At 42.0% G+C, this 144,179-nt stretch overlaps 3 protein-coding genes and 1 long non-coding RNA gene across 11 annotated transcripts; 3 read left to right on the forward strand and 1 right to left on the reverse strand.

The window, feature by feature from the left end:
* The first annotated feature begins 4,705 nt into the window (after positions 1-4,705).
* On the forward strand, positions 4,706-11,030 carry LOC135519274 (zinc finger protein 148-like). 2 transcript variants are annotated; one of them, XM_064944412.1, is made up of 7 exons: positions 4,707-4,940; positions 5,976-6,097; positions 6,320-6,448; positions 6,638-6,761; positions 6,918-7,001; positions 7,123-7,241; positions 7,409-11,030. In XM_064944412.1, coding segments are annotated over exons 1-7 (2,226 nt in total). In that variant the 5' UTR covers positions 4,707-4,939; the 3' UTR covers positions 9,056-11,030. The 2 variants fall into 2 exon arrangements, with proteins under 2 accessions (XP_064800483.1, XP_064800484.1); XM_064944411.1 differs by having other exon boundaries at positions 4,706-6,097.
* Positions 11,031-15,528: 4,498 nt separating this feature from the next.
* slc12a8 (solute carrier family 12 member 8) lies at positions 15,529-46,346 on the forward strand. 6 transcript variants are annotated; one of them, XM_064944413.1, is made up of 17 exons: positions 15,529-15,754; positions 16,092-16,180; positions 16,467-16,654; positions 28,027-28,173; positions 28,906-29,097; positions 29,301-29,532; positions 39,701-39,814; positions 40,198-40,285; positions 40,549-40,636; positions 41,925-42,071; positions 43,077-43,228; positions 43,306-43,429; positions 43,611-44,037; positions 44,348-44,445; positions 44,528-44,645; positions 45,136-45,196; positions 45,784-46,346. In XM_064944413.1, exons 3-17 carry the CDS (start codon positions 16,514-16,516, stop codon positions 45,947-45,949), a joined length of 2,295 nt encoding a protein of 764 aa, XP_064800485.1. In that variant the 5' UTR covers positions 15,529-15,754; positions 16,092-16,180; positions 16,467-16,513; the 3' UTR covers positions 45,950-46,346. The 6 variants fall into 6 exon arrangements, with proteins under 6 accessions (XP_064800485.1, XP_064800488.1, XP_064800489.1 ...); XM_064944416.1 differs by having other exon boundaries at positions 44,564-44,645; XM_064944414.1 differs by having other exon boundaries at positions 15,742-15,828.
* A 275-nt stretch (positions 46,347-46,621) lies between these two features.
* On the forward strand, positions 46,622-71,530 carry heg1 (heart development protein with EGF-like domains 1). Its single transcript, XM_064944419.1, has 14 exons — positions 46,622-47,160; positions 49,746-50,882; positions 51,061-52,134; positions 52,327-52,440; positions 52,635-52,766; positions 56,683-56,774; positions 57,098-57,153; positions 57,406-57,566; positions 57,864-57,998; positions 61,297-61,339; positions 61,421-61,458; positions 63,220-63,307; positions 63,571-63,748; positions 70,555-71,530. The coding sequence occupies exons 1-14, from the start codon at positions 46,839-46,841 to the stop codon at positions 70,696-70,698; spliced, it is 3,714 nt and encodes a 1,237-aa protein (XP_064800491.1). The 5' UTR covers positions 46,622-46,838; the 3' UTR covers positions 70,699-71,530.
* A 6,878-nt stretch (positions 71,531-78,408) lies between these two features.
* On the reverse strand, positions 78,409-80,045 carry LOC135521146 (uncharacterized). Of its 2 annotated transcripts, XR_010452498.1 has the most exons (4): positions 79,959-80,045; positions 79,677-79,737; positions 78,891-78,962; positions 78,409-78,655 (listed from the first exon to the last, which is right to left on the reverse strand). It is a non-coding gene; the product is annotated as an uncharacterized LOC135521146 (long non-coding RNA). The 2 variants fall into 2 exon arrangements; XR_010452499.1 differs by lacking the exon at positions 78,891-78,962.
* Positions 80,046-144,179: the final 64,134 nt, after the last annotated feature.

A 144,179-nucleotide genomic window follows, 5' to 3' on the forward strand; every position in this document is an offset into this window, starting at 1 on the left:
ATCGGCCAAGGCATGTCTACAAATGTGAGTTTCTGATTTGTACTATATTTAGTCTTTGGGGATACTGTTTATTACATGAATCTAGTTGTGTAAATTCGTGTTCAATTGATCAGCTCTTAATAATTTTTTGTAACAGAAATTGACTGGACATATAGTATATAGTGCGTTCAGAAAGTATTCATACTCCTTCATTTATTCCACATTTAGTGGAATACATTTTAAAGCCTGTATTCAAAATGGATTACATTTTTTTCAATATCACCCATCTATACACTACCCCATAATGAAAGTGAAAACTTGTTTTTAGACATTTTATTCACACCCGAGTCAATACTTTGTAGAAGTACCTTTGGCTGTGATAACGGCTTTGAGTCATCTTAGGTATATCTGTATCAGCTTTGCACATCTGGATTTGGGGATTTTCTCCCATTCTTCCTTGCAGATTTTCTCAAGCTCTTTTAAGTTACATGGGGAACAGCAATCTTCAAGTCTTTCCACATATTTTCAATGGGATTCAAGTCTGGGCTTTGGCTGGGCCACTCAAGGACTTTCACATTATTGTTCTGAATTCATTCCAACATTGTTTTGGTTGTATGCTTGGGGTTATTGTCTCGTTGGAACGTAAATATTCACCCCCAGTCTAAGGTTGTTTGCACTCTGAAACAGGTTCTTATAAAGGATTTGCTTGTACTTGACTCCATTTATTGTTCCCTCTATCTTTACCAGTCTCCCAGTCCCTGCCACTGAAAAGCATCCCCATTGCCTGATGCTGCCACCACTATGCTCAAGGGTAGAGTTGGTGTTAGACGGGTGATGGGCTGTGCCGGGTTTTCTCCAGACATAGAGCTTTGTATTCAGGCCAAATAGTGAAAATAAAGTATCATCAGACCACAAATTATTTTGCCTTATGCTCTTTCATGTTCCTTTTTGCAAAGTCCAGGTGTGCTCTTGTACCTTTTTCTCAGGAGTAGCTTCCACCTGGCCACTCTCCGATAATGCCCAGATTGGTGAAGTGCTGGAGAGACTTTTCCTTCTGTAAGGTTCTACCATCTCAGCTAAGGAACTCTGTAGTTCAGCTAGAGTGCTCATTGGGTTCTTGGTCACCACCCTGACCAAGGTCCTTCTTGCCCGGTTACTGAGCTCTAGGTAGAATCTGGGGAGTTACATCTTTTTTTCAATGTGCTCTTAGAAACTTTCAACACTCTAGTAATTGTTTTAGAGAAGGGAAAGGGGATCCCTAGTCAGTCGCACAACTTAATGTATTCACCCAAAATATGTCTTCCGCTTTTCACCCAACCTTCTGAATCAGAGAGGTGTGGGAGCTGCCTTAATCGAGGTTAACAGCCTTGCTCAAGGGCGGAATGGCAGATTTTTCCACGTTGCCGGCTCAGGGATTTGAACCAGCAACCTTTTTGGTTACTGGCCTAATGCTCTTGACCACTAGGCTGCCTGCCACCCAGGTGTATATACTATATACACTGAACAAACATGTGAAGTGTTGGCCCCATGTTTCATGAGCTGAAATAAAAGATCCCTGACATTTTTCATATGCACAGAAAGCTTTTTTCTCTCCAATTTTTGGCACAAATTTGTTTACATCCCTGTTAGTGAGCATTTCTCATTTGCCAAGATAATCCATCCACCTGACAGGTGTGGCATATCAAGAAGCTGATTAAACGGCATGATCATTACACATGTGCACCTTGTACTGGGGACTATAAAAGGCCACTCTAAAATTTGCAGTTTATCACACAACGCCACAGATGTCTCTAGTTTTGAGGGAGTGTGCAATTGGCATGCTGACTGCAGGAATGTCCATCAGAACTATTGCCAGAGATCTGAATGTTAATTTCTCTACCAAAAACCACCAATGTTGTTTTAGAGAATTTTGGAGCCCAGGGCCTCCGTATCTGGCTTCTTCACCTGCGGGAACTGAAGAATTTCTGCACAAACTGTCAGAAACTGACTCAGGAATGCTCATCTGCGTACTCACCAGGGTCTTAACCTGACTGCAGTTTGGCATCATAACCGACTTCAGTGGGCAAATGCTCACCTTCGATGGCCACTGGCACACTGGACAAGTTAATCTGTGAAGATGGCAGACAGCGTGTATGGCGTTGTGAGGGCGAGTGGTTTGCTAATGTCAACATTGTGAACAGAGTGCCCCATGGTTGCGGTGGGGTTATGGTATGTGCATGCATAAGCTATGGACAACAAACACAATTACATTTTATCTATGGCAATTTGAATGCACAGAGATAACGTGACAAGATCCAAAAGCCCATTGTCATGCTATTCATCCGCCGCCATCACCTCATGTTTCGACATGTAAGACAGCGTGTTCCAGTTCCTGCCATTATCCAGCAAATTTGCACAGCCATTGAAGAGGAGTGAGACAACTTTCCACAGGCCACAATCAACAGTATGATCAACTCTATGCATTGGAGCTGTATGAGGTAAATTGTGGTCACACCAGATACTGACTGGTTTTCTGATCCACTCCCACACCATTTCATAAGGTATCGGTGACCAACAGATTAATATCTGTATTCCCAGTCATGTGAAATCCATAGATTATGTCCGAAATAATTTATTTAAATTGGCTGATTTCCTGATATGAACTGTAACTCAGTAAAATCTTTGCGTTTATCTTTTTTTCCATGAAGACAGGTGTTTTCTTTCTAAATCTTGTCCAAATTGACCACAGGTGGATTCTAATCAAGTTGTAGCAACATCTCAAGGATGATCAAAGGAAATTGGATGCACCTGAGCTCAATTTGGGTGTCATAGCAAAGGGGTGCGAATACTTATGTAAATGAGAGATTTCTGTATTTTTCAATATAATAAGCAAATCCAATGCAAGTCAATGGAGACTGGAGAGTGAGTAATTTTACAGCGTTCTCCAATTTTCCCAGATCTTAAACTGTTTCAGATCTAAATACTTTTTGGTATATAAATTGTCTGGACCAATATATAAAGAATTCCACACACACACACACATCCCTACAGTAGAAACAATATAAGCAAATCCAATGCATGTCAATGGGTGGCACACAATTGGCCCAGCATCATCCGGATTAGGGTTTGGTATGGGTAGGCCGTCATTGTAAATAAGAATTTGTTCTTAACTTACTTTCCTAAAAAAGGTTCAATAAAATAAATAAAAAAGTGAGGCATGCATTCTTCCTCTTTCTCTGTGGTATGTGTACACACATACCACAGACACACACTCCCACGCACATACACACACTTCCTGGCACTTCACACAGGCAACCGTTGCTCGGTTCCGGCAGACAGAACATCTCAGCTGATGGTTAAAAAACCATCACATTTTCCAGGAGCCCCCACTGGTGGTCTACAAGCGTGGCCACAATATTGGGGATGGCCTAGTAAGATCTGCTCTTGCCCCGAGCCCACTCAGGCACCCAATACAAATGGGAATTACAAATGTGGCTCATGCACAGTGCAACAGCATGCCGAAACACAGGACAAAAAAAAATCCTGTACGGGGTGTCATCTCATGTAAGACAAATGGGGTCACCGGTGAAGAAGACATTTCTCATGGTAGGGGGGGGGGGGGGGGGGGTATGCAACTTTGAGTACTTTCTGACAACTTTATACCATAGGCAAACATGTATGGAAGGTTTCATTTAGACAAAAGTGTTTAAATTCATCTAGAAGGACCCACACAAAATAACAGTTCTACAGTTCCCAGAAACTAAACATTCAATCAAAGAAACCAGCTAGGACATCCGACTAAACAACAATAAAGACCTGTATTTGTAAATACACATTCAGAAGGATTGTTATTCCTACCAGGTGTTGCTTAGCTGAGTGCTTCACTTTGTGGGGTATCATTATTCAACTACATACCAATTCTGAATATGTGAAATATGAAACCCAGATTTAGCAAATGCCAACCAGAGTAATTGCATGTTTGTGGTGATTAATTCAAATTACACTAAATAAAGTATGAGCATGTGTAATATCTATATGGTTCTATGGGTAAGGAAAGAAGGCCAATCAACACACAATACCCCATAATGATGAAGCAAAAACTGTTTTTTAGAAATGGTAGCAAATGTATTACAAATAAAAAACTAAAATATAACATTTACATAAGTATTCAGACCGTTTACTCAGTACTTTGTTGAAGCACCTTTGGCAGCGATTACAGCCTTGAGTCTTCTTGGGTATGACGCTACCTAAAAATCATGTCTGATCAATTGGATTTACCAAAGCTGGACTCCAATCAAGTTGTAAAAACATCTCAAGGATGCTAAATGGAAACAAGATGCACCTGAGCTCAATGTCAAGTCTCATAGCAAAGGGTCTGAATACTTATGTAAATAAGGTATTTCTGTTTTTTATATGTAATACATGTTCAAACATTTCTAAAAACCTATTATTGCTTTATCATTATGGGGTATTGTGTGTAGATTGGTGAGAGCAAAACATGTATTTAATCAATTGAAGAATACGGCTGTAACAAAATGTGGAAAAAGTCAAGGGGTCTGAAAACTTTCCGAATGCATACATTATTTGGCTAACTAGTTAACTTAAATGTTTTGTTTTTTTGTTAACGAGGACGTTTAATACGACAGCATTTCTTATTTTTAAGTGTTTGTTGGACACATGAAACTTCATGTTTGGTGAACAAGTAGCTCGTAGCATAGTCTTGATTTTCTTCTGTCATCATATTCTAATCCAGTGTGAGCTCAGAAGAGGTGCAGAATAAGGGCTGCAAAGCAGAACACACATAGTGCTTCTCAGGTGAGCCGCAGTGCTATCACAAAGCCGAACAACTACGGTACAGTCCCCATGCGCTGCAGTTGGGCCAGATGCGGTGATGTTTCTTTTCTGTCGCGGCGTATATCACACAGCGGATACACTTTTCCCAGATAAACCATGATTGTTGAACGACCTTATTAGACCATAAAGTAGGTAAGCAGGCTAACGTTACGTAAGTTAGCTAGGCTAGCCAACTAATGCTAATAGCTGGCTAACGTTATGTCAGTTGTGAACAGTTTGGTCTGCCGTGCTTTTAAGCTAACGTAAACTACGTCTCGATTTGACTTGTCTTGAGCGAGGCTAAATCTTGATTTGATTTGAGGTATTGTAACTAGCTATCTTAGTTGTTGTTGGTTCTGATCAGGCATAACTAGCTAGCTAGCTTACGTTTGCCATTCACAGCTAGCTAGCTAATTATATACTGCAAACTACGTTAGCTAGCTAACGCTTGTCCACACTACGGGTAGTTTTCTAGCTAGCTAACGCAGTTGTTACTTGTTTAGCTAACTAGCGAAAGTTGTCTAACGAAAGTTGTCTAGCTAATTAAAGTTACCTATAATAACACCTAGTTACATATTTAGGTAGTTCAAGTACGTTAATCTAGTTGGTTAACTAGCTAATCTATCCATTTGACCACTAGCGACAGATGATGAAATATTAACGTTAGCTAACTATAGTATGGTCAAAAAGCCTAGTTATATTGCTGACGTTAATTTTTGGGCAGGTCGACGTGCTATTATGAGTAAACGGGTTTGTGTTGGCTAACGTTATTTGGTTGATTATCTTTAGGTAGCTAACTACGTTATTAGCTAAACCTCAGATTACTCAATGATGGCCCCACTAAATTGTAGCTAGCAAGCATTTGTAGTGATTTATTATTAACGTTAGCCTATTGCTACCAAAGTTAAATACTGGTGTTTTGTTTGTCTTTACCTAGCTAATACTTCTGCCCTCTCTTAATAACACTGACACCTAGCTAGCTGGGTCTCTAGTAAAGATGAACATTGATGACAAGCTGGAGGGGATGCTGCTAAAGTGTAGTGGGGTAGTGGATGAGAGGGTGGGGATAGGGGGAGGGGGTCTGGTCGTCATGACCCTGGGCGAGAGGGGGTTAGCCCACCACCCCCTGTTAGCTGATGATGATGATGATGAAGAGGATGATGACCTGACAGGGGTTTCAATAGTGTCTCATGACTTGATTGCAACTGATGAACTGATGGTACATGAGGAGACTGTGAAGAATGACCGGGAAGAGGGAATGATGCAGAGACTCGCACACAAGCTGCCATGCACGCTCCACATGCCTGTGAGTACATGCATACATACATCATGCATGCATTCTTATTGCCAGTCTTGCAATACATGCACTGTAGTGTAAACCATGACTTTGGGTGAATCTCAAGTCTTTGTTTTTTCATCTCTTTGCCTCCTTTTTTGAAGAATTGGGATTCACCCATTGAGAGCGTTGTCATTCTGACTATAATCGGTGAAATTAATTAATGGGAAGTGATTAAACAATGTTTTGCAGGTGAGCATCAAACAAGAGTTGAAGCTGTCTTCGGATCCACTGATGCTGGGAAAGAAAGAGAGAAAACAGCCCAGGGACCTCACAACAGAGTGTCACAAGAAGAAGAGAAAACAGCGCTCTCCTGCCAAGGTTATATATTTGCTTGACACTAGGTCATAATCACATGTTAGGTCCAGATTAAATATTTATATTGTCACCTGAAAACTACCAGATGAAAATCAAATGTTTTTTTTCTGGGTAAAGGCCCCGCTTTAGTTGTGAAATAATTGACTGACCTTTTGTTCTTGTCTTTCCATGCATCATTCCCCTTTTTGTTAGATTCTCACCATCAATGAGGATGGATCATTGGGTCTTCAGAGTCCAAAGTGTCATGTATGTGGGCACTGCAATGCAGCCTTCCGAACAAACTACCATCTACAAAGACACGTCTTCATCCACACTGGTATAATGTATTTTATGACGGTCGAGTCTGTTGATTAGCATTAAATGAACACAACAATTATTGTTAGTTACATTGTCTGCATAATAAGTAGGCTAACACAATTTCCCATTGAATAAATGCAAGAAAATATGGTAACTTACTGTTGCTTGGTTTCAGGTGAGAAGCCATTTCAGTGCAGCCAGTGTGATATGCGCTTCATACAGAAATACCTTCTCCAGAGACATGAGAAGATCCACACTGGTAAGAGAATGCCCCATGAAGCTATGATTGAACTATAGTAGCCAATGATTGGTCAAAGATCCCACTTGTTGAATGTTGTTACTAGCCCACAGAATAACCTGTCCCTTTGACTTTCTATTAGGTGAGAAGCCCTTCCGCTGTGAGGAGTGTGGCATGAGGTTCATTCAGAAATACCACATGGAGAGGCACAGAAGGACCCACAGTGGAGAGAAGCCCTATCAATGTGACTACTGCCACCAGGTTGGTTATTTATGTTATCAAAGCAAATGACAATGAACTTAAGAGTTGGGCTTGGCAAGACTGCACAAACAGGTCTGGTTTATAAAGCATGCAGAAGCTATTTAAAAATAAATAAATAATTGTATTACTGTCCTTGTATGCCACAAACCCATTCTTGTTTCCCACAGTACTTCTCCAGAACAGACCGGGTTCTAAAGCACAGGCGTATGTGCCGTGAGAGGAAAGCCCACAAGACAGCAGCAGTGGGGAAAGATGGAGGACTCCTGAGCGACACAGAATCTCTGGGCTTCTCCTTCCCTGCCAAAGAGTGCTCACTGCCCAAGAAGAAACGCCTGAAGACCTCAGACAAGTCTCAATGTGCTCTCTCAGCTGCTGCCACTGAAAACGTTGCCACAGTCGCTTCTCTTGGCGACATGGATAGGGAGGTGGAGCAAAGGCCGAGCAAAATTGAATGTCTACCTCTCTATGTGGTTACCTCCAAGGTGGTTAAAGATGAGTATGTGATGGCAGATTATTCTGTGGCACTTCCTGACACATCTAGTGGGCGGCAGTTGGGGCTGGGTGGGGAGAATCTCTCCTCTGAGGAGATTTATCCTCCCAAGCTGGTCCTCAAGAAGGTCCCCAAGAGGAGTCTGAAGCAACCAACTGAACCACCTGAGAGTTTATCCCCTTTGTCCTCTTTCGAAGACTGCAAAGTCACCAGGTACACGTTTGAGATTGTTGACAAACAAGGTCTTCTGGATGTGGATGTGGCTAACTCTGACCTGGAGCCAGTAGACGCTCTCCCAGGAGGGCAGACGAAACCAGCATCCAGCAGTACACACTACGACGATGCCATGCAGTTCCTGAAGAAGAAGAGGTATCTCCAGCAGGTCGCTATGGCCAACAACGACAACCGAGATTACGCTGTTAATGTAAGCAGCATCGCGTCCCAGGCTTCCGCTACACAAGTCGCAGTGGCCAGCGTCATAGACGAAACCGTTCCCGCCACCATCTTGGAACCCCAGCCGTTGAGTGTCGAGCTCAAGTCCAATCACGACAAGAACGTGCTCCCGGATGAGGTTCTCCAGACTCTCCTGGACCACTACTCAAACAAGGCCAACGTGCAGCCAGATATCTCCTTCAGTGTGGCCGACACTGAGGTGACATCCAGCATCTCCATCAACTCCTCCGATGTGTCTGAGGGCAGCCCGGTAGAAAGCTTGGGAGGTAACTCTCAAGCCCCATCAGCAGAGAAATCTAGCCTCCTGCACGAGTACTCCAAGTTCCTCCAGCAAGCACTGGAGAGGACCAGCCAGAACGATAGCTACCTGAGCAGCCAGAGTCTTACCTTTGTCACCGAGAGCCCCAGCCTTTCCAACCAGCCTCTGTTCTCTACAGAGAAGCAGTACCCTTCCCCCAGTAGGTTTACTGCTGGTACTGGTAAGTCAGGGATGAACTCTCCACTAAGGTCTACCTTGGAGAAACCCCATTTTGGACTCCTTGTAGGGGACTCCCAGCACTCTTTCTCATTTTCGGGGGATGAAACTACTACCTCGGCCGTGTCGCCAACCGAAGATTTTCTGGAGGGAGTTGCGTCCTCGAAAAAGACTGATGCTCAAGGGTTGCATCAGACTTATCAAATCAGCACCTTCGATCAGAACTTCCCGTCACAGTTCCAGACCTCACGTTCTGGAATCACCTCCCAGTTTACTATTGCCAATGGACAAGTCAGTCTGCGAAGTCACGGAACAGACTTCTCTGAATTCCCCATTGAGACGAGGTCTCAATTGAACTCTTCCCCTGATGCTACAAGCAGTCAAACGTTTGGTTGAGGATAATATTTACATTATTCTACAATGATTTTAAAAGGCACTTTATACCCATATCCTCTGTCCTGCCAAAATAGGTTACACTGCAAAGGTGGGTGTTGCTCAAAGCATTTAATGATTTAAAAATATATAATTTCTGTTAGACCAAAGTGGTCAATTTTGCGAATCGTGAAAAATAAATAATAATGTATATGAAGCAAAACATTAAATTGGGTTTTTGGGGAAGAAACTACAGCCCGACCTATGTTTTTTGGGGGTATGGTTCAGATTTTTTTTTGGGGGGGGGGGGATCTAAAACTTAGTTTTAGATCTACCGATTTACTGTTTTACAGCGTGGAAATTAATTGTCATTTTCCCACCCTGAATTCTCAAATTGCCATCCAAAAAGGCAATTGTCCAATAACTATGCTTCAAATGTTGTTTTCTTACATTGTGATAATGACACATCATGAAAATGGACACAAGTGTTCAGATCAGCCCAGTAGTGAAATGGATTTGATTGCATAGTCACTCTATTTTTGTCTCCAATTTCATTTTCTGCTTGACTTCAATCATGTTTCTTCCACCTTTTTATTGCTTTAACTCTAACTAGGTATCTGTGCCTGTATTTATAAAGTGTCTCAGAGTAATAGGAAAGATTTTAACGAACCCAAGATGGACCAGAGCCTGTAGTTTCCAATGGGCACAAATTAATCATAGTGGGCAGAACAAGCAAGGAGGTGGGCAGAGCCAGCACGAGCTAGTGAGATCCTATTGGCCTGCTCCAGCATTTATTTGCATATTTCCGTTCGGGAACGCCTACACTGAAGTACGCGTGTGCAATAACTCAATTCGCCCTTGCACTCCTAACAAACGTATTTTAAAAAAAAAATGTAAAATTATTTGGCGAAGGGTGATGTCTACAAAACGCAGTCTATTGTTGGAGATTCTAGTTTTGGAAACAGAACTGTATGGAGATCAAATGTTTAATCAATGAGAAAATTAGTAGAATGTCTGCCACAATCCTTCTCGCTCCATCTTTTCCCACTGCCGGCCACTGAGCTTCCTAACATCCCCATAGTTAGTTGGAATTCCAACCGGATGCTTCACAATTATTTATATATCTGGCTCATTGTTTTAACTGTGGTAATGGTGCTGGTCTAGGGTCAGTTTTGCCTTTTCAATCATAAGGTATGGACAGGGGGGGCTGGTCCTAGATCTGAGACCATATGAAGGGACCCTGTTACCATGTGACGTGTCGGCATAACAGTCCTGCTATATAACTGCTGAATGTAGAGTTGTCCACCTGTTGATTATGTATAGTTGCTTGCTAGACTCCTGTTTTCAAGTTGACACCATGGTAAGAGTGGGTATCCTCATGGTGTATAGCCTGAAATATATATAGATTTGATCATATGATGATCACAAGATTTTGATTTGATCAATCTTAATTTGAAGTCGAGTTATTCAAAGCTCTCCCCCTGAAAGAAATGTATGAGTTTGTATGGTTGATGGTGTGGAATCAAGTGTATAATTCATCATCAATCACCAGAACTTGCTATAAATAGGTTGTTTTATAATGGCTAAGACACATCTAGACATTTGATTTTTCTTAATATTAAATTGTTTGCACAATGGACCTTAAGTGAGGTCATGTGGTGATAACCTCATTCAGATATTTTTAGAGTTTAGATTATGGTTCAAATGAAAACTGAAATGCTTTGGTATTGTTCATAAAAATGTTACACATATTTGATGCATGCACTTATCAGGAAACAAATCATGGGTCATTGCTTATGTATTAATCTAAACAGTCATAGGATACTTGAAATTCTCGAAGGGTTGGTACTCTTCGGGCCGGTTTTTCCAGTACCAGGTTAAGACCACAGGACGAAAAATCTCAATGTAAAATCTCCACATCCATTTATTTTTAGTTCATGAGTGGAATGGGAAATCAGTCTTTGAATATATATAAAATAAACATTTTGCACACACTTCATTATGGGAGAATGTATGTCAGTCATTGTAAGATAATTGCCCATTCAGCACTACTTTATATCGTACATTAACACATGTAGCTGTAAGAGATTCAAACGATTGCTCCATTTTATTTAGGCTCCTGTCCTGGAAAATACAGTTGAAGTCGGAAGTTTACATGCACCTTAGCCAAATACATTTCAACTCAGTTTTTCACAATTCCTGACATTTAATCCGAGTAAAAATTCCCTGTCTTAGGTCAGTTAGGATCACCACTTTATTTTAAGGATGTGAAATGTCAGAATAATAGTAGAGGAATTTATTTCAGCTTTTATTTCTTTCATCACATTCCCAGTGGGTCAGAAGTTTACATACACTCAATTAGTATTTGGTAGCATTGCCTTTAAATCGTTTAACTTGGGTGAAATGTTTCGGGTAGCCTTCCACAAGCTTCCCACAATGAGTTGGGTGGAATTTGGCCCATTCCTCCTGACAGAGCTGGTGTAACTGAGTCAGGTTTGTAGGCCTCCTTGCTCGCACAGACTTTTTCAGTTCTGTCCACAAATGTTCTATAGGTTTGAGGTCAGGGCTTTGTGATGGTCACTCCCAATACCTTGACTTTGTTGTCCTAAAGCCATTTTGCCACAACTTTGGAAGTATGCTTGGGGTCACTGTCCATTTGGAAGACCCATTTGAGACCAAGCATTAACTTCCTGACTGATGCTTCAATATATCCACATAATTTTCCTTTCCTCATGATGTCATCTATTTTGTGCAGTGCACCAGTCCCTCCTGCAGCAAAGCACCCCCACAAAATGATGCTGCCACCCCCGTGCTTCACGGTTCGGATGATGTTCTTCGGCTTGCAAGCCTCCCCCTTTTTCCTCTGAACATAACGATGGTCATTATAGCCAAACAGTTCTATTTTTATTTCATCAGACCAGAGGACATTTATCCAAAAAGTACGATCTTTGTCCCCATGTGCAGTTTCAAACCGTAGTCTGGCTTTTTTATTGCAGTTTTCTTGCTGAGCGGCCTTTCATTTTGTCAATTTAGGACTTGTTTTACTGTGGATATAGATGCTTTTGTACCTGTTTCCTCCAGCATATTCACAAGGTCCTTTGCTGCTGTTCTGGGATTGATTTGCATTTATCACACCAAAGTACGTTAATCTCTAAGAGACAGAACGTGTCTCTTTCCTGAGCGGTATACCGGCTGTGTGGTCCCATGGTGTGTGTACTTGCGTACTGTTGTTTGTACAGTTGAATGTGGTACCTTCAGGCGTTTGGAAATTGCTCCCAAGGATGAACCAGGCTTGTGGAGGTCTACAATTTATTTTCTGAGGGCTTGGCTGATTTCTTTTGATTTTACCATGATGTCAAGCAGAGGCACTGAGTTTGAAGGTAGGCCTTGAAATACATCCACAGGTACACCTTCAATTGACTCATGATGTCAATTAGCCTATCAGAAGCTTCTAAAGCCATGACATGATTTTCTGGAGTTTTCTAAGCTGTTTAAAGGCACAGTCAACTTAGTGTATGTAATCTTCTGACCTACTGGAATTGTGATCCAGTGAAATAATCTGTCTATAAACAATTGTTGGAAAATGTACTTGTGTCATGCACAAAGTAGATATCCTAACCGACTTGCCAAAACTTTGTTAACAAGAAATTTGTGGAGTGTTTGAAAAACGAGTTTTGATGACTCCAACCTAAGTATGTAAACTTCAGACATCAACTATATTTTAATAGTTCTGTGCTTTTTGAAGTATTTCTAGCCTCCACCGTATGGTTGATAGTCATTCTTGGTGACCGTCAAGTCAAACTACTGCTCCATCTGGACTTTCTGAAACATACAATTCAAGGTTAATGGTTAGTTTTTTTTTAAGTGGACATGCAACTTTCCCCTCTTTTATAAGCGCTTCTCTTTCACACATTTTAGCCCTCTTGGTATTTCAGCAAAGACTGAACGCTGACATCGCTTCTGATTTCCTACCTTCATGGCACAGATATTTTAAATCAAACTTAATTTTGCAATATACTGGTATATTTTATTAGGCGTTTCTCTGTGTGCTTTCACCTTGGTAAAATTGTTAGGATGGCTTTTAGTGCCCCATAAAGTTCTGAACATCAAGCTTTGACTTGCAAAATTACATTTTAAATAAATTGTCTTTCTTTATAGATATTACAATGCGTAACTTTCTGAATAGTAAGGCAGAGGTTACATAAAAGGGTTTCTATGGTATATATTGAATCAGAATAATTGTTGCATGTGAAGCGAAACACAACGGCCACATTTGAAATGTACCTTGACAAATTGAAATGAGTTCTTTTTATATTGCCTTAGTCATTTTTGTCTTGCATGATGTCTCTCCGTTGTGCTTTATTGTTAATGTGTCTTTTAAAGTTAAATTGTTTAGTTAACATGCTAGCTATTAAATCTATCTTGTCAACATTGTTTTACATTAAATGCTAGCTTCTCTAACTTGTTACATTTCTACAATAGGTTAAGAGATTAGATTTAATGTTAGGTGTTACAATACCCTTGTTCTGGATTCAACAGCTATGAAACTTTGCTCTGTAAACATTCCCTCTGTACAATGTATAGAAAGTTGGTCTCTCTGCTATAAGTAAGTTGTGTATTTTCTGTTCTGGACAACCTGGTGTAATAGCTACATGACTGGAGACTGGTCTATAATGTTTTATGGAACGTCTTTCTTTTCATTAGGTTGCCAATGCAATTTATTGTTTGTCAATACACAGCTACTTCATGTTCTGTGAAACCATAGCTTTTTGCCACCCATTTTTGGAATTTCTCTCAGTAGTGATTTGAATAGCATTGGACCACAGCTATGATTTGACCTGCAGTAATGAAGTCCACCCATCCTTACATGAACTAGTAGTTATAGTATTGTGGACTGGACTGTCAGTTTGAAGAATACCTGGATTATCATCATCCTCCTAAATTAATCAATTTATTATTCATTGTCATGTGGCATATAGCTGAAATGTTGACATTTTAAATTAATCAATCATTAGGTGGTTCCAAAACGATTTTCATTTTGTGTCAAATTGTCATCTGATTGTATGGTTTTAGTGTTCAATGAGACCTACTATACTCCAGTGAAAGAAATCACTTTCAAAAGCACAGTGTGTATTTCTCCATGACTATCTAAGACTGCGTATACACAGGCATCCCAACTCTATTTTTCTACCCGTTGGAATTTTGATCAATCAAATCTGCTCTATTGCACATAATTGGACAGAAGATCAGGATTGAGCTGCCTGTGTAAACACATCCTTAGAGAGACAGTGTACAAAACATTAGGAACACCTTCCTTATATTGAGTTTTGCCCTCAGCAGCCTCAATTCGACAGGGCATAGACTACAAGGTGTCAAGCGTTCTGCAGGGTTGCTGGCCCATGTTGACACCAGTCCTTCCCACAGTTGAAGTGGATGTAACAGGTGACATCAATAAGAGATCAAAGCATTCACCTGGTCAGTCTATGTCATGGAAAGATCAGGTATTCCTAATGTTTTGTATACTCTGTATATAATACCTATAATAATTTTTAGACCCCAAAAGCAGCACCTTCAACCGCATACAGAGGGAACTGAACATATTTCTGTTTATCTTTGTGAAAAAAGCAACCAATTTTTGGGACAGTTCCACCACAGTAACCCCCTATACATAAACTGACCGTAAGTGTCCTTGTATAAGCTGGTGAAAAATGAAACTTGTTTCATCAATGTGGGGGGGGGGGGGGCGGGGGGAAATATCAAAGTGAAAATATTTTGACAAATATTTAGTTCTATTTTTGAAAATGCAATGTGTCACTTGTAAAAAGGTTCTTCTGAAGTATGTAAGTCATATACAGTCATTATTGCAGACAGTTCTCAGTTAATATTAGATAATTGTTTGATTGTGAATATGTTGAGCTTGGAAAATTGGGGACAAAATCTTCCTTTTGAGACCAGAGTTATTTTGACTCAGATTTTCATACTGGATCATTGAACTAAAGGAAGCATAAAAAAAACAATTGTTGGTCAAGTTATGATAAAGTATTGAATTATTCAAATTCACAGGTGGTTGATCAAAAGCCAGATGTTGATTTGCATAGTCTTTTAAGTTGTCCATTTGAGTGATCTGTTTTATATATATATAAATATGTCATGTACTGCTTTAATTGTAGCTGATTTATTTCAGTAAATGACTATTAGATGTGAGATCTGATTTGAATGCTTTTATTTTATTTGGAAGGACATGATGAACATTCTCAGTACAGCAGGCCTACAGTTTGTTAGTAATATTAACCTAATAATTAAAGGTCATTTATTAGGCTTTTTTTTCCATCATAGGGAATATAAAATACACATAGTCTAACACTTGTGAATTCGCCTTGGTATTTCAATTGGATTGCTGCCAAGTTCACATTTGAAGGTTGGCCAAAACTAACAAATGGCGTAGCTGTATCTTTTTGGAGCAGAGCAACACACCTATAAAGTGGCATTGGACAAAACAAACATTTACCTGCTGACGTTAGTCGAACACGTAGCAATACTACGCTTATGGTGCATACAGAGTGTGAGGGCAAACCATACGGTTGGATTTTTTTTATCACAACATTAATGATTTATATGATCTTTAATGAACTTTTATTGTATTAAGATTTTAGAATGAGAAACTCGATATTTGGAACAGGCTGTTTTTGAGGACTTCAGTGGAGATGGTAGTTCATTTTTGAGGTAGGTAAAGAAATAACCATCATTGTGCTGATTTTTCACTGTTTCAACATCAGATTTGCTGAAATAAGGACGAGGTGAGATTTTTTTTTTTTTGATCTGCGTTTATTGAATTGTTCCTATTCCCGATTGACAGCAATATAGCCTATATGCATAATCGTGAGAAGAAAAAAAAACACATTTTAATATAACGGACGTGATTTAATGTCGTGAAAATGGAATCGTTTTCCTTAAAGACTAAATTACATGTTGACCCAGTGAATACATCTTATGTCAAGGAATGTACCGGTAATTCGATTTTTTTTCTCTCGTCGAATTCAACTACCCTACCACGATCCAGGCAAGTCAGGTTCGTGCTGTTGCATAATCACACCTGCCTGCATCCGGGTGGCTGTTTAGTTGTCACACCTCTATTTGGCTCTATGGAAGGTAAGGCAATGATTAGGCTACCTTTGTATCTCCACATTTAAATAAGCTAATGATTTTTTTCCATCAAATAAGGATACATAATTGTATAGCTTATTTCTGAGACACTGCCCTATAGATAGAAGTTTGTCTGAAAACCAAGCCTTTCATTGCCCTTTGATTTTGTATACTTTGGGGGTTAATGAATATACAATGCTTTTAACCAGGAGTGATATTCACATTGACCTTGTTTCAAGGTGAGTCACTCAGTTTTAAACTCTGGTGTACTTTATGTATCCATCCTCTCCAGGGTACTAAACTAGAGTGCGTGCAGGCAAAGGTTTGGTCAAAGCGGTTATGGAAGCGTTGCCATTCGGCTGGATGCTCCACAGGTCTAACGTGGAGGATGTGACAGAACTTCTGAAGGCTCGGGAGTCTAGGAGGGCCAGCGGCAGTAAAACCACCCCTGTCCAGGATCTGTTCCATGAGGACGCTCAGGTAGGTTATCATTACAAGTCAAGACCTTGCTGAAAGTCAACAGTTGCCACAAATGCTGCCTGCCCTGAGGGTATGAGGAAGTCTTTGATAACATAGTTGGAGCCTGGTCCAAGATATGTTTGTGCTGTCTTGTGAAATCTCATGGTTATTGAGTTGGAAAGAACACACAAACAGATCTGGGACCAGACCAGTGGCGACCCAGTTAATAAAGCCGTATGCGAACATGGTCTCTTTTTTGATTTCTTAAGGCAGCTCCAAAATGCAGGTGTTTCAGCCTAGCTCAATCAATCAATCACATTTATTTATAAAGCCCTTTTTTACATTAGCCGATGTCACAAAGTTCTATACAGAAACCCATCCTAAAACCCCAAATAGCAACCAATGCAGATGTAGAAGCACGGTGGCTTGGAAAATCTCCATAGCAAGGTAGGAACCTAGGAAGAAACCTTGAGAGGAACCAGGCTCTGAGGGGTGGCCAGTCCTCTTCTGGCTGTGCCGGGTTGAGATTATAACAGTAAATGGTCAAGATGTTCAAACGTTCATAGATGACCAGCAGGGTCAAATAATAATGATCACAGTGGTTGTAGATAGTGCAACAGGTCAGCACCTCAGGAGTACATGTCAGTTGGCTTTTCATAGCTGGGCATTCAGAGTTAGAGACCGCAGGTGCTGTAGAGAAAGAGAGAGTTTAAAACAGCAGGTCCGAGACAAGGTAGCATGTCCGATGAAAAGGTTAAGCTTCCATAGCTGCAGGCAGAACAGTTGAAACTGGAGCAGCAGCACGACCAGATGGACTGGGGACAGCAAGGAGACATCAGGCCAGGTAGTCCTGAGGCATGGTCCCAGACCGAATCTGCGTCTCTCACAAGGAAAGGCAGACCATTCCATAAAAAGGAAGCTCTATAGGAGAACGCCCTTCCTCCAGCTGTTTGGGACAGTAGCGTACGTGTAGGTATGTATGGCAGGACCAAATCGGAAGGAGGGTAGGAGCAAGCCCATGTAATGCTTTGTAGGTTAGCAAAAAAAACTGGAAACCAGCCCTAGCCTTTACAGGAAGCCAGTGTAAAAATGATCCAATTTTTGGGATCTAGTCAAGATTCTAGCAGCCGTGTTTAGCACTAACTGAAGTTTATTTAGTGCTTTATCCGGGTAGCTGGAAAGTAGAGCATTGCAGTAGTCTAATCTGGAAGTGACAAAAGCATGGATTAACTTTTCTGCCACATTTTTGGACAAAGTTTCTTATCTTTGAATGTTACAAAGATGGAAAAAAGCTGTCCTTGAAATAGTCTTGATATGTTTGTCGAAAGAGAGATCAGGGTCCACAGTAATGCCGAGGTCCTTCACAGTTTTATTTGAGACGACTGTACAACCATCACGATTAATTGTCAGAAGATCTCTTTGTTTCTTGACCTAGAACTAGCATCTCTGCTTTGTCTGAGTTAAAAAGTAAAACATTTGCAGCCATCCACTTCCTTTTGTCTGAAACACAGGCTTCTAGGGAGGGCAATTTTGGGGCTTCACCATGTTTCATCAAAATGTACAGCTGTGTGTCATCCGCATAGCAGTGAAACTTACAGTTGATTTGTCAGAGGACAAACCATCCACAGAGACAAACTGATATCTTTCCAACAGATAAGATATAAACCAGGCCAGAACTTGACGGTGTAGACCAATTTGGTTTTCCAATCTCTCCAAAACAATGTCATGATCGATGGTGTCAAAAGCAGCACTAAGGTCTAGGAGCACGAGGACAGATGCAGAGCCTTGGTATGACACCATTAAAAGGTAATTTACCACCTTCACAAGTACAGTCTCAGTGTTATGATGGGGTCTAAAATCAGACTGAAGCGTTTCGTATACATTGTTTGTCTTCAGTGAGTTGCTGTGCAACAGCTTTTCCTAAAGTGTTTGAGAGGAATGGGAGATTCGATATAGGCCGATAGTTTAAAAAAATATTTTCTGGGTCAAGGTTTGACTTTTTCAAGGGAGTCTTTATTACTGCCACTTTTGGTGAGTTTGGTACACATCCGGTGGATAGGGAGCTGTTTATTATGTTCAACATAGAAGGGCCAAGCACAGGTCTCTTTTAGTTGGAATAGGGTCCAGTATGCAGCTTGAAGGTTTAAAGGCCATTACTATTTTCATGAATGTGTCAAGAGATATAGGATTTTTTTTAAACTTGTGTCTCCCTTGATCCTAGGTCCTGGCAGTGTTGTGCAGAGTCAGGAAAACTGAGCTTTGGAGAAATATGTAGATTGAAAGAGGAGTTCGTAATTTGCTTTCTAATGATCATGATCTTTTTGTCAAAGAAGTTCATGAATTTAATCACTGCTGAAGTGAAAGCCATCCTCTCTTGGGGAATGCTTTTTAGTTAGTTTCGCTGTAGAATCAAAAATACATTTTGGATTGTTCTTATTCTCTTCAATTAAGTTGGAACAATAGGATGATTGAGCAGCAGTGAGGGCTTTTCAATATTGTACGGTACTGTCTTTCTAAGCTAGTCGGAAGACTTTAGTTTGGTGGAGCGCCATTTCCTTTCCAATTTTCTGGAAGCTTGCTTTGGACAAATATTATTATTATTTTGTTGACTGCATCTAGGGTATTTCTCAAGGTTAAATTTAATTCCTCAGGTGGTTAACAGATTTTTGTAGTACGACATCCTTGGGTAGGTGGAGGGAGTCTGGAAGGGCATCTAGGAATATTTGGGTTGTTGGGCAATTCAAAGCACAGCTTTTGATGATCCTTGGTTGGCGTCTAAGCAGATTAATGGTTGAGATTGCAAACATAATAAATTGGTTATCTGATAGTCGAGGATTATGAGGAAAAACATTAAGATCCAAAATATTTAGGTCCAGAGTATGACTGTGGCAGTGGGTAGGTCCAGAGATATGTTGGACAAAACTCACTGAGTCGATTATGGTTTCGAAAGCCTTTTGGAGTGGGACTGTGGACTTTTCCATGTGAATATTAAAGTCACCAAAAATGTGAATATTATCTGCCATGACTACAAGGTCCGATAGGAATTCAGGGAACTCAGTGAGGAATGCTGTATATGGCCAAGGAGGCCTGTAAACAGTATCTATAAAAAGTGATTGAGTAGGCTGCATAGATTTCATGACTAGAAGCTCAAAAGACGAACGTGCAGTTTGTTTTTGTAAATTGAAATTTGCTATCATCATGAATCACGTTGACAATCTACTGGCACTGTATCGGTGCTCATTGGCCAATGACCATAAACATTACACAACAAGTTGGAAATCGCAAATTCAACAATGAGTGGTTTGGAAGGAATCAGTGGCGGAACATTTAGGGCTGTGGTGGTCACAACATTCTGTCAGCCGGTGATCATCAAGCACATAACTGTCGGTCTCACGGGTATTGACTGTTAATCAACATAATTAGCATCTCCTGGCTTCCACACAATGCCTACCAGCTATTTTAAAAAGTCTAATAAATCCATTTTATATAGCCGACACCACAATAAATATTCTATTTTATTTTAGACAGGTCTGAAGAAGCATTATATGAAGACAATATTGTATATTTCAGAAGAAAATAATAGCATACTCTGAGTTGTACTTATGTTAGGTCTTGATGTGGCTATGCCAAATGGCTGTGTGCTACGCTAGTTAATTTAGCAGACAAGATTTGCTTATAGTTCAGTGGCATTATTTTATATTATGTTCAAATCCAATTTTATTTGTCACATGCGCCAAATATAACAGGTGTTGACCTTAGTGAAATGCTTACTTACAAGCCCTTAGCCAACAATGCTTTAAGAAGTTAAGAAAAATAATAATATTTGTTCAGTAAAAAAAATGAAAATAGAAAGGTGATGGGCCGCCCCCAGGTGGTAAGGGGGGCGGCCCGTCAGTAAGTCCAGGATCCAGTTGCAGAGGGAGGTGTTTAGTCCCAGGGTCCTTAACTTAGTGATGAGCTTTGAGGGCACTATGGTGTGGAACGCTGAGCTGTAGTCAATGTATAGCATTCTCACATAGGTGTTCCTTTTGTCCAGGTGGGACAGGGCGATGTTGAGTGCAATAGAGATTGCATCATCTGCAGATCTGTTTGGGAGGTATGCAAATTGGAGTGGGTCTAGTGTTTCTTGGATAATGTTGTTGATGTGAGCCATTATCAGCCTTTCAAAGCACTTAATGGTTACATACGGTAGGTATTTAGGCAGGTTACCTTAGTTTTCTTGGGCCCAGGGACTATGGTCGTCTGCTTTAAACATGCTGGTATTACAGATCCAGTTTATGAGAGGTTGAAAATGTCAGTGATGTCACTTGCCAGTTGGTCAGCGCATGCTCGAGGTACACGTCCTGGTATTTTGTCTGGCCATGCGGCCTTGTGAATGTTGACCTGTTTAAAGGTCTTACTCACATCGGCTACGGAGAGCGTGATCACACAGTTTGCCGGAACAGCTGGTGCTCTCATGCATGTTTCAGTGTTCCTCATCTCGAAGCGGGCATAGAAGTAATTTAGCTCATTTGGTGGGTTTGTGTCACTGGGCAGCTCGTGGCTGTGCTTCCCTGTGTAGTCTGTAATAGTTTGCAAGCCCTGCCACATCCGACGAGCATCGGAGCCGGTGTAGTACGATTCAATCTTAGTCCTGTATTGACGCTTTGCCTGTTTGATGGAGAATACAATTGAACAAAGCTGAATAAAATGAATATTTTCTCCAAACGATTTGAGGGAATGCGGCTATTCTGTGTTGAGCGGTTTACAAAGAAATAGGTACTTCTGCTTAATTTATTAATTTAACTTTAGTTATTTTACAATTTTTGGGCTATATGTTTTGATTTTTAATACATAGTAAGGCTGCATGATGCAACTCTAATGATGATTTGAATAAAGTTGCTTGAAAGGCAGGATTTCTGCTTTGTCTTTTGCGCGTGGCTGTACACACTCTAATAGTCTCTCATTCACAATTTGACAAGCACTTGATAATTCCTAGAATTTCACGATGGCATCCCCTTTGGCAGTAATGCACCCTAATAAATCCATGCCTTTTGCAATCGGAGTGCTGCGTTGTGACGTTCTCCCTGAGTGTGCTATGCAATCCGAAGCGTGTCTCTATCAAACTGCTCTCCGTCACATGATCGGGTCTTTCTCACAGGCTACAAGTGAAGACAGACACATCGGGATGCATCTGCGTGCGTCCTTATCCAATTACGAGGTGCATATTGAAGATATTGGAAGAACTGTCCACATTAACTTTTCGTCAGCCAACAAGATGAGTAGGCATAATGAACAGCAAAAGCTCTATCCTATGTCAATCTAATATCCCCCATAGTACAAAAAGTTGACCTATTCTGTGTGAGAAATAAATATTACAAACATTGTCTGGGACAGTTGGGGCATGCGGTAGATCCCAAATTACTACAACCACTAGCATCAAAAAAACGTTTTTATTCAATTTGGCTGACGCAACAGAGCAGAACATTTAGCTTAAAATGTTGATTAGGCTATTAGGCTATTTCTTCACATTATAAGGGCAGCAATGTGCACATGGTAGTAGGCTATAAGCGTGAATGTTCCATTAGCAGAATGTGTTTAATTGTAAGTATTTATTTCACCACTTTAGTTACGATACAAACCTTATTAAAACATAGGCCTATGCTCTAGGCTACATGAGGTGTGCGACAATGATTCGAACAAGTCACAAAAAGGCATTGTTATGCTGGGCATCATTCAAAAGTGATAATATATCATTCACAAGTGATAGGCTAATATTGTCACCGATCAGACTATTATTGATTTAATTTTGTCTACATAAACTAAATAATATATGTGCGACATTTGTTTTGATTTAGAATGGACCATTATCACGCACCTGTATCGAAACAGGGGCAGCGGGAATAAAATACATGCCATCTATGCACTTAAATAGCAAATGGAGGACGCTTTTCCCCGTGGTTTATTTTCCTGCCACCCAGATAGGCTGTACTCCTGTTGGAAATATAAGCAAGGTGCTTAATATTTGGAAAGTTGAGATATGTAGTTGGCCTGTAATGAATAATCGGGGAGGAAAAGGTGTAGATTCACGAGCAGAGTGCAGCATGTGTTTATTAAGCCTTCGCAGAAGTAACTGGAGGTGGTATGTGACAGGGTTGATGCGATGGATTATCTTGAAGGGACCAATGAAGCAAGGACAGAACTTTTTGCAGGGGAGGCGGAGCCGTATGTCTCTGGTAGAGATCCACACATGCTGTCCGGGGTGAAAGTGGCCTAGGTCGGCAGCGTCTGTCGGCAAAGCGTTTCTGGGTTTTAGAGGCTTCCTGCAGATACCGTGACCAGCCTCCCATTCCCGCTCACTACGCCGAAACCATTCAATGACAGCTGGGACAGTATCAGGCTCCGCCTCCCAGGGAAACATGGGGGGTTTAGGTAACCAAGTACACACTGAAACGGAGTAAGGCGGAGGGATGAATGCATGAGTGAGTTCTGAGCGTATTCGGCCCAGGCCATATACCGACTCCAGCCTTGTGCAGAGGCAGAGCATTGTTGGCAGAGGTAATTCCCTATTTCTTGGTTCAGGTGTTCCGTCTGCCAGTAGGTCTGGTGGATGGCAACGGCGGCCCCCAGTCGGTCACAGAAGGCTAGCCACACCCGGGATTTACTTTTGGATTGGAGATGTCTAATGTGAGTCTGGAAGGAGAGTTTACAGTCTAACCAGACACCTAGGTATTTGTAGTTGTCCACATATTCTAAGTCAGAACCGTCCAGAGTAGAGGTCGACCAATTATGATTTTTCAATACCGATTATTGGAGGACCAAAAAAAAGCCGATACCGATTGATCGGCCGATTTTTATTTTTTTATTTTATTTTTTATATATATTTTTTTGTAATAATGACAATTACAACAATACTGAATGCACACTTTTTTAAACTTAATATAATACATCAATAAAAATCCATTTAGCCTCAAATAAATAATGAAACATGTTTAAATAATGCAAAAACATAGTGTTGGAGAGTAAAAGTGCAATTGTGCCATGTAAAAAAACGTTTGAGTTCCTTGCTCAGAACATGAGAACATATGAAAGCTGGTGGTTCCTTTTTAATATGAGACTTAAAATATTCCTAGGTAAGAGGTTTTAGGTTGTAGTTAATGTAGTATTTATAGGATTATTTCTCTCTATGCCATTTGTATTTCATATACCTTTGACTATTGGATGTTCTTATAGGAACTTTAGTATTGCCAGTGGAACAGTATAGCTTCCGTCCCTCTCCTCGCCCCTACCTGAGCTCGAACCAGGAACACATCGACAACAGCCACACTCGAAGAAGCGTTACCCATCGCTCCACAAAAGCCTCGGCCCTTGCAGAGCAAGGGGAATAACAACTCCATGTCTCAGAGCGAGTGATGTTTGAAACGCTATTAGCACGCACCCCGCTAACTAGCTAGCCATTTCACATCAGTTAAACCAGCCATTTGGCTGATAGGCTTGAAGTCATAAACAGCGCTGTGCTTGCGAAGAGCTGCCGGCAAAACGCACTAAAGTGTTGTTTGAATGAATGCTTACGAGCCTGCTTCTGCCAACCATCTCTCAGTCCGACTGCTCTATCAAATCATAGACTTAATTATAACATAATAACACACAGAAATACCAGCCTTTGGTCATTAATATGGTCAAATCCGCAAACTATCATTTCGAAAACAAAACATTTATTTCAGTGAAATAGGGAACCGTTCTGGATTTTATCTAACGGGTGGCATCCCTAAGTCTAAATCTTCTTGTTACATTGTACAACCTTCAATGTTATGTCATAATTACATAACATTCTGGCAAATTAGTTCTTAATGAGCCAGGCTGCCTAAACTGTTGCATATACCCTGACTCTGCATGCCATGAACGCAAGAGAAGTGACACAATTTCACCTGGTTAATATTGCTTGCTAACCTGGATTTCTTTTAGCTAAATATGCAGTTTTAATACTTCTGTGTATTGATTTTAAGAAATGCATTGGTGTTTATGGTTAGGTACAGTCGTGCAACGATTGTGCTTTTTTCGCAAATGCGCTTTTGTTAAATCATCCCCCAGCATTGCATTGATTATATGCAATGCAGGACACACTAGATAAACTAGTAATATCATCAACCATGTGTAGTTAACTAGTGATTATGATTGTTTTTTTATCAGATAAGTTTAATGCTAGCTATCAACTTGCCTTGGCTTCTACTGCATTTGCGTAACAGGCAGGCTCCTCGTGGAGTGCAATGAGAGGCAGCTGGTTAGAGCGTTGGACTAGTTAACCGTAAGGTTGCAAGATTGAATCCCAGAGCTGACAAGATGAAAATCTATCATTCTGCCCCTGAACAAGGCAGTTAACCCACCGTTCCTTGGCCGTCATTGAAAATAAGATGTGTTCTTAACTGACTTGCCTAGTTAAATAAAGGTGTATACATTTTTTTTACCGATTTACGATTGTTATGAAAACTTGAAATCGGCCCTAATTAATCGGTTGACCTCTAGTCCAGAGTAGTGATGCTGGATTGGAGGGCAGGTGCGGGCAGTGATCGGTTGAAGAGCATGCATTTAGTTTTACTTGCATTTAAGAGCAGTTGGACGCCACGGAAGGAGAGTTGTATGGCAATGAAGCTCATCTGGAGGTTAGTTAACACAGTGTCCAACGAAGGGCCAGAGGTATACAGAATGTCGTCTGCGTAGAGGTGGATCAAAGAATCACCAGCTGTGAGAGAGACATCATTGATGTATCCAGAGAAGAGAGTCGTCCCAAGAATTGAACCCTGTGGCACCCCCATAGAGACTGCCAGAGGTCCGGACAACAGGCCCTCCGATTTGACACACTGAACTCTATCGGAGAAGTAGTTGATGAACCAAGCGAGGCAATCATTTGAGAAACCAAGGCTGTTGAGTCTGCCAATAAGAATGTTGTGATTGACAGAGTCGAAGGCAGGTTGATGAATACGGCTGCACAGTAATGTCTCTTATTGATGGCGGTTATGATATCGTTTAGGACCTTGAGCTTGGCTGAGGTGCACCTATGACCAGCTCTGAAACCAGATTGCATAGCGGAGAAGGTACGATGAGATTCAAAATGGGCGGTAATCTGTTTGTTAACTTACTTTCAAAGACCTTAGAAAGGCAGGGTAGGATAGAAATAGGTTTGCAGCAGTTTGGGTCTAGAGTGTCTCCCCCTTTGAAAAGGGGGATGACCGCAGCAGCTTTCCAATCTATGGGAATCTCAGACGATACGGAAGAGAGGTTGAACAGGCTAGTAATAGGGGTTGCAATAATTTATGCAGATAATTTTAGAAAGAGAGGGTCCAGATTATCTAGCCCGGGTGATTTGTAGGGGTCCAGATTTTGCAGCTCTTTCAGAACATCAGCTATCTTAATTTGGGTGAAGGAGAAGCTAGCATAAGGGACTTAGAGAGATGTCGCAATGGGGGAAAAGTCTGTTTTTGCCTCCTCGTGCGGTGACGTCGATAGACCAGTCATGGAATTAGTAGGGTTCCAAGTAGCAGAGGGGTCCAATTGGCAAAATAGATATAGTGGTCCAAGAAACTGGCCGGTAGATGAGCTAACAGTCCACTATGCTACAGATAGCTAGCAGGCTGCGGTTAGCAGAATGGGCCTTCAGGGGACGTCGCACCTGATGGGCCTGTTGGGATCCTTGGGCAGATTATGTCGGTATTCCATTCGTGAAGGGGTTCCGTGCCCCGTACCGGCACTAGAAGGGGTCCGGATATTGTAGCCGAGGAGTGGGCTTCAGGAGTGAGTAGCCCAGGAGTCCTAGCTGGGAGATGGGTCTAGCATGGGCTAGCCCCATGCTAGTTGGTGCTTGCTACGGGACGGAAACATTAGCCAGGAGTAGTCATCCCGGGTTGTGGTTAGCTAGCTGCCATGATCCAGAAAGGGTTTAGAGTTTGCTGTAGGAATCCGGGGATATGGAGAGAAAAATAGGTCCGGTATGCTCTGGTTTGAAACGTGTTGTACGAACTGCTGAGAGCTTTCCGAGCTAAAGGTTAGCTGACTGATAGCTGGTAGCTAGTTAGCTAGCCACAGATGCACACCACATTGGGTGAGGCGGGTTTGCAGGACAGTATTTGAAGTTGAGGTTTAGGAAAAATATTAAAAAGAATGCGAAGAAAAAGATACAAAAAGATACATGGGACAAGACAAAGATGTCTGACTGCTACGCCATCTTGGAAACATTCAACACCATGGGCCAGAAAAGGTTGAATGATTTGACCATGCTGTCAATCCAGCATGACTTCTGCCGCGTTCAAAACAACTGGAAACTCTGAACTGGGAAATCCCAAACTTCAGTGAGTTTAATACAACTTGGAAGTCGTAAAAAAAACTAAGAATTCCAGAATTCGGGCCTATTTCTAGTTCTCCGACCTAAAGATCACTGACGTCATGATTCAATCTTGTTTTTTCCAAGTTCCCAGTTGTCTTGAAAGTGCCAGAAAAATCCAGAGAATGCCAGACTTTGATGTCAAAGTTTGATGACAAAATTTGCCCACAAGGACCGTCGCGCCACCATCCTGTTCAAGTGAGCACAGCATGTATTGTATGCTGCTGCATTAATGATGCAATATGCCAGGGAGATAGGTATACCGTAGCTAAGGAAGTAATACTAAGTGTAAGTTGTGTTGTAAGCTGTTAAAAGCCCATGTGCCTCACCCTAATAATTAGTTCCCATTCCCCCTCATCCTTTTGCCTTTTGACTTGGTGGTGCATATGTAGCCTATAGCCTGTTTTAGAGAAATGTAACAATCTAATATTGTAAGAGCTTTCATTGTCTGCTTATATGCTGCCTTTATTTATCCTACAGTTCTGACTTGTTGTACAGGGAGAATACTGCAAGAACAGCCCATGTTATGAATTATGTCACTGTACATTTAAAAAGTGCTGAAAAATAGTTATATTGACTACGCTCGTCCAAGCTCGCTCGTTGTCTTAATCTAAGTTACGAATTGCCTCTTATCTGCTCGTCGTCCCATTATGCCATAGTTTGTACATCTAAATTGTCAGTAGAAACCAAGTTTTTTTTAAGTCAGTAAATGAGGCTGAATTAACTGTTTCGCCGCCAGACAAGGCCCTGCTGTTAGCCAGGTTTTGCAATGGTAAGGATTCACTCCATGGTGCTGAAAAGAAAGCTCTGCTATTGGGACAACTTTATGTAGGCCCTAACAGTTTGTGGGCACCGTTTGTCACTGTTATGGTGCAATTCATTGATTGTTTAGTGTTGTGTAGTGGCTTTGCTGGCATGCGTCAAAAACATATATATAATATTTTTTTTTCCCCACCAAGATGTACATGCTAAAATCCCTACTGGACCAGACTATAAAAGTTGTGCAGGTCTGGTAAAAATCGTCTATTCTAAACTGCAGGGGTCGCAGCATCTCTCTCAGCCATGGTGGAGGGTGAAGCTGTTTGTGTGGGAGCCTGTCCTGTTTGGGACGTGGGACGGAGTCTTTACTACCTGTATGATCAACATCTTTGGTGTGGTGTTGTTCCTCCGCACTGGGTGGCTGGTGGTGAGTTTGAATTTAATTTCATTCAATACATTTATTTGACAGGGACAATGCACACCAATCAACATTTATGTAAATTTACCAGATTTGGCCAGCTAGCTAGTTTTCAACTGTAGTCCCAGGGAAGGTAGCTGTAGGCATGAGTTTGCTCACCTAGGGGTCTGCATACTGAACAGGCAGACCACAGACTGGATCCAAACCCAGAGCCGGGTCAATAGACTCAATATAGACTGCTGGTCCTGACCCCCCCCCCCCCCCAAAGTGTATAATAGAACTGTCGGGCTTCAACCCCTGGTATCATATGTACTCACAAGACATGGCAAAATTTCTATCTGCCACATTTTGTAGAATTGTAGGGAATGAGCATTAAAATTGGAAAGCTTTCTCTACTCCATCAAGAGGGGTGTGAACAGTTTGAACAGTTTGGGTTTGCATGGGTTGCGATTTGGGTTTTGTTACTATGCCGATAAATGACAATATCCATTTGGACATTTACCACCTAGGAAATTTGTGTGACTGGACCTTCTGAAATAGTACATGAGTCGTTCTGCCCTACGGTGTGCACATGTTGGTTCTATAGCCCAGCACTAAAACACCTGATTCAACTAGTCAAGGGCATAGCAATTCAATGATTTGTTGAATAGGTAGTGTTAGTGCTGGGCTGATCTAGACATACAAGGACCTGTTCCATATATTGTATGACTTTCTTTTTGTTTTTTCTCTTGATGATGTAAGGGCAACCTAGGTGTATTGCTAGGTATGCTCCTGGTATCCGTGGTGGTTATCGTTGCCCTGGTAACAGTGATGTCAGGCATCGGCGTCTGCGAGCGCTGTGGGGTCGGTAGTGGTGGAGTTTACTCCATGATCTCTACTGTCATGGGAGGAAGAGTAGGTGGGACCGTGGGGCTCCTGTATGTTTTCGGCCAGGTGAGAAACACCATGTGTGTGTACATGTTTTCATTCCCCCTTCATCCTCTTGCAACCCTTTGCATTGTGGTGAAGGACAACTTACCTTCAGTCAACTCACCTTTTAAAACAAAGATTATACAGCTAAATAAATAAAATAAGAATCAATATGTTTACATACAAGATCTCATGTATGTCTTCTGTGTGTGTTTTGATTTCAACAGTGTGTGGCTGGAGCCATGTATATCACAGGGTTCTCAGAGTCTATTGCTCAGCTCCTGAGCCTGCAGAGTGAGTGGGCCGTTAGAGGGATGTCTGTGGCTGTCCTGCTCGGCCTTTTGGGTATTAACCTCGCCGGGGTCAAATGGATCGTCCGTCTTCAGCTGATACTACTGGCCGTGCTGGCTGTCTCAACGCTGGACTTCGTTATCGGGACGTTTTCCCACCTCGACCCAGGTGTGTACATGGCATAGCCTACAGTAGGCCTGCTGATGTGTTCAGCTTGACACAATCTCCTGGACTGTAGTGTATAGTGAACTGACAGAAGTGTGTGTGTGTGTGTGTATAGCACTGACAGAAGGGACTTTAGTGCCAGGAGTAGCACAGTGGTGGTGTGAGGAGTTGTTCTTTTTTAGCCTAGATCAGTGGTTCTCAAACCTCTTCTTGGGGATCCCCAGACATTTCACAATTTTGTTGTAGCCTTGAACTAGCTCGCCTCATTCACCTCATCATGGGCTTGATCATTTGTTGACTAGTTAAATCAGGTGTGCTAGTTCTGGAATAGTTAAACTACATTGGGTCTCCGAGGAGAGGTTTAAGAACCACCGGCTTAAATCATAGGTTCAATTAACAATTTTGTCCAGGAGGTGTCACTGTGGCATAATATAGCCTGGAGGATAACCACAAGCTTTCTCTGCACTGCATTTGCCGTAGACATCAGAGCTCGTCATTAGCCATCTCTCAGCTTCGTTGCAAATGTACTGCACCTTTTACTTCATACTCGTCATACTTTTATGCAGTATCAGTAGCATATAAACATACCTAATTTTTCCCCTTGGTCAAATAAAATCAAATGTTTTTTGCTGTAGCGAACCTTATAGGCTCCCCATCACAGTTTGACATTTCAAGACTGTGTGTGTGTGTGTGTGTGTGTGTGTGTGTGTGTGTGTGTGTGTGAGTGTAGTAGCTAATGAACAAAGATAATGCATACAGTAGAAAAAATAAATCGGGTGCTTGACTGAGTGACCCCAACTGACCCCAGGACACTTCAACTGGTGACTATTCAAGAAAATAAAGAAAAAGGAGCACTTTGTTTCTGCATTGATCTGAATGATTTAATGCATACAGTAATCAGTGATGAGGCAAGTTTGACTCAGGCAGCAGTCTTGTGTAATGTTTACCCAGAATGTTTTTCATGATGGCCGTGGTTTAGCCAGAATGTCTTTCTTTCCACGGCCTTCAACCGGAAGTTGATCCCTGCTCTTCCCGTTCTCACTGATTATCCACTTCCTGTCCAGTCCAAGGGAAGAGAACAGTCTGAGTTTCAAATGGCACCCTACTCTCTGTGTAGTGCACTACTTTTGACAAAAGTAGTGCACTGATTGGGGCAAGGGTTATCAAAGTGGGGTCTACGGTCAGATTTATTATTGTTATACATTTTTTTGCACTTTTTTAATGAATATTACTAATAGATTAAAGTGTGTAAAACAATGTAATAATATTCATGTACAATTTATGTTCTTAACCCTGGGCAACATGGGCTTGTGGGGCTCACAGGGATATTGGTATGAACAGTACTCCACCAATTATACATTTTTCAAAAAAATATATATTTTTACATAAATGCAGTGTAATTTAAGCTTTAAAACCGAAAAGTTTGCTCTGCCTCATGGCAAAATGCGTAAAAGTTCTGAAATGTGCTTTAAATCTCTCTGCTCCATGTCAGAATTCACTCCGATGCCAAGCCTTGTAAATGGTATCGGCAGACATCAAAGTAAAACTCCTTGTAGACTATTTTTATTTGTGTTCTGATAACGAGGGGGTCCCTGATATATATTTGCAATCACAAAAGGTGTCGCTGGACCCAAGAAGTTTGAGAACTCCTGTATAACAGAATAGGGTGCCATTTGGGATGCAAATACACAGTATTCCAGTAGGAGCTGGGTGTTTCTCCGTTCTTTCTCTCAACAAACCACAAAGAAGACCACGTAAATGGTTGTGGCGGTTGTGGTGGTGGGTTCAGCTTACTGAACCCTAAACCTTACCCCAGACTTTTGCACACCATGTCTCTCCTTTCCAGTCCAAACTTCTCATCCGTAATGATCCTCTCTTTCTCAGTCAGAACCCAGAGCCCAGGTCTGGATCCCAAATGGCTACCTATTCCCTGCATAGTGCAGTACTTTTGACCAGAGACCTATTAGGGTGACATTTGGGACGCAACCCAGAGCTGCCATAGGGATCACATCTTGTAGTTATGGCCTAGGGAAACTGATGCCCAGGTGTTTCCTAATAAGTTGCTGCTATGTTTTGAGGTGATCTCATGCTTTGGCACGGAGCCACCCTGTCCTCCAGTCTAGGAGAATAGGACTGCGTCTGAAATGGCAACCTATTTCATAAATAGTACACTACTTTTGACCAGGACCATGAGAGCTCTGGTCAAAAGTTGTGCACTCTATAGTGGATAGGGAGCTATTTTGGATACACCCTTGGTTGGAGGATGTACGGCCTGGTTTGACTGGTAGGTGCCAGTTTATAGTTTGATAACACTTTAGATCAGACGATCAGACTGGTGATATCAATAGAAGGTCAGCTCGGCTGGTCGACATAGGGTCAAGGTAGTCTCAATGGTTAATGCTGTCTTTTCTGGCAAGATATATGTATTTCTGGTCATGGATGAAGTAGATGAAATTCTGAAACTGAAGTGTCAAACACAGCAGGTTTCAAGAATGACACATTTTCTCATTTCGATAGGTTGTCTATGTTACAGAAATGTTGTAGTAAAGGATTGGTTACTGCTTATTACACTAACAGCCAGACGATTACACTTTCCTTTACCTCATCTACCTGCCTTTATAGTGCTCTACTGACTGTGACTACTCTTAACGTCAGACAGCTAAGGCAGTATAGAGGTCTGAGAGGTAAAGGAATGATTAACAGTTCCTCGTGGGAGAATCCAGAAGCTCGATGCCATTCTCAGTAGTGCCATAACTTTGTAGTGAAATATAAATACATTTCAAACATCTTCTAAATCTCTAACATTTCTGCATCGTTATCCTGATACTGACCTGTGCTCTCTGTGGGAAAACTCATTGTTTGAGTCAAATGGGAATACATCTAACCCTTTAAAAGAGAGGACACGTTTTGATTTGTGAAGTAATCTTAACCTCCTTCCCCTGTTCATGTAACTGTTTAATGATGTAGTCTGACAAGTCATTACTGGCTGCAGTAGCGTGGTCTGACTCTCGGGTAGAAAAAATACAGGAGTCTCAGTAGTGTGTACACTGGACGATAAAGTCATCTTCTTCACAACTAATATAATTATTATCCTCTGTCCTCACATTATAGAGTCTGTGAATCATGCATGTGTTCATTTATATAAGCAGGAGAATTTAAGGGTATAATTCCTGTAACCAAAGGTGTTGTCACTTCATCACAAAACACCATCTGCCCCTCTCTCTCCTCTCTCTCTCTTCTCCCCCCCTTTCACTTGTCCCTCCTGATCTTCATTTGAACTCTTTTCCAGATTGAACAGACAGGAAGTTCCATAATGTGTTTCGTGGTAGGGTGTTAACCGGGCTCACCCACATTTTTGGACAATGAAAAAGAGAAAAGGCCGGAACCCAAATTTGAGAGAGCTGCTCTTGAGACCAAGCACCAAGTCACCACTTCCTGTGATATTATGAAGGGTCCTCCAATCAGAAGATCAGGGGCTCTTCCCAATGAATAGTGTCCTGGTTGTGGGTCATATCCAACTAAATAAATAGAAAAGTGAATTATAGGACCTCTATGGTCATGACAACATTCTCCAGTCAGCAGGCATGCATGCTTTAAAAAAAATTGATTTGTTTTATCTTTGGTCAGTGTGGGTGAATGAGAGGAGTTGTGTCGGTTGAAGTTGGTGTGTGTTAACACCATGATGTCATATAAGGGTTGTGCTCGTGGACACCGGGGGTGTGTCCCAAATGGCACCCTATTCCCTATATGGTGCGCTACTTTTGACAAGAACCCTATGGGGTATAGGGAATAAAGTGCTGTTTGGGAGACAACCTGTCTGGGCCTTTCTGTTCTGTTGTACCACAGTTACATTATCATTGTTTGGATAGAGAGAGGTCTCAATTGGTTATGTAATGTACAGCAATTTGGCGGGTATTGTTTTAAAATCTGACCTTGTTATTATAGTTGGCTCATTCTGTGGTGTTGCTGCAGTGTTAGAATGACAGAACATGAGGGTGCCTCTCTCGCTTTCTTTCTTACTCTCTCTTTCTCTCAATTCAATTTTTCAAGTTAAGGGCTTTTTTGTCATGGTAAACATACATGTTAACATTGCCAAAGCAAGTGAAGTAGATAATAAACAAAAGTTTAAAAAAACAATAAAAATGAACAGTAAACATTACACCCACAAATGTCCAAAATATTGTGTGCAAATAGTCTCTCACTCTCTTTCTCTCTTGCTTTCTCTCTATTACTCTCTCTCTCTCTCTTACTCACTCTCTCTCTATTTCTCTATTAGTTTCTTGCTCTCTCTTCTTTCTCTCTCTCTCGTTGTCTTTGTTTCTCTATTTCACTCTCTCGATCTCTTTCACTATTAGTTTCTCTCTCTTACTCTCTTTCTATTACTGTCTTCTCTCTCCCTTACGATATCTCTTTATTACTCTCTCCCCCACCTCTGACAGCCTACCTAAACCCTTCAATAGATTATTATTCTAGGTTAATTCCCAAATCCATGCATACAATACAAGACACTGTGATGACCACTGCCACACCTCACACAGTCAGTTCCCCATCAGATACAGAGGTTTCATACTCTGGAATTCCTATCTTCACATTGCCAAAACATCATCATCATCCTTCAATAACTTCAAACATAGACTAGAGGTCACCCTGGTGAACCAAACTACCCAGCAGTCTCCTCCATGTAGCCTAACTCTCACATGTACACACACACACATAATCAAACATGTTTTTGTTCTTGTATATTGAGTATACTGTGCCTTGCAAATGTATTCATCCCCCTTGGCATTTTTCCTATTTTGTTGAATTACAACCTGTAATTGAAATGGATTTTTATTTTTTTGTTATGGACATACACAAAATAGTCCAAATTGGTGACGTGAAATGAAAAAATTATCTTGTTTTCAAAAAATTCTAAAAAATAAAAAACTGAAAAGTGGTGTGCATATGTTTTCACCCCCTATTCTATGAATCCCCTAAATAAGATCTCTTGCAAGTCACATAATTAGTTAAATAAAGTCCACCTGTGGGTAATCTGTGTCACATGATCTCAGTATATACACACCTGTTCTGAAAGGCCCCAGAGGCTGCAACACCACTAAGCAAGGGGCACCACCAAGCAAGCGGCACCATGAAAACCAAGGAGCTCTCCAAACAGGTCAGGGATAAAGTTGTGGAGAAGTACAGATCAGGGTTGTGTTACAAAACAATATCAGAAACTTTGAACTTCCCATGGTGCACCATTAAGTTCATTATTAAAAATGGAAAGAATATGGCACCACAACAAACTTGCCAAGAGAGGGCCGCCCACCAAGACTCACAGACCAGGCAAGGAGGGCATTAATCAGAGAGGCAACAAAGAGACCAAATATAACCCTGAAGGAGCTGCAAAGCTCCACAGCAGAGATTGGAGTATCTGTCCATAGGACCACTTTAAGCCGTACACTCCACAGAGCTGGGCTTTACGGAAGAGTGGCCAGAAAAAAAGCCATTGCTTAAAGAAAAAATAAGCAAACACATTTGGTGTTCACCAAAACATATGTGGGAGACTCCCCAAACATATGAAAGATGGTACTCTGGTCAGATGAGACTAAAATGTAGCTTTTTGGCCATCAAGGAAAACGCTATGTCTGGTGCAAACCCAACACCTCTCATCACCCCGAGAACACTATCCTATTTTTTTATCAGCAGGGACTGAGAAACTTCTCAGAATTGAAGGAATGATGGCTGGCGCTAAATACAGGGAAATTCTTGAGGGAAACCTGTTTCAGTCTTCCAGAGGCACAGAGGTTCACCTTCCAGCAGGACAATGACCCTAAGCATACTGCTAAAGCAACAATCGAGTGGTTTAAGGGGAAACATTTAAATGTCTTGGAATGGCCTAGTCAAAGCCCAGACCTCAATCCAATTGAGAATCTGTGGTATGACTTAAAGATTACTGTACACCAGCGGAACCCATCCAACTTGAAGGAGCTGGAGCAGTTTTGCCTTGGCAAAAATCCCAGTGGCTAGATGTAGCAAGCTTATAGAGACATACCCCAAAAGACTTGCAGCTGCAAAACATGTCTCTACAAATTATTGACTTTTGGGGGGGGGTTGAATAGTTATTCATGCTCAAGTTTTCATTTTTTTTGGTCTTATTTTTTGTTTGTTTCACAAGAAAAATATGTTGCATCTTCAAAGTGGTAGGAATGTTGTGTAAATCAAATGATACAAACCCCCCAAAAATCAATTTTAATTCCAGGTTGTAAGGAAACAAAATAGAAAAAATGCCAAGGGGGTGAATATTTATAATTAGTATGCTCTGTTTAACTGATTTTTGGTACTTATTTGTATATTGGGTTTGTGGTGGTTTTCATATAGGTTTTCAACCTCATCGGGCACACATTTTTTACCAGTTAAAAAAAAAAATCTGTGCTATTTTTTTCTTTCACTCTTTCTTTTATGCGAATAAATTAAACTTACCACCCCCCCCCCTCTCTCTCTCTCTCTTTCTCTCTCTTTCTCTTTTTTTCCTCTTGGACTTGGAACCAGCAGGGCTTCTGAAAAGGGTGGATAAACAAATTCTTTCCCATCGTAAGATAACCATGAGGGAAATGCTTGATGTTCTTACATAGGCGGGTCTTTCAGATTTGACCATCTGGATTAAACCTTTAAACCCCACCAGAACATGGCTCCGTCCCAAATGGAACCCAATTCCCTATATAGTGCACTACTTTTGACCCTATGGGCCCTGTTCAAAGGCAGTGCACTATATATGGAATTTGGTGCTATTTGGAGACTTACAGTACCTCAACCTCGGGAAGAACCACATGAACCATTACAAAGACTGCAGGAATAGTTTCTTGCAGCGGAATAACTTGATTCATACAAGCTTTTATTCATGGTCATTGAATACATTTCTTTATATTTTCCTGTTTTCTTAATTGCTTGTAGGCTATTGTTTGTGTAGGCTTACCATTTACTCCACAGTTGCTTATATAGCTGTAATGCTTGCTGTCCTCCCTGCATATCATGACCAGCTATGCGCACTGATATTTAAACCATCCGTATTCCACATGCCCCATGTTAAATTTCATAACGAGGTGTGAACAAATCAGTCATGTCCATCCAACTGTATAGCAGAACAATTTTCTCTGTGCTTTTCGTGCAAATGTTTGTCGGGCGCCTGTGTAAGGGTTGTTGTCTGTGAGTGATCACGCCCAGTCTATTTCTCTCTATCAAAACCACAGTGCTGTTACAGCTAGCTTGCTACCTCTGTTTAACTTGGCCAGTGTTACCGTAAACTAGGTCCTGGTCCCCTAATTGCACGCATCTAGGCGGGGCGCATATGGTTCCTCTCCTGGACAGTTACATAACCTTAACCCAGCCCCCTAAGTTTGTAATGGTCTGAGGTTGTGTGTCTGGATCAGAGCAGACACTTCTGTCTTGATCTGGGGGGTTTAGGGTTAGTCTGGTTTCCGAGTCCAGCCTTGGTTTTACCTAACGCTAGAAAAAATACTAGGATCACTCTCTCTCTCTCTCTCTCGCTCTCTCTCTATTACTCTCTCTAGTACTCTCTCACACTCTCTCTTAGACTGCAGAATTAGGTTGCTGTTAAACAGTCAATTTGTCATCCTTCCAACTAAATATCCCAATATAATATCCCATGTCAGAAAAGTGTTGGGAAATGCGAGGAGAGGAGCGGAGAGGAGGAGCACTAGGTGAGCAGGAGTGAAGTCACTGTCCACATAAGACAGTTGAGACCCACATCATACCGGCACTCTGAATAAAGTCAACTTATCATCTGATCATATCCTGTGATTTCTTTATTCTGTATCAGCTGAAAATATTTTTACTTATACAGCTCACAGGCTTTTAGCATAGCCCCTTTTACACTCCTGGCTTACCACTACTAGCTAACCACTAGCAGCCTTGAAACACATGACTTCTTTACAGTTCAGCACATCAGAAGTTCTTGTACTGTTGCACAGAATCAAGATAAATCTTTACCATCATAGTAGACATTGAACGTCTATGCTGGCTAGAACGCTGTTGTTGACCGATGGCAGCTATAGCTAGCCACATGTTAACCAGCAGTAAATTCAAGTATAATGGCTAACACAAACATTGGCTAGCATGATATCCTGAAAGTTATATTGGCCAATAAAGATCAGGCAGTTCAGCAAAACACTCTTGACATTCTCTCAACCAGCTTCATGAGGTAGCCACCTGGAATGCATTTCAGTTAACAAGTGTGCCTTGTTAGAAGTTCATTTGTGGAATTTCTTTCCTTCTTAATGTGTTTGAGCCAATTAGTTGTGTTGGGACAAGGTATCGGTGGTATACAGAAGATAGCCCTATTTGGTAAAATACCAAGTCCATATTACGGAAAGAACAGCTCAGATAAGCAAAGAGAAATGACAGTCCATCATTACTTTAAGACATGAAGGTCAGTCAATCCGGAAAATTTTAAGAACTTTGAAAGTTTCTTCAAGTGCAGTTGCAAAACCCATGGTCGAATTTCTGCAAAGAAACCACTACTAAAGGACACCAATAAGAAAAAGAGACTTGCCTGTGCCAAGAAAAATGAGCACAGGACATTAGACGGGTGGATTTTAGATTTTTGGTTCCAACCGCCGTGTCTTTGTGAGACCCAGAGTAGGTGAACGGATGATCTCCGCATGTGTGGTTCCCACCGTGAAGCATGGAGGAGGACACTCTCAGTGATGTATTTAGAATTCAAGGCACAATTAACCAGCATGGCTACCACAGCATTCTGCAGCGATACGCCATCCCATCTTGTTTGCACTTAGTCCCACTATCATTTGTTTTTCAACTGGACAATGACACAAAACACACCTCCAGGCTGTGTAAGGGATATTTGATCAAGAAGGAGAGTGATGGAGTGCTGCATCAGATGACCTGTCCCCCACAATCATCCCAACCTTAACCCAATTGAGATAGTTTGGGATGAGTTGGACTGCAGAGTGAAGGAAAAGCAGACACCAAGTGCTCAGCATATGTGGGAAAAGCATTCCTCATGAAACTTGTTGAGAGAATGCCAAGAGTGTGCAAAGCTTTCATCAGGGCAAAGGGTGGCTACTTTGAAGAATCTCAAAATATAAAATTTGTTTTACACTTTTTTTGCTTACTACATGATTCCATGTGTTATTTCATTGTTTTGATATCTTCACTATTTTTCTACAATGTAGAAAATTGTCAAAATAAAGAAAAATGAGTAGGTGTCTTAACTTTTAACTGGTACTGTACCTTTTTAATATATATCTTCTTTTTTTTACATTTAATCCAATTGATATTTAGCTTATTCCATTCCCAAACACCATGCTAGTTCTGTGTGAGTGGGCCAGTTTGTTTTGCATGGCTATCTTAGTGTTTTTTTAAAAATCATCTGCTAGCGACATAACATGACAACTCTTTGGACACTTTAGTACCTACTTAACCGATTCACTTCCATCACCGAAGCCACCTGCCGTTGTGCTGTAGTAACACCGGTGAGGTCAATGGACTTGGAGACTTCATTGACTGTGGCCACATGACCATTTGTTTCCCTTAGCTTCATGGTGAATCGACTCTTCCACTATTTATGGCCATTGTAATCTTTTTTGACCAAGTGAGGCCTGCCTGTGACTTAAGAACCAGGCCCAGTCTGCCCACCGCATCCTCACTAAGCGGCCCCACTTTCTTCCCATCTTCTCGTATTTCAGGCCAAACATGCATGCCGATAAACAGTGGTTTTTGTGCCGCCACGACCAGGCCGTTCCCTTCTTGACGTCAAAGCCAAACTGTATTGTTGGTAAATTGCGAAAATGGAAGTGTATAATTATAGTTTTTTAATAAACTTTTGTATAAGGTCCATTTTAATTGTAATATCATCAATCTATGTAGTTAGAATTGTGGAAATATATTGTGCAACCTGCCCTTTAAAGCCTGCAGTAAGGATGTATAACCTGTTATGAGCATGTATGAGCCTTCATAATAATCAGCAGGCTTTCCGTAAAATGCTACCAGAAGTTATGGACTCAATCAGGGAATTGAGCAGGAGTTAAAATGCCTAAGAGCATTATGAAAACTTAATGAATGTAAAGATCAGAATGTCCACACAAATAAGAGACTTAACTTTATGCTGAATCTCTGTTAAACCTTGGCCTTTGTGGATGTTTTGTTGTTTCAGAGCATGGCTTCGTAGGGTACTCCGAGGAGCTGCTACGTAAGAACACTCTACCAGACTACACGACAGGAGAAGGATTCTTCACTGTGTTTGGAGTGTTCTTCCCCGCTGCTACAGGTGAACTACGATAACCATGTTTACAGCTGCTTACGTGTTTACATTTTGGTAATTTAGCTACACTCTAATAATAGTGTCTGCATTCAACTAAGATAAGTTACAAAATCACATATCACAGTCATTGCACAGTCCCTGCTCTAGGTCTAACGACTGTTGATTGACTCTCACATTCTAGTGGTTCAAAGGCCTGACTATGAACAATGCTTTAAATTCACAATCTCAAAGGTGTCTGGCTGTTAAATGGTCATTAACAATGCCCCTTCTCTAGCCATTGCCTTCATGGCTAGAAAGCTTCCACAGTGACAATTTGTATACATGTGATTATAATAGTTCTAGTTCTAATATGACAGTTATAATTATATAGTCCTGTCCCTGGTGCGTAGGTGTGATGGCAGGCTTCAACATGAGCTCAGATCTGCAGAGACCGGAACACAACATCCCTGTGGGAACACTGGCTGCCGTCTGTACCTCGTAGGTGTCTGTTGTTACTACCAACACTTATTACATTGAGGTGTTCCAGACTTCCTCTGATTTTTATTTTATTTGGGGATTTGAAAACATTGTACAAAAACATATGTATAAAACATTATACAATTTGATCTTTATTCCCACCCTACTCCCAACATGCCATGAAACGTTTAGGATCTTGTGACATAATTTCCTTTTTATAGTGCGATGAGTGATCTTCCATCTAACTGATGAAAAACTGTTGGTGGTATTGTTGGCCACTACAGATGGTTCCTGTATCTGGTCTTTGTGTTCCTGCTGGGAGCCATCTGCACCAGAGAGGCACTGCACTTTGACTTCTTAATAGCAGAAAAGGTAAACTCTCTCTGTCCATCCTCATTGTGACCTTAGTGATTATTTCCTTTTGAAGAGCACACTCTCTTTCCTATTGATGATCAAGTGCAGAAGTATTCATATCCAACATAGTTCATACTTCCTACACATTCGTCAACATTTTGATCATGTACACAGACATAGGCTACACAAGAATTGTCTGTGTGTTCCCGTATATCCTAACTGTGTGAGGCATAGTGTGGGAATCTGTTATTATATGTGTGATGAAGGAGCCTGATCACAGATCTGTTTATGCTGTCTTGCTAACTTCTATGCTAATTATTGTCATTGGATAGCACACAGACCTGAGACCAGGCTAGTGATGAAGATGGTGATGAGGATGAGACATTTTTTAATCTCAGTGGTCCCAGTGGGCCTCTTTCTAGAGTGACAACAGTATGTTCTCTGAACCCCATTTGTACAACTGAGAAAGACAGAAATTTGAGAAAAGCTCTGCTGCTGACCCCCCCTCCCAACGCACACACACGTACTCACACACACGTACTCACACACACGTACTCACACACACGTACTCACACACAGACTGACAGAGATTACAGAAATGAGAGAAACATTGTACTGCCGAGGTCAATACCCTCCCACCCCCACCTCCACACTCTCCCCAGTCCCAGCTGTCCCTACACCAGCTAGCAGGGAGAGGTGCTGGGAGGGTGTGGGCACTTGGGGGTTAGAGTTGATACACTGTAAAAAGGGTGCAGCTCAGCTGTCTGTGGTGAGGATGTGGGGTTGGATTAGTGGGTGGTGGTCTAGGGGGGATTGAGAGGAATGGGCTAACTGTTGCATATGTGTACACGTTATCTACAGCATATGGTACAGCAGAAATACTATGGAGCTCAGCGAAAAATATACAGCACACACGTTTTGTACACCAAGTTCTTTGCAAACAGATTTATTTGTGATTTAAAAAACAATGTTTACTCATGGTAACACTTTATTTAAAGCCTGCAGGTAAATCAAATTGTATTGGTCACATACATATTTAGCAGATGTTGTAGCAAAATGCTTGTACAAAGTTGCTTCGGAGCTAGAAGAAGAACTGCCATATCTGTTGGCGCCATCTTTTAACTAGTAAAGTGCTACCAAATGTGTATAGGAAATTGTTCTAATTGCAAAAATGCCTACATTATGTCCTCGTTTTTTCCCTGCTTCTAACCTATTTTCATAAGGGCTAAGTTGAGGAGAAGTTAGCTGGGTGTAGTCATCATGGGGCCTCTTTTCCTTCTCTTTTTGTTTTGTTCCAACTTCCCAGGTCTCCTTGGTGGGTTTCTTGTTTCTCCTGGGCCTCTACATCTCCTCGCTGGCCTCCTGCATGGGCGGTCTGTACGGGGCACCCAGGATCCTCCAGGTCATCGCCCAGGAGAGGGTCATCCCAGCCCTCGCCTTCCTGGCACAAGGGGTGGGTTTGCCTGGCAGGATGGATGGATGGATGATCCATGAATCTAAAATGAAGAGAAATGGATCAGGGTCTCTATGTATTAAGCATCTCAGAGTAGGAGTGCTGATCTTGGATTTTTGATCACAATTAATAAGGTGACACAGATTGGGTGGACCTGATCCTAGATCAGCACTCCTACTCTTAGACTGTTGACTGTACAGATCCTGATAATATTTCTCAGGTGAACAGTGCCACAGGACTAACCTAAGCCAAAAAACACATTGTGCTGCTATAAACAGTTTGTCACATAACTTGAACTGACATGTTTCTCCCTTGGCTAAATCAGAAACATCAAACACAATATAGTCTCCAGTGGGTGGGGGGGTGATACCGGTACGATGGGTGGGTTCCATGGGAAACATTGAGAAAAGGGCCTGATTTTAGAGTGGTCAGTTGAGTAAACTAACCTCACAGAGAGAAAGAGAACAGATTGAGCATCCCAAATGTCACCCCATTTCCTATATAGTTCACTACTTTTGACCAGAGCCCTTTAGGTTCTGGTTAAAAGTAGTGCACTATATAGAGAATAGGGTGTAATTTGAGATGCTGCCTGAGTGTAGCCTAACGGTTGGTCGTGGCTTATGAAACACAGCACACTAATCCCCCTTCCTTTCCTCGGCCCCCACGCCCCTCAGTACTGCCTGGCCTGTACTGTGTGTGTTCGTGTCCACTGGAACCAGGCCCTAGACATCTTGCCCTGAATCAAAGCCTCAGAACAAACCCAGGAAGGGAGGGAAAGGAGACAGACGGGGCTAGCCCAGATTGGCCTGGAACACTGCCAGAAAGGGACAGAGAGAGAGAGAGTACCAGTGGTGGTTCAGAGCAGGCTGAGTCTGAGACTACAGCAACTTTTTTTAAACAACCGGTTTGGCTCTTTTGTTGAAATTAGAGCTTCTCAACAGAGCATAGCATATCTTCCTCTATCTCTTTCCTTGTCCTCTCTGTCTGTCTGTCTGTCTCCAACAGAAAGGTCCTAATAAGACTCCGGTGGCGGCCATAGTCTTGACTAGCCTGCTGACCATGGCTTTCATCTTCATCGGACAGGTCAACATCCTAGCCCCCATCGTCACCATCAACTTCATGCTCACCTACAGCTTCATTGACTACTCCTACTTCAGGTGTGTGTGTGCATGTGTGCTGGAACCAGACCCTAGAAATCTTGAATCAAAGCTGACTTTGACTACTCTTACTTCAGCGTGGCGATGACCTACAACCTCCAGCCCAGAGAGAAGAGGGTTGGTCCTGCCAAGAGGCCTGGGACTGGAGCCTCATCCTTCACAAACCATACATCCAAGCCCCTCATGACCACCACCCACCAGGTTTTTTTTCCACAAGTCAATACATTTTTCTAAATTCTGTTAAATGTCGAGTTCAGTCGTTTAAGTTCAATCAAGGATAAATCAAGTGTCAATCAAAATTGATGCAAGAAGGCAAAAACAGAAAACTAATATTCAGGTCAATACATCACAAAACAATACTTTTTCCCCCACAACCCACCAGGGTTATGGTACAGAGGGGGATGTTGCGAGCCCAGGGAAGGGAACCCTGTTAGAGTTTACTAGGGATATGGACCAGATCTTTCCCCTGCCCAATGGTGGTGAACAGGAGGAGACAGAAAAGGACAAGGCCACAGAGAAGGTTTCCATGCCAGGCCTGAGAGGCAGGATCAGGAGGGTGAAAGCCCCTGCCAAGAAGACTCTGATGGACAGCTTTGGGCTAGACCTTAACAGCAATGCCTTCCCTAGTGAGGGAGAAGGAGATGGACGGGTTGATCCGGCTCCCCCAGGTCCAGGAGAGTGTATCTTCCCCCAGGAAAGACCTGGAGAGCCCAGCCCAGACCCGGAGGAAGTGATACAGGACAAGACCCTCCTTCCCGGTCGTAACCCCATAGAGCTTGACCCTCCAGGGTCACAGAGAGAAAACACTGGTGAGAAATACTTTGACCTCAAATTTTTGTTAAATTTTGACATTTGTTAGTGGTACCATTGGGCACATGGTGCACAGCTCTTATTCAGTCAACTTCATTACTCCCTGTGTGTGTGGGCATGCAGGAGTGTGTGTGTCTGCAATTTACAACAATCTCTACCTAATTTGCAACCATTTACCCCTTCATACAGTACACTGTTTACATTGTGATGTAATAGTGAAATAGGTTATTGAATGTCTGGATTGTGTCTACCTTTCTGTTATAATGCCTGTTGTTTATACTTCATTCATTTCTGTACATATGATGGCAGGTTCTGACTGTAAACCAGACTACCAGGGATCAGAAATCCAACCGATGCCTGATTCCTTCTATGCCAAATTCTGCAACCACTGGATTGCACTGATTGGTGTAAGTAAGCCAGTAAAACATGCCGTAAAACATTTCTGCCCTATTGTATCTTCTTGATTACTTCTGTTTTCCCCCTGTGCAGGCATTATGTTCCATCCTGATCATGTTTGTCATTCAGTGGGTCTACGCCTTGGCCAATATAATAGTCGCCTTGGTCCTCTTCCTCTACATTGGAAAAGCAAGCCCTGGACTTCCAATAGGTGACTATCCATCCATGTGAACAACTGTCACATTCACACATCTCTGTGCATTTCTAATACAAGAAAGTATGTGTCAGTCACTGCTGAAGCCTTCAGTTACAGTCTCTCAGCCACACAGCTGTTCAGCAGGATAGTTAGAATAACTGAGTTCGAGGATTCTGCAACTCTGTGATATACAATCTCCCCTCCATACAATACCCTGCTTTGCTCCACTAACTCAAGAATGTGACAGAGGCATAATGTAGATCACACATGCACACCACACATGTCATAGTTAAATGGTTTTCATATTTCACAGGTCACACGAATATCTCCTACTGTATGTCAGAGGAATATATTTTTATTCTGGAGTGGCAAGCTTTAACTTATTGAATACATTGAACTTAGATGTTTTGTTTTTGAATATCAGCTAGTAATTGATGGTTTATAATATCAGCTAGTAATTGATGTATCATATTTATTACAATGTTTTTTGTGTGTGTATTTACAGGAGTGGCATCTCGTTTCAGCTTTTTCAGATGGATTAGGACAACCCTGAGCAACCTAGGAAGGTATTCAGCATCACAAACACTTGTATAAAATGAACATCATTCATCATGTATTCAGCTTTCTAGTTTGATGTTTAGCGATGTCTTTAAAGGCAGACACAGTGAAAGGACGTTGCCTAGAGCAGCACCGCAGGTATTGAGGTGAGCGAGATGCAGGACTTGGCTCTCACAGTCACAAAATAGTGTCTGAGCATGTGCACAAGTTCTCCTCATGCTTTTCACAACATGGTAGCTACGGGACCAAAACAGCGAACAACTTGAGCCTCACGCTTCAACGCTCTTCGTTGTTTTGAAAATTAACCCACTATGCTGTTTACTTTATGTATCTACGTCATATCGACGAGTCTACCTTTAAAACCAAATATGTAGATAATTGCTATATACAGTATAATCATTAAATATAGTAGACAGAAGCAGTAAAATCATCGTCTTGGTAAACAAGTTTGGGAAATGTTCAGGAACTCATGAGACTGATTTAAGAGGAGACTGGGATTGAATTCCGGTCTCTGGGGAGGCATACATGTACCTAGACCCCCAGACCATAGAGCCTGCACATTCTATTCTAATTATTCTAATGTCCTTTCCTTCAGGGGTGAGCTTCCTCGGGACCAGATTATTGTGACACCCTCTCTGTCAGGAGTCGGCATGGAAACTAGGCAGCTGACAGAGGAAAACCTGGACTTTGCCTCTCGGGACCGCTACCACCAGTCTTCCTTTATCGAACCAGACAGGATGGCGCACCTACAACTTAACTAATCACCACAACTCTGGATGGCTGGTCCCATCACAGACCATAGTAGCCTGGTCCAATATTTGTTTGGGCTGTCTTGCCAACTTGTTACAATGACCATAGGAGTTAGCAAAACAGCACAAAATGATCTGGGACCAGGCTGAAGTAATGTCTCATTCTAGAATTTATAGACAGATTATAAACAGTCAAGCTGAAAATCAGTAGTCCTACTCTATGACATCTGGATTTGTACAGGTCTCTGACTGTGGCAGTCCATTACATGTTTTAGCAATGCATTCCTCTCAATGATGTGCTCAAATGGTTCTTCTCTATTTATTGTGTCCATTATCATTGAATATATAAACAATACATGTTATTTTCTTCCAATCTATGTTTGACCTCTGATTAAAATGTCTGGCTTCATCTGCTTGCATGTTGATGAGGGTGGTGCAACATTTTCAGCTGATTTGCAATTTCGTAACATCAAGTCGACGTTTCATCTTTGAGGTCTCAACTCCACACTTGTGACATGCATGTCGAGTTTACTATTGTATCTTATATTGAAGAAATCAATATAAAGTAACAGAATCAGAGATTCGGGATATTCTGAAGTCTAGTAGTGTAACAATATTCTAGTCCGCGGACGGCCAACTGGGAATTGGGTGGGAACTACAATCGCTGATGTGTGTAGGAGGAGCTAGGCGCCTCGGATGTGATAACATGCTTATTTTTCCATCACCACTTTATGGTTATCGAATTTATTGCCCGTCATTGGATCAATAGGTGTTTCGGGTCTCCGAATTGATTTTTTTAAATGAGAAATTACTGAAGAACACAATTTCCAATGGCAGTGGGCGACTCGCCGCTTCTTATTTGGAATATACTCCTGCCTTCCGATTTCGTGTCGTTTTGATTATGGAAACGTGTTCTTTGAGTCACGTAGTCCTAGCCCGTCTTTTTCTTGTGGTCCTATTGATCGTTCTGAGGCCCATCAATGCGTGGACGTATACCTCCAGCACCAACGATATGGATAGGACACTGGTAACGAGGGGATACTTTTCTCCCAGCGTTACGAACTCTGAAGAAATATCTGCCTTACCAAAATACTTGTTTACTACTTCGGGAACTTCTAAAGACTTTAGGGAGGTATCATCGCCATCAACTGGAACTGAACAATACCACCGAGCCCGGCATTCTGATGACAGTGAGACCCGGACATTGAGTGAAGACAAATCAGGTAAGGGGTAGTAAAATAGGCACCTACAGTCATATGGAAGAGGGTGGGATTCGCAAACAGGTCAATGGTTCTACACACTGTCCCATCCCTTTATGTGGCACGGATCGCCCGCGGTGACAATATTTTAAGTGTCGGGGTGTTTTTTGTTGTCAGAGACTATTTAAATCTCAGTCGTGATTTAATCATTGTATATAAAAGTAAACTACAACGGACTATTTATTGCATGTTTATAGGCTACTTTATCAATATCCCGCGGTCTATTTAGACTAAATTAAATAACAGCATTGAGGTAGAAACACCCAGAACAAGGTCCTGGGCTGGCATGGTTACACGTGGTCTGCGGTTGTGAGGCCAGTTGGACTTACTGCCAAATTCTATAAAACGATGTTGGAGGTGGCTTGTGAAAGAGAAATGAACATTCAATTCTCTGGCAACAGATCTAGTGTACATTCCAGCAGTCAGCTGATTTGTGTTGTGACTGCACGTTTTCCCGTGGATTTTTATTGTCCCCAGCACAAGGTGCACCTGTGTAATGATTATGCTGTTTAATCAGCTTCTTTATATGCCACACCTGTCAGGTGGATGGGTTATCTTGGCAAAGAAGAAATGCAAGCAAACAGGGATGTAAACAAATGTATGCACAAAATTGGAGAAAAATAAGCTTTTTGTTCGTATGGAACATTTCTGGGATTTTTTATTTCAGCTCATCAATAATGGGGCCAACACTTTTACATGATGTGTTTATATTTTTGTTCAGTATAATTCATCATAGTGATCATTTGAGACAATATACTAAAATGTGCTTTGCAGCTAATGGCCTAACACTAGATTAGAAAAATACACCCTGTACTGAACAACTTCTAAGGTTTACCTTTCAAACCAATGAATGTCTTTGTTGACTCTTGTTTCAGCACTCAGCCAGAGTTTTGGAAGTGTTGTTTACCTACATAAATTCTTATGACTTATTGTCAGTGAGTAGATGTGGATAAAGTGTTCACTTTTTCCGGTAATTATTTGCCCAGACTTCATTAGAGAGTAGAGCTATTATATCCTCCTTGTATGCATAGGTTACTACGGCCACTACCAAGAGGTCTGAACCTTTATGGCACAGGGGGCAGTGTGTTTGGCTGTGAACTGCACATGCTCTGGTTCAACCACCGTTTTCCCTTGTCAATCACTACACCGGATTGGTGGCAACAGCTGTCTCAAACCTTTACTGGAATTGAACCTCTATCTGCACAGGGGTCGAGGTCCGCTTCTTGAGAAGGTGACTAGTCTGTCTCTGTATATAAACGTTATGCCCCGAGCAGGGCGTGAACTAGCGATCTTCTGCAAAACAACACACACTACACAACTCAAAGCCAACTGTCTTATCCAGCAGAGGTTGGCTTCAGATCTCAGGGAAGTTGTGATTTTCTTTACAATGTACTCCAGCCAACATGCTTTGGGGCAACTTTCACATCCACTATATAAGCTTGCTATAGTCTCTGTCAAAAGGTCTGAGTCTGGAACTTTATGGAACAGCCAAGGGTGTAATTTGGGACAGAACCCATTTCATCATCGTCATGAACTGGGAGCAACACAAATGATTGCACAAATGATGGTGCTGGTTTAGAAAGAAAAAAACTAAACACACACAAGCTAACTCATTGTGCGTGTTTAACTCATAGTGTGCTATTTGGGATGCATCCTTAGGTCTCTCTCTGTGGACTGACTCTACCATTGCTGAACTCTTCTTCCCTCTATCTGCGTACTGACTGTCTGACAGTGTGACTGTCTGAGTGTGTCATTGCTGTGTTACATTCAGGATGTTATCCAGCACAGGCAGTGCTCAGCTCTTCTTTGGCACTGGCAGTAGGTTATTGTTCCAAAGCCCTCCAGCAGCAGTGTTGAGTCAGTGCAGAAGTGCCAGGCACAAGCCTTCCCTACAGACAGGCAGGCTGTCAACACCCGGGGTGTCTGTTTTGTTACCATTAAATAGCTTACATATAGTGTCTGCATGTGTAGGCCTAGAACTGCCATATCTTAGTATTAGGAGGTCTAGTCATCTTTACAAACAGAAACATCATTGGCAACAAAAAAAATCAGCAATGGACTTACCAATGAAATGTCACATTTATGGGACTTGAGATATGAATTGTTTTCATAAAGCTTATACAAACTTTGAGCCAGAGAGCCAACTCTGCCTCAACATGAACCCAACCGACATCTGCGATGTGACTGCATTTTAACATCTATGGCTTCTGCTAGATCAGGATGAGGAAGGAAATGGCAAGGTCCCAAAGGCCTGAGTGCACCTACATATTTAGGGTCCAGGCTTTTGTCAGGGTAGTCAGGCCGGGCTGCCAATTGTTCTCCACCTAAAATCATTACATCCACGGGTAGTAACTCCTGGCAACGTCTTCCCTTTCAGACAAGACCACTCTGGGGTCATCTGGTGGCCTGATGTGCACATTGCAGACATTTAAATTTTGGTTTTGGCTTTCTCCTCAACTCATTATGTTGGCCCTTGGGACACACTGCTTTACTTTTATACAGAAAACTCTTACCTATCATCCTTAATTGTATTTATTTATTATTCACAGCCACTGAACAAAACACACATCTCTCCACGGTCTCAAACCGCGGGGCATCAGAAGGAACCCTTAGTTTGTCGAAAGAGCAGATGAGCTCTACCATTGTAGTGTCCACAGAGGCTACCAAACATTGGGAGGACCAGACCAGACTAGCACCAGACCACCTACTAGAGACCTACCCTGGGCTTCGAGTGGACCTCAGGTCTGTGACACAAGCCAGACTCCCTCATGACAGCCCTGATGCTGACAGCAGTCTCAGGCAGGACCAGTCGACGAACCGTGGCACCGTGGGTCTCAGGCCGTACCAGTCGACGAACCGTGGCACCGTGGGTCTCAGGCAGGACCAGTCGACGAACCGTGGCACCGTGGGTCTCAGGCAGGACCAGTTGATGAACCAAGGCACCGTGGGTCTCAGGCAGGACCAGTCGACGAACCGAGGCACCGTGGGTCTCAGGCAGGACCAGTCGACGAACCGTGGCACTGTGAGTCTCAGGCAGGACCAGTCGACGAACCAAGGCACCGTGGGTCTCAGGCAGGACCAGTCGACGAACCAAGGCACCGTGGGTCTCAGGCAGGACCAGTCGACGAACCGAGGCACCGTGGGTCTCGGAGAGGACCAGTCGGCGAACCGAGACACCGCGGGTCTCGGAGAGGACCAGTCGGCGAACCGAGGCACCGCGGGTCTCGGAGAGGACCAGTCGGCGAACCGAGGCACCGCGGGTCTCGGAGAGGACCAGTCGGTGAACCGAGGCACCGCAGGTCTCGGGGAGGACCAGTCGACGAACCGAGGCACCGCGGGTCTCGGGCATGGGCAGTCAACAGCCACTCTCAGACAGGACCAGTTAACAGACCAAGGAACCGTGGCTCTCCCCATCCCCATCCAAACTGACAGCACCTACATCTCCTCCACTGTGAGTCGAGCGGGAGAGAGGACTTTACTGTCTGTGATATCCAACAACACCTCCATGTACTCTGAGGACTCCAACTCCTCCTCCCAGTCACGGGCCTCCACCTGGGACCTCCCGACTGGCCGCACTGGAGCCGGGGCTGGGGCCGTCACCATCAGGATACCCTTCACAGGACCTGAGCATGGGCATGATGCTACATCTGGGTCTGACTCTTACCACCACACCGACTCCTCACAGGGTAAACAGCCCTCAAACTCTCTCGCTGTGTATATGTAGGTCTGTGCATATATATGCACTGTATGCATATGCCTACTGGGGAGGATGGGTTATGCAAAAGTATAATTACCATTTCTCATGTAGTAAATTAACAAATAAATGTATCTCCTCCTCTACCTCTTCTATTTCTTTCTAAACAGAGTGGCCTGGTGGTTTCGCCTCCAGAGGGACCAACCCACTGACTGGACCTCTCAGTGTGACCCAACAGCAGGACCTCACCTCTCTGGTTTCAGAGGGAACCCCCAACTCCACCCCTCCGCTCAGGGTGGTTGATAACCACAGCAGACGGGACACAGACACAACAGACTCTAGTCAGCCCTCCAGAGGCAGGACATCCCAGACAGAAGAGGGGGTCTCTGCTTCATCACAGCCCCCTGTGCTGTCGCCAGAAGAAGGCCCCAGCCACCACAACACCTCTCAGGGAGGAGAAACAGATAGAGATTCTCCCTCCATCCTGGTCACTGGGTCTGAGACCTCCACCAAGTCCTCCACAGGTCCCCCTAGCACCCGGGGGGAGCAGGGTGAGACAGAGGGGGTCCCTTCGCTCCACACAGAGGACAATACTATCCTAGGCCTGGGTCTTACTACTGCTCCCCCAATACTACGAGATAGTGCCACTGCCCTGGATGACTCCCTGTCTCGGTTCCTCGCCACCCAGCCTCCCTTCATCCCCAAGACTCAGCGGCCGCCGGTGACCACAGAGGTCCTGGTGTCCACCACACATGTTACCATGACAATAAAGTCACAGGTCACCGAGGAGGAGCCCTACATTGTTACCATGGCAACCAGCACCACACCGACCCCGCCTCTTACTACGACGAGGATGGTTCAGCCCAGTACCACCACTTCCATTGAGGCCCAGACTCAGCCCACCATCATCCCTACCACCACTACCACAGAGACTACCTTGGGTCTCCAGAGCTCTGCTTCCACCCCCCAGCCCCCGGGCACCACTCAGACTCAGACCCAAGGGCCCTCAACGGGGGTGAGCTCCACCGACGTCAAAACCTTGCACCTGGAGACCAGCACGGCCACACAGGGGGACACCACGGCCCACAGCATCACCACCACTACAGCCTCCTCCTACAGTTACAGCGTCCCCATCAGAAACACAGTGGAACTACACACAACAGGGAAACACACTGACAGGGGGACCACTGAGATAGAAGTGGCCACTGCTCCAATGGACATCAGATCTACACCGCAGACACCAGGTTTGTCAACACAGTATATCTTTCAATGCTTTGATTCTTCTAAAGTTAGTTTTGCCTTGAATTGAGCTGGAAAAGTGAAATGAAGATCCCAAAACCAACTGACTTTGGAACAATAAAGAAAATCGTAAGAAACAATGAACTGCATTGTTATGAGATACAGTACGTTATTCTGAATCCTGCTCTCTTCTTTAGGTAGTGCCTGTGATTCCGGCCCCTGTCTGAATGGAGGTGAGTGTATACCCTATGGATTGACTGGGTTCACCTGTGACTGTCTGTCATCATGGACAGGACCTACCTGCAATGAGGGTGAGCTCAACCTACAATTCCCAGCCATACTGTATGTTAGTATATGAGCCATTGGTGAAGTTTATATATTGCTAATGGTATTGAATGGTATAGTCTTTGTGGGGGGAGCGGGGTGGGTGCATAGTCAGCTGTATATTGTGTTGACCCGCCCTCTCTCCTCTGTCCTTTGTCTCTGTTGTGCTGTGTTGGTTCAGATGTGGATGAGTGTGAGAGTGGCCCCTTGGGTCCCTGTCCCAGTGACTCTACTTGTGTTAATACCAGGGGCTCCTTCAGCTGTGAGTGTCCCCTGGGTCTGGACATGGAGCACGGAAGAGACTGCACGCGAGGTACGGCTAAATAAACAGTACAGCCTTTGTTTACGAAGTCTCCTATGACAATAAAAATATATACAATATTTAGGTTCTTATTTAATATACAGTATAATAATACATAATAATAATATATGCCATTTAGCAGACGCTTTTATCCAAAGTGACTTATAGTCGTGTTTGCATACATTTTATGAATGGGAATCAAACCCACAACCCTGGTGGTGGCGCCATGCTCTACCAACTGAGACATACAGGACCAGTTTGAGTTCTAATAAAGTAAGACAGTTGCACGATAAATCTTATAGCTAAACCTACTGTACATATCAGTACTCTATTTACAAGGTCTCATGTCCTATAACAATGAAAATATAAACAATACTCAGGGCCTTATAGATTAGGTTATGGTATATGTTATGTTATTAGGTTGCACTCACTTTATAGAGAGGGTCTATATACAGTGTGTGCAAATGAGGTAATATAAGGGAGGTAAGGCAACAAATAGGCCGTAGTGGCAAAATAATTACAATTTAGCAATTAAACACTGGAGTGATAGATGTGCAGAAGAGGAATGTGCAAGTAGAGATATTGGGGTTATGTTATTAGGTTATGGTATAGGTTATTTGGTTATGGTATTTGTTATGTTATTCGGTTATGGTATAGGTTATTAGGTTATGGTATTAGGTTATGGTATATGTTATTATGTTATGGTATAGGTTATAAGGTTATGGTATATATTAGATTATGGTATTAGGTTATGGTATATGTTATGGTATAGGTTATTAGGTTACGGTATATGTTATGGTATAGGTTATTAGGTTATGGTATATGGTATAGGTTATGTTATTAGATTATGCTATTAGATGATGGTATATGTTATTAGGTTATGTTCTGGTGTTAGTTATGGTGTAGGTTATGTTATTAAATTATGGTATAGGTTATGGTATAGATTATTAGATTAGATTATTAGGTTTTGGTATATGTTATTAGGATATGGCATGAATTATGTTATTAGATTAGGCTATGTTATTCTGTTATGGTATAAGGTATGTTATTAGGTTATGGTATAGATTATTCGTTTATGGTATGTTAGGTTATTAGGTTATAGTATGTTAGGTTATTAGGTTATGGTATATGTTATGTTATTAGCTTATGGTATAGGTTACTATGTTATAGGTTATGGTATAGGTTATTGGGTTATGGTATATGTTATGTTATAGATTATGGTATAGGTTATTAGGTTATGGTATAGTTTATTAGGTTATGGTATAGATTATTAGGTTATGGTATAGGCTATTAGGTTATGGTATAGGTTATAGTATGTTAGGTTATTAAGTTATAGTATGTCAGGTTATGGTATATATTAAGGTATATTTAAATTAAGTTATGGTATAGGCTATGGTATGGTATATGTTATTAGGTTATGGTACAGGTTGTTAGGTTATGGTCTAGATTATGTTATTAGGTTATGCTGTATGTTATTAGCTTATGGTATTGGTTATGGTATATTATTAGGTTATGGTATGTTATTAGGTTATGGTATATGTTATTAAGTTATGTTGTGTTATTAGATTATGGTAAGGATATTATCAGGTTATGCTATTATGTTATGCTATAGGTTATGGTATAGGTTTTTAGGTTATGGTATATGTTGTGTTATTACCTAATGGTACAGGTTATCAGGTTATGGTATATGTTATGTTATTATGTTATGGTATAGGTTATTAGGTTATGGTATAGGTTTTTAGGTTATGGTATATGTTATTAGCTAATGATCTAGGTTATTAGGTTATGGTATATGTTATTAGCTTATGGTTTAGGTTATTAGGTTATGGTATAGGTTATGATATAGGTTATTGGGTTATGTCATAGGTTGTTAGGTTATGGTATAGGTTATGGTATAGGTTATGATATAGGTTATTAGGTTATGTCATAGGTTGTTAGGTTATATTAGGTTATGGTATAGGTTATGGTATAGGTTATGATATAGGTTATTGGGTTATGGTATAGGTTATGATATAGGTTATTGGGTTATGGTATATGTTATTAGCTTATGGTTTAGGTTATTAGGTTATGGTACAGATTATTAGGTTATGTCATAGGTTTTTAGGTTATGGTATAGGTTATATTAGGTTATGGTATAGGTTATGGTATAGGTTATTGGGTTATGGTATACGTTATGATATAGGTTATTGGGTTATGGTATATGTTATTAGCTTATGGTTTAGGTTATTAGGTTATGGTACAGATTATTAGGTTATGTCATAGGTTGTTAGGTTATGGTATAGGTTATATTACGTTATGGTATAGGTTATGATATAGGTTATTGGGTTATGGTATAGGTTATGATATAGGTTATTGGGTTATGGTATATGTTATTAGCTTATGGTTTAGGTTATGGTACAGATTATTAGGTTATGTCATAGGTTGTTAGGTTATGGTATAGGTTATATTAGGTTATGGTATAGGTTATGGTATAGGTTATGATATAGGTTATTGGGTTATGGTATAGGTTATGATATAGGTTATTGGGTTATGGTATATGTTATTAGCTTATGGTTTAGGTTATTAGGTTATGGTATAGGTTATGATATATGTTATTGGGTTATGGTATAGGTTATGCTATATGTTATTAGGTTATGGTACAGGTTATTAGGTTATGTCATAGGTTGTTAGGTTATGGTATAGGTTATATTAGGTTATGGTATAGGTTATGGTATAGGTTATGATATAGGTTATTGGGTTATGGTATAGGTTATGCTATATGTTATTAGGTTATGGTACAGGTTATTAGGTTATGTCATAGGTTGTTAGGTTATGGTATAGGTTATATTAGGTTATGGTATAGGTTATGGTATAGGTTATGATATAGGTTATTGGGTTATGGTATAGGTTATGCTATATGTTATTAGGTTATGGTACAGGTTATTAGGTTATGTCATAGGTTGTTAGGTTATGGTATAGGTTATATTAGGTTATGGTATATGTTATTAGCTTATGGTTTAGGTTATGGTATAGGTTGTCAGGTAATGATATAGGTTATTGGGTTATGCTATATGTTATTAGGTTATGATATATGTTTAGTTATTAGGTTATGATGTATGTTATTCAATTATGGTATAGTTTATGCTATTAGGTTATGGTTTAGGTTATGTTATGGTATGGTATAGGTTATTAGATTATGATATAGATTATTAGGTTATGGTATAGGTTATCAGATTATGGTATATGTTATTAGGTTATGGTATAGGTTATTAGGTTATGATATAGGTTATTTTGTTATGGTATAGGTTATGTTATAGGTTATTGGATTATGGTATAGGTTTTGTTACTAGGTTATGGTATATGTTATTAGGTTATGTTACGGTATAGGTTAGGTTATTGTGTAGGTTATGTATATTATGTTATTAGGTTATGGTATATGTTATGGTATAGGTTACGTTATTAGATTATGGTATAGGTTATTAGGTTGTGCTATATGTTTTATTAGGTTGTGCTATATGTTTTATTAGGTTGTGCTATATGTTTTATTAGGTTATGGTATATGTTTTATTAGGTTGTGCTATATGTTTTATTAGGTTGTGCTATATGTTTTATTAGGTTGTGCTATATGTTTTATTAGGTTATGGTATAGGTTATTGGGTTATGGTATATTTTATGTTATAGTTTATGTTATGGTATGTGATTAGATTATGGTATAGGTTATGGTATATGTTATTAGGTAATGGTATAGATTATGTTATTAGATTATGGTATAGGTTGTGTTATTAGATTATGGTATATGTTATGATACGATAAGAGATTACTAAACTTTTTGAGGTATTTATTCAATATCAAGCAGGATGCCATCATTTCATTAGATGAAAAGGTTGACTGTAAACTTTACAGACTGTCTTGAACCTTAGTTAACCACAGTGTCTGTTTTCCTCCACAGCAAAAACTTTCCTGGGCACGTTCAGTTTCAACGTCCCCCTGCTCTCCAGGAGCGCCACACTGCACGAGATCCAGAGAGAGATCAACCAGCTGGTGAGCACAGGGACATGGTGGGGAGTAGGGTTGCAAAGGGAGGGAATATTCCCTGTGTATAACCCGGAATATTCCGTGGAACCAGTCATTTTAGAATATTTCAAGAATTTTGTACATTTGCTAAATTACCGGGTGTTTTGCAACCCTAGTGGGGAGAGAGAAATTACAATCACTGATATACAGTATACTATTGTGGATCTGTTGTAGTGAGGCAGCAAACCTGTTCAAACATGATAATAGATGTATTATGAATGCAAGGAAGGTATAGTTTATGTATTATATGGTGATTATTAATAATAGTTAAAAAAATATATATTTTACAGCTGAATGCCTCACTATCAATTCTGCGTGGTTACCGGCGCTCTTCTTTGAGTAAAAAGTGAGTTTCTTCTTCCCCCTTGTCATGCATACTCTGAATGCATGACAACAAGCCATACTTTTTTGGTTCTTGTGTATTTTGTATGTAAAGTTTCCTTTAAAAAAAAGAACAATCAGGACCATATATTTAAAATGCCTTTATTGTAATGGAGTGTTCAATAGAACAAAAACTCTGACGCTTTCAGCATGACCTTCGTGTGTTGGGATTTTAAATGGACTTCAAATCAAGTTTGCTGTGACGTGTGTGTTCCAGAGGGGAGGACGGAGTTCATATCTCTGCTGTCAACATGTTCTCTATCTCTACTGATGTGACCAGCTCTGAGGTCTACCACATCATACAGATGTCTCTGCACAACTGTAACAGCACCGCTGGACACTGCCGAGTGGGGGTCACTCACCAACTTTCCTATCATGGTACAGCACTCTCTCCCTCCCATCCTCACCTCTTTCCCCGTAACCCCCGTCTTAAAGGGATAGTTCATCATAATTTCAAAATGACTTATTTGTTTGGTTACCTTGTAAGCAGTTTGTGGGGACAAGGACATCATGCAATCCACTCTTTGGGTTTCGGCCACCATCTGCTAACTAATTAGGCATTTCCTAACCATAAAACAATGGAAGTCAATGTACGACATTAGCATGTTTTAAATATCATACCTGGCCCTGTTACAACCATCTTTACCACACCTCTCTCCTCTCTCTGTCCCTTAGTTGAGAGTCTGTGTCTGGCCCAGAATATCCAGTGTCACCCTGAGCATTCTTTTTGTACCGACTCCAATGGGACAGCCTACTGCCAGTGTCAACCAGGGTACTTCAAACTCAATCCTGAGGATCAGTCCTGCATAGGTGAAGTCTGGGTCTGGGAGAGGGTGGAGGGAGAGGATAGGTCTCAGTCCTGCATAGGTGAGGCCTGGGTCTGGGAGAGGGTGGAGGGAGAGGATAGGAGGATAGAAGATAGGCCTCAGTCCTGTATAGGTGAAGTCTGGGAGAGGGTGGAGGGAGAGGATAGGTCTCAGTCCTGTATAGGTGAAGTCTGGGAGAGGGTGGAGGGAGAGGATAGGAGGATAGGCCTCAGTCCTGTATAGGTGAGGCCTGGGTCTGGGAGAGGGTGGAGGGAGAGGATAGGTCTCAGTCCTGCATAGGTGAAGTCTGGGAGAGGGTGGAGGGAGAGGATAGGAGGATAGGCCTCAGTCCTGTATAGGTGAGGCCTGGGTCTGGGAGAGGGTGGAGGGAGAGGATAGGTCTCAGTCCTGCATAGGTGAGGCCTGGGTCTGGGAGAGGGTGGAGGGAGAGGATAGGAGGATAGAAGATAGGCCTCAGTCCTGCATAGGTGAGGCCTGGGTCTGGGAGAGGGTGGAGGGAGAGGATAGGAGGATAGAAGATAGGCCTCAGTCCTGCATAGGTGAGGCCTGGGTCTGGGAGAGGGTGGAGGGAGAGGATAGGAGGATAGAAGATAGGCCTCAGTCCTGCATAGGTGAGGCCTGGGTCTGGGAGAGGGTGGAGGGAGAGGATAGGAGGATAGAAGATAGGTCTCAGTCCTGCATAGGTGAGGCCTGGGTCTGGGAGAGGGTGGAGGGAGAGGATAGGTCTCAGTCCTGCATAGGTGAGGCCTGGGTCTGGGAGAGGGTGGAGGGAGAGGATAGGAGGATAGAAGATAGGCCTCAGTCCTGCATAGGTGAGGCCTGGGTCTGGGAGAGGGTGGAGGGAGAGGATAGGAGGATAGAAGATAGGCCTCAGTCCTGCATAGGTGAGGCCTGGGTCTGGGAGAGGGTGGAGGGAGAGGATAGGAGGATAGAAGATAGGTCTCAGTCCTGTATAGGTGAGGCCTGGGTCTGGGAGAGGGTGGAGGGAGAGGGTGGAGGGAGAGGATAGGTCTCAGTCCTGCATAGGTGAGGCCTGGGTCTGGGAGAGGGTGGAGGGAGAGGATAGGTCTCAGTCCTGCATAGGTGAGGCCTGGGTCTGGGAGAGGGTGGAGGGAGAGGATAGGAGGATAGAAGATAGGCCTCAGTCCTGCATAGGTGAGGCCTGGGTCTGGGAGAGGGTGGAGGGAGAGGATAGGAGGATAGAAGATAGGTCTCAGTCCTGCATAGGTGAAGTCTGTGAGAGGGTGGAGGGAGAGGATAGGTCTCAGTCCTGTATAGGTGAGGCCTGGGTCTGGGAGAGGGTGGAGGGAGAGGATAGGAGGATAGAAGATAGGTCTCAGTCCTGCATAGGTGAAGTCTGGGAGAGGGTGGAGGGAGAGGATAGGTCTCAGTCCTGTATAGGTGAAGTCTGGGAGAGGGTGGAGGGAGAGGATAGGTCTCAGTCCTGTATAGGTGAAGTCTGGGAGAGGGTGGAGGGAGAGGATAGGAGGATAGAAGATAGGCCTCAGTCCTGCATAGGTGAAGTCTGTGAGAGGGTGGAGGGAGAGGATAGGTCTCAGTCCTGTATAGGTGAAGTCTGGGAGAGGGTGGAGGGAGAGGATAGGTCTCAGTCCTGTATAGGTGAGGCCTCGGTCTGGGAGAGGGTGGAGGGAGAGGATAGGAGGATAGAAGATAGGCCTCAGTCCTGCATAGGTGAAGTCTGTGAGAGGGTGGAGGGAGAGGATAGGTCTCAGTCCTGTATAGGTGAAGTCTGGGAGAGGGTGGAGGGAGAGGATAGGTCTCAGTCCTGTATAGGTGAGGCCTCGGTCTGGGAGAGGGTGGAGGGAGAGGATAGGAGGATAGAAGATAGGCCTCAGTCCTGCATAGGTGAAGTCTGGGAGAGGGTGGAGGGAGAGGATAGGCCTCAGTCCTGTATAGGTGAAGTCTGTGAGAGGGTGGAGGGAGAGGATAGGCCTCAGTCCTGCATAGGTGAAGTCTGGGAGAGGGTGGAGGGAGAGGATAGGCCTCAGTCCTGCATAGGTGAAGTCTGGGAGAGGGTGGAGGGAGAGGATAGGCCTCAGTCCTGTATAGGTGAAGTCTGGGAGAGGGTGGAGGGAGAGGATAGGTCTCAGTCCTGCATAGGTGAGGCCTGGGTCTGGGAGAGGGTGGAGGGAGAGGATAGGAGGATAGAAGATAGGTCTCAGTCCTGCATAGGTGAAGTCTGGGAGAGGGTGGAGGGAGAGGATAGGTCTCAGTCCTGTATAGGTGAAGTCTGGGAGAGGGTGGAGGGAGAGGATAGGTCTCAGTCCTGTATAGGTGAAGTCTGGGAGAGGGTGGAGGGAGAGGATAGGAGGATAGAAGATAGGCCTCAGTCCTGCATAGGTGAAGTCTGTGAGAGGGTGGAGGGAGAGGATAGGTCTCAGTCCTGTATAGGTGAAGTCTGGGAGAGGGTGGAGGGAGAGGATAGGTCTCAGTCCTGTATAGGTGAGGCCTCGGTCTGGGAGAGGGTGGAGGGAGAGGATAGGAGGATAGAAGATAGGCCTCAGTCCTGCATAGGTGAAGTCTGTGAGAGGGTGGAGGGAGAGGATAGGTCTCAGTCCTGTATAGGTGAAGTCTGGGAGAGGGTGGAGGGAGAGGATAGGTCTCAGTCCTGTATAGGTGAGGCCTCGGTCTGGGAGAGGGTGGAGGGAGAGGATAGGAGGATAGAAGATAGGCCTCAGTCCTGCATAGGTGAAGTCTGGGAGAGGGTGGAGGGAGAGGATAGGCCTCAGTCCTGTATAGGTGAAGTCTGTGAGAGGGTGGAGGGAGAGGATAGGCCTCAGTCCTGCATAGGTGAAGTCTGGGAGAGGGTGGAGGGAGAGGATAGGCCTCAGTCCTGCATAGGTGAAGTCTGGGAGAGGGTGGAGGGAGAGGATAGGCCTCAGTCCTGTATAGGTGAAGTCTGGGAGAGGGTGGAGGGAGAGGATAGGTCTCAGTCCTGCATAGGTGAAGTCTGGGAGAGGGTGGAGGGAGAGGATAGGCCTCAGTCCTGTATAGGTGGGGCATGGAAGGATGGAGCGAGCAGACGTTAGAGCACAACATAGCGTTTCCTATTGACATGTTCAAGTAGCCCCCCCTCTCCCATTTCAGTCTTTTTTTCCGTTTGGTGCCAAGTGAATATGACCCTGGGTCAATCTTCTGTAAAATTCACTTCATTATTTTTATTTCATTGTAGCCAGCATCATATTGAAAAGAAAATGCATTATATAACTGAAATGTTCTTGTTTTGAAATAATTGTAAAATAACATTCCTTATCTTACAGAATGTGGTGATGGTCTGAAACGGGTCAATGGAACCTGTGTCAGGTAAGTAATGAGAACTCTATTCCATGGACCATTCTGTTAATTCATGCTTTGGTCTTTTATTTGGCTGTTTATATCTTTCAGGTGCACATTTGGATTTGGAGGATTCAACTGTGGAAATTGTAAGTAGGAGAGTTTAATAACAAAATTAAAAAGTGTGAGGAAAAAAAATATTGAGAATCAAGACAACATAATCATTTAAGGCATCCTTCAGGATTTATCTTCTTCCCCAAAGTCAGATGAACCATAGTCACGGGAGGTAGGGGTGCTTAGGGTGCTGCAGGGTGCACCTAAAAAACCTGAATGAAAAAAAAATATTTTATTAAGAATTTTATTTTTGTTTTTCTTCACAAAAGTAGTGCACTGGGCTTTTACTAGCCCTGTATAAGCAGACCGATACAGCGACCTGAAGCGCGGGCAAAATCTTTTTTATGCAGTCATAATCACAATGAAGCGCCAGAGCCCTATACTGCGAATTAGTGAGTTAATCTCGGGATTACCGTTATCATGAAAGTGGCTCACCTTTTAGCCAGGTGTCTTTTTATGGCATCGAATCCTTCAGAACTAACCTGCTCCGGGACAAGCTAACTCCATTTATCCTGAAGTGTCTGAGCCATGAGTTTTAGACCAATGACATCAGATACTCTCCCTCTCGTAAAGATTGTGCCATCATCCCTTGCATTTGAGGAAGAAGACAGATTATTTTATGAATCAAATTATAATTTTTGGTGTAGAAAATACCTATCACATTACACATTTAGTTAAATAAAATAGTAATGACAGTATTTTTTTTCTAGTCTTTGTTTTTCATATGATTGTATTTTGAAATTTGCGAAAGGCAAACTGACAGCCGCAACCAACCATAGACAGACAGTATATCACAAGAGTACACCCCTCACATTTTTTGTAAATATTTGAGTATATCTTTTCATGTGACAACACTGAAGAAAGGACACTTTGCTACAAAGTAGTGAGTGTGCAGCTTGTATAACAGTGTAAATTTGCTGTCCCCACAAAATAACTCACACAGCCATTGTCTAAACCGCTGGCAACAAAAGTGAGTACACCCCTAAGTGAAAATGTCCAAATTGGGCCAAATTATCAATTTTCCCTCCCTGGTGAAGCTCTGGTGAACTCCATGCCCAAGAGGGTTAAGGCAGTGCTGGAAAATGACACTTTGGGCCCAATTTGGACATTTTCACTTAGGGGTGTACTCACTTTTGTTGCCAGCAGTTTAGACAGTAATGTCTGTGTGTTGAGTTATTTTGTGGGGACAGCAAATTTACACTGTTATACAAGCTGTACACTCACTACTTTACATTGTAGCAAAGTGTCATTTCTTCAGTGTTGTCACATGATAAGATATACTCAAATATTTACAAAAATGTGAGGGGTGCACTCTTGTGATATACTGTGTAATCCATAGATGACAGTTTCCATTCATGTCAAGACTGGCAGCCATTGTTAGTGTTCCCGTGAGTTTAACAGTCAAATTGCCAGGGTTACCTATAAGTAATTTAAAAAAATACTTTTAAAATCCTATTTCACACCATAACCTGCTGAATTTGCAAAATCGCTTTTCTGTCATTTTGATTATGGCACAAATTCAAATGTGGCACTGACTCGCCCATGGATTGATGTTCCAGCATTGTCTCAATGAAGAGTTTGGAGTTCGACGAGCAATGTAGGACATGCACGTGCAGTTACAAGCCTGCTAGAGTTAGCGGCAGACGGACGAGCAATATCCACCGTCGTAGTATGGATGGAACCTGAGCTGGAATGTGAAGCTGGCTAGCTGTAAAAAAGTCTGAGTAGATCTAACTTGCTTTGTAGTATACCACTCAGACCTCCAGTTTATTCATAATGTTTTGCGTTTCTACTAGTCTACAAGCTGATAGCTGTGGTGGTATCGCCAGCAGGGGGTGGTCTACTCCTTATTCTCATCATCGCTCTCATTGTCACCTGGTGCAAGTAAGACTCAATGACAATTATTATTAACATCTAATAACACAATAATAGAATTACAAAACCTAATTCCTTATTCTCAGTCCATGTTGTATTATATTTATCAAACTAATAATATCTCAATTCGAAAACTTTATTGTCCACACAATTTGGAAATCACTTAAGCGTTAATAATGATGTAATAACGCAATAATAACATGCAAATGTTTTACTAAACTCAGTCAACGTGCTGCCTTTGAACTAATATTTGTCTGTCTATCTCTTTACAGGAAAGACAAGAATGACATCAATAAGATTATTTTCAAAAGCGGAGATTTTCAGATGTCGCCGTACCCAGAGTTCCCGAAGATTAACCGTGTTTCTATGGAGTGGGGGAGGGAAACCATCGAGTTGCAGCAGAACGGTAGCACCAAGAACCTGCTACAGATGACAGACATCTACTACTCTGTACGTATAGAAACTACTACTCTGTACGTATAGAAACGGCTACTCTGTATGCATAGAAACTGCTACACTGTACGCATAGAAACTGCTACACTGTACGCATAGAAACTGCTACACTGTACGTATAGAAACTGCTACTCTGTACGTATAGAAACTGCTACACTGTATGCATAGAAACTGCTACACTGTACGCATAGAAACTACTACTCTGTACGTATAGAAACTGCTACTCTGTACGTATAGAAACTGCTACACTGTACGCATAGAAACTGCTACACTGTACGCATAGAAACTACTACTCTGTACGTATAGAAACTGCTACTCTGTACGTATAGAAACTGCTACACTGTACGTATAGAAACTGCTACACTGTACGTATAGAAACTGCTACACTGTACGTATAGAAACTGCTACACTGTACGTATAGAAACTGCTACTCTGTACGCATAGAAACTGCTACACTGTACGCTTAGAAACTGCTACACTGTACGTATAGAAACTGCTACACTGTACGTATAGAAACTGCTACACTGTACGCATAGAAACTGCTACACTGTACGCATAGAAACTGCTACACTGTACGTATAGAAACTGCTACACTGTACGTATAGAAACTACTACTCTGTACGTATAGAAACTGCTACTCTGTACGCATAGAAACTGCTACACTGTACGTATAGAAACTGCTACACTGTACGCATAGAAACTGCTACACTGTACGCATAGAAACTGCTACTCTGTACGTATAGAAACTGCTACTCTGTACATATAGAAACTACTACTCTGTACTTATAGAAACGGCTACTCTGTACGTATAGAAACGGCTACTCTGTACGTATAGAAACGGCTACTCTGTACGCATAGAAACTGCTACACTGTACGTATAGAAACTGCTACACTGTACGCATAGAAACTGCTACACTGTACGTATAGAAACTGCTACTCTGTACGTATAGAAACTGCTACTCTGTACGTATAGAAACTGCTACTCTGTACGTATAGAAACTGCTACACTGTACGTATAGAAACTGCTACTCTGTACGTATAGAAACTGCTACACTGTACGTATAGAAACTGCTACACTGTACATATAGAAACTGCTACACTGTACGTATAGAAACTGCTACTCTGTACGTATAGAAACTGCTACTCTGTACGTATAGAAACTGCTACTCTGTACGTATAGAAACTGCTACTCTGTACGTATAGAAACTGCTACTCTGTACGTATAGAAACTGCTACACTGTACGTATAGAAACTGCTACACTGTACGTATAGAAACTGCTACACTGTACGTATAGAAACTGCTACTCAGTATGCATAGAAACTGCTACACTGTACGCATAGAAACTGCTACTCTGTACGTATAGAAACTGCTACTCTGTACGTATAGAAACTGCTACTCTGTACGTATAGAAACTGCTACTCTGTACGTATAGAAACTGCTACACTGTACGTATAGAAACTGCTACTCTGTACGTATAGAAACTGCTACTCAGTACGTATAGAAACTGCTACACTGTACGTATAGAAACTGCTACTCTGTACGTATAGAAACTGCTACTCTGTACGTATAGAAACTGCTACTCAGTACGTATAGAAACTGCTACACTGTACGTATAGAAACTGCTACTCTGTACGTATAGAAACTGCTACTCTGTACGTATAGAAACTGCTACTCAGTACGTATAGAAACTGCTACACTGTACGTATAGAAACTGCTACACTGTACGTATAGAAACTGCTACTCAGTATGCATAGAAACTACTACTCAGTATGCATAGAAACTACTACTCAGTATGTATAGAAACTACTACTCTGTACGTATAGTATCTGCTACTCAGTATGCATAGAAACTGCTACTCAGTACGTATAGAAACTACTACTCTGTACGTATAGAAACTGCTACTCAGTATGCATAGAAACTACTACTCTGTACGTATAGAAACTGCTACTCAGTACGTATAGAAACTACTACTCTGTATGTATAGAAACTGCTACTCAGTATGCATAGAAACTACTACTCTGTACGTATAGAAACTGCTACTCAGTATGCATAGAAACTACTACTCTGTACGTATAGAAACTGCTACACTGTATGTATAGAAACTACTACTCTGTATGTATAGAAACTGCTACTCAGTATGCATAGAAACTACTACTCTGTACGTATAGAAACTGCTACACTGTATGTATAGAAACTACTACTCTGTACGTATAGAAACTGCTACACTGTATGTATAGAAACTACTACTCTGTATGTATAGAAACTGCTACTCAGTATGCATAGAAACTACTACTCTGTACGTATAGAAACTGCTACACTGTATGTATAGAAACTACTACTCTGTACGTATAGAAACTGCTACACTGTATGTATAGAAACTACTACTCTGTACGTATAGAAACTGCTACACTGTATGTATAGAAACTACTACTCTGTATGTATAGAAACTGCTACTCAGTATGCATAGAAACTACTACTCTGTACGTATAGAAACTGCTACACTGTATGTATAGAAACTACTACTCTGTATGTATAGAAACTGCTACTCAGTATGCATAGAAACTACTACTCAGTACGTATAGAAACTGCTACTCAGTATGTATAGAAACTGCTACTCAGTACGTATAGAAACTGCTACTCAGTATGTATAGAAACTGCTACTCAGTATGTATAGAAACTGCTACTCAGTACGTATAGAAACTGCTACTCAGTATGTATAGAAACTGCTACTCAGTACGTATAGAAACTACTACTCAGTACGTATAGAAACTACTACTCAGTATGCATAGAAACTACTACTCAGTACGTATAGAAACTACTACTCAGTATGCATAGAAACTGCTACTCAGTATGTATAGAAACTACTACTCAGTATGCATAGAAACTGCTACACTGTACGTATAGAAACTACTACTCAGTATGTATAGAAACTACTACTCAGTATGCATAGAAACTGCTACTCAGTATGTATAGAAACTACTACTCAGTATGCATAGAAACTGCTACTCAGTATGTATAGAAACTGCTACTCAGTATGCATAGAAACTGCTACTCTGTACGCATAGAAACTACTACTCAGTACGTATAGAAACTACTACTCAGTATGCATAGAAACTACTACTCAGTATGTATAGAAACTACTACTCAGTATGCATAGAAACTACTACTCTGTACGTATAGAAACTACTACTCAGTATGCATAGAAACTGCTACTCAGTATGTATAGAAACTACTACTCAGTATGCATAGAAACTGCTACTCTGTACGCATAGAAACTACTACTCTGTACGTATAGAAACTACTACTCAGTATGTATAGAAACTGCTACTCAGTATGTATAGAAACTACTACTCTGTACGTATAGAAACTACTACTCAGTATGCATAGAAACTGCTACACTGTACGCATAGAAACTGCTACTCTGTACGTATAGAAACTGCTACTCTGTACGTATAGAAACTGCTACTCTGTACGTATAGAAACTGCTACTCTGTACGTATAGAAACTGCTACACTGTACGTATAGAAACTGCTACTCTGTACGTATAGAAACTGCTACTCAGTACGTATAGAAACTGCTACACTGTACGTATAGAAACTGCTACTCTGTACGTATAGAAACTGCTACTCTGTACGTATAGAAACTGCTACTCAGTACGTATAGAAACTGCTACACTGTACGTATAGAAACTGCTACTCTGTACGTATAGAAACTGCTACTCTGTACGTATAGAAACTGCTACTCAGTACGTATAGAAACTGCTACACTGTACGTATAGAAACTGCTACACTGTACGTATAGAAACTGCTACTCAGTATGCATAGAAACTACTACTCAGTATGCATAGAAACTACTACTCAGTATGTATAGAAACTACTACTCTGTACGTATAGTATCTGCTACTCAGTATGCATAGAAACTGCTACTCAGTACGTATAGAAACTACTACTCTGTACGTATAGAAACTGCTACTCAGTATGCATAGAAACTACTACTCTGTACGTATAGAAACTGCTACTCAGTACGTATAGAAACTACTACTCTGTATGTATAGAAACTGCTACTCAGTATGCATAGAAACTACTACTCTGTACGTATAGAAACTGCTACTCAGTATGCATAGAAACTACTACTCTGTACGTATAGAAACTGCTACACTGTATGTATAGAAACTACTACTCTGTATGTATAGAAACTGCTACTCAGTATGCATAGAAACTACTACTCTGTACGTATAGAAACTGCTACACTGTATGTATAGAAACTACTACTCTGTACGTATAGAAACTGCTACACTGTATGTATAGAAACTACTACTCTGTATGTATAGAAACTGCTACTCAGTATGCATAGAAACTACTACTCTGTACGTATAGAAACTGCTACACTGTATGTATAGAAACTACTACTCTGTACGTATAGAAACTGCTACACTGTATGTATAGAAACTACTACTCTGTACGTATAGAAACTGCTACACTGTATGTATAGAAACTACTACTCTGTATGTATAGAAACTGCTACTCAGTATGCATAGAAACTACTACTCTGTACGTATAGAAACTGCTACACTGTATGTATAGAAACTACTACTCTGTATGTATAGAAACTGCTACTCAGTATGCATAGAAACTACTACTCAGTACGTATAGAAACTGCTACTCAGTATGTATAGAAACTGCTACTCAGTACGTATAGAAACTGCTACTCAGTATGTATAGAAACTGCTACTCAGTATGTATAGAAACTGCTACTCAGTACGTATAGAAACTGCTACTCAGTATGTATAGAAACTGCTACTCAGTACGTATAGAAACTACTACTCAGTACGTATAGAAACTACTACTCAGTATGCATAGAAACTACTACTCAGTACGTATAGAAACTACTACTCAGTATGCATAGAAACTGCTACTCAGTATGTATAGAAACTACTACTCAGTATGCATAGAAACTGCTACACTGTACGTATAGAAACTACTACTCAGTATGTATAGAAACTACTACTCAGTATGCATAGAAACTGCTACTCAGTATGTATAGAAACTACTACTCAGTATGCATAGAAACTGCTACTCAGTATGTATAGAAACTGCTACTCAGTATGCATAGAAACTGCTACTCTGTACGCATAGAAACTACTACTCAGTACGTATAGAAACTACTACTCAGTATGCATAGAAACTACTACTCAGTATGTATAGAAACTACTACTCAGTATGCATAGAAACTACTACTCTGTACGTATAGAAACTACTACTCAGTATGCATAGAAACTGCTACTCAGTATGTATAGAAACTACTACTCAGTATGCATAGAAACTGCTACTCTGTACGCATAGAAACTACTACTCTGTACGTATAGAAACTACTACTCAGTATGTATAGAAACTGCTACTCAGTATGTATAGAAACTACTACTCTGTACGTATAGAAACTACTACTCAGTATGCATAGAAACTGCTACTCAGTATGTATAGAAACTGCTACTCTGTATGCATAGAAACTACTACTCTGTACGTATAGAAACTGCTACTCAGTATGTATAGAAACTACTACTCTGTACGTATAGAAACTGCTACTCAGTATGTATAGAAACTACTACTCAGTATGCATAGAAACTACTACTCAGTATGTATAGAAACTGCTACTCAGTATGTATAGAAACTACTACTCAGTATGTATAGAAACTACTACTCAGTATGTATAGAAACTACTACTCAGTATGCATAGAAACTACTACTCAGTATGCATAGAAACTGCTACTCAGTATGCATAGAAACTACTACTCAGTATGCATAGAAACTACTACTCTGTACGTATAGAAACTACTACTCAGTACATATAGAAACTGCTACTCAGTATGTATAGAAACTACTACTCAGTATGCATAGAAACTACTACTCAGTATGCATAGAAACTACTACTCAGTACGTATAGAAACTACTACTCAGTATGTATAGAAACTACTACTCAGTATGCATAGAAACTACTACTCAGTATGCATAGAAACTACTACTCAGTATGCATAGAAACTACTACTCAGTATGTATAGAAACTACTACTCAGTATGCATAGAAACTACTACTCAGTATGCATAGAAACTACTACTCAGTATGCATAGAAACTACTACTCAGTATGCATAGAAACTACTACTCAGTATGCATAGAAACTACTACTCAGTATGCATAGAAACTACTACTCAGTATGCATAGAAACTACTACTCAGTATGCATAGAAACTACTACTCAGTATGCATAGAAACTACTACTCTGTATGCATAGAAACTACTACTCTGTATGCATAGAAACTACTACTCAGTATGCATAGAAACTACTACTCAGTATGCATAGAAACTACTACTCTGTACGTATAGTATCTGCTACTCTGTATGCATAGAAACTACTACTATAGCTGTGGTATATCAGACCGTATACCACAGGTATCACAAAACATTTATTTTTACTGCTCAAATTATGTTTGTAAACAGTTTATAATAGCAATAAACACCTCGGGTTTGTGATATATGGCCAATATAATATGGCTACGGGCTGTGTCCAGGCACTCCGTCATACCCATAGTATATTGTCTGATCAGCATCCAGGACCCAAACCAGGTGGTTTGTAATAAGACAAACATATGGCATTTCTCCAGAAAACAATAGACAAACCAATTAGACAGAAGGGCGACTACGTTTGTTAATTTTGCTCCACGGCAGCAGGTTAGGATTAGCATACATGTCCCGCTCTCCTTCCACCGCTGTTGACACTGACCACCTCATCTAATTTTCCTGTGTTGCAGCCTGCTTTGCGTAACTCTGACCTGGAGCATAATGGCCTCTACCCGTTCTCCGGCCTGCCGGGCTCCCGTCACTCCTGCATCTACCCTGCCCAGTGGAACCCTTCCTTCATCAGCGATGACTCACGACGCCGGGACTACTTCTGACGCCCAGCTACTGAAGAACGACTGCAACAAAAACACTTCACACTGATTTTGGATCATACGATTTGATCATATGATTTGATTATATGTCACAAGCAATAATCCATAAATTATAATAGTTCGCATGAATTCATAATGTGTGGGAAAATGTCTGTTCCACAAAGTGTGTGTGTGTGTGTGTGTGTGTGTGTGTGTGTGTGTGCACCCATTTGCCAACTGCTGCGAATTGTAGATTAACATTATCTTATTTTATTTCACTGAAAATACAGGTTGAAAAGACAAGCTGCCAAACTTGTTTTGTGTGTGTGAAGTATTGTTACATTGTGAAGATATTTAACTACATATGAGATGGAAAAACATGTATGTCAAAAATGCTATGTATTTGTCAGATGAGGAATAGATGCACCAAAGTGGTTTCATATGACAGATTGAATGATGGTCAAGGTCTGCTGCAGTCTGTTGGTCTGAACAGTAGAACAGTTGTTATTTATTGAATATTTCAACGGTTAGAAATGTATGAAGACATTTTCAACATCTTGCATTGTAAGAGGGACTCATACCCCACCCTATTCTATAAGGAGTAACATCTGAAGTTTGGACCATAAGAGTGTGTGTATATGTGTGTGAGAATCTTGGATGAATTCAGATCAATCACCATGCCAAGTTTCAGATCTCGTTGATTGTTTGCATAAATATGTACTTTAAAAACAGCAGGCTTAATTACAAATAGATAGAGTTTCCTTGTATGTATTTGTTGTCTTCCTTCTAAAATGAATGATCTCTTACCTCTGGCGTTTTAGTCAGACATGTATTTAATAATAAATAAGATAAAGTTCTGTAAAACTGCCTGTCTGACTCTTTAAAAGTGATCATTCTGGGAAATTGTACTTGCATGATCACACTCAAACTCAGGGCCTATATTCTTGAAGTGTATCAAAGTAGGAGTGCTGATCTAGGATCAGTTCTGCCTTTTTGATTATAATGAATTTGATTAAATGGCCATGGGGGGGGGGGGGGGGGTCCTGATCCTAGATTAGCAATGCTTCTCTGAGACAGTTTATGAATACAGACTGTTGTTGATCTCATAGTGATATGGGTGATATGGTGAAAGAGTACACACTCCAGGAGGAAGGAGATTATATTGGGAATCACCCATACTGAGCATTTGATCTACTTTCATTTTCCATGTGGATGATTTCTTCATACAACACCAAGATTATTCCTATCCACAGCTCTATATCATAAAGACACATCTATACCACACAAAAAATGGAAAGTAGTGTGTTTTTAAGCATACAGGAAGCTTATGCAATGCTACATGCAGATATTCCTTCCTTTTTGGTTTCTGTTGCTGACCAATCATTTACATATTTCCAATGTGCATTGGTTGTATTTGAATTTGATTTCAATGTTGCCTCAGACACCTCAGTCCCTCAGATATTGACAGGGTTTCTTTTCCATCACTTGAGCACCCAGAGTAACTCCCTGTAAACATACAGTAAACATCTGGATTTTCAGAAATGTCGTTTACCTATATCGTGATGGATGAATTGGCTTATATCATAGTCAACGGGCCTCTGGCTATTGTTAACATATTGGCAAACTTGTTTTTTGCTTTTTGCCTCTTCTGTCCACCGCGAGGCAGAGAGGGTCTCAAACAGCCTGTGAAGTTACTCCTGGGATTCTTGGTTTGCTGCACCACAATTTTCCTGGTCTCTCTTATCACGGTGGAATGCGTGTGGCTACTCACTTACAGCAAAGAGATCCAGTATGTTGATATGTTAGTGTTGTTCACTGCATTTACCAGCATGTCAACCTCTGTTTGGCTGAATTTCTTCTACTACACCCAGATCGTCCCAGCCCAGCGAGCTCTCTTCATCTGGGTGAAGAGGAACATCAAAATCATAATTTACTGGGGCCTGTTTGTCGACAGAATTTTCTTTCTGTTTGACTTGGCTGTTAGTACATCACTAATTTATTGTCTCAGAGATGTTGAGGGAAACGATAACATCACTTACATTTCAACAAACGACACTGTTTCTGGCTCTACAGATGGACTGTATTACACTGTCCTGGTGTGTTTCTATTGCAAAGTTATCTACATGTTTTTTTGTCTGTGTGTGATGGTGGGGTCGAGCTGGGTCACAGTGTGTTACCTGTATAGACACATGAAGAGCATGAAAGAGAGCGGCAGCACCTTCTCCTCTCCCCGCCTGCACAGTCAGATGAGGGTCACCATCACTGGGATCCTGCAGGGAATTCTCTACTTCCTTTGTGCGCTGTGGATCTTCATTTCTTTCTTCAGCATCAATTTCTCTATGGTCTTCAATTATACTTTTTTCAACACTGTCATCTCTCTCTACATGTTTGGCACCACTGTTAACCTTGGTATCGGTCAGTCTGTTTTCAGACAGAGGGCAGCTGATATTTGGCTCAAAGCTCAACAGGCTGCAAGGTCATTGAAGTTGTGTGGATGATACTGTCACTGTGGTACTGTAATCTCTCTTGCACATATACAAGTAACATAAATGGTAGTAGCATCTGTCGATAGACTGGCATGCAACAACTAACAAGGAACTTTGTTCTGCTACGCAGATTTTTCATCTCTGATCATTTGGACAAATCACGATTTCACAGGCGCTCACATCTTTTGAATTTCTAAAAGGAAGGGAACATTTGACTGCAGACTTTTTATGTGAACATGAAGCTTCCCAGGGATAGAGGAATGTGTTGTTTTGGTGGGAAAAGTTGTGTTTGTCAATTGTAAGAGTCCCCATGTTGCTTAGGATCGTAATTGCCCTGTGCGGGAGAGGCAGGTTGAGGTGGGAATGGTCAGAGTAGTGCAGAGTGTGTCATATGAGGAGTCAGTGAAGAAACTAGAGGAGGATGGAAAAAGTTTGAGGGATTCTGAGAGGATCCGTGTAAGAGATTTGACTAGTTATAGATTGTGTTTTTGGTGAAGGCCTGTCCTCCCAGGCCATTGGCACGGTGTAGGAGCAGACAGGGTAAAAGTAGTGGAATGGGGTAGTGGGTTTTTAACGAGTGTAGGTTAAGTCAGAAGTGTAACATTTTTTTCTTTGTTTTACAAACGGTTATGGATTTACACTCCAGTCCAATTGGTGGCGATGATTGCCAACCACCATTTAAAAAACTAAGAAGAAGAAGCTCTCCAAGTGGCTTTTATTTAACTAGTCAAGTCAGTTAAGAACAAATTCTTATTTACAATGGCCTACCGGGAAACAGTGGGTTAACTGCCTTGTTCAGAACAACAGATTTTTAACTTGTCAGCTCAGGAATTCGACCCAGCAAACCTTTCAGTTACTGGCCCAACGTTCTAACCACTAGGCTACCTGCCACCCCCTGCGCTTGTCATTATCCCATTACCGCAACCCACACTAGACTACTACAACACTGTTTTTCCCGCCATACACCCTCACAATGGTGACATAAAAGAGAGATGATGTGGTACAGGTTCGCGGGAAACAAACGTATGCTGTTTTTAGATATTGATATGCGACTGTTAAGGATCCACAGAAATTCCAATAAATGTGTGGATTTTTTGTTCAGATTATTTGTTTGCGATATGTGATCTATAGGATAAGGAATTTTCATAAAGTGTTTATTCGATAATGGGGTTTGAATAGCGTGAGAAGACAACATATTTGGTGAGAATCACACAAAATAAATTTGAGCTCTTAAAGGGGCAGTCGCATTATTGTATCTGCAGTTATTATTCTTCTATTTATTTTGTTATTAATAATATATACATGTTAATAGTATCTTCTGATTACAATTATTGTTTTATCTTTTAACTAAATGCAATCTTTTAGCTTCCAAAATGTAATTAGGTATCTAGCTGTCTGATAGCACCTTCTGATGGAATGGCTTGTCCTGCACTTTGTAAAAACCCAGAGTGCACTGAGTGAATGTTGGAAAAAGATTTTGGTTCCATTCTAAACACATTGATGTGAATGCAAAGAGTACTTAGACCAATCATGGCATATAACCTCATTTTAATAGGGCTTTTTAAAGCTTATGTAAAGTTCTATATTTACGTTGTTAAAGCTCATTCATTTCTGTATATACGATTTAAGAAGGTTATGCTACATTTATTTAGTTATCTTGTTGCCTGAGAGACATTCCTGAAATCCCTGGCTCTGGTGGGTGTTCAGTATTTTGACACCAGGAAGCTGAATTTTTTCTTATAATCCCAATAGTCCCAGTCATGCGAGCGCTCTTCATCTGGGTGAACAGGAACATCAAAATCATCAGCTACTGGAACCTGTTTATTGTAAGCCTGTTCATTTTCTTTGATGTTGCTTTTAATATTTCAGTAGTTTTTCTCGTCAATGTCTCTGGAAATAACAGCACTTACAGCACACCTCAACAAATGACACTGCTTCTGGCTCAAAAAGACTGTATTACACAAATGTGGCATGTCTATATGTGAAAATGGCCTTAGTCATGAAAGAGAGCGGCGGACTCTTTTCCTCTCCTCGACTACACAGTCAGATGAGGGCCACCATCACTTCCTTTTTGCTCTGTGGATCTTCGCTGCTGTCTTCACCTGGAAGCCTTCCCCTAGTAGAGACTTTGACAATAAATGTAATATTTTCCACACAGTCGTCTCTGCATTTTTGTCAACACTGTAAACCTGGGTGTTGGTCAGTCTGTTTTCAGACAGAGGGCAGCTTATATTTGTCTCAAAGCCTTCAGGCTGCAAGGTCATCGAAGTTTTGTGGATGAAGGATGAAACAATCACGGTTGTATGACATTGACCCATATGCATTGTTAGATTTACATGTCATGCTGTGTTTAGTTAAAAAGGAAGATTAAGGGCAAATTTCATGGTCACAGATTAAGTCCATCTACCCCAGGACTATATTGGATTTATTGAATATTACAATGACACCTTGACGTCTTTGACACTGCCTAAATGATTCCTTGATTATGGTCAGTCAATTTCATGGAAAGAACAGGTTTTCTTAATGCTTTGTACACCCAGTACCATTTATACCATGGCATTGTTAAATACTTTATTCTGATTGGCTAGAAGGGAATTCTAGAACATGCATTATTTCCCTATAATGTACACTATAAATGGCTATAGAGTGAATTCTTACATGTTTGAGCTGCTTTTGATTTAAAAAAATATATATATATATATATTAATTTGAACTTGTTTAAAAAAACATGCATGCAGTGCGACTTTTATTGTGTGAAATTGTGTTTTTGGTGAATTTGTAACAGATTTAACTTAATAAAAAAATACTTGTGTGACTTTAATTGCATTACATTCTGCTTTTGTTTCAGGGTGACTTAGTGACTTTGCTTTGTGTGCTCAATAAATAAATAATATAGAACAGAGTAGGTTATGTTGACAGTATTTTCCTTTTGGGCTGATGGAGACTTCAGACAACCAATGGATCTTAGTGACATGGAGTGCTTTACAATAGGTCTAACCCAAAAGGCACCTAAACAGGTATTTCTTAAATTAACGCGAATAATTCCCTTCAATCCTAACTGTCATATCCCTGGCTAGGACATAATAATATCACACAAACAATTAACAAATGTTCTTTATTAGTTGAATGTTTGTGTGATATTATTTTTGCCTTAGCCAGTGTTGTGATGGGTGTATTGATACACCATCCAGAGTCTAATTAATAACTTCACCTTGCTCAAAAGGACATTCATTGTCTGCTTTTTATTTTTATTTTTTACACATCTACAAATAGGTGCCTTTCTTTGCGAGACATTGGAAAACCATCCTGGTCTGGGTTTCCCAAAAGCACCGTAGCACGAAGATCATCTTCATTTCATTGAAACTAAATGGATAAAAGATGATCTTAGTGCTATGATGCTTTTGGCAAACCCAGCCAAGGTCCTTGTGGTTTAATCTTTGCTTGACTGAGGGATCTTAAAAATGCATGTTCAAAACTATTACACACTGAGTCCATACAACTTCTGTGACTTTATGCCTGAACTTTTTTTAGTCTTGCCATAACAAAGAGTTGAATACTTATTGACTCAAGACATTTCAGCTTTTCATAATATTTTGTTTGTTTGTAAAAAAAACACATTTTAAATATAATTCCACTTTGACATTACGAGGTATCATGTGTAGGCAGGCCAGTGACACATCTAATTTGAATCAAATTTAAATTCAGGCTGTCACACAAAACAGTCAAGGGATTTGAGTACTTTTTGAAGGTACTGTCTATTAGTTTGTATGTATAAACAGCCATCCTGTCAAAGCACAGACATCTCGTGGTACATAAATACAAAGCAATGTTCATTCTCCTGAAGACAATAGACAAACCAATTAGACAGTAGTGCCGCTACGTTTGTTATTTTTGGTGCACCACAGCAGGTTAGGATTAGCATACACCTCGCTCCCGATACCAAAATGATACCGAAATGAAACCGAAATGAAACAGTGGCAAAAAAAGAAAGTATATTAGCTAAAGTCACAGAATAACCACTTGACTTCATTTTTTAAAACATGGAATAATATGTTGATAACTAGTCAAACTAAAATGACAAAGATAATATATTCTATATTCAATTTCTTTCAAAAATAAAACACCATATTTAATAACAGAAGAATGTCTTACATTTTCCTTATGCAAAACCATATCTGAGACGAAGAGCATACAAAACAATTGTACAATTACATCTAAACTGTTTAATCATTCTATTTGATACATATCAGGGTTAGTTTGAACATATATGGCCATTATATTAGGTCTAATGAATGTCATTTGACCCATGATTAATTATGCATTACAGCTAAATATTGTAATTTATTAAATTAGAGAGAATAAAGTAGACGGCACGCGTCAAAGTAATTGATTTATGACCCCCTGCGTCATGATGACATGTGCATGTCCAAATATGGGCCTCCGGCCCCGTCCATCCTGTTCCTGTGGTCACGTGTTAGAGGGTGTGTGTTATTTTACATCTATATGGCATCCTTTGAAGTAGTCATGGTGATTGATGTCTAGGGGCCTGGTTGAACTGGGGGGGTTGAGTGTTTGAACTTTTTAACATGTATGGCCCCCACCCCCAGTTTTATTGTCCTTATGGTTGTTATCTATGAAGCAGGAATGTGTGTGTGTGTGTGTGTGTGTGTGTGTGTGTGTGTGTGTGTGTGTGTGTGTGTGTGTGTGTGTGTGTGTGTGTGTGTGTGTGTGTGTGTGTGTGTGTGTGTGTGTGTGTGTGTGTGTGTGTGTGTGTTAGAAACAAGGTCCCTTGGCATTGTGTCCATTTCAAACTTTAAACAACAATTAAACAGCCATCTAAATAATGTTTCTCAGCCTAGTTTCCTATTTAGTTCTCTTTATATGTACAGGCACAGAGCTTCCAGATGGCTCCAGCCTAAGGATTTTCAGTGCATGTACACCTGGGGAGGTTAGAACCCCAAAGAAAAGATCCTAAAGGTACTTTCAGATTCAGGTTTATCCAGACAACCGCTTTATGAAAGGCCTCTACTTATGGCTAAACAGCTTCTACACAGCTTATTAATTAATGCTGTGGGATGAAATTAGGTGTTTCTAGGAGGTCTTAAACAAATCTACAGTGAAACAAACATGTACACTTTACACATATATTTATTGACTTTTAAAAAGACCACAGTAACAGGATAGCATTTGTGTAAATGCAACGAAATCTGCTAGTGGATATTAAATGTACAACAGTAGTATTCTGTAACAAGCAATACGTGCTAAATATGTGGCACATGCAATCATGACAGCCTCTTTATGAAAGGCCTTTACTTTTGGCTAAACAGCTTCTACACAGCTTATTAATTAATGATGTGGGCATACCCAGGATTTACATGCAGGACGGTTGATCTTTCCCTGGAGTGAAAACGTCCGGAGCTTCGATGGAGCGGGCAAACGACTTTGCGATGGTGAATTGGAAACGGATAATGGTCAGGGCTAACCGGACCCTTTATCTGCAAGAAATAGTAAAAAATGTTGAATTATAACGTGTGTTAAAATGTAGGTACTAAATATTTTGAATTAAATCACTGGTTTAAAAAAAATGTATCTCACGCTTTAACGATAGAGGAAGAGGTAATTTCATATTTCGGTTTAGGGGAAGAGGTAATTTCATATTTCGGTTTAGGGGGGTTATTAACTTTATGGAAAACAATATTCACACTATGTGGATTATAAACATGTACATACATAGAGAGCCAACACATCAAGATCTAACAGGGATGAGTGGTGATTCATAGTACAACAGGAGTCTTCTGTAACCTGCAAAACGTTTTAAATATGTTTTACATACATCCACGACTGAATGGTTTCACAAACTCCCTTTAAAGGTTTTTGTAAGAAAGTTGTAACAGGCCTCATTCAACAGTCGAGAGATGAACTTAAAGACACCAACAACATCAACGTTTAGAGCAGCTTGGAGATTATTACCCATTTAAGGGGGGAGCAAAGAGCGGATTTAACCAACTCTGTACAAACCCCAACACGGGGTTTGATAACTCTGATGCGTACGTCTAATGATTATTGTAGATGTTTACAACTGAGGGAGTTGACAGTAGGTCAATGAGATGTATAAAGGCAAATTGGCATAACGGACCTCAAAGACCAACAGCCTACTTTATAATATAGAATGCAGGGGTGTGTACTGAACATGTAACCATTATAAAACAAAATGGTCTACGGTCAAATGCATCTATAGTTTTTTAATGAATTGGTCGCGGCATTCATTTAGATTATTTCAACATAGTCAGTACACTGGTTGCATATACATTTTTTTTAGTATCTCAATATTGTGCTATATGTTGGTAGGTCTAATAAACAAATATATTGTATACATTGATAATATTATTTTGTCAGAAATTCAAGCCGTTGATACAGTTGTGTACCCGATCGCCCGCCCTGCTGATCGTGCTCTTTCTTTATTTTGCATCAAATATTTATGGACCTTATATTATTATAGAATACACAATATCTCACCCTTTAATGACAGCAACATGTCCTTTCCATCCAACACCACGGTCACGAAGAAATGTCATGTCTGAAAAACACATGGGTTATTTTATAGTCTTTCCTACAATGGTATGTTATAACGTTTGTAATAATGTACAACTGTAGGCCTCCAATGTTTTTACATAAAAACACCAATGATGCATGTTTAAATAGTAGTACAATTTGGTAATTAATTCTAACATGTCTTTAAAAAGTTTGTACTATATATTTTGGTATTAAATCAATGGTTTTAATAAAACAGTATCTCACCCTTTAACGATGGGAAAATGTCCTTTCCAGCCATCACCCCCATCTGTCGCGAACAACAAAAAAAAAGACACGGAAAATCAGGGGGCGTGCGTGAGTGTGCGTGTGACGGAGCAGCAGGAGTGTGTGTGGGGTTCAAAAACAAATGTGTGTGTGTGTGTGTGTGTGTGTGTGTGTGTGTGTGTGTGTGTGTGTGTGTGTGTGTGTGTGTGTGTGTGTGTGTGTGTGTGTGTGTGTGTGTGTTCAACAGGGGCCCAAGCATTCTATCTGTAGAGAATCGTTTGAAACCAATGTTTGCACTATCATGCATACGGCATGTCCAGATATCGGCCGACCGCCCGGGGTTAAACATTGATATCTCTAATCAGCGCCCAGTGCCCCCCACCACGGTTGTAGACAGAATATCTCGAAACCCCCCCTGTAAACTCATTCCGTACTTTCGCTAGTTAGGGACAGAACGTGGAGCATATACTTTAACACTATGTTACCACAGCTTTAACGCAAACCCACAGGCCCGAATATTTAGCTGCCAGGACAGATTAAAAAAAGAGATGTGAATAAGTGAGTCCCTCCTAATAGATATTTCTGAAGGCTACTGGACATAGGTGATTGGGAAGCGACTGTTAGACGTAGATTCTCAGAAGCAAACTGCGCCCTGTCCTTTACGTAGCCCTTCACGATCACACAATTTTCGGCGTAAGTCCATATAATTAATCACATACCCAAGAATATTTATATATTAAAAAACGAAACGTGTGCACTCTGGACGACTTCGTAAGACACCAGGCAGCAGTCCCAGGACAGATAACATAGTCTGTGAAGCCCTCCTAATGGATATTTCTGGAGCTGAGTAAGTGAAAAATATATTTTAAGTTTTGTTTGAATATTATCGTGATATTATTGTAATATTAAACACGAGTTAGTTGTGTTTTAAACAGGGGGGACAACGATTTTTTATTTATTTTTATTATTATTATTATTTTTAGGTATGCTGGACAACTGAGACAATGGGAGACTTGGATGCATTAGGGACTCTGAACGACATCGGTGGAACCGATGAAACAGCTGCTATTCTACGTTTCTTGTACTAACGGCCTTAGCCTAACTCCAAACACAAGGCAGCAGACCCAGGACAGATAAAAAAAACGATAATCGGGGAATCCTTCCTTCCTCATGGAACTTTTTTGAAGGGGAGTTGAATATTCAAGGTGATGTGTATGTATATAGATATATATTATTTAATAATGATATGTATTAATTCTAGGCATTTACATGTATGTTTTTAAAAATGAAGACTATTTATACAATGAAACAATGTTTTTTTATTCACACTGTTTGTAAACAATAGCTTCTGCCCTCTTCGGGTCAACATGACCCGCTTATTGATTAGAAAGTATGATTAGAAACCAAGGCTGTGGAATATATTCTCTCTCACAGGCTATGAAAAAGACAAAAGCTAGGACATTGACTCCTGAGTGTTGAACTTATGCCCACTCTACAACAACCCTGGTTGTTATATGCCCCTGAGGATCATCTACGAACGTTGGAACATCTCCAACTATTGAAGATGCAAAAAGGGGTTTTCAGAAATACTTTTGGTTTGCAGATATGTATTATTATAAAAATAATATAACATTATTATCATAATCTTTAGGATTATTATGTTACAGGTGAGACATAACCAGAAATGTCACCGTAGACAATTTACAAGAATGTGTTTACCAGGCGGTGATGAAAACACTTTAAAGGAGCTCTAATTCAAACATGCAAGGATATATATATATATATGATACGAGTACCCACTTTAAAACTGTTGCTGCAATATCACTTCTCAATGTGTGTACATTTCAAGCTTTCAACAACAATAAACCAACCAGCTCAATAATGTTTCTCAGACTTACACACCGTTGAGTTTTCCTAGTTAGTAAAGAAACAACCACTAAGCCAAAACACAAAAAGTTGTAATATAATCTGTATACAAGTCATTCTATACGGAAAACAGGTACATTTTGATTGATCAAGAATTCCCAATAGGTTTGTGTCACGCCCTGACCATAGTTTGCTATGTATGTTTATAGGTTTTGTTTGGCATGGGTGTGATCTGAGTGGGCATTCTATGCTGTGTCTAGTTTGTCTTTTTCTGTGTTTGGCCTGATATGGTCTTCAATCAGAGGTCGGTGTTAGTCGTTGTCTCTGATTGGGAACCATATTTCGGTAGCCTGTGTTGTCATTGTTGGGTGATTGTCTATGTTAGGTGCTTGTGTCAGCACATATGGTATATAGCGTCACGGTCGTTGTTCATTTATTGGCTTGTTCAGTTTACGTCGTGTTTTCGTCATCCATTAAAACGATGCATTCACACCACGCTGCGCTTTGGTCTGTTTCTTATTACCCATGACGATCGCGACAGCTTGATCTGATCCTCAACCGTATTACGACAGCATATAATGCACAGTCATATGCAAAACCATAAAACTCTGACAAGAAAACAATGGAAAACCTTAATAAGACTACACGCATTGCCATTATTTTAGTTAACAGCCACCCATGGTTGAATTTGTACTGTTTCTTTGTACATGCACCAAGCCTCCGAGGAGGGTGACAACCGTATTCCTAATGAGAAATATAGTCTAATAAAACAAATGTCTGCATAATGAAAGACATGAAAACTGTATTCAACAATGTATTTCGATCTGTTTTAAACGTGGATATTGTCAGTAAGGTCACTGAGACTAACAATAGACAAAAGTTATTGTGGGAGGTTTAGGGTTAAAATATATGGGAAGGATCAGGAATGTTAGAGATTTGGTCACTGGGGCGATTTTGAAAGAGGGAGATTAGAACCACAAAGTAATAGGTTGGTAAGAGATCCTAAAGATAATTTCATATTTCGGTTTAGGGGTTATTAACTTTATGGAAAACAATATTCACACTGTGGATTATAAACAGGTACATACATAGAGCCAACACATCAAGATCTAACAGGGATGAGTGGTGATTCATAGTACAACAGGAGTCTTCTGTAACCTGCAATACGTTTTAAATATGTTTTACATACATCCATGACTGAATGGTTTCACAAACTCCCTTTAAAGGTTTTTGTAAGAAAGTTGTAACAGGCCTCATTCAACAGTCGAGAGATGAACCTAGAGACACCAACAACATCAACGTTTAGAGCAGCTTGGAGATTATTACCCATGTAAGGGGGGAGCAAAGAGATGATTTACCTCTACGGTCAAATGCATCTAGTTTTTAATGAAGTGGTCGCTGCATTCATTTAGATTATTTCAACATAGTCTAGAACCAGTAAGAACATAGATTGAATGATCTGCTTTGTGCTACTGAGCAAGAGGCCTGACCCATTTCTATGTAAGAAAAAAACATATTTATGAGACATGTTTGTTTCACTGTAGATTTGTTTAAGACCTCCTAGAAACACCTAATTTCATCCCACAGCATTAATTAATAAGCTGTGTAGAAGCTGTTTAGCCATAAGTAAAGGCCTTTCATAAAGCGGTTGTCTGGATAAACCTGAATCTGAAAGTACCTTTAGGATCTTTTCTTTGGGGTTCTAACCTCCCCAGGTGTACATGCACTGAAAATCCTTAGGCTGGAGCCATCTGGAAGCTCTGTGCCTGTACATATAAAGAGAACTAAATAGGAAACTAGGCTGAGAAACATTATTTAGATGGCTGTTTAATTGTTGTTTAAAGCTTGAAATGGACAAAATGCCAAGGGACCTTGTTTCTAACACACACACATTCCTGCTTTATAGATAACCACAAGGACAATAAAACTGGGGGTGGGGGCCATACACGTTAAAAAGTTTAAACACTCAACCCCCCCAGTTCAACCAGGCCCCTAGATATCAATCACCATGACTACTTCAAAGGATGCCATATAGATATAAAATAACACACACCCTCTAACACGTGATCACAGGAACATGATGGACGGGGCCGGAGGCCCATATTTGGACATGCACACGTCATCATGACGCAGGGTCATTAATCAATTACTTTGACGCGTGCCGTCTACTTTATTCTCTCTTAAATTAATAGTTTAATACCAAAACGACATAAAACACTATTTGAAGCTAATTTCTGAAGGTTCTAAAATGCAATAACGTACACAGAATAGAAATACAATGGATTTTACACAGCGTACTACGATTCCCAGAGTGTATTTCAACTCCCAGGGTGCAATGCTCCACCCAGGGCTGCTGGCTAGCTAGTGGCTACTGCTAGCAAGCCCAGACAATTGCGAAGTAGTCTAAATATATTGCTGTCATTGCTAGGTTATGATTGCATTTCATATAACTTTTGGTTTGTACTCATAATTTATTATAATGCTCAAATTAATGTCATGCTGAATATATGTTCATGTCACTGTCACTCAAAAATAATTAGTATTTAGTTGCTTGTAGAATAACGTTACAATACAAATGTCATGTGTAAAATAGTTTGTCGTTTTGCAACACAACCTCCTTTACACTGCACTGTTTTGTCTAAAATTTCTCAGTCTCACGTCAGAATTAGATGCTCATCCATGTTTCTCAAACGTCAAATTTAGAAGATGTTCCAAACGTCAAATTTGAAAGTGTATAAGTTTAGGCATGAATTCCAAATGGCTACGGTAAGGGTTAAGGTTTGGAATAGGCTTAAAGTTTTTCGGCAACCCGACCAAAGTCACATAAATATATGAGTTATAGATCTCATTGAAAGCAAGTCTAAGAAGCGGTTGATCTGTTCAAAGTGCGCTATTTCTATGCTTCCCATTTGTAAGTTTAGTTTTTTTGTTAAGAATATTTTTTGTTATGGGAACTATTTCACAGCGGATTAGACGGTACATTGATTCTTTACACTATACTTTGTTTTGTCACAAACTGAAATTAGGCAAACTTCGATTTTTTTGCATTCAGGAAACGGTGGAGCGATTTCTACATACTGCAACTTTAAAACAAAAATGTCAAAATATGCAACCTTTGGAACAAGAGGCAGATGCTTACGCCCATCCACAACATCCTAGCCAAACTGAAACCTACCTTTTGTGACTAGGGGGCAGTATTTTCATTTTTGGAAAAACAACGTTCCCGTAGTAAACAAGATATTTTGTCAGGACAAGATGCTAGAATACGCATATAATTGACAGATTAGGATAGAAAACACTAATGTTTCCAAAACTGCAAAAATATTGTCTGAGTATAACAGAACTGATGTTGCAGGCGAAAGCCTGAGAAAAATCTAATCCGGAAGTGCCTCATGTTTTGAAAGCGCTGAGTTCCAATGCGTCCCTATTGAGCAGGGAATGGGCTATCAACCAGATTACTTTTTCTCCGTATTCCCCAAGGTGTCTACAGCATTGTGATGTAGTTTTACGCATTTATGTTGAAGAATACCTGTAAGCGGCTACATTGCGCAAGTGGTCACCTGATGCTCCCAGAGTGATTCTCGCGTAAAATACAGAGGTAGCCATTATTCCAATCGGTCCTACTGAAAAACTAATTGTCCCGGTGGATATATTATCGAATAGATATTTGAAAAACACCTTGAGGATTGATTAGAAACAACGTTTGCCATGTTTCTGTCGATATTATGGAGCTAATTTGGAATATTTTTCTGTGTTTTCGTGACTGCAATTTCAGGGCGATTTCTCAGCCAAACGTGAAGAACAAACGGAGCTATTTCGCCTACAAAAATAATCTTTTTGGAAAAAAGGAACATTGGCTATCTAACTGGGAGTCTCGTGAGTGAAAACATCCGAAGCTCATCAAAGGTAAACAATTTAATTTGATTGCTTTTCTGATTTCCGTGACCAAGTTACCTGCTGCTAGCTGGACAAAATCGATAAACGTACACAAATGCTTGTCTAGCTTTGGCTGTAAAGCATATTTTGAAAATCTGAGATGACAGGGTGATTAACAAAAGGCTAAGCTGTGTCTCAATATATTTCACTTGTGATTTTCATGAATAGGAATATTTTTGAGGAATATTTATGTCCGTTGCATTACGCTAATTAGTGTCAGTCGATGATTACGCTCCCTCATGCGGGATGGGGAGTTAAGAATAACAGCGCTCACTATTGCCCCTAGTGGCCAGTTTCCACGTCATCTTCCGACGTCCTCAGACTGATGGACGTTGAATACTGACTTGTAAAACAACCGGCCGAGCTTCATAACACCTTTTGCTTAGTTGTTCCAATGGGCTGGCCCTAATCAGCTGTTCTATAAGCAAACTATTTAAGTAGTTTGCTTTAATAATAATAATAATAATATATCCCATTTAGCAGACGCTTTTGTCCAAAGCGACTTACAAGTCGGCTGGGGCCACTACTTTTTACATATGGGTGGCCCTAGCGGGAATCAAACCCACGACGCTTGGCGTTGCAAGCGCCATGCTCTACCGACTGAGCCACACAGGATATGTTTGGGGAGTCTCCCACATGCCTTTTGGTGAACACCAAACGTGTTTGCTTGTTTTTTTCTTTAAGCAATGGCTTTTTTTCTGGCCACTCTTCCGTAATGCCCAGCTCTGTGGGGTGTACGGCTTAAAGTGGTCCTATGGACAGATATTCAAATCTCTGCTGTGGAGCTTTTCAGCTCCTTCAGGGTTATCCGTGGTCTCTTTGTTGCCTCTCTGATTAATGCCATCTTTGCCTGGTCTGTGAGTTTTGGTGTGCGGTCCTCTCTTGGCAGGTTTGTGGTGCCATATTCTTTCCATTTTTTAATAGTGGATTTAATGGTACTCCGTGGGATGTTCAAAGTTTCTGATATTTTTTTGTAACCCAATCCTGATCTTTGCTTCTCCACAACTTTGTTCCTGACCTGTTGGAGAGCTCCTTGGTCTTCATGGTGCCGCTTGCTTGGTGGTGTCCCTTGCTTAATGGTGTTGCAGACTTTGGTGCCTTTCAGAACAGGTGTGTATATATGTACAGTGAGATCATGTGACAGATCATGTGACACTTAAATAGATAAAGTCCACCTGTGTGGAGTCTAACTAATTATGTGACTTCTGAAGGTAATTGGTTGCACCAAATCTTATTTAGGGGATTCATAGCAAAGGGGGTGACGACATATGCACGCACCACTTTTCAGTTTATTTATTTTGAAACAAGACGTTTTCATTTCACTTCTTCATATGGACTATTTTGTTTATGTCCATTACATGAAATCCAAATAAAAATCAACTTAAATTACAGGTTGTAATGCAACAAAATAAGAAAAATGCCAAGGGGGATGAATACTTTTGCAAGGCACTGTATCTGTGGATTTTAATGGTGCGGGGGTCAGCTGTTTGTTCACCCACACCAGACCGCAATGGCTAATAACCCACGACTTACAAAACATGTATGTGATAATGTCCAAATATTTTTATGAAATAAAAAATGGAATCATGCAGAAACCATAAAAAGTGTTAAACATATCAAAACTATCAACCAGCTTCATCTGGAATGCATTTCAATGAACAGGTGTGCCTTGTTATAAGTTTATTTGTTATTGCGTTTGAGCCAATCAGTTGTGTTGTGACAAGGTAGGGGTGATATATAAAGCTAGCATTATTTGGTAAAAGACCAAGTCCATATTATGGCAAGAACAGCTCAAACAAGCAAAGAGAAACGACAGTCCATCATTACTTTAAGACATGAAGGTCTTAAACTGAAAATTTCAAGAACTTTGAAAGTTTCTTAAATTACAATCGCAAAAACTATTAAGCTCGATAACAATGAAACTGGCTCTCATGAGGACCGCCACAGGAAAGGAAGACTCGGAGTTACCTCTGCTGCAGAGGATAAGTTCATTAGAGTTATCAGCCTCAGACATTGCAGCCCAAATAAATGATTCACAGAGTTCAAGTACACATCTAAACATCAACTGTTCCGAGGAGACTGCGTGAAATCAGGCTTTCATGGTCAAATTGCTTCAAAGAAACTACTGAAGGACACCAATTATATGAAGAGACTTGCTTGGGCCAAGAAACACGAGCAATGGACATTAGACAAGTGGAAATCTGTCCTTGGGTCTGTTGAGTCCAAATTTGAGATTTTTGGTTCCATCCACCATATATTTGTGAGACTAGGTGAAGATTTGAATCTGTCCATAGGAGTAGGTGAATGGATGATCTCTGCATGTGTGGTTCCCACCATGAAGCATGGAGGAGGAGGTGTGATTGTGTGAGGGTGCTTGCTGGTGACCAGCATGGCTACCACAGAATTCTGAAGCAAAACACCATCCCATCTGGTTTGCGCTTAGTGGGACTATCATTTGTTTTTCAACAGGACAACGACCCAACACACCTCCAGGCTTTGTAAGGGATATTTGACCAAGAAGGAGAGTGATGGAGTGCTGCATCAGATGACCTGGCCTCCACAATCACCTGACCTCAACCCAATTGAGATGGTTCGGGTTGAGTTGGACCGCAGAGTAAAAAAAAAAAAAAAAAAAAAAAAAAAGCAGCCAACAAGTGCTCAGCATATGTGGGTGACTGCCTGCTTACTAGCTACTACTTCAGGGGACCGAAAAGACTGGAAAGAGAACACATTCTTTACCATATATTTTTCTCAATATTAGAAAATATTGTTAAATAGGAAGACACTGCTATCTACTTTACTTATTTAACTAGCCAGAGTTTTATTTTCTACATGTAACTAGGCAAGTCAGTTAATAAGAACACATTTTTATTTACAATGCTGACCTAGGAACAGTGGGTTAACTCCCTTGTTCAGGGGCAGAACAACATGTTTTTACCTTGTCAGCTCAGGGATTTGATCTAGCAACCTTTCATTTACTGGCCCAGCGCTCTATCCACTAGGCTACCTGCCGCCAAAGTTTTGCGAACGTTAGCTAGCTAGTTAACTGTTATTGTAGTTTTCTGTTTTATGAAGCTTGCACTTCAATGGCAGAGGAGGTTTTATTTTATCTTTCCAACCAGGCGAAGTACTATAAAAACGCCACTGATCTCAACAGGAGTAGCAACATTCATAGGGGGCAGATCAATTCACAATTAAGCGAACCGTAACGTTAAGCAGTTAACTTCTTTTAGATAACTGGAACCAACCATTTTCCATCTAGCTAGTTGGTCATCTACATGTTGCTAGTTATACATGTATACTGAACAAAAATATAAATGTAGGGTCACGCGATGCAGCAAAGCTAGGAAGAAGCGTGACCGAGAGCTCCCGATAAATCTTTAAAAAACGTATACTAAAACGTGATTACTTATTACTACACTATAGCCATGAGTGGTGGTATGTCTATGAAACAAAAAAAGGCAAGGGAAGCACCGAAACAGACCAAGAAACGACGGAGAAAGAACCTCTGAACATGGCCTCAGAAACCCAAGATGGCACTATGACAACTCAGGAAAAAGCTAGGCTAGCGCACATCCTCAAAGTGATCAAAGTGGGCAAAGAACATTTTTCTGAGCCCCTGGTTATCGAATGGACACAGGTCACTCGCCCATCCCCTCTTCAGAACCCACAACCCTTCCTCATTCGGTTCCTGAGGTACCAGGACAGAGAGAAAGTTCTCAGATCCGCAGCCAAACATCTTAAGGAGAGATCCTATACCATGGGTAGGCGAAAAGATAGTACAGTTTATTCAGAGAACGTTCTGAAGTCCATTATACAAAGACATCCATTTTATAGCTGCGCACATACTTCCACACAAACAGTAGTTATCCTACGCACATACATACAAACAGTAGGTGAGTTGTATCCACTGTTTATCACTACCAAGCTGGCAGTTCCATTCCCCCGAGATGAGAGAATCCTTGAGAAGTACTTCCTATGCTATCATAAGTTCCTTAGAGGCCGAGCCAGGTCGGTCCAAACACAGTTTTAATTGTTCTTCGGTATTTTCCTAGGCACCCACATCCAAGTTCAAATCCTAAGCTACGCCTTGCTCAGACAGTCTTTTTTTCCACTATACAGATACATTGTTTAACCTAATTCCAACTAAAACTACACACATCAGATTATAACTGTATGATTCTAATCAATTTCATAAAGTTAAGGTTTCAGAGTGGAATTATTTTATCATTATCTTTCAACATATACATTATTTTATCAGATTATACTATAGTTTACTGATAGATCAATGTGGTAAGATCCCAATATCCATGTACGGTAAATAAACTGTTTTTACCAAAGTGACATTGTTTTTTAGTTGTTATTTGGGACAGGCATGGTCCTCAGAGGCGTCAATATGATTTCTTAGACCTTTTTATATGGCTAAGCCATGACGTCTTATATTTGTCATGGTAGGTGTGTTGGGATCAGGACACCTGTTATTGTTTTTGACTTGCATCATATAAGGATGGGTGAGGAATTCTGTGTGTTATTTTACTAGGCTCGAGCTGTAGCATATTGGACATACTCCATTGTTGGACATACTCCTGACATTTGCATGCATGATAGTAAATCATACATTATTAAACCTAACGGACCTGTTAAACAAAAACAAGTCCTTATGTACTTGAAAAAGCTAAAGACTGATGTTGCATTTATACAAGAAACACATCTAACAGGGGCAGAACATCAAAAGTTAGAAGGAATGGGTTGGACAGGTCTTTGCCTCTTCATATAACAAAGACATGGGGCATACTGTAGCTGTGTTGATTAATACGAATTTACCCTTGTGTAACTGAAAACACATATTGATCCACTGGGACGTTATGCAGTGGTCCATGGCAGAATGTATTCTGCATCTTGGACCTTGCTTAATGATATGCACCTAATTGTGATGATCATATTTTTATTCAAGATATATTCCTGAAGGTAGTGGAATTTCAGGGAACACTCTTAGTTGGCGGTGACTTACATTTTTGTCTGGATCCGATTCTGGATAGATCCTCAACTAAAGCAACCACATTAACTATGTCATGACACTAGCCCTTTCGGTGAATTGGCTAGTAGAGATGTGAACAACCCCCCTCTCCTGTTCGGAGGGGAGGGGGGGCAGTTTTACGACCTTACAACCACCTTGTAAATACCACAGAGATTCTCCTTGACCATGCAATTGAGAGAGAGTCACAGTAAGACAAAGGGATTATCCCACCCACTTATACTACGTCCCAGAATTTGAGAATGGAACAATATTCCTATTTTGGAGATTGTGTAAACGGTCGGTGGAGAAGCCAGCTACGACCCGATCCGTTTTGTTTCATGTTTGTGACCTCATGAAAGACAATACAGCCACATTACCCTAACTCTGTTTATACAGGTGCCTAGGTTATGAGGTTTGCATCTAGTTATTGTATATAATGAATGAGTAAAGATGAAACTATTTGCGAAATTATGTAATATGATGTTAGCTTTTAAAATGACAAAATAGTCTTCCCTGTAAAGTTTAACGAAGTCAGTATCCAGGCCCAAGTGAATAGGCATTGGTTGGAAACTATGAACCAACCCCTTTTCTACATTTCTATAAGAGCCCCCGTGACCCAATTCACGATAGACTAAGCAAAACCCAGCATGAGCTGAGGTTGCAAATGGTTGAATTCCTAAGACTAGAAAACCATACCACGTGGAGCATTAGATGGTTAAACTCAGAGACTGACGTATCCATTACAACAGACACTATCCGTAGCCGCTGATAAAGCTACAACCATGAAAGACATTGTGACTTCTGGGGAAGTAACCAGAGACTCTCTGATAAACAGACGGACCAACGACATACAGGCGTAAATATATTTATTGCAATTATTCCCGAATGAGCGGCCGTTCATGTGCAAAGGATTAGCATTTCAATTAATATAATTACCCTGTGTGTGTACTAAATCCATTCGGTCTTTCCCGCTCCTTTATCGGTGTCACAGGGGTCGTTGGAAGTAGACCAAAGTGCAGCGTCGTGAGCGTATATTTATTTTATTTTTTAAATGTTGTCAACAAATGAAAGAAACAACCATGAATATTACAGGGCTAATTGCCACAAACAAAGTTAACTACCCACACTGAAAGGAGGGAAAAAGGGCTACCTAAGTATGATTCCCAATCAAAGACAATGATAGACAGCTGTCCCTGATTGAGAAACATACCCGACCAAAACATAGAAATAAAGAAACCTAGAAAACAAAAAATAGAATGCCCACCCCACATCACACCCTGACCTAACCAAATAGAGAAATAACACGGCTCTCTAAGGTCAGGGCGTGACAATCGGTCCACACCCCCTTTCCTTTGCCCACTTAGCCCACTAGGGAATCTTCCCTATCATTGTTTGTTTATGCATTTCTGTGATCATTTAGTTAGTAAATAAATTGGTGTTTCATGGTTTAGGCTGGGTTTGTGCAGATAACCAAGAATTCTACAACGTTTGAAATGAGATTGTTAAAGAATAATTCATTAACAGAAGACTATTTGATCAGATATTAAAATATCTGAAGAGTTATTTTCGGAAAATTATAACTTTGTAATCTGAAGATTTTCCATGGTGCCCCGACTTCCTAGTTAATTAAATTTACACGACTAGATTAATCATGTAATAATAATTACAGAGAATTGATTTGATAAAGTAAGTCTTCACATTTAATGATAGCTAGAGACACAACATTTATGGTGGCCCGTGTGAGGAACTGGGTAGACTCGGTCATTATTATTTTCTCGAGTGATGACAAAGAGCCAACCGATTGAAATGTAAGGATATATTAGCTTGACCAAGTGATAATCCTCTGTCCCTTGTTTTCAGTAGCGTGAGGAGACCAAGGTGCATTTGGATGTTTGCCGCACGTTCTGGTTAAACATCGTCAAAATAACGCCTAAAGGGGTTTGACCATAATACGTTATAAGTAAACCCCTTTCCCTTGCTGAAGGGGATCCTATGTTATGCTTGAAAGTGTACAAAGGAGGATTAGCTTGCACGAGATGCTAAGCTAACAAAGGGAAAACAGCCATTTTGTTTTTCCCTGTGTCACGATGAAATTCCTCCGCCTTGGGCGATGGAAGTCCCGCCAGCCAATCACAATTGATTGGATATTGATGTCTCATTCAATTTAACTAAGAAGTAAAATTGCTAGATTTACCTTTTTCCAATGGACATTTTAAACAATATCCAAATTGATTTGTTTTCTACAATGAGACAATTAAAACTTTTCACATTAACCTAGATCAACAAGGTTTTCAGGTTAATTTACCGTTTAATTCCCAAATAGCCTATACGGGTTTGATTTATCATTAAAATTGATCAATCAGTAAAATTTGCTTTTGCAAAGCACATTCAGTAACCCCTGTACTTGACGGAAGTCACGCCTCCAGCGGGAATCCCATGTGGCTTCAGGCCTTATGGAGAAGTGAACCTAGTGGTGAATGTACCATAACATTTGCTCATTTATGATAATCCAGACAATCCCAATTGATTGGATATCATCGTCTCATTCAATCTAATAAGATAAATTGTCAAACAAACCTTTTTTAGGATCTTCCAATTAAATGAGACATTATAAACTTTTCAATAGTAACCAAGATGATCCAACTACTCAGGTTAACTTCTTAAGTTTAATTCCCAGATGGCCTATCCAGGTATGATTAATCATTATCATTGATTGATTAATTAACTCAATTTGCTTTTGCAAATTAATTCACGTCCAACTACCACATTACTGGTACAGTACCTATGGTTCAATAACATCTATAAATAGATTAAAATCTTCTTTGCAGCTTCCAACGTATTCCAAAACCAAACTTTGGAAAATTAGGAAAACATTTTTCCTTTCAAATGTTCTAATAATGTGCAAGCTATCAGAGGAGGTAGTCCCCACTTGCCCGCTAATTAGTGAACCTCTACCCATAAATGGATTGATCTCTCACCACAGCAGCGATACCAACCCTAAGTATGCCATTAGTGGAAAAATAGCAGAAATTGCAAACAACGCTCTCCAAAATCAACCATAGGGCGCAGGCCTTGTAAAAGTTCTCTCCAGTCTAGCCCCGATGTCTTGACATCTGAGATTGGCATTGGTCCAATACGCCAGTACACAGCTGAAGCATGAGCAGGTAATGGTAGACATAAAGGGACAGGTGGAGCGAACCGGAAAACTGATGACAAATGCAGAAAAGGGAAACATTCTGCTGCCTAAAATAAATCTCACGAGTTATCTACAAACAGGAGCGCAAAACTTGATAACATGCATGCAGTTTTGTTGAACGTCACTCAAAGTAACACTGTTCTACTACAAATTGCTGCAGACCAAAGATGATCAGTTAATGAACCCAATGACTAAGTTGGATGACAGGTCAGCAGAACTCATTGAAGTCACTGACCAAATGAATGATGACAGAACTCAGGTGATGAAGATGGAAATATTGATTTCTAAGCAAGCGGAGGAAATCTCATCACTGAATCTCTCACTCCGTACTCAAGACCTCTATCTGCAAACCATGACAGATACGTTTGAGACCGAAAGGACCAAGTGCGAAACTCACGTGTCCAACATCAGTACTCTAAGCATTCAAGTGGACTCTGCAATACAGCAGAATACCACCCTTAGTTACAATCTGGTGGAATTCCAGAACGGTCACACGCTACAGCGTGACTTCCCAACCAAGCAACCGGAGCCCGGCACTCAAAAGAGTAAAGACGATAGGTTTCAAATTTTGCCTCCCTCATGTGTCCCTCAGTCTTCTCCTCTTGGCCATTCGGCAATGAGTAATATGGCGCCTCTTGGCCAACAAAGCCAAAGCCTGGCTTCTCCTCTTGGCCGTTAGGCCCCAATTTCCCCACAGGATGAAGCCAACCCTCTCCGTCCGCTTGGTGCGGAATACCTTGACAAACTGTTCAAACAGGCGTGACTGCACTGCCCTTTGCACACCCACGTGCGAGCGCTCGCACACGCAATCCATTCTAACGGCCATGGAGCGTTGTCAGACTGTGAAGAGACATGAGTTGTGTGCATCAGTCCCTGTCATTGTGCCCTTCGAATTCAGGTAAAATGTTTTCTTCAATCTCCATGTGTATACCAACACTTTTCATAGCATCTTAAAGAGTAACATCTAGGCCATCAGCCTGTATTTCAAAAGGTTAACTTACATATTTGTGCGTAATGGCATGATGTTTTATGTACACTTCCAATGAAGTAACCGCCACAAGAGGTTGGTGGCACCTTAATTGGGGAGGATGGAATCGTGGTAATGGCTGGAGAGAAATCAGTGGAATGGTAGAAAATACATAAAACACATGGTTTCTATGTGTTTGATAACATTCCATTTGTTCCACCCATTATTATGAGCCGTCCTCCCCTCAGCAGCCTTTACTGGTAACCTTATAGGTCTCTGCTTATTATCTTGTGAACAAGGTCACAGATTGTGTGGAGAAGGATAGCATGTCCCTGTAGGGCTCATGGGCTGCCCAAACCTCTGTAACGGACCTTGTATAGCCACAAGGCAGGGGTTTGGGTAAATCCCCATCTGAGACAGCAATTGTACAGTCCATTATTATAACCTAACAGGTCTAGCCGCTAGCCTCTATAAGGTGAACAAGTGGTAACTTAAGTTACCGTGGTGTAAAGTACTTAATTAAAACTACTTTAAAGTACTACTTTTGGGGGGTATCTGTACTTTACTGTACTATTTCTATTTTTGACAACTTTTACTTTTACTCCACTACATTCCTAAAGAAAATAATTTAGTTTTTACTCCATACATTTTTCCTGACACCCTAAGGCACTTGTTATATTTAGAATGCTTAGCAGGACAGGAATCAACATACTTGATCCCTGGTCATCTCTACAGTGTCTTATATGGCGGACTCACAAAACACCCATGCTTTGTTTGTGAGTCTGCCCCTTGCTATCCGTAAAAAAAATGAATAAAGACATTTGTGCCGTCTGGTTTACTTAATATAAGGAATGTGAAAATATTTAGACTTTTACTTTCGATACTTAAGTATATTTTAGAAATTAAGTTTACTTTTGATACCTAAGTATATTTCAAACAAAATACTTTTAGACTTTTACTCAAGTAGTATTTTACTTGGTGACTTTCACTTTTACTTGAGTCATTTTCTATTAAGGTATTTTTACTTTTACACAAGTATGACAATTGGGTACTTTTCGCACCACTGCTAAGGTAGCAATATAGCTGGAACAAAAAGCCTATAACGGAGACAGTACCCCTGTTTTGGGATAACCTATGCATCCTTAATTCCTCCCATCCTTAATCACCGACAGATGGACAGTGAAAGGAAATATTACACCAGGCTGCCAACCAAGTCATGTGAGATCAGTGATGATTTCTTATTTCAAGAAAGGGAGAATCCATCTATGAATGTAATGCTCTTCGATATTTTTTTCACTATAGATCGATGTTAAAATAATGAAAGAAAAAAACGAATTGTAGCCTATTGATATAAATTGCACAATAATTATACATTTATGTCTATGGGGCACGGGTGACCTGATCCTAGATCAGCAATGCTTCTCGGAGACCGTTTATGAATACAGACTTTATGTGTTGTTCATCTCATAGTGATATGGGCTATGTCCAAATGATCTGCTACTTCCATCCAAAAGTGTGCACTTGTTCACTTTCTTTCCCGGATTTGAAAGGAAATGACTGGTATAAGAAATAGTGTGGAAACTCCCAGTAGCCCATGTCTCCACCAATCCAATGCTTTTAGATGTGTGGGAAGTGGTGAAAGAGTACACACTCCAGGAGAAAGGAGATTATATTGGGAATCACCAATACTGAGCATTTGATCTACTTTCATCTTCCATGTGGATGATTTCTTCATACTACACGATTATTCCTGTCCACAGCTCTATACCATAAATACAATGAATACACATACACTGAGTATACAAAATATTAAGAACACCTTTCTAATATTGAGTTGCACCCCCCTTTTCCCTCAGAACAGCCTCAATTTGTTGGGGCATGGACTACAAGGTGACCAAAGCGTTCCACAGGGATAATGGCCTATGTTGACGCTGATGTTTCCCACAATTGTGTCAAGTTGGCTGGATGTCCTTTCCGTGGTGGACCATTTTTGATACATGCAGGGAACTGTTGAGCGTGAAAAACCCATCAGAATTTTAGTTCTTGACACACTCAAAAACTGGTGTGCCTGCCAACGACTACCATACCCCATTCAAAGGCACATCAATATTTTGTCTTGAACATTCACACTCTGCATGGCAGACAAACACAATCCTTGTCTCAGTTGTCTCAAGGCTTAAAAATCCTTCTTCAGTCTGTCTCCTCCCCTTCACCTACACTGATGGAAGTGGATTTAACAAGTGACATCAATAAGGGATCATAGCTTTCACCTGGATTTTTTGTAATTTATTTTTTTATTATTTCACCTTTATTTAACGAGGTAGGCTAGTTGAGAACAAGTTCTCATTTACAACCTGGCCAAGAATAAAGCAAAGCAGTTCGACACATACAACAACACATTAGCTACACATGGAATAAACAAACATACAGTCAATAATACAGTAGAAAAAAATTGAATGAGGTAAGATAAGGAAATAAATTGGCCATGGTGGCAAAGTAATTACAATATACCAATTAAACACTGGCGTGATTGATGTGCAGAAGATGAATGTGCAAGTAGAGATAATGGGGTGCAAAGGAGCAAGATAAATAAATAAATACAGTATGGGGATGAGGTAGTTGGATGGGCTACATTACAGATGGGCTATGTACAGGTGCAGTGATCTGTGAGCTGCTCTGACAGCTGGTGCTTAAAGCAAGTGAGGGAGATATGAGTATCCAGCTTCAGTCATTTTTGCAGTTCATTCCAGTCATTGGCAGCAGAGAACTGGAAGGAAAGGCGGCCAAAGGAGGAATTGGCTTTGGGGGTGACTAGTGAGATATACCTGCTGGAGCGCGTGCTATGGGTGGGTGTTGCTATGGTGACCAGAGAGCTGAGATAAAGCGGGGCTTTACCTAGCAGAGACTTGTAGAAGACCTGGAGCCAGTGGGTTTGGCGACGAGTATGAAGCAAGGGCCAGCCAATGAGAACGTACAGGTCGCAATGGTGGGCAGTATATGGGCCTTTGGTGACAAAACGGATGGCACTGCGATAGACTGCATCCAATTTGTTGAGTAGAGTGTTGGAGGATATTTTGTAAATGACATCGCCGAAGTCGAGGATCGGTAGGATGGTTTTACGAGGGTATGTTTGGCAGCATGAGTGAAGGATGCTTTGTTGCGAAATAGGAAGCCGATTCTAGATTTAATTATGGATTGGAGATGCTTAATGTGAGTCTGGAAGGAGAGTTTACAGTCTAACCAGACACCTAGGTATTTGTAGTTGTCCACATATTCTAAGTCAGAACTGTCCAGAGTAGTGATGCTGGACGGGCGGGCAGGTGCTGGCAGCGATCGGTTGAAGAGCCTGCATTTAGTTTTACTTGCATTTAAGAGCAGTTGGAGGCAACAGAAGCAGAGTTGTATGGCGTTGAAGGTCGTCTGGAGGTTAGTTAACACAGTGTCCAAAGAAGGGCCAGAAGTATACAGAACGGTGTTGTCTCCGTAGAGGTGGGTCAGAGAATCACCAGAAACAAGAGCGACATTATTGATGTATACAGAGAAGAGAGTCGGCCCGAGAATTGAACCCTGTGGCACCCCCATAGAGACTGCTAGAGGTCCAGATAACAGGCCCTACGATTTGATAAACTGAACCCTATCAGAGAAGTAGTTGGTGAACCAGGTGAGGCAGTCATTTGAGAAACCAAGGCTGTTTAGTCTGCCGATTAAAAATGTTGTGATTGACAGAGTCGAAAGCCTTGGCCAGGTCGATGAATAGGACTGCACAGTAATGTCTCTTATTGGTGGTGGTTATGATATCGTTTAGGACCTTGAGCGTGGCTGAGGTGCACCCATGACCAGCTATGAAACCAGATTGCATGGCGGAGAAGGTACGGTGGGATTCAAAATGGTTGGTAATCTGTTTGTTAACTTGGCATTCAAAGACCTTAGAAAGGCAGGGTAGGATAGAAATAGGTCTGTAGCAGTTTGGGTCTAGTGTCTCCCCCTTTGAAGAGGGGGATGATCGTGGCAGCTTCCCAATCTATGGTAATCTCAGACGATACGAAAGAGAGGTTGAACAGGCTAGTAATAGGGGTTGCAACAATTTCAGCAGATCATTTTAGAAAGAGAGGGTCCAGATGGTCTAGCCCGGCTGATTTGTAGGGGTCCAGATTTTGCAGCTCTTTCAGACATCAGCTATTTGGATTTGGGTGTAGGAGAAATGGGGGAGGCTTGGGTGAGTTGCTGAGGGGGGTGCCAGGCAATTGACTGGGGTAGGGGCAGCCAGGTGGAAAGCATGGCCACCCGTAGAAAAATGCTTATTGAAATTCTCAATTATGGTGGATTTATCGGTGGTGACAATGTTTCCTAGCCTCAGTGCAGTGGGCAGCTGGGAGGAGGTACTGTACAGTGTCCCAGAACCTTTTTGAGTTTGTGCTACAGGATGAAAATGTCTGTTTGAAAAAGCTAGCCTTAGCTTTCCTAACTGACTGTGTATATTGGTTCCTAACTTCCCTGAATAGTTGCATATCACAGGGGCTATTCGATGCTAATGCAGAACGCCACAGGATGTTTTTGTGCTGGTCAAAGGCAGCCAGGTCTGGAGTTAACCAAGGGCTAATCTGTTCCTGGTTCAAATTGTTTTTAATGGATCATGCTTATTTAAGATGGTGAGGAAGGCACTTTTAAAGAATAACCAGGCATCCTCTACTGACGGGATGAGGTAAATATCATTCCAGGATACCCCGGCCAAGTCACTTAGAAAGGCCTGCTTGCTGAAGTGTTTTAGGGAGCGTTTGACAGTGATGAGGGGTGGTCGTTTGACCGCAGACCCATTGCGGATTCAGGCAATGAGGCAGAGATTGCTGAGATCTTGGTTGAAAACAGCAGAGGTGTATTGGGGGGGCAGGTTGGTTAGGATGATATTTATGAGGGTGCCCGTGTTTACGGATTTGGGGTTGTACCTTGTAGCTTCATTGATAATTTGTGTGTTAAGCATGTCTCAGTTTAGGTCACCAAGCAGCATGAGCTCTGAAGATAGATGGGGGCAATCAGTTCACATATGGTGTCCTGGGTACAGCTGGGGGCAGAGGGTGGTCTATAGCAAGCGGTAATGGTGAGAGACGTGTTCCAGGAAAGGTGGATTTTTAAAAGTAGAAGCTCGAATTGTTTGGGTACAGACCTGGATAGTTAGATAGCCTGCAGAGTTCTATCTCTGCCCCCTTTGGCAGTTCTATCTTGGTGGAAAATGTTATAGTTAGGGATGGAAATTTCAGAGTTTTTGGTGGTTTTCCTAAGCCAGGATTCAGACACAGCTAAGACGTCCAGGTTGGCAGAGTGTGCTAAAGCAGTGAATAAAACAAACTTAGGGAGGAGGCTTCTAAGGCTAACATACATGAAACCAAGGCTTTTACGGTTACAGAAGTCAACAAATGAGAGCACCTGGGGAGTAGGAGTGGAGCTAGGCACTGCAGGTCCTGGATTAACCTCTACATCACCAGAGGAACAGAGAAGGAGTAGGATAAGGGTACGGCTAAAGGCTATAAGAACTGGTCCCCTAGTACGTTCGGACAGAGAGTAAAAGGCGCAGGTTTATGGATGCGATAGAATAGATTCAAGGCATAATGTACAGACAAAGGTATGGTAGGAAGAGAGTACATTGGAGGTAAACATAGGCATTGAGTGATGAAGAGAGAGATATCGTCTCTTGAAACATTTAAACCAGGTGACATCATCGCGTGTGTGGGAGGTGGAACTAAATGGTTGGTTAAGGCATATCGAGCAGGGCTAGAGGCTCTACAGTCAAATTTAGCCTCCTCATGAGGTTCCGTCAATAGACGAGTCGTGATGGATTATTTGGGTTTCTTGTAGCAGAGGGGTCTAGTCCAATTGGCAAATGGATCTATTCAGCTAACAGTCCAATATGCTCTAGACAGCTAGCGGGCTGTGGCTAGCAGGCTAGCAGATGGGCATTCAGGGGACGTCGCGATGGAGGGGCCTGTTGGAAAAAAAGCCCTCGGGCAGATTACGTCGGTAGTCCAGTCATGATGGACAAGCAGGGCTTTGTGTAGTAAAAGGGGTGCAGGCCGATTGGCAAAATAGAAATAGTGGCGCGAGAAATTGGCCGATGGACCTACTAGCTAATAGTCCGATATGCTCTTGACAGCTAGCGGGCCGCGGCCAGCAGATAGGCATTCAGGGGATGTCGCGATGAAGGAGCCAGTTGAGTGACCCCCTCGAGCAGATTACGTCGGTAGTCCAGTCGTGAAGAATCGGAAGGGTTCCGTACCCCATACCGGCAGTAAATGGGGTCCAGCCCAGTTGGCAAAATAGGTATTGCAGCCCAGGAGTGGCTAATGGACCTTTTCAGCTAGCAGGGAGATGGGCCTAGCATGGGCTAGCTCCAGGCTAATTGGTGCTTGCTTCAGAGACATTAGCCAGGAGAGACATTAGCCAGAAGTAGACACTCGGATTGCAGCTAGCTAGCTGCGATGATCCAGGTGAGAAGTTTCAGAGCTTGCAGTAGGAATCCGGGGATATGGAGAGAAAATAGGTCCGGTATGCTCTGGTTTGAATCGTGATGTACAAACTAGCCAGAGCTCTCCGAACTAAAGGTAGCTGATGACCGCTAGCAGTGGTTAGCTGACTACTAGCTAGTAGCTAGTTAGCTGGCTAGCTTCTGTTGGGGATTCCGATTCAGAGGCAAAGAAAAATACTTTAGAAAAAAAGCAGTTCCACACCACATTGGGTGTGGCGGGTTGCAGGAGAGTATTTTGAAGTTGAAGTTTAGAAAAATATTTTAAAAGATATGCAAATAAAAATATATAAAAAGATATATACATGGAACACGACAAGACGGAGGAGAAAGCACATTTTGCTGGTCAGTCTATGTCATGGAAAGAGCAGGTGTTCCTAATGTTTTGTACACTTTGTGTATCCACCAAAAATGCAAAGTACCTTGTTTTTAACCATGCAAATGATATACATGTTTTTCTGTCTGTGTGTGATGGTGGGGTCGAGTTGTGTAGACACATGAAGAGCATGAAAGAGAGCGGCAGCACCTCCTCTCTCCGCCTGCACATTCAGATGAGGGTCACCATCACTGGAATCCTGCAGGGAATTCTATACTTCCTATACTTCCTTCCTTCCTTCTATACTTCCTTTGTGCACTGTGGATCTTCATTGATCTTTCACCACTCTAAACCTAGTTATTGGCCAGTCTGTTTTTAGACGACAGCTGATATTTGGCTTAAAGCCCAAAAGGCTGTAAGGTTATTGAAGTTGTGTGGTACTGTAATGGCTCTTGGACAGATGCAGGTAACGTAAATGATTGTAGTATCTGTCGACAGACTCTGGAATGCGACAACTAACAAGTAACTGATCATTTGGACAAATCACAATTTTGCAGGTGCTCACATCTTTTGAATTATGAAAGGGAAGGGGATATTTGGCCGTAGACTTTTGCCCGAAACTGTCAGAGAGTTTCAGTTTAGAGGGGCGGGGACTTTGCTAGTCTAGTCAGAACATTTTCTCAAATGTAAATGTAAATGTGAAGTGGCGTCAGCTACTCATTTTATACGTCTGTCCACTAGAGATTAACATTAAAGGAATAATTAGTTATCTTTATTTAATCTGGGTCTGTGAAACTGTTCCATAATGTAGCTATAATGTGATAACCTGTTTTCTGTTTTACAAATGAGTAGTATACTGTTGTTAATTTATTTTTCCTTTTTTTTTAGTTTTACTTGTTGACTTGGCCCTGTGTTTTCCATCTGTATCCTAGATGCAAACCTGGTTACGGTACATTTAAGGTGTTTTCCATATCCCAGGCATGTGCAACACTGTACCTTTTTGTTTTTCTCCAATATTAAACTTCAGCTTCAGCTGGGCATCTGTAAGTTTTGCAGAAAAATATTATAAAGATGGTTAACTCATTCCAGGTGATTCAATACTGCTATGATGTTTTTCTAGCCATTATCGCCTGATAACGATATGAAGGACGATATACCCTGCCTCCCTAATAGATATACCTCAGAAAACTGTAAATCTGTGAGTTGGACAAGATCCCTTCAGAATTGTTGTTGTAGTCCCTCAGGCCCCAATAAAAAGTGGAATCCCCCTGTCAACACTGACTGCATATACAGTGCCTTCAGAAAGTATTCACACCCTTTGACTTTTTCCACATTTTGTTGTGTTAAAGTCTGAATTTAAAATACACACAATATCCCACAATGTCAAAGTAGAATTATGTTTTATGTTTACAAATGAATTATTTCAAGGTTTTACTGCTAACATACAAATCATTACATGGGCTTGCTCCTACCTATCTTTCCGATTTGGTCCTGCCGTACATACCTACACGTATGCTTCGGTCACAATGACACAGGCCTCCTTATTGTCCCTTGAATTTCTAAGCAAACAGTTGGAGGCAGGGCTTTCTGCTATAGAGCTCCATTTTTAAGGAATGGTCTGCCTATCCATGTGAGAGACTCAGACTCGGTCTCAACCTTAAAGTCTTTATTGAAGACTCATCTCTTCAGTGGGTCCTATGATTGAGTGTAGTCTGGCCCAGGGGTACAAAGGTGACCGGAAAGGCACTGGAGCGACGAAACCGCCCTCGCTGTCTCTGCCTAGCTGGTTCCCCTCTCTCCACTGGGATTCTCTGCCTCTAACCCTATTACTGTGGTTGAGTCACTGGCTTACTGGTGCTCTTCCATGCCATCCTTAGGAGGGGTGCATCACTGAGTGGGTTGAGTCACCAACGTGGTCTTCCTGTCCCGGGTTGGCGCCCCCCTGGGGTTTGTGCCGTGGGCTGTACTTGGCATTGTCTCAGGGTCGTAAGTTGGTGGTTTGAAGATATCCCTCTAGTTGTGTGGGGGCTGTGCTTTGGCAAAGTGGGTGGGGTTATATCCTGCCTGGTTGGCCCTGTCCGGGGGTATCGTCGGACGGGGCCACAGTGTCTCCCGACCCCTCCAGTCTCAGCCTCCAGTATTTATGCTGCAATAGTTTGCGTGTCGGGGGGCTAGGATCAGTCTGTTGTATCTGGAGTATTTCTCCTGTCTTATCCGATGTTCTGTGTGAATTTAAGTATGCTCCCTCTAACTCTCTCTCTTTCTCTCCTTTCTCTCTTCTCTCGTAGGACCCGAGTCCAGGACCATGCCTCAGGACTACCTGGCCTGATGACTCCTTGCTGTCCCCAGTCCACCTGGTCATGCTGCTTCTCCAGTTTCAATGGTTCTGCCTGTGGCTATGGAACCCTGACCTGTTTACCGGACGTGCTACCTTATCCTGGACCTGCTGTTTTCGACTCTCTCTTTAACGCACCTGCTGTCTCTAACTCTGAATGATCGGCTATGAAAAGCCAAATGACATTTACTCCTGAGGTTGCACCCTATAAAACCACTGTGATTATTATTATTTGACCCTGCTGGTCATCTATGAACGTTTGAACATCTTGGCCATGTACTCTCCACCCGGCAAAGCCAGAAGAGGACTGGCCACCCATCAGAGCCCGGTTCTTCTCTAGGTTTCATCCTAGGTTCCTGCCTTTCTGGGGAGTTTTTCCTTGCCACCTTACTTCTACATCTGCATTGCTTACTGTTTGGGGTTTTAGGCTGGCTTTCTGCATAGCACTTTGTGATGTTGGCTGATGTAAAAAGGACTTCATAAATACATTTGATTGATTGATTGAATTACAAATTGTCACGCCTTGGTCTTAGTATTTTGTGTTTTAGTTAATTAGTTGGTCAGGCCAGGGTGTGACATGGGTTTATGTTATTGTGTTGTCGTATTGGGGTTTTTGTAGGCATTGGGATTGTGGTTGATTAGGGGTGTGTTTAGTTTAGGTTTGGCTGCCTGAGGCAGTTCTCAATCAGAGTCAGGTGATTCTTGTTGTCTCTGATAGGGAACCGTATTTAGGTAGCCTGGGTTTCACTGTGTATTTCGTGGGTGATTGTTCCTGTCTCTGTGTGTGTTCACCAGACAGGCTGTATAGGTTTTTTCACGTTCCGTTTTTTTTTGTATTTATAAGTTATTTCATGTATCGTTATTTGTTTCATTAAAAACATGAGTAACCAACACGCTGCATTTCGGTCCGACTCTCTTTCGACAAACGAAGAACGCCGTTACAGAATCACCCACCACACACGGACCGAGCAGCGTGTTAACAGGCAGGAGCCACAGGAGAGGCAACAGAAGCAGCTTCAGTGGGAGTGGCTGCAATACTTTTGAGAATTGGACATGGGAGGAAGAACTGGACGGAAAAGGACCCTGGGCTCAGCCTGGTGAATATCGCCGCCCCAAGGAGGAACTAGAGGCGGCTAAAGCGGAGAGGCGCTGGTATGAGGCGGCAGCACGGGCGACGTGGATGGAAGCCCGGGAATCAGCCCCAAAAATTTCTTGGGGGGGGGGGGGGGCTTTCAGGGAGTATGGCTACGCCAGGTAGGAGACCTGCGCAAACTCCCTGTGCTTACCGGGGGGCTAGAGAGACCGGGCAGGCACCGTGTTGTGCAGTGGTGCGCACGGTGTCCCCAGTGCGGGTGCAAAGCCCGGTGCGGTATATTTCAGCTCCGCGTATCGGCCGGGCTAGATTGAGCGTCGAGCCAAATGCCATGAAGCCGGCTCTACGCATCTGGTCCCCAGTGCGTCTCCTTGGGCCGGCTTACATGGCACCAGCCTTGCGCTCGGTGTCTCCGGTTCGCCTACATAGCCCAGTGCGGGCTATTCCACCTCGCCGCACTGGCAGGGCGACCGAGAGTATTCAACCGGGTAAGGTTGGGCAGGCTCGGTGCTCAAGAGCTCCAGTGCGCCTGCACGGTCCGGTCTATCCAGTACCACCTCCACACCCCAACCCTCCGGTAGCAGCTCTCCGCACCAGGCTTCCTGTGCGTGTCTTCGGCCCAATACCACCAGTGCCAGCACCACGCATCAGGCCAACAGTGTGCCTCGCCTCTCCTGCGCTGTCGGAGTCTCCCGCCTGTTCAGCGCTTCTAGAGCCTTCCTCCTCTACAGCGCTGCTGGAGTCTCCTGTCTGTTCAGCGCTATCAGAGCCTTTCTCCTCTCCTGCGCTACCGGAGTCTCCCGCCTGTTCAGCGCTTCTAGAGCCTTTCTCCTCTACAGCGCTGCCGGAGCCTCCTGCCTGTTCGGAGCAGCCTGAGCTGCCAGTCTGCATGGAGCAGCCAGAGCTGCCAGTCTGCATTGAGCAGCTAGAGCTGCCAGTCTGCATGGAGCAGCCAGAGCTGCCAGTCTGCATGGAGCAGCCAGAGCTGCCAGTCTGCAAGGAGCTGTCAGCCTGCATGGAGCAGTCAGAGCTGTCAGCCTGCTTGGAGCAGTCAGAGCTGTCAGTCTGCTTGGAGCAGCCAGAGCTGTCAGTCTGCTTGGAGCAGCCAGAGCTGTCAGTCTGCATGGAGCAGCCAGAGCTGCCAGTCTGCATGGAGCGGCCAGAGCTGTCAGTCTGTTTGGTGCAGTCAGAGCTGCCAGTCTGCATGGAGCTGCCAGTCTGCATGGAGCTGCCAGTCTGCAAGGAGCTGCCAGTCTGCAAGGAGCTGCCAGTCTGCAAGGAGCTGCCAGTCTGCATGGAGTTGCCAGTCTGCAAGGAGCTGCCAGTCTGCAAGGAGCTGCCAGTCGGCAAGGAGCTGCCAAAGCTGTTAGTCTGCATGGAACAGTCAGAGCTGTCAGTCTGCAAGAAGCCGCCAGAGCTGTCAATCTGCATGGAGCAGCCAGAGCCGCCAGTCAGCATGGAGCAGCCAGAGCCGCCAGTCAGCATGGAGCAGCCAGAGCCGTCAGTCAGCATGAAGCAGCCAGAGCCGTCAGTCTGCCAGGATCCGCCAGTCAGCCAGACTCTTCCAGATCTGCCAGTCAACCAGACTCTTCCAGATCTGCCAGTCAGCCAGACTCTTCCAGATCTGCCAGTCAGCCAGACTCTTCCAGATCTGCCAGTCAGCCAGACTCTCCCAGACCTGCCAGTCAGCCAGACTCTTCCAGAAATGCCAGTCTGCAAGGAGCTGTCAGCCTGCATGGAGCAGTCAGAGCTGTCAGCCTGCTTGGACCAGTCAGAGCTGTCAGTCTGCTTGGAGCAGCCAGAGCTGTCAGTCTGCATGGAGCAGCCAGAGCTGCCAGTCTGCATGGAGTGGCCAGAGCTGTCAGTCTGTTTGGTGCAGTCAGAGCTGCCAGTCTGCATGGAGCTGCCAGTCTGCATGGAGCTGCCAGTCTGCAAGGAGCTGCCAGTCTGCAAGGAGCTGCCAGTCTGCAAGGAGCTGCCAGTCTGCATGGAGTTGCCAGTCTGCAAGGAGCTGCCAGTCTGCAAGGAGCTGCCAGTCGGCAAGGAGCTGCCAAAGCTGTTAGTCTGCATGGAACAGTCAGAGCTGTCAGTCTGCAAGAAGCCGCCAGAGCTGTCAATCTGCATGGAGCAGCCAGAGCCGCCAGTCAGCATGGAGCAGCCAGAGCCGCCAGTCAGCATGGAGCAGCCAGAGCCGTCAGTCAGCATGAAGCAGCCAGAGCCGTCAGTCTGCCAGGATCCGCCAGTCAGCCAGACTCTTCCAGATCTGCCAGTCAACCAGACTCTTCCAGATCTGCCAGTCAGCCAGACTCTTCCAGATCTGCCAGTCAGCCAGACTCTTCCAGATCTGCCAGTCAGCCAGACTCTTCCAGACCTGCCAGTCAGCCAGACTATTCCAGACCTGCCAGTCAGCCAGACTCTTCCAGAAATGCCAGTCTGCAAGGAGCTGTCAGCCTGCATGGAGCAGTCAGAGCTGTCAGCCTGCTTGGAGCAGTCAGAGCTGTCAGTCTGCTTGGAGCAGCCAGAGCTGTCAGTCTGCTTGGAGCAGCCAGAGCTGTCAGTCTGCATGGAGCAGCCAGAGCTGCCAGTCTGCATGGAGCGGCCAGAGCTGTCAGTCTGTTTGGTGCAGTCAGAGCTGCCAGTCTGCATGGAGCTGCCAGTCTGCATGGAGCTGCCAGTCTGCATGGAGCTGCCAGTCTGCAAGGAGCTGCCAGTCTGCAAGGAGCTGCCAGTCTGCAAGGAGCTGCCAGTCTGCATGGAGCTGCCAGTCTGCAAGGAGCTGCCAGTCGGCAAGGAGCTGCCAAAGCTGTTAGTCTGCATGGAACAGTCAGAGCTGTCAGTCTGCAAGAAGCCGCCAGAGCTGTCAATCTGCATGGAGCAGCCAGAGCCGCCAGTCAGCATGGAGCAGCCAGAGCCGCCAGTCAGCATGGAGCAGCCAGAGCCGTCAGTCAGCATGAAGCAGCCAGAGCCGTCAGTCTGCCAGGATCCGCCAGTCAGCCAGACTCTTCCAGATCTGCCAGTCAACCAGACTCTTCCAGATCTGCCAGTCAGCCAGACGCTTCCAGATCTGCCAGTCAGCCAGACTCTTCCAGACCTGCCAGTCAGCCAGACTATTCCAGACCTGCCAGTCAGCCAGACTCTTCCAGATCTGCCAGTCAGCCAGACTCTTCCAGATCTGCCAGTCAACCAGACTCTTCCAGATCTGCCAGTCAGCCAGACTCTTCCAGATCTGCCAGTCAGCCAGACTCTTCCAGATCTGCCAGTCAGCCAGACTCTTCCAGACCTGCCAGTCAGCCAGACTATTCCAGACCTGCCAGTCAGCCAGACTCTTCCAGATCTGCTAGTCAGCCAGACTCTTCCAGATCTGCCAGTCAGCCAGACTCTTCCAGATCTGTCAGTCAGCCAGACTCTTCCAGATCTGCCAGTCAGCCAGACTCTTCCAGACCTGCCAGTCAGCCAGACTCTTCCAGATCTGCCAGTCAACCAGACTCTTCCAGATCTGCCAGTCAACCAGACTCTTCCAGATCTGCCAGTCAGCCAGACTCTTCCAGATCTGCCAGTCAGCCAGACTCTTCCAGATCTGCCAGTCAACCAGACTCTTCCAGATCTACCAGTCAACCAGACCCTTCCAGATCTGCCAGTCAACCAGACTCTTCCAGATCTGCCAGTCAACCAGACGCTTCCAGATCCGCTAGTCAAGCAGACTCTTTCAGATCCGCGAGTCAACCAGACTCTTCCAGATCCGCCAGTCAACCAAGGATCTTCCACAACTGCCAGCCAGCCAGGATCTGCCGGATTCAACTGCCTGGTTGGGCTTCCTCTCAGTGCTGGGCTTCCTCTCAGTGCTGGGCTTCCTCTCAGTGCTGGGCTTCCTCTGTCCCGAGCTGCCCCTCTGTCCCGAGCTGCCCCTCTGTCCCGAGCTGCCCCTCTGTCCCGAGCTGCCCCTCTGTCCCGAGCTGCCCCGAGCTGCCCTTCTCTCCCGAGCTGCCCCTCAGTCCAGTGGGGTTCTGGGTGAGGACTACTAGGCCATGGTCGGCGGCGAGGGTGGATTATCCCAGGACGCGTAGGGGAGGAACTATGACATTAATGGAGTGGGGTCCACGTCCCGAGCCGGAACCGCCACCATGGACAGACGCCCACCCGGACCCTCCCTATGGTTTTGAGGTGCGTCCGGGAGTCCGCACCTTAGGGGGGGAGGTTCTGTCACGCATTGGTCTTAGTATTTTGTGTTTTAGTTAATTAGTTGGTCAGGCTAGGGTGTGACATGGGTTTATGTTATTGTGTTGTCGTATTGGGGTTTTTGTAGGCATTGGGATTGTGGTTGATTAGGGGTGTGTTTAGTTTAGGTTTGGCTGCCTGTGGCATTTCTCAATCAGAGTCAGGTGATTCTTGTTGTCTCTGATAGGGAACTGTATTTAGGTAGCCTGGGTTTCACTGTGTATTTCGTGGGTGATTGTTCCTGTCTCTGTGTAGTTTCACCAGATAGGCTGTAATTAGGTTTCACGTTCCGTTTTGTTGTTTTTGTATTTATTAGTTATTTCATGTATCGTTCCATTTTTTTCTTCATTAAAAAACATGAGTAACCAACACGCTGCATTTCGGTCCGACTCTCATTCAACAAATGAAGAACGACGTTACACAAATAAAAAGATTAAATGTCTTGAGTCAATAAGTATTCAACCCCTTTGTTATGCAAACTGCTAAAATATCTTTAACAAGTCACATGATCAGTTGCATTAACTCTGTGTGCAATAATAGTATTTAACATGTTTTTTGAGACACTACCTCATCTCTACCCCACTTATTATCTGTAAGATAGGAAAATTAAGTGTTATGTTTGGAGAAACTCCCATACAACACATTACTGAGTACCATTCTATATATTTTCAAGCATAGTGGTGACAGCATCTTGCTTTGGGTATGCTTGTAATCGTTAAGGACGGGGGTAGTTTTTCAAGATGAAAATGAAATGCCATGGAGCATAGCACAGGCAAAATGCTAGAGAAAAACCTGGTTCATTCTACTTTCCACCAGACACTGGGAGATAGATTCACCTTTTAGCAGGACAATAACCTAAAACACAAGGCCAAATCTACACTGGAGTTGCTTACCATAGAAGACGTGGAATGTGGGCAGTTTTAATTGACAGTTTTGAATTGAAAATCTATGTCAAGACCTGAAAATGGTTGTCTAGCCATGATCAACTACCAATTTGACAAAGGTACTTCTACAAAGTATTGATTCAGGGGTGTGAACCTATGGAAACAATTATATTTCTGTATTTAATTTTCAATAAATTTGCTAAAATATCAACAACAAAAACGTTTTCACTTTGTCATTTTGGGGTATTGTGTGTAGAAAAATAAATATATTTAATCCATTTTGAATTCAGGCTATGAGAACAAAATGTAGAATAAGTCAAGAAGTATTAATATTTTCTGAAGGCACTGTAAGATCATTTTAATAATTCCTTATGAAGCTCATGTAATGTTCTACATTTACATTGTTTCTTTTTTAGTTTGTTACAGCTCATTAATTTCTGTATCTATGATGTAAATAGGTTATGCTACACTTACTTTGTTCTTTTGTTGCCTGAGTGAGACACCCTGAAATCCCTGGCACTGGTGAGGTGTTGAGCATTTGAGCACCTGGAAGCTGAGAGAGAAGATATTCCTACCAACATATTCCTCTCTCTTGTCAGAAATTAAGCATACCTGTATCAAGATGGATGTCTTGACCTTTGCTATAGTCAGCAGGCCTCTCGCCATTCTCAACATATTGGCCAACTTGTTTTTTGCTTTTTGTCTTTTCTGTTCTGTCCACCGCGAGGCAGAGAGATACTGAAACAGCTTGTAAAGATACTCCTGGGATTCTTGGTCTGCTGCACAACTGTTTACCTGGCAGTGTTGGGGAATAGTGAACTACATGTTAGCAATTTAACTACATTTTGCAGTAGCTTGGTGGTAGTAAATTCAAATCAAGGTAGTGTTTTTGTAGTGAATTACCTTTATTTTGCCATGTAGCTGTGTAGTTAACGACTGGAACTACACACTACTTTTTTTGCAAAAATCAAATATGGGTGAAGTTAGCTAGAATTTTATTTCCTAATTTATCCTAATTTCCTATATCCTAATTTGAACTTGAAACATAATTGTTGTGTTTAACCTCTACAGGATCGGTGTCCCTTATACCGGGACGGGAGAGCTAACGTGCGCTAATGTGATTTGGATGACTTTTTAAGTAACAGCATGGTCTATGCTCCAGATCAAAACTCCAAACATACAACCTAATTTTGGCAAAAGATACCTGGAGGGATTACTGCTATCAAGGATTTCCCTTTCCAAGCTATATGGAGGGTGCTCTAGCAAACAAACAGCAGAGACCTGAGGACACCATCCAACCTGGAACTGGGTGAGTAGTGTTTGGGCTGATGCTATTTTGAAAGCCAAGAAGAAGTAAAAAAGTATATTACAATAATATATTGTACTGTATGGGGACTACATGCTGAGTTAAGGCTGCCAGGCATGCTAGGACAGACCAGATACAACTTCAATTGGGCACTAAGGTGTGAAGTGAGAGGTGTCAAGGTCTTTGGGCCCAACAAGTTGCAGGAGTCTTTGAAGCCCTCTTTGAAGCCCTCTCCTGCTTTTCAAAGACCATCCCTTGCATTTTCTACAAGAAATCTGCCTCTAGAAATAAAAGCTTCTCCCAAGTGGGTGAGACACCTACTCCTGTTGCCTGCTGCTCTGCTGCTTAGATTCCACCTGGTGATCTGTTCACTGTCTGCCCTGGCCTGTCTCCCCCTCCCATCCTAATCTAACCTCCTCTCGCCGGCTTTGTATTCATGTTACCTGATGAAATTGCTGTACAATATGATCTTTTTGCCATCCAATGCACATTCAGATGTCATAAATCAGCACTGCAGAGCTCTCCCTGTCCTCTGATGTGCTTTGATTGTATTACTGTTGATGATATCTGGAAATGTGCATGTACACCCTGGCCCATCTACTGTTGCTAGCTCCAATTCTGACTTGGGTTGTCACACCCTGATCTGTTTCAATCTGCCTCCAGTCTTTGTGATTGTCTCTACCCCCCTCCAGGTGTCGTCCATCTTCCCCATTATCCCCTGTGTATTTACATCGGTGTTCTCTGTTTCTTTGTTGCAAGTTCATCTTGTTTGTCAAGTCAACAAGCGTTTTCTATATCAGCTCCTGCTTTTTCCCAGCCTCTCTTTTCTCGTTCTGCTGGTTTTGACCCTTGCCTGTCCTGACACTGAGCCCGCCCACCTGACCACTCTGCCTGCCATCCTGTACCTTTGCCCCACCTCTGGATTACCGACCTCTGCCTGACCTGACCCTGAGCCTGTCTGCCATCCTGTACCTTTGCCCCATCTCTGGATTACCGACCTCTGCCTGACCTGACCCTGAGCCTGTCTGCCATCCTGTACCTTTGCCCCAGTTGCTGTAATAAACATTGTTACTTCGACACCGTCTGCATCTGGGTCTTACCTTTATCCTGATATGGGTTTTCTGCACGTTAACACTAGAAGCTTATTACCTATAATGGGTCAATTGAAAGCGTGGGTTCGTTCACAGCTCTAATCCAGATGTGTTGGTCATTACTGAGACGTGGTTAATTAAGGAAGAGTGTTTTGAATACTGATGTTAACCTTTCTGGTTTCTAACCTTTTTCGGCAAGACAGATCTTCCAAAGGTGGGGTAGTGGTAATCTTTACCAAGGATCACCTTCAGTGCTCGGTTGTCTCCACCAAGTCCGTGCCCAAACAATTTAATTTGCTGGTTTTAAGCATTACACTTTCAAATAGCTCTTTGTTGACTGTTGCTGGGTGCTATCATAGTCCATCAGCACTGGCCTGTACCCTACCTGCCCTCAGCTCTGTCCTGGCCCCTTACACTAAATCTGAATTTGTCCTGCTCGGTGACCTAAACTGGGACATGCTTAAACCACCTGACCAAGCCTATGAGTAATGGGACTCCCTAAATCTTTCTCAGATTATTACCAATCCCACAAGGTATGACTCCAAACACTCAGAAAAGGCTACTCTCCTCAATGTTATCCTCACAAATAATCCTGATAGGTATCAGTCTGGTGTTTTTTGTAATGACCTTAGTGATCACTGTTTTACAGCATGTGTTCGTAATGGCTGCTCAGTGAAATTACCTGTCCTGATTTGTCATAGACGCGTGCTAAAAAACTTTAATGAGCAAGCCTTCCTTCATGAACTGGCCTCTGTAAAATGGTATAGAATCAGCTGATCCCCTCTGTCAAAGATGCTTTGACCTTCTTTTTTGATATTTTCAGTGGTATTGAAACACACCCCCATAAAGAAAATGAGAATTAAAAACAGGTTCAGCCCCTGGTTCGACCTTGATCTTGCAGAGTTACTCCACCACAAAAATTGCATTTGGCGAAAGGCTCGGTACACGCATACTCAGGCTGACTGGCTATCGTTCAGGCAAATGAGAAATAAGTGCACTCAGGCTATCCGGAAGGCCAAAGATAGTTACTCTAAGGAGCAGTTCTCTCTCTATGGGTCTAACTCCAAGAATTTCTGGAAAGCGGTTAAAGACCTGGAAAATAATCCCTTCTACTCACACCTGCCCATGTCCCTTAATGTTGATGATGTGGTTGTTACTGACAAGAAGCACATGGCTGAGCTCTTTAATCACCACTTCATTAACCTCTCTGGGAGGGCAGGCTCTGACCTTTTTAACCTGTCTCTCCTCTATGGGGAGGTGTTCATGGCTTGGAAGGCAGCCACAGTTTTTCCTTCATTTAAAGGGGGAGATCAAGCTGATCCTAACTGTTATAGACTTTCTATTTTGCCATGTTTATCACGTGCCGAATAAACTTGTCAATAATCAACTGACTGGCTTTCTCGATGTCTATAGTACTCTCCCAGGTACACAATCTGGTTTCCTCTCAGGTCATGGATGTGTCACTTCAACCTTAAAGGTCCTCAATGATGTCACCATTGCCCTTGATTCTAAGCAATGTTGTGCTGCTATTTTTATTGACTTGGCCAAAGCTTTTGATACGACCATTCCATTCATGTCGGCCGGCTAAGGAGTATTGGTGTCTCTGAGGGATCTTTGGCCTGGTTTGCTAACTACCTCTCTCAAAGAGTGCAGTGTATAAAGGAAGCTTTCTCATCCATTTATATGCAGATGATAGTCTTATGCTCAGCTGGCCCCTCCCCGGATTTTGTGTTAAACGCTCTACACAAAGCTTTCCTAGTGTCCAACAAGCTTTCTCTACCCTTTACCTTGTTCTGAACACCTCCAAAACAAAGGTTTGGTAAGAAGAATGCACTTCTCCCCACCGGTGTGATTACTAACTCTGAGGGTTTAGAGCTTGTACAAGTACTTGGGAGTATGGCTAGACAGCACACTGTCCTTCTCTCAGCACATATCAAAGCTGCAGGCTAAAGTTAAATCTAGACTTGGTTTCCTCTATAGTAATCGCTCCTCTTTCACCCCAGCTTCCTCTATCGTAATCACTCCTCTTTTAACCCTGATGCAGATTACCATCCTACCCATGCTAGATTACAGAGATATAATTTATAGATTGGCAGATAAGGGTGCTCTCGAGCGACAAGATGCGCTTTACCATTCGGCCATCAGATTTGCCACCAACGCTCCTTATAGAACACATCACTGCACTCTATACTCCTCTGTAAACTGGTTGTCTCTGTAAACTCATTGCAAGACCCACTGGTTGATGCTTATTTACAAAACCCTAATAGGCCTCACTTCCCCCTTTCAGAGATATCTACTGCAGCCCTCATCCTCCACATACAACACCCGTTCTGCCAGTCATATTCTGTTAAAAGTCCCCAAATCACACACATCCATGGGTCGCTCGTCTTTTCAGTTCACTGCAGCTAGTGACTGGAACGAGGTGCAACAAACGCTCAAACTGGACAGTTTTATCTCAATCTCTTCATTCAAAGACTCAATCATGGACACTCTTACTGACAGTTGTGCAGTTTTACATGATGTATTGTTGTCTCTACCTTCTTGCCCTTTGTGCTGTTGTATGTGTCCAATTATGTTTGTACCATGTTTTATGCTACTACCATGTTGTGTTGCTACCATGTTGTTGTCATGTTGTGTTGCTATCATGCTGTGCTATTATGTGTTGCTGCCTTGCTATGTTGTTGTCTTACTGTAGGTCTGTCGTTATGTAGTGTTGTGTTGTTTCTCTTGTCATGATGTGTGTTTTGTCCTATATTTCTATATTACATTTTTTATCCCATGCCCTGTCCAAGCAGGAGGCCTTTTGGCTTTTGGTAGGCCATTTTTGTGAATATTAATTTGTTCTTAACTGACTAAGTTAAATAAAGACTTGTTAAATAAAGGTTAAATAAAAATAAAAATGAATAACATCTTTAATAAACAGCCAACTTTCCAGGACATAGACATGTCTTATAATGGCAGAAAGCTTAAATTATTGTTAAATCTACAGTTGATGTCGGAAGTTTACATACACCGAAGCCAAATACATTTCAACTCAGTTTTTCACAAATCCTGACATTTAATCGTAGTAAAAATTACCTGTCTTAGGTCAGTTAGGATCACCACTTTATTTTAAGACTGTGAAATGTCAGAATAATAGTAGAGAGAATGATTTATTTCAGCTTTTATTTCTTTCATCACATTCCCAGTGGGTCAGAAGTTTACATACACTCAATTAATATTTGGTAGCATTGCCTTTAAATTGTTTAACTTGGGTCAAATGTTTCGGGTAGCATTCCACAAGCTTCCCACAATAAGTTGGGTGAATTTTGGCCCATTCCTCCTGACAAAGCTGGTGTAACTGAGTCAGGTTTGTAGGCCTCCTTGCTCGCACACACTTTTTCAGTTCTGCCCACACATTTTCTATGGGATTGAGGTCAAGGCTTTGTGATGGCCACTCCAATACCTTGACTTTGATGTCCTTAAGCCATTTTGCCACAACTTTGGAAGTTTGCTTGGGATAATTGTCTAATTTCAAAGACCCATTTGTGACCAAGCTTTAACTTCCTGACTGATGTCTTGAGATGTTGCTTCAATATACCCACATAATTATCCTTCATCATGAAGCCATCTATTTTATAATGTGCACCAGTCCCTCTTGCAGCAAAGCACCCCCACAACATGATGCTGCCACCCCTGTGCTTCACGGTTGGGATGATGTTCTTCGGCTTGCAAGTTTCCCCCTTTTTCCTCCAAACATAATGATGAACATTATGGTCAGTTTTATTTTTGTTTCATCAGACCAGAGGACATTTCTCCAAAAGTACAATCTTTGTCCCCATGTGCAGTAGCAAACCGTAGTCTGCCTTTTTTTGGCGGTTTGGAGCAGTGGCTTCTTCCTCGCTGAGCGGCCTTTCAGGTTATTTCGATATAAGACTCGTTTGACTGTCGATATAGATACTTTTGTTCCTGTTTCCTCCAGCATCTTCACAAGGTCCTTTGCTATTGTTCTGGGATTGATTTGCACTTTTTGCTGCGTGGTTCCATGTGTTTATACTTGCGTACTATTGTTTGTACAGATGAATGTGGTACCTTCAGGCGTTTGGAAATTGCTCCCAAGGATGAACCAGACTTGTGGAGGTCTACAATTTTCTTTCTGAGGTCTTGGCTGATTTCTTTTGATTTTCCCATGATGTCAAGCAAAGAGGCACTGAGTTTGAGGGTAGGCCTTGAAATTCAATCACAGGGACACCTCCAATTGACTCAAGTGAAACAATTAGCCTATCAGAAGCTTCTAAAGCCATGACATCATTTTCTGGATTTGTCCAAGCTGTTTAAAGGCACAGTCAACTAAGTTTATGTAAACTTCTGACCCACTGGAATTGTGATATAGTGAATTATAAGTGAAATAATCTGTCTGTAAACAATTGTTGGAAAAATTACTTGTTTCATACACAAAGTAGATGTCCTAACTGACTTGCCAAAACTATAGTTTGTTAACAAGAAATGTGGGGAGTGGTTGAAAAACAAGTTTTAATGTCTCCAACCTACTTCAACTTTATATGTCTGTCATATTGCGGTATCTAGCTATAAGTTAAACCTGATCAATGAAATGGATAGGTGTAAGCAATTATGGTAATTCCAACTGTTCTTAACTAGGTGTCTTCATTCGACAGACACAGACAGAGAGAGAGTGTGGAGAGAGAGGAAGAAAGTGAGAAAGAAAGAAGAAAGTGAGAGAGGGAGAGAGAGGGGTGGGAAGAGAGTGGAAGACAGAGAGAGAGAGATGGAGAGTAACAAAGTGAGTAAGACAGCAGTGAAAATGTACTTAGACTTGAGTGTTTCAGCAACTCTTCTCTTCCAACTTGTTAGGCAATGACATGTACCAATGGAGGAAGGATGACCATCCACACAGGACTGACTGAGATGCATGTTGGTCATTTCGAAGTGAAGCACATGACTGCCAAAATCAATCTACGCTTCTTCTGGCGTGGGATTGTCCAGGATGTGGACAGCTCGGCAAGTGAAATAACCTTTTGTTTATCAATCACATTCTATTATATCTGAAATTATTATGATTTCAATGAATGTCATAACAAAGAGCACACAATGCTTCAATTTGTCACTTTATGTTTAAATGTCAGTACCTGTCTATAGCCTACCAGATGTTTGAGTGGGTGAAGACTGTGGCGTCGGAATTGAAGCCTATTAAAGTTGTTTCACCATGGCACATGATCAGTAAGTGTCAGAATTCACATTTTACCCTGATTAGTTGTTTTGTAATGGTTGCTTTATTTGACCACAGAAGTGTTCAATATTAGAGAATGTGTGTGTGTCAGTATCCTTACCAATATGAACATCTGCAGACTATGTGACACAGCTACGGGTAAGAATAAAGTCTTCTCTCTAACACGTTAAACGTTAGCGGTGGACCTCATTGGCCCCTTCGCGATATCCAGGAATGGCAACAGCTGATGTCTGATGGCGACCGATCACTTTACCAAGTGGGTGGAGGCAATACCCATTACGGTCAGTAAAGGAAGCAAACGTGCTGAACTCTAAATTCCCTTCAGTAATCAATTAAAAAGAGTGCTTTGAACCAAAAATAGATTTTGTTTTTGTATGATACCCATCAAGGATGGGACTGGCGAGGCCACCTCCAAGGCGATGATGGACATATTCAACACCCGTGAACTCTGGAACAGGGTACCGATGTTATACTGTAGGTTATATTCTGTCACCAATGGTTTGCTTTGTTCATTTTTTACAATTTGTTTTTGTTTTTCGATGGTACATAATAAGATATATTTTAAAACTTCCATTGCCAATAGATATCCCTTTCCTTACCCTTCCTCCAGGTTCGGCTGAACAGACCAACCAGACCCTCAAGACTACCATGGGCAAGTCCCATGACGTGTACCAGAAATGGTGGGAAGACAACCTGAAGGTAATTCTCTTTGCACACAACAGCAGCGTCCAGACCTCCACCGTGTACTCGCCCTATCGCTTGCAGTACGGACTGGAGCCACAGCTGATGATTGAGGTAAACAATGCAATTATATAAGCAATTATAGCATATACTGTAGTCTTTAAAATGTGTTATTGACTTTGTGTTGTTGTTTGTCTATCGCTATTTTTGTATAATGTACTTTCAGTTTACTGAAACCCCACCGGATGTGTTGGAAGACCACCATCAGGCACAGGCTGAGAAAGATGTGGATGTTTTTAACCATGTAGAAATGATTGTTAATATATTTTCTGGCCGTCCAAAAGATTTGTAAGAAATGTATTTGTAATAAAATTAAATATAATTGCATTTATTTCTGTTATCAATCAAGGTGAGACTGAATATCGACAAGTCGCAGGAGAAACAGAAGTAGAGCTACCGTAGGACAATCAAGAAAGGGACCAAGTGCTTTGACATCCGGGCGAACGACTTGGTTTGAAAGAAGGACGAAAGGAAGACGAAACCCTGCTGCTCTTTGGCTCCTGTTGGGGAATAATCAGAATTAGTTGGTAACATATGTAAGATGTTTTATATTCATCATATGTTTGTAAGTTACTTCTCATCAGAATGTTTATTTTTTTATAATACTGTGGCCGGGTTTGCAGTTATCTGTTCTCTGTCAGGACTAAGTTACTTGGGCCGGAGAGAGGGGAGAGGTCAAGCGTGTATCTCTTGGCTCCACAATGTCTGTGTGCCAGTCAATGTGTCTCTGTGATCTTGTCAAGATAGGGTGGATTTGATATATGCCTGTTGATATGAGGATTTGTTTTACGGTTCTGAGTTTGAGAAAATAACATAGTTTAGGAGACAAAGCTGAACGATAAATTATGGCCAATGCTGTCTGGCTATGTGTGTCTTTGCTATAAAGGATCTCAGTTGCAATGTGTAAGGGACTCTCAGAGAATTCATTTATAGACACGCATGTCCATTGATCTGAGAGTAACAGGGTTGTGATGGAGCTCATATAATTAAAGATGGACTTTGTGATAACTCTGACTTGTGTGTGGTTTGCTCTCATGATTTGGTAAATACAGGAAATTTCCACGACACTCCTAGCTGGGGTCATCATCTGTTAAGGTGAATATAAAAATCTCATGTAATAACTATTTTCATTTGGACACAAAATAACTTGAAGCTAATTTTAGTTTTCCTAACTGATATTTTTCTCTTTGTCTTCCTAAGGTTACCTCGTTGGAAGCCAACAATCTTCTCCAGCTGGAACAGTTGGACTGTCGTCCACTGAAAGCCCTGACACCCTACACTTCGGTAAAGCCCAATAGACAAAGTATGTTAAGCTTTGGTTGACTTTTGTGAAAGCAAGAAATGGTAGGTATGCTGAGCGTATTAAAATGTACTTCTTCAATTTACCTCTCCAAATGACTTTAGGACAATCAACTGTCCGAGGCCCCCAGGAGGTATCCCATCCACCAGAACCAGTGAGTTTGGATCAGTCTGATTCCCTGTGCTCTGAGTTGGAGGGGGACCAGCTTAAGATAGGCTATACCTTCAAAAACGTTTGAAAAGTACATATCTCCCATTTATAACACTGCACTAATCCATAACATTTTCTCATAGTAGTGTAACTTGTGTGTGTTTATTGTTTCCATCTCTGTCTCCTACCCTGTTCCTTTTAACTCTGCTCCTGTTCTCCAGGACCTACGGGCTCTGCCTAACATTCAGACATGGATCCACCTCATGTCCTCCATTACCAACCACCCTCCAACTTTTCATTACATCATCTACATCTACTGTTATTGTCATGTTGTCATTATCTGCTAACAAAGTTGTCTTGCTCTATCAAACTGGGCACACAATATAGTATGTGAGATACAAAGATAAACTAAAAACACTAGCACTGCAAACACTCAGAACAATGAGAGTACAGCAGTGCCTGGACTTCACAGTCTCCCTCTTCAAATCACCCTTCCGAGACTGGCTGGCTGTTGAGAACAAGTGACAGGCAGAACCTCCCACCCACACAGTAGCCACCTCCTCTCCATTCCACACACCAGAATTCAGTATTTCAGTCTATGATACCACGTGAGTGTAAAAATAATATGTGAAAAAATGTATGACACAACTGTACCAAATAAATATGAACGTTTATATATTTAAATCATAAATATTGCCAGGTTGGATTTCACAGCTGTTTCACAAGGTGTTCATTGTTCTAAATGGTAAGGAATCCTTTGAGGGTATTTGTTAGGTCAACATGATTCATTGTTGTATCCTAGGACCTACAATAAATACATATATATTTAATCACAATGGTGTACTAATGAGCTGTGATGGAACATTTATCATGTGATGAGATAGCCTTGAAAATGTTAAACTTGTATTTCCAGTCATAAATAATACTTGGTTCCTGTATGTGCTTGGTAAAGATATGATGGGCGACATGACCCTCTCCGTAGGAGCATCTGGCAGCACACCAAGAATATGTTCTATAAGTAAAAGATAGGAGACGGTGCTACATACAGGAACCAACCCTATGTAACTTGTCTGTGCAAGCAGTATATAAGACATCTAACGGGACTGCTCAACAGAGCTCCTGACAGACGTGTACTATGGTGCATCAAGTTTGTTGGAACCTCTTCAGTTAACTGACAATAAAGAATGATTAATTTAAGATTGACTTTGAGTGTACCTGTGTGGAATTTCCACAAAAGAGTTAAATGAGATATAATTGTTTTTATCATAATAGAGGACTACTGAAGTAATATTATTTCACTGTAGGTACTGGAAGGGCAGTGTCATGACGTTGGCCTCTTTGAGTATAGCAACCATCCCCCTCTCCCTCTGCCTCCCCCTTGCCTCCTTCAACTAGGCTGCTGTGGTCAGAGGTCGTAAATTCCTGAGAAGACCACATGGATACACAGTTATAGAGAGTAGTTTTTCATGGAGACAAAGGAAATCCTTCCACCTCACAGAACTTGAGGTATGAACAAATGTCATGTTCCGGAGAAAGTATAAAAGATCGGTGAAAAATCCAGCTACGAATTGGTCCGTTTGTCACAACTTGGGGAAGATCATGGGAGACGGTGTGGCCACATTACCATAACACTGTTTATATAATAGCCTCAGATATGAGGTTTACATCTAAGTGTTGTATAAGATGAATGAGTGAGTATGATAGTGTTTACACAATTTTATAATGTGATTTTGGGCTGTTTAATGAAGGACAGAACAGAGACGAGAACTGAGGTCCCTGGTCGGAGACCATGTCCACCAGGATTCTATGGATCCGGGAGACATGCTGCATCATGAGCTGGGCCGTCTCTTTGGCAGAGGGTAGCTTGGGGAGAGGAATGAAGTGGGCGGCTTTGGAAAACCGGTCCACTACTGTCAGGATGGCCGTGTTGCCATCAGACGAGGGAAGACCTGTGAGGAAGTCCAGGGAGATGTGAGACCATGGATGGTGAGGGACAGGCATTGGTTGAAGAAGATCAGCCGGAGCTTGCGGAGGAGTCTTGTTCTGCACTCAGACCGTGCAGGCGGTGACGAACGCGGAGACATCCGGGACTATAGTAGACCAGCCGGGCGGCAGTCAAGTCTGGAGGAGTGGGCCCACTCCAGGATTGACGAGCGGACAGTGCCAGGCACCAACATCCAGTTATCTGCCCCCCCCCCCCCGACTGGGAACGCTGTGCCTCACGGACCTGCTTCACTGTTCCCCAGCTGAGTGCCGTTGCCAGACACAAGGTGGGAAGGATGGTCTTGGGGTTTGAGGATGTAGCAGCGGGGCTATGGCGGTGTACCAGCGCATCCGGATTGATTTTCTTGGATCTTGGTCGGCAGGAGAGGGAGAAGTTAAACCGGGCGAAAAGCAGCTTGCCTGGAATTGAGACTCTTGGCGGTGCGGAGATATTCCAGGTTCTTCTGGTCCGTTCCCAGGATGAACAGATGTTTCGCCCCCCCCCAAACAGTGTCTCCCCTCCTCCAAAGCCAGCTTCACTGAGAGAAGCTCACAATTCCACACGTTGTAGTTCTTCTCCATGGCATTGAGGCGATGGGAGAAGAAGGCACAGGGTTGTAACTTGAGGTCCAGGGCAGAACGCTGTGGCAGGTCAGTCCCCACTCCAACATCCAAAGCATCAGCCTCCACCACGAACTAACTGGACGGGTCATGTTGAACCAATATGGGAGCAGTGGTGAAGCGGTGCTTGAGGTCCTGGAAGGCCCAGACATCAGCAGAGGACCATGTGAACAGAACCTTGGGAGAGGTGAGTGCAGACAGGGGGGAAGCCAGGGTGATGTACCCTGGATAAAGAGGTTATAGAATTTGGCAAATCCCAGGAAACGTTGCAGCTGCACTCTGGACGTAAGCTGAAGCAAATCCACCACCACTCTCACCTTCCCGGAGTCCATCTTTACATTCTCTGCAGCGATGACGTAACCAAGGAAGGGGATGGTGTAGCGATGGAATTCACATTTCTCCTTTTTCACAAAAAGCTGGTTCTCCAGGAGGTGCTGGAGGACATTTCAGACGTGAAGCACGTGTTCTTGGGCTGAGTGGGAGAAAACAAGGATGTCATCAGGAAGACACAAATGCACCGGTTCAACATGTCGCAGAGAACGTCACTAACCAGGGCTTGGAACACAGCAGGGGTGTGGGAAATCCAAATTGCATGACCGGATATTCGTAGTTGCCGCTGGCCGTGTTGAAGATAGTCTTCCACTTGTCCCCTTCCTGTATCCGCAACAGTGGGTAGGTGTTCCTCAGGTTCAACTTGGCGAAAACGGTGGACCCCTGGGGCGGCTCGAAGGCAGAGGCGATGAGTGGTAGCGGGTAGCAGTTCTTCACTGTGACATCATTGTCTGTCCCACGGACAGGGCCAAGACCCAGATACAGACAGCTAGAGTCACAGATGTTTATTGACCCAAACAGGGGGCAGGCAAAAGACGGGTCAAAGGCAGGCAGAGGTCAGTAATCCAGGGCAGAGTCAATAAGGTACAGAACAGCAGGCAGGCTATGGGTCAGGAAACAGAACTTCAGAAAGCAGGGAGATGGGAAAACATGCTGGTAAAACCTGACAAGACAAGATGAACTGACAACAGACAAACAGAGAACACAGGTATAAATACACTGGGGATAATGAGGAAGATGGGCAACATCTGGAGGGAGTGGAGACAAGCACAAAGACAGGTGAAACAGATCAGGGTGTGACAGGGGTGTTCAGCACTTTAGCACCTGGAAGCTGAATGTTTTCTACTAATCCCAGATTGTCCCAGCCCAGCGAGCGCTCTTCACCTGGGTGAAGCGGAACACCAAAATCATCATCTACTGGGACCTGTTTGTCGAAAGCCGTTTTTGTTTGATGCTGCTGTTAATATTTCAGTAGTTTTTCTCATCAATGTCTCTGGAAATAACAGAACTAGCAGCGCTCCTCAATGAATGACACTGCTTCTGGTTCAAATGGACTGTATTACACAAAGGAAACTTTATGTGAAAATAATCTTCTTCATGAAAGAGATAGGTAAACCTGGTTTGTCTCAAAGCCCAGCAGGCTGGAATGTATTTGAAGTTGTGTGGATGAAGGATGAAACCATCACAGTTGTAAGACATTGACCCATATGCATTGTTAGATTTAGATGTCATGTGATGTTGTGTTTAGTTAAAAAGGAAGAAGGGCCAGCTTCATGGACACAGATTAAGTCTATCTACCCCAGGACTAGAATGGATTTATTGAATATCTTAATGACACCTTGACTTCATACACATTGCCTCAATAATTCCTTGAATATGGTTAAAGGTCAAATGTAGGATTTTGCATGTCCATGAAATTAAATGTTTAGTTCTTGGTTTATAACCAGAGTACCTGCACCTGAATTTCTGCAATTCAATGCCAGGAAGGCCCCAAAATAATTTTTAGAAATAAAAATGTTCATATTCATTTATTTATTTTGTTCATTTTAAGATAATATACTCTACAAGTACATCACATTTACAAAGTGGATTCTCTACTACTTTTAAATTTATGATAACGTTTATTAGCACAACCAATACAGTGAATGGAAAAATGTATTCAAAGGGAACTCCCTCTGCTGGAGATTTGTTAAAAGTGATTGGTTAAAAACATATCATGTTCATTTCTACATATAAAATGGCTCATATAGACAAACCTAGCAGAGCATCCACTCTGGAAATTTGACATGGATAAATCCTCCCAAACAATATTGTCGAAAAAGAAGCTAAATCAAAAATCAAATCTTTCACATTTCGAAAGGGGATATTTGGCTGCAGACTTGCCCAAACACTGTCTGAGAGTATCAGTTCAGAGGAGCGGAGACTCTTCTCTAGTCTAATTAGAACATGTGCTCAACCCAGAACTAAAATGAGTAGTATACTGTGTTCATTTAATCATTTTTCCTTTTTTTAACTTGTTGACTTGGCCCTGTGTTTTCCATCTGTATCCTAGATGCAAACCAGGTTACAGTACATTTAAGGTGTTTTCCATACCCCAGCATGTGCTACACTGTACTTCATTTGTGTTTTTCCGTCATCAAAATCTGTCAGTTTTGCAGATAAAGATTATTAAAGATGGTTAACTCATTCCAGGTGATTCAGTAATGATATTATATTTTTAAGCCATTATCATCTGATACCGATATGAAGGACGATATACCCTGCCTCCCTAATAGATATACCTCAGAAAACTGTAAATTTGTGAGTTGGACAAGATCCCTTCAGAATTGTTGTTGTAGTCCATCAGGCCCCAATAAAAAGTGTAATCCCTCTTTGGTAAATGTGATTGGTTAAAAACATATAATGTACATTTCTACATATAAAATGGCTCATATAGACAAACAGAGCATCCACTTTGGAAATTTGACATTGGTAAATCGTTCCAAACAATATTGTCAAAAAATAAGTAAATCAAAAAGTACTTTTGAGATATTAATATATTTGATGTTGAATAAATGTATGTGATTTTTTTATTTCATAATCTAGACATACTCCCTTTTTTAGAGCACACTATAAAGAGTATAATGACACCAATACATTGTCTGTATCACGTGCAGTTCATGGATCATAGCGTTTTACAAGAGGAATATATAGGTCTAAAAAGGGCCTAAAATGGAAACTTTCATCATGATTTTCACAAAAATAGATTCTGATACAAATGTAAAAAGCATACAAAACATCCTTCCTCCCAATGACGTTTCTATGTGAGAATTGCCAGAACAATCTGAGATAGCAAAAACATGGATTTGCCCATTTAATCTGGGTCTGTGAAACTGGTCCATTGAGTAGGCTTTAACGTGATAATTATCCTTTCTCTTTTCTTCAAATGTTTTTCTATTAATAGATTTATCTATTTATATATTGTGGAGTACAGCAGGTACGAGACTCGTCAGCCCCACCAGAGGGAGACTCGTCGAGGCCTGGTGACAGACGGAGTATACATCACGAGGCGATGGCTTCATCTGCTGGACGTGCCAGGTCTCGACGGGCTCTCCGGCCAGGACTAATTGGGGCTGATTGGGAGTTTGTGAGTAATCAAGGGTTGATTGCTCACCAGCTGTACAGGTCCCATAAAGCAGCCAGAAGGGCAGCACACAGGGGAGAGAGTGGGGGAAGAAAGGACTCCCGTATAGCTGGGGACGGTTGCAGAGGTAACAGTAGTGAGTTCAGTTTTTGATCCCCACAGGTTACAGCAAGACCCAGAGCCCAGAAGACGGTATCCTGGAGAAGGTCTCATGGGGGAGACCTATTATTTTCTTTTGAACTATTATTTTAATAAACACCTTTGAAACTGAGCTAATCCTACTCTGTCCATGTGTAAACTCTGTAAATGTTTTGACTCAACCCTCTGGTCTGCCACTATCTATATATTATTGTTAATTTTTATTTATTTGTTTATTTTTGGTCCATGTTTCTACATTGTGATTTCCATCTATATCAGAGATGCAAAGTGGAGAAGGTGGAAAGTTTTAACAGTTTTGGAAACTTGAGAGTGTTTTCTATCCAATACTACCATACTATTATATGCATATCCTAGCTTCTGGCCCTGAGTAACAGGCAGTTTACTTTGGGCACCTCATTCATCCAAACTTCCGAATATTGCCCCCTAGCCCGAAGAAGTTAACCTGTCTCCTCTCCTTCATCTACACTGATTGAACTTGATTTAACAATTTAACAGGATTCACCTGGTCAGTCTATGTAATGGAAGGAGCAGGTGTTCTTAATACTTTGTACACTCAGTACCATTTATACCATGGCATTGTTGAACACTTGATTCTGATTGGCTAGAAGGGAATTCTAGAACCTGCATTATTTTCCTATAATTTACGTTATAATTCAATGGCTATAAAGTTAATTCTGGCATGTTCAATGTTTGAGCTGCCGTTGAATGCAAAAGAGGAATTGAAAACATCATTAATTTGAACTAGTTTAAAAAATGTTGCATGAAATGTGACTTTTAGTGCTTTTGGTTCATTTGTAACAAATTGAACTTGTTCTACGTCCAGAGTACAACTGCAACGTTTCCTGGGATTTGTCAACTTTTACTGCTGCTTTATCCGGAGATACAGCACCCTGGCTTCCCACCTGTCTGCAATCATTGTTCCCAAGGTTCCGTTCATGTGGTCCCGAGCTGGTGACCGGGCATTCCGGGATCTCAAACACCACTTGACCACAGCTCCCATCATGGTTAATCCTGACCCGTCCCACCAGTTCGTGGTGGAAGCCGATGCTTCGGATGTCAGAGTGGGGGCTGTCCTGTCCCACTGGTCTGCCTTGGACCTCAATTTACATCAATGCGCCTTCTTCTCCCATTGCCTCAACACCACGGAGAGGAACTATGATGTGGGGAATCGTGAGCTTTTCGCAGTGAAGATAGCGTTGGAGGAGTATAGGCGCTGGCTGGAGGTGACGGACCATCCGTTCATTGTGTGGACCGACCACAAGAACCTGGAATATCTCCGCACTGCCAAGTGCCTCAATTCCAGGCAAGCTAGGTGGGCCCTAGCTTGCCTGGTTCAACTTCTCCCTCTCATACCATCCGGGATCCAAGAATGTCAAGCCGGATGCGTTGTCACGCCGCTATAACCCCACAGCTACTTCCCCGGAACCTGAGACCATCCTACCCACCTCGTGCCTGGTGACAGCACTCAGCTGGGGAATAGGGAAGTAGGTTCGTAAGGCAGAGAGTTCCCAGCCAAACCCTGGGATAACCGGCTGCTCGTTCCTGACGCGGTCCGCTCCTCGGTCCTGGAGTGGGTTCACTCCTACAGGCTAGCCTGCCACTCGGGCTCCCATCGGACCATGGCTTTGTGCAACAACGCTTCTGGTGGCCTACCATAGTTCTGACGTCTCCATATTCGTCGCCGCTTGCACAGTCTGTGCACAGAACAAGACTCCTAGGCAAGCTCTGGCTGGTCTCCTCCAACCTCTGCCTGTCATTCACTGTCCCTGGTCTCACATCTCCCTGGACTTTGTCATTGGCCTTCCCCTGTCTGATGGCAACACTGCCATCCTGACCATGTTGGATCGGTTTTCCAAAGCCACCCACTTCATTCCTCTCCCCACTGGCAAAGAGACGGCCCAGCTCATGGTGCACCACGTCTTCCAGATCCATGGAATACCATTAGACAGGGTCTCTGACCAGGGTCCTCAGTTCTAGTTTTGGAAGGCGTTCTGCACCCTCATTGATTTGTTGGCCAGCCTGTCCTCTGGTTTCCACCCCCAGTCCAACAGCCAGTCGGAGCGAGCCAACCAGGACATAAAGACTACTCTGCGCTGCCTGGTCTCTGCCAACCCCTCCACCTGGAGCCAGCGGATTGCCACCCGACCCCGGCTCCCCGGAATCGTCTCGGGCAGAAGGTATGGCTGTCCATTCGGGATCTGCCCCTCCGGGTGGAATCCCGCAAACTTGCCCCCCGCTTAATCTGCCCTTTTCCCATCTCCAAATTCATTAGCCCCTTTGCTGTTTGTCTTCTGTTGCCCGCTACCCTCTGTCTACATCCCATCTTTCAAGTGTCCAGAGTTAAACCCCTGTCACACAGCCCTTTATTTCCTTGTCCTTCCCGGTTTTGATCCTTCTGCCTGCCCTGACCCTGCCTGCCGTTCTATACCTTGCCCCACCTCACTGGATTATTGAGCCCTGACCCTGACACTGCCTGCCATTCTGGGCCACTCTGCTTGTTCTCTCGATTACTGACCCCTGCCTGCCTTTGACCTGTCATTTGCCTGCCCTGTATTAGAAATAAACTTTTGTTTCTTCGACACTGTCTGCATTTGGGTCATACCTGAAACGTGATAGCTTTTGGTTAATTTGTAAAAAAGTGTGACTTTGACTTTTCTTTGTGTGCTCAATAAATAAACAATATAGAACAGTGTAGGTTATTGCCTGTATTTTCATTGTTGGCTTCAGACAACCAATTGATCTTAGGGACGTGGAGACCTATACAGTAGATCTAATCCAAAATGCACCTGAACCGGTATTTATTTCTTCAATTAACATGACAAATTCCCTTCAATCTCGTATGTCATATCACTGGCCAGGACATATCACACAAACATTTAACACATTTTCTTTATTAGTTGAATGTTTGTGATATTATTTTGCCTTAGCCAGTGTTATGATAACTGGCGTACCATACACCCCCACAGTGCGGGGTGGCCACACAAGGTCTTGGAGTCCCCTGGAGTTCGAGGCACACCCCCAGATAGCAAATGAACTCCCTGGGAAGGAAGGACGCCTGTATAGTTACTTGGTGTATTGATACACCATCCAAATTGTAATTAAAAACTTTACCACGCTCAAAGGTATATTCAATGCCTGCTTTTTTTTACCCATCTACCAATAGGTGCCCTTTGAGAGATATTGGAAAACCTCCCTGGGCTGGGTTTCCTAAGATCATCATAATTCCATTGAAACTAAGTGGACGAAAAATGAGACTATTTGGAATTGGCCATATGGAATGTTCTCTTTTAGCCTCAAAAACTTGGCGAGACCGCAAACCCAAGGGCTCTTTTGAATGCAACCAGTGCAACCATTGCACAGAAAAAGTATTTTGTTGACACAGCTTCTAAATGTCAAGCGTTTCGTTAAATGCAAATCCATTCCTGTCATCTACAGATTGGAATGTCCACAGTGCAGGGTGTTCTACATTGGACGGACAAAGAGAAGCCTTCAAGACCGCTTAGCGGAACACAAGTACGCCATACGGGCAGGCAATGAATTTGATCTTCAATTAGAAAAGGGGACCGTCTTAAACAGCTAAACCAAAGGGAAAGTTTTGGGATTTACAAACTACAGGCCACTAAGTACCCTGATTTAAATGAAGATATGAATTTCTCACCTTTCCTGTAGGGTCACGATAGGTCCATTTGCTGTCATCTAGTGGACATTTTGCTCTATTGCCCTCATCAATGTTTAGACTGTTGTTGTCCATGTATGCTGTGTTCTCGTGTACTATGGAATAGATGGCTGTCCTATTCTTTGCACTTTGCCCAGCATATTTAAGGTTAGAACTAACTTTCTAGGCGTTCTGATGCTTCTAGCTTTGACCTGACTTTGTTTATAACATATCGACAGTATTTAACTTTTTAATGTGTATAGTATTTCTTACTATTTGTTGTCCAATGAATTATGTAACCACTCCCTCTTCGAGTGGCACAGCGGTCTAAGGCACTGCATCTCAGTGCTAGAGGCGTCACTAAAGACACCCTGGTTCAAATCCAGGCTGTATCACAACTGGCCATGATTGGGAGTCCCATAGGCGGTGCACAATTGGCCCAGCGTTGTCCGGGTTTGGCCGGTGTAGGCCATCATTGTAAATACGAATTTGTTCTTAACTGACTTGCGTAGTTAAATAAAGGTTACATTTTTTTAATATAAAAAAATCAGGGCTGATTGGAAAAATCTATTCAAAAGAGGACGTATGATCATTTCCTGTAGTGTGCCGTGGTTCTGGGGCCTGGGCCTTCAGTGAAGTCCTACACAGTCCCACCCAAATTAATCCACCTCTTATTACCATCATTATGATGCCATGGCTCTAGACCCTATACATTTAGACAGAAACGCAGTATAACCAGGCGTTGCGTCACCTTGAAATTGACATTTTTATTCAGAGAATTGCAGGGGAAGAGTACAATACCCTTTCATTGTGCAGCTTTGTTGCCCTGCGCGCTTGTTCGTTGGGCTGTAGATCCACTCGGGTGTCCCCAAAAGTTTTCAAAAGCACCATTGTTTGTAAGTGCCCAGCCATACTTTGGTGTCTCGTTGCTGCCTTGGTTAGACAACATAGGTGTGCAAAGCCAGTGTGGCTACAAACACCAAATCGATCACTTGCAAATAATAGGCATTCCCAGCAGTACAGTTTGCAGTGCTTCTCGGAGCCTGTCTTTGTAGCGTCGGCTTTGTAGGCTCGGCGTCTACCTCTCCTGACAATGTCTAACTTTTCTTGAAAAGTTTGTCTTGAGAATGGCGTTACAATTATATCCTCGACCAAATCGATATCTTCTCCTTCCGCCATTGTGGGTTGAAAAAACAGCTTAGTAGTATGCAAATTAATTCGTTTATCAATTTCAGTTTCCTAGTTCTGAGACCTGCCCATATAGGACCTGCCTCTCAATATTGGTAATCCAATCAAAAGACGTGCAGGCACTACGCCTGCTAGCTGGCTCCTGTGTATCACTGGAGCCAGCCAGCAGGCGTACAATAGCCAACTCTAAAGCTGATTGGTTGACACTAAATTTGAATTTCCATTCACTTTAAGCTACAAGTGCTCGCACTGTTGATTCTGAAGGCCTGAGGGCAGATTTTAGACCCCTGGCAACACATGATGGCTGAATATGATTGGATAAAATATCTAACATAAAGACCAGCCCTCCAAATCTCAACCTGGGGCTGGAAGCAGTGCAACCAAGAGGAACGCTATGAAATGAAGAGTGTAACTCTTACTCTGGGGAATAATTTAATACATATTTGTGGGAAAATATATTTTAAAAAATATATATTTTCTGATGATGTTTAGGCCAGCAGAGAAGGCCTTGCTGGCCCTGACGGCCTACCACTGATAATATTCTTTGTTCTTCCTGACGAAGGCCATGCAGCCTGAACACTTCAGAGTTTTAAAACCTTGTTTCCATTGAACATGCCATACAAATAAAGGCATTTTAATTAATTATATGAAGAGTGCCTTGGTCCTCCTTTCTTTTTGATCTTCTATTCTATATTCAATTTCTGTAAATGAATCACACCATTTAATAACAGAAGAATATCTTACATTTTCCTTATGCCAAACCATATCTGAGAATCAGAGCATACAAAATGTAATTTCATACATATCAGGATGAATTTCCATGGACATTATATTGGGTCAAATGACATTCCTTAGACCTATGATGAATTATTCATTACAGCGAAATAAGTTTTGTTCCAAATGTCATTTTTGAAGCTTCTGTATTGCAATAGTCTATACACTATAGAAATACGATGGATTTTACACAGCATACTACGATTCCCAGAGTGTATTTCAACTCCCAGGGTGCAATGCTCCACCCAGGGCTGCTGGCTAGCTAGTGGCTACTGCTAGCAAGCCCATATAATTGGGAAGTAGTATAAATATATTGCTGTCATAGCTAAGTTATGATTGCATTTCATATAACTTTTGGTTTGTACTCATATTATAATGCTCAAATGAATGTCATGCTCAATATCTGTTCATGTCACTGTCATTCAAAAATCATTTGAATTGAATTGCTAGTAGAATAATGTTACAATGCAAACGTCATGTGTACAATTGTTTTTTATGTAGTTTTGTAACGCATCCTCCTTTCCACTGCCCGGATTTGTCTAAAAGTGCTCAGACTCACGTCAGAATTTGACGTTCTTTGATGTTTCTCAAACATAACATTTAGAAGTTGTTCCAAACGTCAAATCTCATAGTGTATACGTTTAGGCATTAACCTGTTGTGGCTGTGTAACAGGGTTATATTGGTGAATCCCCTTGCCACTTTATTGTTAAGCCAATGGGTTTTTGGTTTGAGTTTGTCTTGCCGTCACCTACTCAACATGGCATCTTATTGGCTGGTTTGCGTAGCTTGCTTACGAGGGGGGATGTTCCAGTTAGAATCGTCCCAGTGAACAAGCACCAAACCAGCGGTAAGTTGTTGGTTGCCAAGCACTGTACATCAAAAATGATTTTTATATTCTCAAGTGATGATTTAAATGTACAATTTATATCAAATTGTTTGTAAATGTTATTCGAACATCACACATAAGATGCAGCGGTTTTTGGAGAATATTTGTTGGGCATTTTGTTGTAAAGAATTCCCGCCAGTACTAGCAACTTTCTGTGTCTGGTGGGGGGGTTCATATATTTTGTACAGTGCGTGAGTGCAGAGTTGGATGGTAAGACGTGCATTGCATGACGTGCAATTTTGTGTCGTTCCTATCAGGTACATTGTTAAAGATATTATATTGTATATTGTAATTGTATTATTTTGGTAACTAGCCCAGTGAACAAGCACCAAACCAGTGTGCGTGAGTGCAGAGTTGGATGGTGAGACATGCATTGCATGACCTGCAATTTTGTGCCTTTTCCTAACAGAATAAAGCTACATGACTGGTGCTACATACTGGAGTTCCGTGTCGATGACTGATTGTACACAACGCAAGAAGAGTACTGTTACAGCTGCAATCCCGATACCGGGATCAATATGACAACTACCAGTGAAAATAGAGGGCGCCAAATTCAAACCACAGAAATATCATAATTACAATTCCTAAAACATAGATGTGTTTTATATCATTTTAAAGGCAATCTTGTTGTTAATCCCACCAGAGTGTCAGATTTCAAATATGCTTTTCAGCGAAAGCACTACAAACGATTATGTTAGGTCTCCACCTAACCACAATAAGCACTGCCATTTTCCAGCTAAAATAATAGCATTCACAAAAAACAGAAATAAAGATAAAATGAATCACTAACCTTGAATTATCTTCATCAGATGACACTCATAGGACTTCATGTTAGACAATACATGCATGTTTTGTTTGATAAAGTTCATATTTATATAAAAAAATCTGAGTTTACATTGGCACGTTAGATTCACTAGTTCCAAAAACATCAAGTGATTTTGCATAGCCACATCATTTAACAGAAATGCTCATCATAAATGTAGATGATAATACAAGTTATACACATGGAATTATAGATATACCTCTCCTTAATTAATGCAACCGCAGTGTCAGATTTTAAAAAAACTTTACGGAAAAAGAAATGCATGCAATAATCTGAGATGGCGCTCAAAAGTAAAAACACCACAGCTGCAAAGATGGCGTCAACATAAACAAGAAATTACATGATAAATATTCCCTTACCTTTGATGATCTACATCAGAAAGCACTCCAGGAATCCCAGGTCCACAATAAATGTTTGTTTTGTTCGAAAACGTTATTTATGTCCAAATACCTTCTTTTGTTAGCGTGTTTGGTATACATATCCAAACGCTAATTCTGGTCAGCGTTATATCGGACAAAAACTTCAAAAAGTGATATTACCGGTCGAAGAAAAATTTCAAACTAAGTACAGAATCAATCATTAGGTTGTTTTTAACATATAGCTTCAATAAAGTTCCAACCAGAATATTCCTTCTGGCCTACGTGAGTAATGGAACGCAACTGAATACCATGAGGAAAAAGTGCAATCACAAAATAGCTGCTTGATGGACATTTGATATATTCTGCTCTCATTCACTCCCACAACAACATAGAAGCCTCATTATAATGTCTATTGATGGTTGACATCTAGTGGAACCCCTAGGCAGTGCAACATCATTCATACAGTGCCTTGCGAAAGTATTCGGCCCCCTTGAACTTTGCGACCTTTTGCCACATTTCAGGCTTCAAACATAAAGATATAAAACTGTATGTTTTTGTGAAGAATCAACAACAAGTGGGACACAATCATGAAGTGGAACGACATTTATTGGATATTTCAAACTTTTTTAACAAATCAAAAACTGAAAAATTGGGTGTGCAAAATTATTCAGCCCCTTTACTTTCAGTGCAGCAAACTCTCTCCAGAAGTTCAGTGAGGATCTCTGAATGATCCAATGTTGACCTAAATGACTAATGATGATAAATACAATCCACCTGTGTGTAATCAAGTCTCCGTATAAATGCACCTGCACTGTGATAGTCTCAGAGGTCCGTTAAAAGCGCAGAGAGCATCATGAAGAACAAGGAACACACCAGGCAGGTCCGAGATACTGTTCTCAATAAGTTTAAAGCCGGATTTGGATACAAAAAGATTTCCCAAGCTTTAAACATCCCAAGGAGCACTGTGCAAGCGATAATATTGAAACGGAAGGAGTATCAGACCACTGCAAATCTACCAAGACCTGGCCGTCCCTCTAAACTTTCAGCTTATACAAGGAGAAGACTGATCAGAGATGCAGCCAAGAGGCCCATGATCACTCTGGATGAACTGCAGAGATCTACAGCTGAGGTGGGAGACTCTGTCCATAGGACAACAATCAGTCGTATATTGCACAAATCTGGCCTTTATGGAAGAGTGGCAAGAAGAAAGCCATTTCTTAAAGATATCCATAAAAAGTGTTGTATAAAGTTTGCCACAAGCCACCTGGGAGACACACCAAACATGTGGAAGAAGGTGCTCTGGTCAGATGAAACCAAAATTGAACTTTTTGGCAACAATGCAAAACGTTATGTTTGGCGTAAAAGCAACACAGCTCACCATACACACCATACCCACTGTCAAACATGGTGGTGGCAGCATCATGGTTTGGGCCTGCTTTTTCTGACTTCCTGTTTTGATTTCAACTCAGGATTTTGCCTGCCAATATGATTTATGTTATACTCACAGACATCATTCAAACAGTTTTAGAAACTTCAGAGTGTTTTCTATCCAATACCAATAATAATATGCAAATATTAGCAACTATGACTGAGGAGCAGACCATTTGATATGGGCACCTTTCATCCAAGCTATTCAATACTGCCCCTGCAGCCATAAAAAGTTAACTGTGAATGGCTAAGGTAAGGTTTGGAATTGGATTGGAATTGGATTAAAGAGGCATTATGTAACTTTTCGGCAACCCGACCGAATTCACATGCATTTATGAGTTATTGATCTCTTAATTGAAAGCAAGTTCAAGACGCGGTAGATCTGTTCTATTTGAGCTATTTCTATCTTTCCTTTTCTTAAGTTTAGTTTTTTCTTGACAATATTTTTGGTTATGGAAAAGATATTTCACAGCTGATTAGATGGGACAATGATTCTCTACACTATAATTGCTTGTTTTGTCACATAAACTGAAATTATGCGAACTATTCAAATTTTTGAAAACAGGAAATGGCGGAGCGATTTCTGCATAGTGTACCTTCAAAACAAATTCTCTAAAACATGCAACCTTTGGAACTAGAGGCAGATGCTTACAGTTGAAGACGGAAGTTTACATATACCTTTAACCAAATACATTTAAAGTCAGTTGTTTTTTACAATTCCTGACATTTAATGCTAGTGAAAATGAGCTGTCTCAGGATAGTTAGGATCACCACTTTATTTTAAGAATGTGAAATGTCAGAATAATAGTAGAGAGAATGATTTATTTCAGTTTACATATGTTCAATTAGTATTTGGTAGCATTGCCTTTAAATTGTTTAACTTGTGTCAAACATTTTGGGTACCCTTCCACAAGCTTCCCACATTCCTCCTGACAGAGCTGCTGTAACTGAGTCAGGTTTGCAGGCCTCCATGCTCACACACGCTTTTTCAGTTATGCCCACACATTTTCTATAGGTTTGAGGTCAGGGCTTTGTGATGGTCACTCCAATACCTTAACTTTTGCCATTTTGCCACAACTTTGGGAATATACTTGGGGTCATTGTCCATTTGCGACCAAGCTTTAACTTCCTGACTGATGTCTCTAGATGTTGCTTCAATATATCCACAAAATTATCCTTCCTCATGAAAGTGCACCAGTCCTTCCTGCAGCAAAGCACTCCCACAACATGATGCTGCCACCGCCGTGCTTCACAGTTGTGATGGTGTGTTCTTCAGCTTGCAAGCCTTACCCTTTTTCCTCCAAACATAATGATGGTCATTATGGCCAAACATATCTATTTTTGTTTCATCAGACCAGAGGACATTTCTCCAAAAAGTACGATTTTCGTCCCCATGTACAGTTGCAAACCGTAGTCTGGCTTTTTCATGGCGGTTTTGGAGCAGTGGCTTCTTCCTTGCTGAGCCTTTCTGGTCACAAGGTCCTTTGCTATTTTTCTGGGATTGATTTGCAGTTCTCACACCAAAGTACGTTCCTCTCTAGGAGACAGAATGTGTCTCCTTCCTGAGCGTTATGGCGGCTGCATGGTCTCATGGTGTTTATACTTGCGTACTATTGTTTGTACAGATAAACGTGGTACCTTCAGCAGTTTGAAAATTGCTCCCAAGGATGAACCAGACTTGTCTTGGCTGATTTCTTTTGATTTTCCCATGATGTCAAACAAATAGGCACTGAGTTTGAAGGTAGGCCTTGAAATACATCCACAGGTACACCTCCAATTGACTCAAATGATGTCAATTTGCCTAACAGAAGCTTCTAAAGCCATGATATCATTTTCTGGAATTTTCCAAGCTGTTTAAAGGGACAGTCAATTTACTGTATGTAAACTTCTGACCCACTAGAATTGTGATACAGTGAATTATAAGTGAAATAATCTGTCTGGAAACAATTGTTGGAAAAATTACTTGTGTCATCCACAAAGTAGATGTCCTAACCGACTTGCCAAAACTATAGTTTATTAAAAAGACATTTGTGGAGTGGTTTAAAAACAAGTTTTAATGACTCCAACCTGGTGTATGTAAACTTCTGACTTCAACTGTACACCCATCCACCGTCCCCATCCACAATGCCCTAGCAAAACCGGTAAGAGCTCACTGTTGCCCCTAGTGGCCGGTTTCCATGTCATCAAATATGTTGAATACTGACTTGTTTCACAGGTGACCTGCTTGGCTTTGTAACACCTTTTGCTAAGTTGTTTCAGTGGGCTGGCCCTCGTCCTCTTTTCTGTAAGCAAAGTATTCACGTAGTTCGCTCTTGGAACCAGATTTGTCAACAAAATGTAGGTGTAACGGCGTTCTTCTTTTGTTGAAGGAGAGTCGGACCGAAATGCAGCGTGTAAGTTACTCATGTTTATTAGGAAGACAAACGAACAAACTATACACGAATAACTAATAAATACAAAAACAACAAACAGAACGTGAAACCTAATACAGCCTGACTGGTGCACACTACACAGAGACAGGAACAATCACCCACGAAATACAAGGAGAAAACCAGGCTACCTAAATACGGTTCCCAATCAGCGACAACGAGAATCACCTGACTCTGATTGAGAACCGCCTCAGGCAGCCAACCTATTTAACACACACACACACCCCTAATCAACTACAATCCCAAACACTACAAACCCCAATACGAAAATACAATACATAATAACCCATGTCACACCCTGGTCTGACTAACTAATAAACTAAAACACAAAATACTAAGACCAAGGCGTGACAGAACCCCCCCCCCAAGGTGCGTACTCCCGGACACACCTCAAACCCATAGGGAGGGTCCGGGTGGGCGTCTGTCCATGGTGGCGGTTCCGGCTCCGGACGTGGACCCCACTTCATAATTGTCATTGTTCCTCCCCTTCGCGTCCATGGATAATCCACCCTAACCGCCGACCATGGCCGAATAGTCCTCACCCAGAACCCTACATAATAGAGGAGCAGCTCGTGACTGAGGGGCAGCTCGGGACTGAGGGACAGCTCGGGACTGAGGGGCAGCTCGGGACTGAGGGGCAGCTCAGCACTGAGGGGCAGCTCAGCACTGAGAGGCAGCCCAGTACTGAGAAAAAGCCCAGTACTGAGATGAAGCCCAGCCAGGAAGTTGAATCCGGCAGATCCAGGCTGACTGGCGGATCCTGGCTGACTGGCGGATCCTGGCTGACTGGCGGATCCTGGCTGACTGGCGGATCCTGGCCGACTGGCAGATCCTGGCTGACTGGAGGATCCTGGCTGACTAGCAGATCTGGCAGATCCTGTTTTACTGGCGGATCCTGGCTGACTAGCTGATCTGGAAGAGTCTGGTTGACTGGCAGATCTGGAAGGGTCTGGTAGATCTGGAAGAGTCTGGCTGACTGGTAGATCTGGAAGAGTCTGGCTGACTGGCAGATCTGGAAGAGTCTGGTTGACTGGCAGATCTGGAAGAGTCTGGTTGACTGGCAGATCTGGAAGAGTCTGGTTGACTGGCAGATCTGGAAGAGTCTGGTTGACTGGCAGATCTGGAAGAGTCTGGTTGACAGGCAGATCTGGAAGAGTCTGGCTGACTGGCAGATCTGGAAGAGTCTGGTTGACTGGCAGATCTGGCTGACTGGCAGATCTGGAGGAGTCTGGTTGACTGGCAGATCTGGAAGAGTCTGGCTGACTGGAAGAGTCTGGCTGACTGGCAGATCTGGAAGCTTCATGCTGACTGACGGCTCTGGCTGCTCCATGCTGACTGGCGGCTCTGGCTGCTCCATACTGACTGACAGCTCTGGCGGCTTCATGGAGACTGGCAGCTCCTTGCAGACTGGCAGCTCTAGCTGCTCCATGCAGACTAGCAGCTCTGGCTGCTTCATGCAGACTGGCGGCTCCATGCAGACTGGCAACTCCATGCAGACTGGCAACTCCATGCAGACTGGCAACTCCATGCAGACTGGCAACTCCATGCAGACTGGCAGCTCTTTGCAGACTGACAGCTCTGGCTGCTCCATGCAGACTAGCTGCTCAATGTAGACTGGCAGCTCAGGCTGCTCTATACAAACTGACAGCTCTGGCTGCTCCATGTAGACTGGCAGCTCAGGCTGCTCTATACAGACAGGAGGCTCCGGCAGCGCTGTAGAGGAGGAAGGCTCTAGAACCGCTGAACAGACGGGAGACTCCGACAGCGCAGGAGAGGGAGAAAGCGCTGGCTGCGCTGAACAGGCGAGGCGCACTGAAGGCCTGATGCGTGGTGCTGGCACTGGTGGTATTTGGCCGAGGACACGCACAGGAAGCCTAGTGCGGGGAGCTGCTACTGGAGGGCTGGGGTGTGGAGGTGGTACTGGATAAAGGCCAGGCACAGGAAGCCTGGTGCGGGGAGCTACTACCGGAGGACTGGTGTGTGAAGGTGGCACAGGATGGACTGGACCGTGAAGGTGTACTGGAGAGCCTGAATGCAGGACTGGCACAGGACGTGCAAGGCTAGGTAGGTACTCAGGAGGCTTAGTGCGTGAGGCTGGCACACTTTCCACCAGCCGACTAACACGCACCTCAGGACTAGTATGGAGTGCTGACCCAGGTGCCATTAAATCCCCGACACATCAACTACAATCCCAAACACTACAAACCCCAATACGAAAATACAATACATAATAACCCATGTCACACCCTGGTCTGACTAACTAATAAACTAAAACACAAAATACTAAGACCAAGGCGTGACAGTAGGTGTGGAGGTAAGATGTGTTTGTTACAAGAAGCCATGCTGTCAGCGTTTTCTCTCTTCTCTCCCTTGCTCTCAAAAGTGGGTGTGTCAGCTGCACGTGAAAATAGCCTGGCTAGCTTACTACTGCCCCGTTGAAAAGATTCAGACCAATTACTAGATAGACTCAATCTTCTCAATCAGTATGACGGAAAACAAATTTGACAGAAGTACCGAAAGTAACCAAATGTATATAATCAAAAAAGTACTAAAGTTTCAGTATACTGTAACATTAGCTAATGGGCTCCTGTCACTCCTGCATCTACCCTTCCCAGCGGGTACCCTTCCATCATTAGCAACTACTCATTTGATTTTATGTCAAAAGCAATAATCCATTTAATTATAAAAGTTACCATGTATTCATAATATGTTGCCCTAGTCGACTAAATAAAGCCTTGCTCAAAGGAATAATGTCATAAATTGTTAGAATGAATCAAATAAAATCACATTTTATTGGTCGCAAACACATATTTCTGAAATGTTATTCCGGGTGTAGCGAAAAGCCTTGTGTTTCTAGCTCCAGCAGTGCAGTAATATCTAACAATTCACAACAATACACACAGATCTAAAAGTAAAAGATTGCAATTAAGAAATATATACATATTAGGACAAGCAATGTTGGAATATAAATATATCAGAGTATAAATATTTATATGTGATTTGATGTATAGACATTATAGACATTATGGACAGTATGTGGATGTGGATAGAGCTTTTAGTATATCTGTAGTATACTTAGGATATAATAGTATATATACAGCAATAGTTTAATCAATATATATTTATGACCAGTGTGTCGTCATGATTTCCGTTGGAATCCGGTCCATCTGCGGAGAGTCAGTTCATCAACGTTTCTCTCTCCCTCTGCTTCCCTGAAGAACAGTCTTTCTGGTTAGAATGGATACTTCAGAGTACCATTCAAAAATGTTCTCATGGAATAGATTTTTCGGTGGTTGTCGGTATTTGCAATCCCGGGTTTACATAATTTCTAGTAGCTGCAGACTAGTAATTAGTATCTAGGATTTGCTTTTATTCTGTTGGGATTGATTCTCAGAGTTTAACCATTCCCACCTTTTAGCCAATGCTCCACGTGTTATGGTTAGGAATTCAAAAACCATTGCAACCTCAGTGTCCACCGAGGTACATGTGGTCTGAAGAGGATTTCCTCAGGAGGGGTTTTTATTCATAACAATAGAAAAGCTTGGTTTCATGAAGCCAGATCATGTCTGTACTCACGGGGGCGGGCCAATGACTTAGTTAACCTCTCTTGGGTAGGGGGCAGTATTTTCACCTCCGAATGAAAAGTGTGCCCAATGTAAACTGCCTGTTACTCAGGCCCAGAAGCTAGGATATGCATATAATTGTTAGATTTGGATAGAAAACCTTCTAAAGTTTCTAAAATTGTTACAATAATGTATGTGTGTATAACAGAATTGATATAGCAGGCGAAACCCAGAGGACAAACCATCCAGGGGAAAAAAATAGAGGTCATGGGATTTTCCAATTGTTTTCTATGTGATACCCTTATTATTATGAAACTGGTTGCAGTTCCTATGACTTCCACTAGATGTCAACAGTCTTTAGACATTTTTCAATGTTTTTCTTTTGAGAAATGGGCTCTGTTTTGGTGCGCGCTTCACGTTGTTTTTATCCGGTGTTAGAAACAGTTTATTCCGTCTTAAATTTGATCGATTATTTACGTTTTAGGGCACCTGAGTTTGGATTAGGAACGTTGTTTGAAATGTTTGGACCAAGTTTACAAGTAATTTATTAGATCATTTGTAGGCATGTTGGGCGAGTTGAAACCGGTGTATTTCTCAATCAAACGTGCCAAATAAATTGACATTATTGGGACATAAAGAATGACATTATCGAACAAAAGAACCATTTGTGATGTTTCAGGGACATTTTGGAATGCCAACAGAAGAATATCTTCAAAGGTAAGGCATTAATTATATTGCTATTTCTGACTTTTGTGGCGCACTTGCCTGGTTGAAATATGATTTTCATGTGTTTGTAGGCGGGGCGATGTCCTCAGATAATCGCATGGTTTGCGTTCGCCGTAAAGCCTTTTTGAAATCTGACACAGCGGCTAGATTAACAAGAAGTTAAGCTTTATTTTGATGTACAGCGGGGCAGAAAAGTATTTAGTCAGCCACCAATTGTGCAAGTTCTCCCACTTAAAAAGATGAGAAGCCTGTAATTTTCATCATAGGTACACTTCACTTTTATTTATTTTATTTTCCACCATAATTTGCAAATAAATTCATAAAAAAATCCTACAATGTGATTATCTGGATTTTTTTCTCATTTTGTCTGTCATAGTTGAAGTGTACCTATGATGAAAATTACAGGCCTCTCTCATCTTTTTAAGTGGGAGAACTTGCACAATTGGTGGCTGACTAAATACTTGTATGCCCCACTGTATGTATGTATGTATGTATGTATGTATGTATGTATGTATGTATGTATGTATGTATGTATGTATGTATGTATGTATGTATGTATGTATGTATGTATGTATGTATGTCTATAACAAAAATATAAGGGGATTGGAAATGATGCAGACAATTACTTTGATGGAAGCAACAATCTACCTGAAATATTAAAGCTGATCCAACCCCTAAAATTGTTGGTTAAGGGCTTGTAAGTAAGCATTTCACTGTAAGGTCTACAGCTGTTGTGTTCGGTACACGTAACACATGCAATTTGATTCGATTTATCTACTTCCAACTTCCATTTGGATGATTTCTTTATACTACACCCAGATTATTCCTGTCCACAGGTCTGTATCATAAAGACACATCTATACCACAACAAAAGCAAATTAGCTATTTTTTAACCATTCGGGAAGCTTGTACAATGCTATATTCAAATATTCCTTCCTTTTTGGTTTCTGTTGCTGACCAATCATTTACATATTTACAATGTAAATAGGTTCTATTTGAATTAGAATTCATTGTTTGTGCCTCATACCCTCAGATATTGACAGGGTTTATTTTCCATCACTTGAGCACCCAGAGTAACTCCCTGTAAACATACAATAAACATCTGGATTTTCAGAAATGTCATCAACCTATATCGTGATGGATGAATTGGCTTATATCATAGTCAACGGGCATCTGGCTATTCTCAACATATTGGCAAACTTGTTTTTTGCTTTTTGCCTCTTCTGTCCACCGCGAGGCAGAGAGGGTCTCAAACAGCCTGTGAAGTTACTCTTGGGATTCTTGGTTTTCTGCACCACAATTTTCCTGGTCTTTCTTATCACGGCGGAATGCTTGTGGCTACTCTCTGAAAGCAAAGAGTCCCAGTATGTTGATGCGTTTGTATCCTTTGCTGCATTTACCAGCATGTCAACCTCTGTTTGGCTGAATTTCTTCTACTACACCCAGATCGTCCCAGCCCAGGGAGCTCTCTTCATCTGGGTGAAGAGGAACATCAAAATCATAATTTACTGGGGCCTGTTTGTCGACAGAGTTTTATTTCTGTTTGACTTGGCATCAGTCATTTATTATGTCACCATTACCCAAGGAAACGATAACATCACTTACACATCAACAAACGACACTGTTTCTGGCTCTACAGATGGACTGTTTTACACTGACCTGGTGTGTTTCTATTCCAAAATGATCTACATGTTTTTTTGTCTGTGTGTGATGGTGGGGTCGAGCTGGGTCACAGTGTGCTACCTGCATAGACACATGAAGAGTATGAAAGAGAGCGGCAGCACCTTCTCCTCTCCCCGCCTGCACAGTCAGATGAGGGTCACCATCACTGGGATCCTGCAGGGAATTCTCTACTTCCTTTGTGCGCTGTGGATCTTCCTTAATATCTTCAGCGACAATTACCCCTCCTCTATAACATTTGACTATAATACTTACTACACTGTCATCTCTCTCTACATGTTTGGCACCACTGTTAACCTTGGTATCGGTCAGTCTGTTTTCAGACACAGGGCAGCTGA

Source organism: Oncorhynchus masou, chromosome 29 (assembly GCF_036934945.1).
Source record: "Oncorhynchus masou masou isolate Uvic2021 chromosome 29, UVic_Omas_1.1, whole genome shotgun sequence".
NCBI classification, from domain to species: Eukaryota; Metazoa; Chordata; class Actinopteri; order Salmoniformes; family Salmonidae; genus Oncorhynchus; species Oncorhynchus masou.

Excerpts from the sequence above, each read along its gene's own strand:
- heg1 (XM_064944419.1), top strand. The coding sequence starts at position 46,839 with ATGGAAACGTGTTCTTTGAGTCACGTAGTCCTAGCCCGTCTTTTTCTT. Across the intron at positions 57,567-57,863 it reads TCACCAACTTTCCTATCATG|TTGAGAGTCTGTGTCTGGCC; the intron begins GTACAGCACTCT and ends TCTGTCCCTTAG. Across the intron at positions 61,340-61,420 it reads GTCAATGGAACCTGTGTCAG|GTGCACATTTGGATTTGGAG; the intron begins GTAAGTAATGAG and ends TATATCTTTCAG.
- slc12a8 (XM_064944413.1), top strand. The coding sequence starts at position 16,514 with ATGGAAGCGTTGCCATTCGGCTGGATGCTCCACAGGTCTAACGTGGAG. Across the intron at positions 43,430-43,610 it reads TCATGACCACCACCCACCAG|GGTTATGGTACAGAGGGGGA; the intron begins GTTTTTTTTCCA and ends ACAACCCACCAG. Across the intron at positions 44,646-45,135 it reads AAGCCCTGGACTTCCAATAG|GAGTGGCATCTCGTTTCAGC; the intron begins GTGACTATCCAT and ends GTGTATTTACAG.
- LOC135519274 (XM_064944411.1), top strand. The coding sequence starts at position 5,789 with ATGAACATTGATGACAAGCTGGAGGGGATGCTGCTAAAGTGTAGTGGG. Across the intron at positions 6,098-6,319 it reads CATGCACGCTCCACATGCCT|GTGAGCATCAAACAAGAGTT; the intron begins GTGAGTACATGC and ends AATGTTTTGCAG. Across the intron at positions 7,242-7,408 it reads AATGTGACTACTGCCACCAG|TACTTCTCCAGAACAGACCG; the intron begins GTTGGTTATTTA and ends TGTTTCCCACAG.